We start from the raw sequence: 144,179 nt of genomic DNA, 5'->3' as shown, positions 1-144,179 counted from the left end.
ACTGCTGTGATTCTCGCAGCACTTGCCCCTGTCAAAGCAGTCTTACAGATAGTGAGCAGAGTCACCCGTCCTTCACAGCCGTGTTGCTCTGGTCTCCGGTTCCTACGAGTTCTCCTGCACAACCTTCCTTGTCCTCTAAGTGCCGGCAAATAAAGTATAAATCCCTCAGCATGGCTTCGAGAACCTCCCCTCCCTGGCCCAGCCCCGTGGACACCGATGACAAAGAGGGTGCCCTGAACACAGCATCCGCCTTATCAGCTATACCTTTCTGCACATTGTTGCCCCGTGCAGATCATTCCTTCCTTTCTGTTCTCCACCAGAAAACCTCTACTTCATTTAGCGCCCAAACGCCACCTGCTCGTGAAGCCTGGCTGGGCCCGCTGCGATGCCAACACAAAAGCATCATGGCGACATCCCACTCAGCGACCATGTTTTGGGAACCACTTTGTAGTTAAAATGCATTCAACACAGTGATTTTTCACCATTTAAAAAATTATCCTACCGTGGTTTTCAAAACAGTTTCACATTATATTGAATGAATTCTGGAGGTGGGTAACAACCAGCCTCCAGAATAATACCATAAACTATTTTGAGGTCCTGTGATAGGAAACTCAAGATTTAGCAAAATCTAAATTTAACTGCGGACATAACTTGTAGAACGGTTAGTCACATTAAAAGGAAATTCATCATTTGATTCTTGCAAACAGTGATTTCCCTGAGTGCTTTTTTTAAAACACCATTTGATGTTTGCCGAAGATTTCAGGGGCACGGCATCGCATAGATCAAGGTACAGGCTGTTGATTTAGTATTTTCAAAAGAGAGTTTCAGTTCTCAGTGCTGTCACGACAAAAGAAAATATCTTACAAATTACTGAATTGATATTTCAGGAAAAAATTGCATTTTCCCAAAAGTTTGGCATAGCCTTGGTTTTTAAATAGAGGACTCGTATTTTTGTTTGTGACTAGTTCAACTGATTTAAAAACATAAACCCAGTAATTCTGTTCAATATTATAGTACTTTTTATATTTACTTTCAAAGAACAAAATAATTAGTGAATATACCTGGGAATAATGCAATCTACGGCTTCAGCTTTAATTGATTATAAGGAACATACAGAAATAGATTTAGATGCGATGTAGATAGATCTATCCCGATGTTTTAAGTGCACAATACCATTCTACTGAAAAAATAAAACAAACTGGAGTCTAGGATATCAAATATACACTATTATTGTTCCTCAATTGGCATTTCATGGAATCAAGGCACATTATCCCCATGTCCACTGGGTGCCAATTATCAGTTAAAAAATCAATTGACTTTTGATTGTAATAATAGTAGCACACTGCATTTATTTAATGAAATGGAGTGCATATAAGGCATTAGAGTGCAGCCTTCTTAAATCTTATCCAATAAAATCTTCCATATAAGAGCCGGCTGGGCCACCAGTAAAAAAGGAAAATACATCAAGACCAAGCCAATGAATAGATGGCCGTACTAATAATTTGTATTATTTGAGGGGGTCACTAGTGTTATTTTGAGGGACCAGGAGCACTGAAGCCGCAAACCGTCTGGGAGCAGAACACACAGCACGTGAAGGAGCGCGTGCCGGCTGAAGAAGGGTGTGTCTATCAAAAACGATGGGGTCCTGAGAGTTGGCTTCACCTGGAAAGCTATTGTTTTTCCTCTGGCCGAGACCATGGACTCTGATGGTCTCTGACCGCTACAAGGCATGAACGTTGGTGCCACCTACAGGCTGGAAAGGGTGTCTGCAACTTAGGGTAAAGCAAGTTCGCTGCACAAAATTGTGAGGGATGTTATTTTCTCCAACCGCAGACACATCTGTTATTAAATACGTTTTGCAAATCTTATTTCATATTTACTATGGTAATAGAAAACATAAAAGAAGAAAGAGATATAATGAGATTGGTTGAGATAAAAGATGGAAAAAGTTATTTATCTAAAGGCAAATATCCTTATTGATTTCAGCTTACTTACATCAGCTAACGTTGCACGTGTTTAAGACCTAGAAAGGCATAAAATATAGATAATACTTAAGAGAGAATTAGGGCATATGTGGTAGGTATACATAAAGCATTTTTATAACTTTATTTGTTAATGTTTATTTCACATTTTCCTTATTTTTTTATTCTTCTCTTCCTGAAGTCATAACAAGTACGTAGACGTTAACAAACACATGTCCTAAGGAAGAAATGTTTGATTACTATAAATTCCACCATCCAGAGGTGACCAGTCTTATCCTTTTCAGGTATATGCTTCTCCTTTTCTCTATGCAATGATCTTATACCATTACTTATTTTCTAATGTAGTTCATCAAGAATATTCTTCCATGCAAATAAAATCTAAATATGCCACATAATTTTTAACCGCAGCATTGTATTTCAACATATGGAAGCAACAATTCAACCGGTTAATTGGGAGCCTCAGAAGGAGGAAAATTTTGGTTTTTAACCACTGTCTTCAAGCTGTCTGCTCTCCCTTCCCTATCCCATACAGAGAAAATGCCAGAACTTTTTCAGTTAATTTTCATTTTACAATTGTCTTGTCTTCAGTTATTAAAAAATCCAATTGTCACCCAGTTCAAAATCTGCCCCTTCCTCTCTGCTCCCAGATAATGCCTAAGGCGCAGTGCGAGAAGGGGAACTCGCCTTTTTAAATCCTATTTCTGTTCCTTTCCCTTTCCTAACTCTCTCTACTGCCTCTGGCACCTCTGGATCCCCGCGCCCAGCCAGAGAGGAAGGATGAGAGCAGAGAGAACTGGCTCACCGCAACCTTGGACCACGCTACGGCGAGTCCTGCGGGGCCACGTGACTGGGTGCAACCAATGGGATGCCAGTAGAGTGACGTCACCTCCCCCCAGGCCCTCCTAGCTGAATGCAGACGCTCCACGGAGACCTCCAGGCCCTCAAAGACCGCGGTGATTGGAAGGAGTGCATTGTGTGGAGCCCCTTCCCTCAGATCTACACAAGATTATGGTGTGTTAAGCCACTAAGATTTGGGATCCCTGTTAGAGTCAGCTTCGCCTCACTAAAGAGGGACGCAAAGTGTTAAAAGCCAAATCACGTACCTGAACTTCGAAGTGCATGTTTATTAGAAACCAAATATAGTTGGTCTTAGTTGGTGCCAAATTTCTGTTAATTTTTTTTTTTTTTTTTTGTGGGAGGTTATCTTTCTTCATGTAGAGGTTTTACATGTTTCTTCCAAAACACTACAGCCTCTCCCACCCCCCAAGCGTGGGAATTTTCCAGCGAGCACCTCCTGTAGGATCTGCTGGAACCACGCGTGCGGTCCGTGCCCCGCTGTCTCTGGAAGGCAGGCCACCTCCGAACGGTATTTTTCTGCAGCTTAACAAACACCTCGCCGGGAGCAGGGTGCTTAGCCCGTGTTTTTGGTTTTCGTTGTTGGTTTTTGCTTTGTTTGCAGAAACCTTGGTGTCTATGAAGAATTTTCTCCATCCCATCCCACTTGGCTTGGGATGGCAAGGAGAAAAATATCCTTTTTTTTTTTAATCTCCATCCTAGATACTTAGGGGGAGGCAGCCTTTACTGCGGTTGCTAATGGGTGAAGACTCTTGAAAGAGAACCCTAATGCCCGTTAGCCGTTGTCTCTCACTGTTTCCTCCTGGCTTCCATCAGAGGCAGGTGGTGATGAGACTGAGGACCCCAGGGCCAGTTTTTACATTAACACATTAGGAACTCCAGGAAAAAAAAACAGTTCCCCTGTTTACTGCAAGCTAATAACATCCCATTATGTGGATATTTGGAATAATAGCCATTTAAAGAAAAGATCTTTATAGCTAAATATTTTTTCACATCCTTAGTAATTTCATCTGGGTAATTTTATGAAAGTAGAATTGCTTTTTTTTCAAAAACTATAAATTACTGGATTCCTATTAGGCATATTTTCTCTCCATTAAGACTTTTACAACTTATCTGCCTGCCATCAGTATAAAAAGAACCTGTTTCTGTACCCAGAACATCAATGATAGAAATCAAAATTGGAAGAAAAAGATTTTGCTTATCTGACAGGTGAAAATGCTTTGATGTTTTGTTCATTTTTTTGAATTCACTAATGAAGTTGAATATTAATCTATGCATATTGACCATTGGGTTTCTTCTTTAGTGAATTGCCTACTCATAAAAAGATATGAATTCTTGATTTTTCTCCCCAAACTGCTCATCCATCTTCTCCACAACTAAATGATACCACTAAGCCATTGCTGGAGTTCAGGTTAAAACCTCATGAGTCATTCTTGATTGCTCTCTCTTCCTCGCTCTCCACATCAAATCTTTTAGCCTCTACTACTTATTCAATCTCCAAAATATGTCTGGAAATCATCTTTCCCTAAAGCCACTTATCACCTACCTTGTAGACAGCTGGCTATAGATTTCCATCTAGTCTGTGCTTCCCAGAGGCTCTCTATATAGCCATGCACTTTGAGAGTTTGGCCTGGAACAATCTCCACCTGGAGGATGGGCTGCTCTCTTGCGATAGGGAACCTTACTGTATTTTTCCCCAAAAGTCCCATGCCAGGAGCATTACAACCCTCCCGCCCTCCCACTCCCCAAATGTACTTTCCACAGAGCTGCCAGAGCAACCATTTAGAGATCTAAATCTGATTAGGTTGCTATCCAGCTTCTATCTTCCAACGGTTATCCAGCATTTAGAAAATGTCTGTACTTTTTTAAAAAAATTATTTTTACTTTGAAACAATTCAAACTTCACAGAAAAATTGCAAGTACAGTACAAAGAACTTTCCCCCACAAACCATTTCAGACAAAGTAGCCAACATGTTGTCCATCATCCCAAATATTACAGGGTTATTTCCTACAAATGGGGCCTTCTCCTATATAATCACAACATGGCCAACAAAAGTAAGAAACAAAAATAGATGCATTCCTACAATGTCATCCTGAGACCCCGTTCAGGTTTAGCCAGTTGTTCCAATATTTGTGTGTGTGTATGTGCATGTGTGTGAGAGAGAGAGAGTTAGGCCAAACTAAGCACTTGATAAATGTCAGCTGTCATTTTTGTAAACTAATCCAAGCTACTCATTTTACAGAAGGACAAACTGAGGTCTAAAAGGGAAATGTGACTTCAACAGCGTTCTTTTTTTATTATTATTATTTATTATGTTATGTAAGTCACTATACAGTACATCATTAGTTTTTTTATGTAGTGTTCCATGATTCATTGCTTATTAAGGAGGGCACCCAGAGCACTGGGTGTTATAATCAACAGCATTCTTTATAGCAAAATGATCCAGATCAAAATCAGGCCTTAAAATTAATTATGTCTCTTTCTCAATCTTCCTCAACTCTGACACTTTTGATGATTACAAGCTAGTTATCTTCTAGAATGTCCTTTAATTTTGGTTTATCTCATCTCTTTATAGGATTTGACTCAGGTAATGCATCCGTGAAGCAAAAATTACAAACAATAGTGTGTTCTTTTCACTGCATCCTATCAAGTTTGATCTGAATCATCTCTGTTGATGTGAACTTAAAGTTAACTTAAGGTAGCATCTGCCAGGCTTCTCTGTAAAGTTACTTGTCTGTGTCACCAACACCATATTTGAGAGCCAAGACATTTCTGTCACCCGCTTCTCTCTCTCTCAGTTGTTGCTGTCACATCAGCTAGAAACTAGAACTCAGCTTTGTCGTCTTCTCTCTTTTCCTACTTCCTCCCACCCAATTATCAAGCAAATACAGCAAAAAGACCAACTTCACTTAGGGGAAAGCTTTTCCACTTTTCAACATTATTAGAGACATCATCGGTAGAAAGGTGGCAGGGCACTGACTGGATATAGGAGCCTGATCTTAGAGGAGAGGGCTGGGCTGGGGAATCATTAGCATGGGGATCATAGTAAAAAAAAGAGAATGAACGAAATCACTTGGAGAACATTTATGGAATAGGGCAGTGAAGGGACAAGAACAGAATCCTTAGAAATACCAACACTGATGGGGTTGTTGCAGGACAAGAGGTTCAAGTAATAAGCATGTCGTTTTGAACAGAGTCAATGATGTGTCTCTGTAGGATTACATTGTGTGAATCGAAGAGAAGTACTTTAATGTCACACCCTTATTACATAACTTCAGATACTATTTTCAAAATCACAAGAGTATTAGCCAGAAGCATAGAGATAGAAGTTTTGTATTGAAAAGAATTAAGGATATAAAACATTGGCAGAATAGTGTAGAGGAATATCTATATTGTTAAGAACGTGAGCTTTGTTGTTAAACTGGTGTGGGTCCAGCCCCAGCCGAGGAGACTTTGGCAAGATTCTCAATCTTTCTAAGCCTCATAACCCTTTAAAATGGGAAAAATAATACTATTTCACAGGGTTGCTGTGGGTGTCAAATAGGAGAATACCTGTAACTTGGTGAACACAATTCCTGGCATATAGTAAGCACTTAATAAACTGGTGCCATTAGAAAAAATACTTAAACAATTACACTATTTTTATATTTAAGTAATAAAATGTATTAGACTCAATTTCAACACTCCTTAAAATATACTTTAAAGATCTATAAAAGTCTCACACCTGATACTTTAAAGAGATCAATAAAATATTTCATTGCATTTTTATCATATAATACAATGTAGGTTTTATAATATTATAAAAGTCATTTTGGTAAAATTTATTTGAGAATTCCTGCTTCCAAAAGAGGTCAGTCATCTGCAGAATGTTGCATTATCTGATTCTATCTAACACTGCACTATAAAGTGTAGCTTTTAAGGAATAAGTCATGAAATAGTAAATGGTGTTCATATTTTAAACTATTTTTGCTGTATGTCATTTCAGCATGTGTTCCTGGGATTGGAAAGATACATCCTGCATAAGGAGAGGAGCACTAATATGAACACAAAGGTGGGTTGTTTATAGCAAGGACATTTTAAATACAAAATTATTTCCTAAAGCCATATACACCCCTCAAATATAGACAACTCCATATCTCATGCTGAAATAGTTGGATAGTGAAGGAAAAAAAATAACTTACCTAATCAGAGGAATATATAAAACTTTCATGGTGAAATTGGAGTTTTCTTTCTTGTAAAACTTCACAAGCATGAGAAACATTTACCTAGTTTTATCTATTATTTGATTGTCTATTTTTTCTGGAAAATAAACGGAATAAAGCAAATGCACTTCTTTCTGTATTCTAAACATGGTCTTGACACAGATTCTAAAATATAAAAGCTCAACCCTTCCAGGGGGATCAAGCAATAGATATTCACACCACATAGTTATATATACTCTGGAATCCAAATAGGAAACCTCCCTGGTTTTATTCCGCTTGGTGTCTCTGTGGGCTGGTGGGTGGTAATTTAGGTTAATGATCGTCAGCTGCATTCCAAGCTTTAACACTAACCACCTCTTTTCACTTGTTTTCTCCCACATTAACTATCTACAGATGATTTCATTTGCAAAAAAAGGAAATATTTTAAAGTGAGTCATCCTGAACCACACTGTAGGGGGTGCTGGTGGTGGTGTGTTGTGTGAGGAGTTTACCACTCCAGAAAATTCTATTTTGAGTTGATTGTACTCATTGCCTATTGTGTCATTGGTTAGCAACAATCATCATATAGTAACGTGCTACTAAATGGTGTGATCACCACTACGGAGGATAACGAGCTCGTTGCCTGAATTCTCATTGCCTGAATACATACTGAGAAGAAATCTAAGGCAAACGGCAATTATCAAAGTTCAGATCAGGGGCGCCTGGGTGGCTCAGTCAGTTAAGTGGTGGGCTCTTGGTTTCAGCTCAGGTCATGATCTCAGGGTCCAGGGATCAGCCTCATGTTGGGCTCCCTCATGCTCAGGGGGAGTGTGCTTGTGGATTCTTTCTCTCTCTCTTCTTCTCCCTCTGTCCCTCACCCTGCTCACACTCACTTGTTCTCTCTCTCAAATAAGTAAATAAATCTTTAAAAAATATTCAGATCAACTTTTGGTTTAAAATATTAGAGTCCGCAATCTAAAAATTAAGATTTGTTATCTTTCTCAACAGGCAATCAACCCCTCTACCATTTTACTGCGTTTCTGTGTTGTCTCATGCAGCCTATATTTACAGTCTCATTAATCTTCTAAGCCACGTAATGACCACAGTGTATTATTTCTGTTTAATGGAAAATCAAGGAGATGCAGAAATATAAGTGGTCACACAACAGCTAAGCGCCCGCCAGCCCATCTGATTTTCCCACTGTGTAACACGTGTTCCCTCTTCCAAACCTTCTGAGATTCTACCAGTATTTTAGAAGACATTTAAAAAGACTACGTCTACACTTTGAAGTAGAAATTTAATTAATGCAACCCACATAAATGGTCATTTTTAGAAACATAAAACTAGACATAAATCCGTATCAATATGTATACATGCATCGTTCTTTTACTTACAGAAAAGTGAAAACAATCCGTATGTTTTAATAATGGATATCAATGTTTTCTTAGCAAAACAATGAAAAGTTTTCTTAAAAAATATGAACAAAAAATATGAATAAATACATAATACTTTAAGACAGGGTTGAGGTAGAAAGTCAGGCTTTGTGTTGCTATGACAGCTTCAAAAGAAAAAATCAGACTATTGCTCATGAGATAAAAAGAGAGAATTGCTTTTAAGCATTCAAAGAGAAGTTACATAAAAATATAAAAAACATAAAAGTGGGAATTGAGGACTGCAGAGAAGATTCAGGGGAGGGTAGGACCCTAGCCATTACATGGAAAAATTGTCAAGAAAATCTCCATTTTTGCAGGGTCCAAAAAGACAAAGTTTAAAATCTTAGCTATGTGATTTTAAAAGTGTACTAGGGTTCAAAGATTGGAAACACTTCCTGTGATCCTCAAATGTTTGGTGAAGTCGTCCTTACTCACAAATGCTTTGTGTGAATAGATTATGGGTGCACGGGGCAGAAGTGAGAGGCTGGAATTTTTTCCCCCATATTTTCATGACAATAAGCAAACTCATGATATGCAAGCAAAAATGACTCTTAAAATATAAGACTTTTTTTTTTTTTTACTTAATTGGCAAAAATGTTCTAGAGAGAGCTTAGACACCCTTGTGGTTTGGGATATGATGATTAGCCAAATAGGGATTTGGGTCTTTAATCTCAGTGGCCAGCTCAGAGAGGTATATGCATACATGAGGCCAAACTGTTTGGGACTGTACATTTTTCTGCTCTGCCGCCTTCATCATGCAGATTTTTTTCCTTATAAAATCAAAATAACCACTTCACCTTCAGGTGCTGTGTCTACAGCCCAAGTGGAAAGAAGAGAAAGTAAAAGTTGTGGTTCCTTTGACTCCTTTTCGGCCAAAAACAATGGCATTTGCCGAAGCCACACTCAGCAAACATATTTGGGCATCACTGATGTGGCTATGCATAGCTGGACTCTTAGCTGGACTCATAGATGCTCCTAACAAAATTGAGATTCTGTCATTAAAGACAAAGGAGACACAGTGGCAACACTTTGTGGAGGCTGGGGAACTCTCCAGGATACTGAGGATAGCATTCCTCTTCATCAAAACAATTTTTTTTTTTTTAAAGATTTTATTTAGTCATTTGACAGAGAGAGACACAGCGAGAGAGGGAACACAAGCAGGGGAGTGGGAGAGGGAGAAGCAGGCTTCCCGAGGAGCAGGGAGCCCGATGCAGGGCTCGATCCCAGGACCCTGGGATCATGACCTAAGCCGAAGGCAGATGCTTAATGACTGAGCCAACCAGGCGCCCCAATTCATCAAAACAATTCTTAAATTTAAAGTCTAAATATCAAGAGAACTGAGAGTTTGTCATTCTGTCCTCAATTTTAACAACCCTTTACGTGTTCCTCCTATTCAGACCATAGAGTAAATTTATGCAAATGGTAGTTTCTTGGAATAGACTCATTAGGTAAATCCCAAATGGATCTCAGGCTGCCAGTTAGGAATAAAAAGACGTAGGCTTGTGTACAGCTACTGCACTCCAAAATCTTTACAAACCAAAGGATGTGTTTTATCTGCTGTGACAATAGCAGCACCTAAGGTTCTGTGTCAGCTGGTTTGGTAATTAGTATTCCGGAGCATCTACAGCTTACTTTTCCACTAGCCACCACCCTCTGCCCCAAGTTCTCCACCTACAATGTGTTTCAAGAAATCATTAAAGTCCACAACATCGGGACTGCAGAGACCTGGCATTTCTTTCTTTCTTTTTTAAAGAGACAATATTTCCCCTTTCAGATTTTGTTAGTATTGACTAAAATATGGTCTTAGGAAATGAAATCTGCTCTGCAGGTACATTAGATCTATTTGTTTCTTCCTGATGTAGTTCACGTGGTAGACGGTGTGGGGCATTCAGCAGACAGCACAGAACAGACAATTAGAAAGAATGAGGTGGTATTCTCTAATCCGGTGAGAGACCTTCAGGAAGTAATTTGAATTTTCTGGCTTCTGATTTCTCATCTGTAAAACCAGGAGTTTGCACTAGTTGACTCCGGGATTACTTTATGCTATGTAGATAATCTGATAGAGTTGCCTTTCATTAGAAGGTAAAGAGTTGCTCCCTTTTTGCTTCCAGTTACTGTCATTCACAAAGAAGACAGAGAAGAGAGTGAGATTTTGGTAAAGACTAAAACACAAAAGAAATGTAAAAAGGTGAATTTATGTCTAGAGAACACCGAATACCACCTTGGGTGGGAACTAATTAGAGCCACTCAGGCAGGCTTAGCCATTAGATCACCGCAATTATTTATAAATGTATATAAATAATTAAATATCCCCAATAAGGGACAAAAAAGTACACTATATATGAAAATGCATTATGTATAACATTTATATATGCAGGATATTGGTAACAGTCCGTGTGGTCACCCTAACAAGGTGGCCCGGAGGACTGGACTCCTATATAGGAAATATTTGTAATAGTAATATGTGTCACCCTGATGATCATGGCGCCAGGACCGCAGCATTTTCGTTGTTTTGGTGGCAGGAAAGCCTCAACGGGTTAGAAATGAAAAGGTAGGAAATGAAAATGATAATAAATGATCACTAGGAGGGCACTATGCTTAGTAATATAATTTAATTAAAGGTGATCCCTGCCCTTTTTACTCATGCTAAAGAAAGAAGTAAGCTTTATATCTATTACAGTTCCATTTGTTCCATAAATAAGTCACCAAAAAACAAAATAAATGCTGTTAATAAATTAAGGAGTTGGGGGTGCCTGGGTGGCTCAGTAGGTTAGGCGTTCAACTCTTGATTTCACTCAGGTCATGATCTCAAGGTTGTGAGATCGAGCCAGGACCTTGAGCTGCACACTCAATGGGGAGTCTGCTTGTCCCTTTCTTTCAGCTCCTCTCCCCGCTTGTGCTCTCTCTCTCTCTCAAATAAAGAATAAAATCTTAAAAAAATAATTTAAGGGGTTGAAAAAAATAGCAGTTAATAAGGAAATAGGACTTCAGTATGCTAATTCCGATATTGAAGTTTTAGTATTTTGCCCCCTCTTGTCCCCTGAAATCTGCATTCTTTAAAACCACATATTTTCATTATCCCCTCCAAGACCCTAATCATCTTTATATAATGAATACTATAATTAGTATGATGAATATTAGCCAACAATTTAGTTATTTAGGGAAGAATTTTTAATTTAAATTCACTCTGCTATTTCTCTGGAAAGATACTGCTTTAATCCTCAGGTTCCAAAAGAGATTAAAAACCTCGTAGCATCCACCTAATACTTGGGAGACTTTTATGATAGAAAAACAAATAGATCCAACCACTCCCTCTCACATGGTAGTGCAGTTCAGATGGGTTAATTGATAAAAAGTGTCTACTCATACATAATGCAGGATAATTATTCATAAACAGCAATTTTGGAAGAGACATGCAAGAAATCATGACTAGAATGCTTAATAAAATTTTGACTTAAGACTGGGGTAGAAGAAATTTGCTAATAAACTCTACAAACACTTATTAGACATAATCTGCATCAGACATTTTGCTGGATTCTTTTGATAAACTATAAATAAGACCATCCCTCATCTCAAATATTCAAATACAATGGAGAAAAATAACCAACAAAACCTGTCATTGCAATGACATGCTTGATACATGAATTCAAGTTTCTGAGAGCAGAATATAGTGGTGGCCAACACTGATAAATTCAGGCATATTCTGGAATGCAAGAAAGACTGTGAACCTACTAAGGGATTGCGAAAGGTCAATCAGGAAGAAGGAGGTAAGATGATCCTAAAGACCTCAGGTTCAAACAGAAGTTATTGTAATGAAACTGGGCCTCTGAAATGCCAACCTGGCACCAAAGAAATATTTAGGTCAGAATGTTCTTCATCAAAAAGAAGGTAAATTAATCTAGGATGTCCACTTAGAAAATGCATGTGTCTGAATGTCAGTAATGGAAATTAATGGGAAATAATATGTGTGGTGACTGAGGAAGGAAGGGCTGGAGAACCTTCAAAGATACTTAGAGTCAAGAGGAATTCTTTATGTTGAAATTTGATCAACTGTAGTGTGAACTGATTGAACCAAAAGAAACATTAAAAAACCTTTGAAGTTTACAGGACAAGAGATGGGGGGTGGGGGTAGCATTAATGGCATATGGTTGCTTTGAAAATGGATCCAGAAAACTCTACCCAGTAAGGGACAGAAATTTAGGTAATTTCCATATTCGGAGGCCAAGAGCATCACTGAGGTTCAGCTGGTTCAGACTGATTCAACTCAGGCCTTCCCAGGTCGGTGTTTCTCGCATCAACCTTCCAAGAATATGGTTTCATTCTCCCCACCGTGTTTTGCATTGGTTTGTGTGAATACTCGATGACTTTCTTCTCTGCTAATGATCATAAGCTTCTCAAAGTCAGAGAACCACTCTCTTTTTGTGCGTCACTGTCTCTTCAGATCTGGCATGGCTCTCAGCAAAGTCTGAGTTGCAAGAGTGAATGGTGAGCGAATATATTAATTTTCAAGAAGGTAATCTGAGCAAGACTGTCCCGCTGAAAAGTGCACAACCTGGCCTCTACTTACTGTCTGTTCTCACCTCCAAGGCAGAGCTTCTGGAACAGACTGCCCCCTTTACAAGCACTGGCAGCCCTCCTCCTCCTTGGAAGGGCCTTGGCAAGCCTCTTCACCTGGAAAACTCCTTGTATTTTCCTTTGACTCCCAGCTTAAAAGTCACTTAAGGGGCTTTGTTGCCAGGCAAACTGCATTTGAATCTGGCCACTGCTAAAAAGTTTGTCATTGTGAGGTCACAGGAAGGCAATGTATTAAAAAAAAAAAAAAGACCAATTTCAGGTATGTAGGAGCATATCTTCTTAATTTTCTGAGGGAACTACTGCTTTCACAATACTGAATTTATACTATATTATATAAATACTGATATTTATATTTCTATATAGTTTGAATCTATGGTACTGTAATTATCTATTTACTTGTCTTCCTCATGAGAACATGAATGATCATATCTACATTTCTAGATCTCAGGTGAAGTGTCTAATACAGAGCCTGTAAATACATAAATGTTGATTTAATGTATGAGGACATGACTGAAAGATTAAGTGGTCAAATATTTTCTGAAATACAAAAATTAGTTTTACATGAACACAATTCAATCACTTTATTGCTAAACTTTGTTATATATGTATGAAATATACATTCATGAAATGTACATATATACACATACACATGTATACATATACATATATACATGTACATTATAACACTTTATATATTTGCCATAAATATGTTTATTGTTGTTGCTGGCCAGAAGTCAAACTAACAAACACTCTTGATTTTTACCAAGAGACTGATAAGCAGTATAGGAAATTGTCATGAAGGTAGGCAAAATCCATATGTACAGCATTTTACGTTTGTTAATTAAAGTTTTGTATTTTGATTTAAGTTAAGATTCATTTCAGAAGCAATCTGTCAGATTATTCAAGTTGGAAGACAGTACAAACAGACACTTTATTCTGAGATGCTTTAAAAGAATGTGGGCGGGAGAGAAGAGAGATTCTTCTTCAAGAACAAAATTGAAAAGTTGAGTTTCCTGTTGCCAGGAACTATATTCTTACATAAGTTTCTCAATGTCTTTGTTATGAAGAGGATAAAGGAAAGGGTGGAAGGGATGACAGTGACCTAGCAGATCTCTAGAGTTAAAAAGGAAAAACAAAACCACTCCTTTATTTATACCAAATCCTGTAGGTTGGGAGAATATATTGCATGAGGGTAGCTATAGAAGCCAGCTGAACCCCAAGCCCTAGAGGTGGAGAACAAATACCCAGCTTTCAGTATCAAAGCCAGTTGATGATAAGTAGCTTAGGTGTGTTCTTGTTAAAAATGCCAAGAGAAGGTAGATTTCAGGAAGCCAACAGGTAGTGGGCAAAGCAGTGAAGCTAAGTGTTTATCCCAGCATGAAGATGTTTCAGACAAAGGAGAAGGGGGGGGGAGGTGCTGCTCTAAGTCTGGAGCTGTCCTAGAAAATTTTTTACATGGTATTATATAATTTGCATGAAAACTTTATAAGGTAGATATTTTAGTTCAATTTTTTACATACCCTGACACTAAGATGCAGAGAGGGTAGGTAACTATGAAACTTATAAACGTCACAGATATGTTCATTGTAAAGCTCGAATTCAGTGTGTTTGATGCCAAAGTACTTTCTAATTTCTATGATTTTAATTAAACATTTTGAATAACAAACACTGGTCCTTGAAAGTCATACTTAAAATGGAGGCTATTTTCTGAATACAGGAGAAATTTTATAGAGACATGAGGTGGATTGCATTACTGTCTACAATGACTTGCTCCCTTTTCTCTGTAATACATTTTATATTCTTCCCCACTGATTTCAGGTCTGGTCATGTCATAGGTTTGGCCAGTGGAATGTAGCAAATGTGTCATAAACCAAGACAAAGCGGAAACTGCAGAAATACCACTTGAATGTCTTCCAACTCTCTTGTTTTTTCTACCCAATGAGAATCACATGTCCTCAATAAAAGCTTCTCCTCCAGGCCAGCTTCTGGAATGAGAAACATGGGGAGCAGAGCTGAAGGATCCAACCCACTGCCTCTGACATGTAAGGAGAACGAGAAATAAATGTTTGCTTGCATGAGCCATTGAGTTCATGGGTCATATCTTAGTGCTGCCAAGATGACTATTATAGAAGAAAAATGCCCTGGTGCTGGAAGGTAAAAGAGCCCTTGAAAGGAAAAAGAAAGAAAAAAAGAGAGAGAGAGGGAGAGAGGGAGGGAGGGAAGGAGGAAGGAAGGAAGGAGGGAAGGAAGGAGGGAGGGAAGGAAGAAAAGAAACAAATTATTATTTAAAAATATTTTATCTAAGTCATTTATATATGCATTCATCAAATGTACATTGATAGCCTGCTATGTACCTGGAGCTATATTGAATACTGTATATAGAGAGGTAATTGAAACAAACAACACATAACTCCTGCTCCCTGTGGTGTTTTCCATCTAGAGGGATGACTGTTTCCTATATATAACTGTTGACCCACTGGAGTAATGTTTATCTCAGTGGGGAGGTGGGTTGAGGAACACGAGTGAGCACCACCCAATAGGGATATAGGAATGCAGGTACTGAGAATTGACTGCAGACTAGTGACAGATGGTGTTTCAGCCAGAACAAAGGTCAAACAACAAAGGAAAGTGGATATTGTAGAAGCTTTGAATCCAGTAACCAAGACAGGAGTCGCACAAGAACACAAGAACGACTTTTTTTTTTTTTTTTTCTGAGACAATTCTTTTATTCTTTAAGTTTATACATTAAAACTTCGCATGATGTTGTTGAACGTATGTGAAGGCAAACACCACCAGATAAGTCTCGTCTTGGACATTTGTGCAACGCATTGCCATTCATGATGGTTGCAAGAGTTTTCACATTTCAAGTGAGAAAGGCAGAAACCAGATACCTTTGTTGTCACTGTGAGCGACATTCTGAATTGGGAATCGGCTCCAGATACATTCTGTGTAACACTGTGGGAAAGGTTCACTACACATTTACCATATCATAGACCTAGTTCTTCTTCATGCTATTTTGGAAATATTATGCTCAATAAATCATATTTTGAATTCAAAAATGAGTATTCACTTGCGTCTAACAAAATGTTGTCTATAATCTGTTTTAGCCACAGATTGGCAGCATGGTATATAACTGTTTGGATCAGATTATTAAGAGTGAAATAATATATTTGTGTATACAAACAATGTTATTCAATAATAAATTTGCAGCAGTATTATGGATAAAGATTCTTTTATCTCTCAGAGACATAGACAGAATAAGTAACATCTGTAATAGAGAGAAAGCTGTTAATCTTTATTTAGTGGGTATTGATAGATGGGGCTGAATCTCATAACGAACACTTAATAGCAGGTTTCGTTTTCAAAGGGTGTCCTCTGCATTAATCTTTATGACAGCATCAGTGACAGTACCATCATTTTGTTTTAGGTTTGTATACCCTGCACCCAAGAAGCTGCTTTTCCCCCACCACATATAGTTTAATATGCTGCCCCTTGGCATGTAGTAAGACCTTATATTTATGATCTATGATTTAAAAATCCAGGCTTTTAAAACATATGCTTACTTGAACATGTTATTTTCATATGCTTGTGCTACATTACCTATCACAAAAAATAAATGTAATTTCTTATAAACTCAGTGGGCTCAAACTTTGTATAGACTCAACAAACGGTAACCATTTTGATAATAAAAAGTAAAGTACATTTTCTAGAGTACAGACTTTTAAAAATATTGTCAGGGCGCCTGGTGGCTCAGTCGTTAAGCGTCTGCCTTCGGCTCAGGTCATGATCCCAGGGTCCTGGGATCGAGCCCCACGTCGGGCTCGCTGCTCAGGAGGGAACCTGCTTTTCCCTCCCCCACTCCCCCTGCTTGTGTTCCCTCTCTCGCTGTCTCTCTTTCTGTCAAATAAATAAAAATAATTTAAAAAATATTGTCAATATATATGCCAATATCATTATCAACACATTAAATCCTTAGGCTCATTTCTAGATATTGAGAAGAATACTGTTCCTATTTTTGCCTGTACAATGTCAAAATCCTTTTGCCTGTGTGTGTGTGATCCCCTTCACATCAAAGCCAGCACATGTCATTCCTGTTCTCCTAATGGCACTATTTGACCGGTAAAAGCATTTAAGGTAAACATTCACCTTATCATTTCCATAGGCTTATTTGCCCATGTTAATTATTTCTCTGATGCCTTCTATCATTCCCTCCCCTCCACAGTCAACTGGGTAGAATTAAGTGAACTTATTGCAATATACAGAATTTTAAAAATTTCAAGTGTGTTCCACCCAATGGCCAAGAATCACTACACATTTCCTGGAAATAATATGATTTGGATTAGGCCACAGGACAAATCTTCCACCTGTATTGGTCTGGGTTCCGTCAGGAAAATAGAATTTCTATAGCATTCTAAGAATGAGGAACTTAGTAAGGGAGTTGGGGATCCCACAGATGTGAGAGATGGCTAGTAAAAGTCTGGAAGGGCAGCCAATGAAGGATTGGAGAAGCAGTCCCTGAGGACTGAGGACTGAAGCTCAGGGACTGGAAAGAAGCCAGAGCTCATGGAGATTGTTGGAGCCTCCACATCTGGTCACCATAATGGAGAACTGGGAGCTCATAGATGTGGTCAAGAAGCTGATGCATCTGCCCACTGCGACCTCCCAAGAAGAATGACTTCCACTCCATCTTCCCTTCCAAATCCTTTGTGAGTTCCTCTCATTGACAAACTCCAAATCAGAGCCAGAGAGGGAAGGGACACTTTCAGACCTAATTTTGCTGGTCCTAGTAGAGAGTGTTGGTGGTGCTTCATTAAAAACAGACAATCCAACATAATTCCTATAAAGAGAAACCAAATAAATAACTACCAATGTAGGGAAAAATGGTTTTTTGCAGAGATGAGAATGCATACATGTTATTGTTTTGTTTGTTTGTTTGTTTGTTTTGCTTTGCTTTGCTTTTACCCTCCAAATGGTTCTAAATTCTTTCTTTGGCATTAGTCATTGAAAATCACTGAGCATCAGTCCCCTCAGAAAGCACGGGGCTACTCATACCCTCCAGTAATGTGGTTCCCAGGGTTGAATTGGAAAATGTATATCAAAGATTAGCACATCCCTGGGGCTCAGTATATGAAGTCAGCACTTTGGTAGCAAATGAATGTGCCAGTAGAAGCCTAGATTAGAGTGTTGGAGTCCCTCCATTTATTGGCTCTGTGAACCAGATAAATCGGTTGACTTCTTTTAAGATTCAGTTTACTTACCTGTAAAATGAAGAACGTAATAATATCTTCTTTCAGAATGACAGGATACAATTAAACAAAACTATGTGTGTCCAAGAATCTTCTTTACAGTTAACCTTATCTTACTCGTAGCAACTTGTTGTGTTCATGATGAATGCTTACTCTAAGACATGAGAAAACTAAGGGTCTATTGTTGGAAACCAGACTCTCCTAACAGATGTGTGTGTTGCTTGCCTTTGCTGTGACTGAGCTCCAGCTTCTGGCGTGTTCTAACCTGCCCAGCACCATCAGGTAAAGTGAGAGTGCTCCATGGAAAGCAACCGCATCGAGTCCAGTTCTAAAAGGGTTTTGTTGTGATTGCATTGCTGTTTTTTAATAAGCACAATTTCCAAAATGTTTTCTTGGATAGTCCTTAGATATATCCTCTCAGAACTTGACAAGAAGTTGAGCTGTCTATTTACAAAGTATTGTACCAAAAGTGTAATGGTATCTGAAAAAAATACAAGCATATCAATTCAATTATACCTGGTAAACCTTGAGGATATCAATCTCTAATCTTTTCTTCCCAAATCCAACATGAATAGTTGGAAGATTCCCTTGATTAAATAATAATAATAATAATAGAAAAAATGAAATGGTATACTCAGAATAATCCACAGCTGTTTCAAGGCTTGCTGTGCCCTGTAGACCTTCTTCTTTTTTTTTTTAAATCTTGCTTCTTATATATTTTTCTGCTCTTCACATTTCTTTATGTCCTATACTTCCTTCACAAACTCACTCAAATTAGAATCATAACTTTGTATGGATTATTTCTCTAGTGTAAACCACTTTAATATGCACCTCTCCACTTGTCCATATTGACTGTTTCAGTGTATTAGCATTCAATTTGCCCTATGATGATTCCTTTTATTATGGAAAAGTTTTTCACTCGATCAAAAAGTATTTATTGGGCAACCAGGATATTCCAGGAAGGTGCTATTCTGGGAATACAAAAATGAAAAGGATTTCTACTTTCCTCAGAAAGCTAGTACTAGTAGGAAAGATATAAAATAAACAAGTTACTATTTTAAATAATGAAATTCGTTCAGTGAACTCCTACTTCTGGAGGACAGAGTGTAACCATACAGTACTTATCTTCCCCCTCTACCAAGTCATGGAATAATGAATGACATATGAAAAGAACATTACTTTGAAAGCAATACTAGAAACAGGTAATAATTCCAGTTTCAGGAATTTTAGAAAGTACAAATGAAGAATAGGATTTGTCAGTGATGAGCACTCGTGCAGGATTCCACCGGTGGGAGAGATGGAAGGCCATTATTCTCCCTCCAAAGGTACACACAGCCAGATGCATGTAGGATACGCACCTATGTGCAGGAGTGTTCTGTAGAACCACCCTTCCCACTCGACCTCCGCAGACTCAAATAGTTTTGTGGCATTTTCCAGAGAATCTTGAGAATTGCAGAATCTTCGGGCTTCAGCAGGCTAAGAGTTTTAGTGAAGCTTCTCTGACTTTTGCTCCTCAGGTTTTCCAAGGGTTATTATTTAAGCCCTTAATTCCCCTATATGTTTTAATGCCTTGAATATGTACAGTGGCTTTGGTTTTCCTGACTGCGCCCTGACAGATCCGCCACACTTTTTCATCTCTCAGCTGCAACATGGGATTTCCTCCCGTTCTCACTGACTTCCCCCTTACTCCTTTACAGACTCTGCTCAACACAGCACACATTGCAGGGCAGGAAAAGCGGAGACATATCGTGCTGGCGCTCTGACAAAACCCTCCAGGGGCTTCCCATTTCACTTGGAACGAAATCCGTATTTGCAAGCCTTGCTTGATTACCCCTACCTGTTTTCAATCCCGGCCACTCCCCTTTATCGCTTCCTACTGCCTCTCTCCTGCTCTGTCCCCACCAGTGTTTTCTCAAGCGCACCCAGCACACTCCTTCTGCCAGAAAATCTCTTCCCTCAGATATTGACAAAAGTCTCACTACTTCACTCCATTAAGATTGTGGTCAAACATCACATTTGCAGAGATGCTGCACATGCCGTTTCCACATGAAATGCCAATTCTGTATCTCAAAACTCTCATCTCCTAATAGTCTTATTTATTTATTTTTTGTCAAGGCACATTCACAACATGCCATATGATATTTATTCTTACTGCTTTGCTTTGTTCTTTAGTTTATGTTTCCTTCGCCTCGTTTATGTGACACAAAATGAATCTTTTTGTCTGTTTTGTGACTAAAACATCTCCATGCACCTAGTATGGATGCAACAAATATTTACTGAATGAGTTGCTGGTGCTTGTGGTGTGTTTGTTGAATGAATTAACAGGGCTGGTGATTACCACCAACGCAAGCCAAAAGAGCATGCAGCTACAGCACCGAACTTCTTGGAATTCCAAAAGCGTTTATACGAAATTCCTTGAGAAAGCAAAAAAGTCAGACTTTCAAATCAGACTTACAAGAATCAGAATTTACCAATAATTCAAAGACTACGGGTAATTATGAGTTAAATGTGATGTGTGTGGAAGCACGGTTGTACAAACTGAATTCAATGGGTCCTTTATTAGTGTAGTAGGAGAACCCCAACACACTTTACATACGGGAACTCTCTAAGTGATGCATGTAGGGCATCGCTTACACAAACATATTTTGGTTATGAAACATTGTCATTTATTACGGAGATAGTCACGTGCTGACTCTAACAGTTTTGTTTTTAGCAGGTCTGGTATGATACATAAATTCATAAAATCTAAATTCATTTACCATAAGCAACCTAGACAGACCAGGTACAACGTGCTAAAATTGTATTGTAAAGATTCTCCATTATTCTTCTCCAGTATCCCCATGGGAATTCCTAAAGCATGCTTTCAAGGAGAATTGACTGTTATTTCTATCCTCTGATCTTTGTCCCTCCTGTCTCAGTACTCACTAGGTTAGAAAGAGTATTTAAATCAGTGACTAATATTTTCCTACCCATTCACTAAAATGAATAAGTGGGGAATCAATGAGAAGCAATTTGATTCACGGTTAAGTATCTGCCTTCAGGTCAGGTCATGATCTCAGGATCCTGGGACTGAGCCCTGCATTGGGCTCCTTGCTCAGTGCGGAACCTGATGCTCCCTCTCCCTCTGCTCCGTCCTGCTTGTGTGCGCTCTCGCTCTCTCTCAAATAAATAAATAAAATCTTAAAAAAAAAAAAAAGGACTATAGATGCCATATCCAGACTTCCTAAGTTTAAATCCAGGCTTTACAAATGTACTAGTTACATGATCTTGGGAATGATATTTTTTCTCTGGACTTCTTTCTTTCTCATCTGTAAAATAAAACTAATAATAACGACCTCATAAGGCTGTTGTGAGGATTAACTGTGTAAATACCCCTAAAATACGTAGAACAGTATCTCATGCAAACCGAACACTCAGCAAAGGTTACGTATTCTTAACCCTTCAATGCACAGCTACTGTTTTGCTGGTTATCGCTCCATTGGGATAGAGCCTGTTCTTTCCGGGCCTTCAGAAATGGCTACATTTGTTAGATTTACTAGGAAAATAGGGATAGATACATGTGAGTGTTCTGGGAAAAGTCTAAATTTAAGTAGTGTCAAGAATATTTCTTGTATGGAATGAGTTTATCATAACAAGCTATGGTTTCATCTGATTAAGCCAGAGAAATGGATCTTTTCCCCTGTATAATCGTAGACTGCAGAGAATCACAATTTAAATAGAACACAGACTGAGTCAAAATTACTCTGTTCGCCTATCAGCCACATTTCGATGTCTTCCTGTTCCCTTGAGATAAAAGTTTGTTGGTGGCTGACTTAGAGAGATTAAATTCTTACCACCAGGTGATTAGATTTGAAATAATTCCCTGTGAAAAACTGAAGTTATAAAATTTTAACTTGCCAAGCTCTGTGGCTGATTAGTTCAAATTTAAGTTATTAGCCCCTAGGAAATGCTCTGAAACTTCTAATAGACCAGAGCAGGGTCTCTAGGCTCTCCTGACGGCCTCAGTAGACCAAAACTGTCCAACCATTTTGACAAAAACTTTACTCCTGAAGAATAAAGTAAAATTTAAAGATCCACAAAAATTGATTATGGTGCTCATAAATGAATTAAGAAGTTGCCTAGAGCTGGCTAGGTCAGGAATATAAATTAGAAAAAGGATTCATGATGATTTTAATTTCAATGTCATATCACTACAAATGATACCTTTCCCTCCTCCCTTATAAGTCCCAACAAGAATTGAGAAATGCCCGCCCCATGAAAGGGAACACCTGTTCATTGTCAACATATGCATTATAGTCACATACATTTTAATAGTTCGTGTTATAGAACTAATATTTCAGAAATAATTTAGCCAGTATATGAAATTTAACTAGGCAACATTTCATAAGGCAAGCAAAAGATTCTCAGGGAAGAATTTTAAAATGCTCTTAGCAAGGATAAGAATGCCAGTTAACATCCATCGGAATCCTCCAGCCGGTAGAACAGAAAACATACCAGATACATCAAGAGGGAGTGTGATAAAGGGAATCTGTTGCGTAGGTTGGAAGGCCAGGAAAACAAAGAAGGAATAAGGAGGTAACACAAGGATCATAAGCTATGTGATGGCTGACCAGCCCTCGGACACAGGAAACAATGGGAACAAACTGAGGTTTTTCATAATCCAGAATCTAGAAGGTGTCCTGCAGAGGCAGGGCTCAGCAGTCTGAGGAGGACACTTGGGCTGCTGCAGATACCTTTGAGGGATGCTAGGAGGCGTGGTCTCCAAGTGCCAAAAAACGCTGAGGCTGCTGTTGAATCCATGCGAGGGTGCTTGGACGATGCTGACAGGGACAGGAAGCAAACAGCAAGAAATTCTCCGAGGTCCTCTGCTGACTCCATCTTCCTCTATTCCTCTATTAGGAGATCTGAGCAGGGACCAGCTGGCAAAGGAAATGACCAGCGTGCTGAGTTCCAGGCCTGGTCATTCAGAGCCGTCAATTTGAAGGTGAGATAGTTTATCTCACCACCAGGCACAGTCCTTAAATAAACGATACTTACTTACAAAATACGAAGGGGAAGCGTCTGGTCAGAAAATACCTACCTATTTTATAAGTCTCAATGTAAATGGGAGAAAATCTTGGCTATAAGAAAGGGAGTAGAGAGTGTTTTCTCCTAACTGCATTAACACTTTATAAGATACTTTATTATCAGTTAATGACGTAATCATCTTTAACACATGAAGACTGTCCTTTCAGAAAGTTGGGCCGAATATATTATAGGAAAATGTGTTCATAATATACATCTTAACAATGATGATCCACTTGCAAGAGCTGCATTTTAAAGAGTGATATTTTAGAAACCACACTTCCATTCCTGAAGTTAGCATATGTGAGAAGTTAAAACTCATGAACGACCCATGGTTGCTAAGTATACTGAATTGGTACGTACGTATCAATTGATACATAAGTATTGAAACTTCAAGCAATTCTATTTAAATGTTATTCTAGGTTTTTGTGCTTCAAAACTTACCTTTTTGGTTTGTTTGTTTGTTTGTAACTTGTGTGTGCTTCTTTGGAAACCACAACATGCTGATTTTTTTTTTTTTTAAAGCTAGTGTATGCCTGTCACACTTGTTATACAATAGTACTTCTTCAGGCTTACTTTAGAATCCAGCTTAGTTCTATAACTTCTAGAAGGAAGAGCTAAATAAATATAGGCCAGGTGTCAAGTCAGGACAGTGCTTCTGTGACAAATAAAGAAATTTAGTTACTTCTTAAATGTAATTTTTCTACTCATTGGGTCATTTAATAGACCCACATTGACTGTGCACTATGAACGGAGGGTTCAAACAGCTATTTTTAAGAGCACATAAGTAGTATGAAGTGAACCTAAAGTCTGAATTTCAATTTTTCCTGTTCAGAAAGGATGCATTATTTTTAGTGCATTATAACACATTTTATATCATAATTGTGGCCTGGAGACTGCAATTTTCTATATAACTGTCTATATGCTTGCTTATCCACTATTCATATCATGCAAATTTATATCGAACAATTGTCTGGGATTGAAAATGGGATTTTCTTTTAAGTGTTGATATTTCTGTGTATATTTGATGACTAGGGCTTTTGGGGTCACTTTGGAGCTCCAGAGTTCAATAAAATAACGCAAGAAAGTAAGCATCAGAGAAAACGTCATTCCAGTGAATAACCATCAGTGTGTTCTGGAAGTCAGTCGTTTCACTGAGAAGACGAGAAGGCTAGAAATCATTTTTCATGAGTGCTCGTTATGGATGATGTATTTGTTCCATGTCGATAATAAATGAAGTTTGCACATGACTTAGGAAACACTACATATTTAAAATGTATTATAGTATATAAAAATATCCTCCAATGCATTGTCATTTGACCTTTAAATGCGACAGGGTAGAGAGAAGTTGCTATAATATATATTTTTACAGATGAGGAAACAAAAAACTATGGGGTTACTATGAATACGAGCTAATGCTATGTTGACTATTAGAGAGCCATATGCACATGGATGAAGACTGCTGACTGACTCGGGCATTAATCAGATTAGGTTGGTGCCAGATTTATCACTCCCTGTCATGCAATCTTAGAAAGGTTAATAGAAAACTCTCTTCAATTTCCTCATATGTACAGCAGAATAACAACATCCGTAACAATGAGTATCGTTATTATTAGTGTTAGGACTGCTAAGATGACCAAGAGAACACTTGATCGTAAAACACTCTCAATGATGTTTGGGACATAGGACTCAATGGGTTGGTTAGTTAGCCAATCATAATCTTGAGCGTTAAAAAAATATGGCAGAAAATAAATAGAAAAGCAAAACGGATATTTCTGGATATCTAACAACCAGTTAATTCTTTTTTAGTGTTTTGCTTTTGTATTGTTTTATTTTCCTTTACTTATTCCAGTCTCATTCAATTGAGCAAACATACTGCTGTCAGAGGATTTGACTTAAAGTATAATTCATAAACCATATCATGCTAAGAAACATTAAAATATTCTCCTTATAATAAAATATGAACTCCTTTAGATGAAACTATATGCGCTCAGAAATTATGATGTAAATGCCAGCCGATTCTTTCAACTATATTTACTATTTCTCCTTTTGTCTACTCCTATGCACCAGGTAACTCAAATAAATATGTGGCTTCCCAACTACTCCCTGCTCCAATTTCTCTAGGTGAAAATCTTTCCTTGCCCCACTATTTGATCGTCTCCAACTTTCAAGATCTGCTTAAAAGGACGACTATTCATTAAACCTTTCTTGATCCTCTTGAGAAGATATTTGTATCCCATTTTTATGCTGCCAACTCCTTTATTATGAAACGTCATCTGGTGGTAACTGGGTGGCTCAATCGGGTACGTGGCTGACTCTTGGTTTTGGCTCAGGTCATGATCTCAGGGTCCTGAGATCAAACCCCACATTGGGCTCCATGCTCAGCTCGGAGTCTGCTTGGGATTCTCTCTTTCCCCCGCCTTCTGCCCCTCCCCCTGCTCGCATATGCTTGTGCTCTCTCTTTCTCTCTCTCTCAAGTAAATAAATAAAATCTTTAAAAAATCATCTGCATTGTATTCTCTTGACAATTGAATATATTTTATCTTCCATACAAGATTATGAAGGAGATAACTAGTTAGCTTTTTAAGGTGAAAAAGTTGGCAAATAATTTTGGGCTCCATATTTCTGATCTAGCTTCTCTAAACACCCTTCCTTCTCTGAAGCTCCATAATCATGTTCCCCAATAGATTGCTGCCTTTGTTTTTTCATCCCCAAAGCATTTAGGCAGAATTCCAGTATATAGATTGTACAGGATCAAAAAAGACTGGCTATGTTGATACTAAATTTAACTCATGAGAAAGTGACAAAAGAGTACAAATATTATAATATGACATAACATAAATGTTTTCTTTTAAATAATTTATAATTCTGTTTTCTGCTCACTGTTACATTTTGTGTCTACATCTGTGACTATTACGAGAGCAAAAAAATAACTTTTCAAAGAACTGACCAATGTAAAATGGCATGCCTCAGACCTTGGAGAGGTGGTAGAAGTTGGGGACAAACCAGAATATATTGAACTGCACAATTACTGGAGTATAAAGCAGTGGTTTAACTACATAATCGTACTGGTGCAGAAATAAACAACTTTCTGGAGACCAGCCCTAGACCCTTGTAAATGACGTTAAGTCTGAAGCAGGTAGAGTTTATTATCCCTACCTCTGAGGAAAGCATATTAAGAGGGCATTTACTTCTTTATAATGCACAAGGAATTACAGAACCAGAGGCCACAATAAAAAAATGTGAGGTATTAAGAGTGTCTGATATTGGTCATCCATGTCTGGTATTTCTATGACACTGTTGGATTTATCCAGGTGATATTAGTCAGTTAAAGAAATTTGTAGTACAATTTAAACAACTCATTAATAAAATGAATCAGGATAGATCTATGTTAACAAAGGACCTCAGATTTATGGAACAAGATTATTTATAAAAACACATCTCTGGCTATTTTTACAATATATTTTACTTTGCTACTTTTTTCAACCTTTAAGAGAGGAATGGGAAATATTAATTAAATGGATAAGAGATTTATAATAAATTCCAGTCCTGATTCTTCAATTCTTCATCTATTTAACAATTTGCTGGCTGGGCCCTCTGTGCCCTATTGTGACAGATAGAAACAAGCAAAGGGAAGAAATAATCATAAATAGACATGATATCAAAACTCACTCACTTCAGTGAAGTTGGAAAAACCTAAAACTCACTTCTCAAATCATATACATTTAGGATTCAGAGAATTTTACAGATTTTATTTATTTAACCTCCCTGCAGAGCTGTAATCTGACAGGACTCATTTTCATCATTGAAATATACAAACTTTATAATAAGATAAAATGCTACTTATTTTACCACCGAAACATCAATAAATTATTTGCCATTACTTTAATTAAGGTAACAGGAACCAGTATCATATTTTGTCATTTATTATAATATTTGGAGGTTGAAGAAAATCCATTCATGGGATTTTTTTTAAAAGCTATCAAATTTGAGGAAAACCCAAATTCCTAAGGGAAAAAAAACAAAGAAGAAGTTGATGCAACAGCTTACATGAATATTCATTCAGTTTTTGTCAAAGACCTAAATTTATTAAACACCAGGAATAACAGCTTATGCAGTCAGACCCGTTGAAGTATTTTTAGTGGGAAAAAAAATGGTGCAAAACAGGAAAGCCAACATTTCCACAATGTGGATTGTTTTCCTTTAAAAGTTCATTTATCTCCAGTTACGTTTATAGCCACATCTTAATTATCTGACCAAATGAAAGTGAATTATGGAAAATCAACATCACATATCTCTACTTTGCAATATGATGCATAGGAAGTGCATGTATATAAAATCAGGTACAAAAAAATCGCATCTCCAAATCAGCACACCAATCTTGAATCAGGCAAATGAAATGCACTTGGACAAAAGTAAGAGGCTGAAAGCAGGGCTTCACGCATGTTGCATAGACTCATGATATGTTTCCCAGTTTTTGAAAGTGAATTCAAAAATAAAGAAATAAAAGGAAAACAGCTATTTTCAAATTAAATAACATAGTGTGTAATTATGTTTTTGGAGAACATCTTGTGGAATTAATAAAGCACTTGTGTAAGTCATATTTGAATTCACTTTATCAAAAAATATAATTATTTATTAAAATAACTTGATTTGAAACATCCTGAAACATCTTGTACGTCTTGAAACATCTCATTCCTTTACTACAATGTGTCTCCCCATTTGAATGTAAAACAAAGGTTGATATTCAGGTGATAGGATCTGATGTGCCAGTAAATAGGAGTTTTTAATATATGGATAAATGTCAGTCCTGGCTTTTAAAGAGCCTCCTCCAGGGGCCTCCCAGGCATTGTGGAGTCCTATACTTTCAAGATCCAGCATCTAGAGTTATACTGAGGGCCAACAGGAAGCCCCAGGTCCCTGCCTCCATATCATCACTACCTTCTCTTATGATTCGTCAGTGGCCATTGTTAAATATTATAAGTATGACCACTGAGGAGACCTAGTCTTCTTTTGAAATGTTTTTGTTTTCCCATGGAGCTGTTGTGTATTAAACATACGTAAGAAATCCATCTTTATCATTTTACTTAGTGTGGTTGGACTTTTTGTTGTTGTTTCATTAGCAGATTTCGGGTGCAAATATCTTTTAAGCACTGAACCAGCAGATCAGAAGCATTCTGCATATTTAGGGAGAACTGCCTGTGGACAGCTATAGGACAAGTGAATGGCAAAGTGGTTCACTTAATCTATTTTCCTTTTTTTTTTTGCTGTTATAAATAAGACTTGACATGAATATCATACTTTTTTGAGATTATTCATTCAAATTGTAAAGGGTCCTATGAAGATTTCTAAACAGGGAAAGTAAAATATGACTAATCACTTCAAAAATAATCTGTGGATGCATTAAATTTGAATTAAAGGACATAAGAGTTGGCATGCAATTAAATAAATCAGTAAAGTCAAATACTAAAGACCAAATTATGACATAAGCAGTGTATATAAAATCTGCAGCAAAACAACAGAAATAATCTTTCTTTATCATGTTCAATATATATTTTTTCTATTCATCAGTTTATCACATTCACGGAAGTGATTATTTATGCATGTTGACATTTTTTCGATATAGGTTATTCAGAATTGCTATGATAATTCTTTAATGTTTCTATCATAAAATTTTATTTTCTTTCCCATTTATTTGTTTTTGTAGCATATATGAAATTGAATTCCTAACAGAGATGTATGCAAGTAATTCATCTATGGGTCTGTAAAGCCTGCTTGAGTCACAAAGTTTTAACTGCGATAGACCAGACTACTTTACTATTTGAAGGACAGACTTCTGTAGAATTCAGCATTTCTGGAGATGGTGGTAAGTGGATTTATAGTAATTCTGATTTTTAAAATTTATTTTCTAAGAATACACATTGAATATTTAAAAAGTACCCATTTATTAAATCAAACTTTAGAGAGTGTGTATATGATTCAATGGCAATTAAATATATTATATGATTTCACTTTATTTATATTAAACATACCATGATTAGTAAGCTTTCAGGTTTTATATGTGTGCCTGAGTATGAGAACAACTCAGAATGGCATAATTTGGGTCATAAAAGGGCCTGTCATTTTAAAGCGTTTAAAAAGATTTTCCTATTCTAAAACGAGAACATATTCCATAAAATTTGAGAGATCAAATTTAGAGAAGTAAGCCTCAATACTAAAAGACATCCTAGAGCCTAACAGGTAGAAAGAGTTGATATAAAGTGTGCAGTTATGTAAGCCAGTTTTTTTTATCACTCTAATAGAAGAAAACATTTTTCTTAACTCAAGTTAGGAAATTATTATACATTTTTATATATCTTTATATAAAAAGTTACAAGTAGCAAGCATATGACACAAAGAAATGGAAGCGAAACAGCAGTATTTGAGAATGCATGCTTTTTACAATGTGTCTAATAAAAAGGATATTTTTCAAATTCAAATATCCAGTACTGACATGCAGGGTATTTTTTCAAACTGTCAATTTAGTCATATTGCTAAGTGCTTAAATCAAAAAACATTTCTATTGACGGGTATGAATGGTAAAATACCTGATTTCAAAAACTCTTTCTGAAACTTAGTATCTTCCTTTGATATAAAACAAAAAGGAAATTGGGGATATTTGGGAAAGACAAAAAAATTGAGATGTTTCTTATTGCAATCTAGTTATTTTTACTCATGACTCTTGGCTGCATTTAATCATAATACAACAACAGGTGTTTATAGTCCATAAAACCTCTAGCTGGTGCTTCCATGGTCCATATTTTCACTTCTTAACTGTAGCATGTTCAAAATCCCTCAGGAACGCACTATTCTCAAGCAGTCTATCTAATGAAAACAATGTACATGTAACACAAAGTTCATCCAAATTCCTGTTGTTCACATATCACACAACATACAATTATACAACAAGGACATAAAACAACATAGAAACAAAGTGAAACTAACAGTAAAAAGAAAAAGTGGGATAGTCTTAATCAGGAACTAATTTCTTCTTCAAGTTTCCAGTAAATCTCAAAATGTATTTAAAAACTAAGGAGCACTTGGTGGCCAGCAACCAAATTACGAAATGAACATATCATTGTGCAGCGGGGATGTCTTGCCGAAGGGATAACAAATGTCTGTAATTCTTAAGTTTGGATAAAGGCAGTGGAATGAATTTAGAAATATGTCCACTTTTCACAATTCACTATAGAATTTTCGTTTCACAGTCCCCATGTTTGTATAAATAGTTCTTCTCTGAAAATAAAACACAGTTAAAACATTTTCTCCCAATGAAAAACGCATACAAATACACCAATTTATCAAGGTAATATAGAGCATGGAAATGCATTCACCTAATTCAAGAATAGTTGATAAGCTTGAAGTGTTTTGAAGAGTTTAGCTGTCAAGCAAATTTAATTGGAGACAAATTAGTCTAATATAGATATAGATTATCAAGTGCTAAGAGTAAAGCTCTCATGGCATTTGATTGCAAAATAGATGTACACATAGACAACTAGTATTTATGGAACATTTTACATTGTTAAGCATTCAAATTTGATATCATAGAATTTGGCATAACATGCTGCATTTAATTTTCATGAAATAAGCTACATATTCATGCAAAAATAAAGGGTGCACAGATTGTAAAAGTACCACCAAATAGTTAGTGTGAGTCTGAGTAGAATATTGCCAAATTAAATAGAGAAAATTACCAGCTTTATATGTTGACTTCAGTTATATTGAGACAATATTCAATTGTTTTTGTTATGAAAAACTTGCATTTCTTCTGATATTTTTGAAAAACGTTTACTAGTTTTTTGTATTTTAACCTTAAAACATGTAAAATTTAACTTGCTAATTTAACATCCTTTTTTAAAATAACATTCTAGTACAATGCCTGATGGTAAGAATATGAACATTTATTTTAAAGATATGTATCCTAAAAATCATCACTCCATCAGCATTGAATCCAGTATATTTCTGATTATGAAATATTATGAAACAATTATCTCAAGAGATAATGAATAAATATCACATTCCCTAAAAAAATCTACAAGACAATTGCAACAAAACAAAACAAAACAGAATACAACAAGGTGGGAGAAGGAACCAAGGGCATTCGCTTACCTTGAATTTTCTTTTTAGACCCTAGTTGTGTTGTATTCAGATTCATGTTTGCTTAGAGACCCAATGAGGCAGAACCTGGAATGTTATGGCTATTTCATTCAACAAAGTAATATTTGCACAAAAAATAAATATGCATACAAATATTTACTTAAGAGCATTCCTAAAAATTTGTAAAACTGTGGAAATAGATTTTTTCCATCAGCATGCAAAAATATTAAATCAACTGAAAATATTCTAGGTTTTGAGGATGCATAATGAATTGAGAAAGTATGTCCATTTATAAAACAAACTAAATGCTAGTAAACATGCAAAACAAAGCATATGTATTTTGGATTTGGGGGTTTAAAATAGGTTTTTTTTTTCTAAGTTAAATTTTCTTTCCCCAAAATTTTTACCAATTTTAGGGCTAATAATACAATACAGATAATATTATCTTTATGTTAAAAGGAAAATGAATCAAATGTTTCTACTATTTTTTCTACATTTAAATATAAATGTTTAGTATTTTAGCATACCATACTATTATATGCAGTTTGTAATGTAAGTATCATGTGATATGTGGAAAAAAGGATTTCAGTGTTTTCATTTTCATACAAAAATATAATACACTATATTGCAAAATATGTTATTTTTACATTAAAATTATTTAATGAGATGGGTTAACCATCTTGGTAAGGCAGTTATTTCCAAATATCATTTCATATCTGAAAATATATTAAGTATTGATGAGATCAAAATTCAAGACTACGTGGAAGCAAATGAGCAAGACAAATTTATAATATAAATTAAAACTGTACTTTTTGCAGAAATAAATACTATATATGTATAGAAATAAATGAAATCTCTTTGGTCTGTGTGTGCTCACACACAAACACCTGTGTATATAAACAGGAGTTAGGAAGGCTATGGATAGCCCCAGAAAAGGAAACGGAGAGGAAAAGCTTGAGACACTATGGTTTAAATCATTAATAAAAAGAGAAACTGAAATGTGAAGATCAAATAGAACACAATACTCTGGAGGCATTTCAGTCCTCAGGTTATAGGTGTCATCAAATAATCTATTGATACTGACCGCTGGACGGCTTTGTCATGTCGGGACAGCCTGTGACTTGTCGTCGGCACCTCCTCGATCTCGTCGATGTCACAGGCATCTGCGGCATCGTGCGAGTAGTTGTGTTTCATGACAAGGATATTTCTTCTGTTCATGGGTGGGATAAGGGGTTTGACGGGCTGCGGAGGCATCTCTGTCAAGACAGAAGCATCTCTTGTGCTGAGGTTACTGCGGCTGCCTTTCGTACTGGACACTTGTGACCCACAGTGATGGTCATGAACGCATTTGGAAGAGGATCTCCGCAGTTTATGGTAGTTTTCAAAGTCATCTGCCACATCTGCAAAGTCAGCTGTAGCTCCTGTCCCTCTTAGAGTACACAACTCATAATGAGGAGGTTCAAATACCTCCTGGAAAACTGTCTGGTCAAAGTCCGATTTCCTTTGGACATATTTTTTACGAGGCTGTTTGATCTGCACAATGACAGAGATGATAATAAGGATGATCACAATGCAGGAAGTCACACCAATGACGGTCCCACTGGTGTTGGTGAGCTGGTCTAGCAGGCTGGCTTTCCTCTTCTCTACAGGTTAGGAGAGTGAAAACAACAAACAAAACAAGAAACAATCCACCACGCATTAATATGGCAGTCAAAGCTCACCAAAAGGAGTACACTGAGCAGACTATTGGTACAGGCTTAAAGTAACATGAACAAATCTCTAAAAATAAACAAGAAGTGTCCCTTTTCACAAGGGCCCTATCTTCTAGGCTTCGAGACAGACCTCCCATTGCCCAGCATCCCTACTTTCAACATATGTTTGAAAAAGTTCTTAAAAGACCTTTAGCATGACATTTGGAAATAAATTAGTAATGTGAAAAACAGTAAATTATTTTTCTCCTCATAAGTATGAGAAAACATCCAAAACTCGGTGAGTGGGAACACGACCTTACCTATATTGTTTTGAATTTATTCCTGACTTAAATAACTGAACTCACAGTAATACCAATATTCTGATACCAAAAGGTAATTAAATTTCATGACAGATACTTCTGGAATGGTGTATGAGTCCGTCTGTGGGCCTTTTTCCCAATGAAACAACCACAACTGGTAAAAATGATTAAAAGTTGATAGATAGATGATAGATAGATAGATAGATAGATAGATAGATAGATAGATAGATAGATAGAGTTTCTGGAAATTGTCCTAATGGAAACAGCAAATGCAAGTACATTTATTCAAGAAAATTTACTAAATTTCTTTAATAACAGTGAGAGTCTGTCCTTTAAACCTGTTCCCCGACCCCCACCCCAATTCGTCATGATGGAAGCTTACTTAGGGAGGTTTCAGACAATGGCATAGGGCTTCCTCTCCCTAACGCTCCCCACCTAGAGCTACAGTACCTCCCCAAGTGGAGCAAACCACAAGCATTTCTCACCACCCCCTGAATCCATAGTGCAGGTAGGTACTCTATTCTAGGCAGGAGATGATGAGTTATCAAGGGCTCCATTCCTCCTCCCAGCCCCCATTGGTAGGATGGACACTCTACACCAGGTGCAGCAGGCTGAGAATGCGTGTCTCTGATCACCCTTGCCCAAGATCACTCACAGAGTTGATCTGCCTGGAGAGGCAAGCTGAGAAGACCAGAAGTTACCACCCTCATCCAGTACCCTATTCATAAAGCAGGGGTGTTACTCCAAGAAAAGTCAGTCACTATCCCTGCCTCCTTTCAGCACCTAGAGCAGTAATGCAGAGGTTTTGCCCATGAAGGGAGGCAGGCCACAAGAACAGAAAGCACTGTAGCTTTCTCCAAAGAAAGTTACATTTTTGGGAACAGTGTGAAGAATTTCAAGCCTAAGGAAATCTCAAAACAACAGACATTTTCTAGTAAGCAATTAAGAGGAGACTGTCAAGCTCTTCAGTACCAACAAGCCAGACCTTAGAACAGGTAGAAGTTTAACATAAAATACCAAGAAAATAACAGGTAAAGAAAGCCCTCTTAGTTTAGAACAAATCACAAAAGCTAGACTAGAGACTAACTCCTAACAGAATTGAATTTAATTGGATCAGACCTTGGAAAAATTTATACTCCTGGGAACTGTCCAAAATAACAGAACAATTATTCAGCAATTAGTAGAGACTAATAGCTGGGTGTGATACCAACAAAGACAGACAGACAGACAGAACAGGAAAAGGGTGGTCAGAGAGCACCTTACTAAATCATGACCATCTGAGGCTATGGTACGCTTGCCCACAGCATGGTCTCCATGCAGCAACATCAGGGACAGACATCACGGAAACAGGCCAGCCAAGTTACAAACACTTACGAACACACAAACAAACCAACAAAAAGTGATAGCAGCAACAAGCCCTGGGGAGGGAGGAACTAGTATCCAGAATTGCTACAATACATTATCTAACATGACGTTTCCAACAAAACATCCCAAGGCATGTAAACAAACAGGAGAATGCAATTCATACATACACTAGAGGCAAAAAGCCTTGGAGAGGGCCAGACGTCAAACTTAGCAGATACTGATTTCAAAGCAGCTGTTATAAATATGTTCGAGGAACTAAAGGAAACAATGGTTAAAGAAGTAAAGAAATATAGGAGGATAAAGCCTCATCACATGCAGAATAGCAATGAAGAAACAAAAATTACAAAAAAGAAAAAAGTGAAAAATCTAGAATTGAATGGCACAGTCCCTGAAATAAAAACTTCATTTGAGTGACTCAGCAGTACATTTCAGCTGGAAGAAGAAAGTAACAGCAAACTTGCAGAGAGAGGAAGGAAAATTATGCAATCTGAAGAAGACTCAGATAAAAAGATGCAGAAAAATGAACAGAGCCTCAGAAAAATGAGGCAAACCATCAACGGCACCAACATAATGGATGAGAGTATAAGGAGAGAAAGTAACAGAAAAATATTCAAATAAATAAATAAATAAAAGGTGAAAACTTCCTAAATTTGATGAACAAATTTCACATCTAAGAATTCCAACAAATTCCAAATAAGAGAAATGAAATGATACCCACACTCTGACATAAAAGATTAAAAATGTTGCAAGAGAAAATCTTGAAAGCATCAAGGGAAAAATAACTCCTCACATAGAAAGGAACCCCAATCAGATTAACAGCTGGTTTATCATCAGAAATTTTGGAGGCCAGAAGACAGAGGCATGACATATTCAAAATGCTGCAGGCAAAAAAAAAAAAGAACAAAAACCGTTGATCGAAAACCTAATATCCAGCATGACTAACTTTCAAAAATGGGGATAAAATAGACATTTCCAGATAAACAAAAATAAAGATAATTTAATGCCGAAAGAATGCCTTAAAAGAAATATTAAAAGAAATTCTTGGGACTGAAAGTAAGTGACTTTAGACAGTAATTCAAACCTAAGTGAAAAAATTAAATAGACAGTAAATGAAAGAGGCAAATAAATATTGCCAATAAAGGCAATTATACACATAATTACAAAGGACTGTTAAGTTGCATTTATCTTCAGCGTCCTTCCCTTAACTTTTTAAAAGAGTAATGTCATATGTATAAAATTGTATTTTGGGGCCTATAACGTAAAGAAATATTATATATTTGGTATTAACAATACAAGTGAGGTAGATAGGAGCAAAACTGTCCTGGAATAAGGAAGTGACATCAGATGGGACTGTGAATCCACAAAAACAGAGGAAGAGAATCAGAAATGGTAAAGAAGAAGGGTTATATAATGAACTACATGAATATACACTTGTTCTAAAATTATATAAAGTAATAATTACAGCAATGTATTCTTTGATTTGTAACATATATAAAAATAATATGGAAAAAAGTAATAGGTAAAAAGAAAGAGAGAACAGAGCTAGATTAAAATAATGCTACTAGGATTAAATTAGTATAAATCTGAAATACATTTTGAGAAGTTAGGCTGTATGTTGTAAGCCCTAAAATAACCATTAAGAAAATAACTCAAAAGATACATTAAAAATCACTGAAGGAATTAAAATGCTACACTAGAATGTATTCACTCTTTGCCAAAGAGGCCAATAAAGGAAGAAAAGAGGAACAAAAGTACATGGGACATAGAGGGAAAGGAAGCAAAGTGGCACATGTCCACCCAACTACACATCAATATCAGCATCAAATATGAGTGGACTAAACGATCCAATGAAAAGGCAAATATTTTCAGACTGGATCAAAAAATAAGATCCAGCTGTATACTGTCTACAGAAGACATACTCTATATTGAAAGATATAGATGGACCGAAAGCAAACGGATGTAAAAAGACTGAACATACACACTGCATTGAGAAGAGAAAGCTGTAGTGGATGTGCTAAGATTAGACAAAATAAAGCAAAAAGTTATTAAAAATAAGAAGATAGTTTTATAACGATCAATAAGAAAGCCAAGCCATCAGAAAAATACAATTTCAAACATACATGGACCTAACAACTAAGCTCAAAAATACATAAAATGGAAACTTACAGAAGTGAAGAAAGAAGCAGAAAATTCAACCATAACAGTTGGAGAATTCAAGAGGTACTTTCAAAAAATAGATAAAACACGGTAGAAAATGAGAACAGAAACAGAAGTCTTGAACAATGCTGTAAACCTACATCTCTAGAACAATCCACCTAACAATGGCAACAAGCATTCTTTTCAAGGGCACCTAGGGCATTTTTTAGGATACACCATATGTTAATCCATAGAACTAACTCTAATAAACTGCAGGCAGAACTTGTTATATTGCACTTCACTTGTTGCACTTCACAGATACTGTGTTTTCTAACAATTGAAGGTTTGTGGCAACCCTGCATCGAGCAAGTCTATCAGCACCCTTTTTCTAACAGCATTTGCTCACTTTGTGTCTCTGTGTCACATTTTGATAATTCTTGCAATATTCCAAACTTTTTCATTATTAATATATTTGTTATGGTGATCTGTGACCAGAGATTTTGACTTGCTGAACGGGTTCGTGGTGGTTAGCACTTTTAGCAATATTTTTTAATTAAGCTATATAGTACATTGCTTCTAAGGACATACTGTATCACACCCTTAATTGACGACAGTATAGTGTAAAAAACTTTTAGATCTTCTAGGAAAACAAAAAATTCATTTGACTCACTTTATTGTGATATTAGCTTTATTTTGGTGGTCTGGAATTGAACCCACAGTGAGGTGAGCCTGTCACAACGATTGAAATGGTAAAGGTGTGTTCCCTTCGCAAAAGAGAATGAATTTGAAATCAAAATAGTGGTCTTGCCATCTGGAGAAGATAAACATGGAAGCTCATAAAGCATATCCATCCACATTCTCTTCACTTCTCTCTTATGTCAAATGGTCCTTATATGTGGGAACAAATCCCATTGGGCAAATAAAGCTTATGACTACCAATTATTAACAGTGCCGATTTAAGATTCTACTACACAAATTACTTAATCTCCCATCCATTCAAAAGTGGTTCCTTGAATAATCACCTACTCCCACCATCAAACTAATCAAGGCTGCATATGCCTTTCTCCTTGACCATGAACCATGGCTACTGTGACAATGCCTCTTGGCTTCTATCCTCAGAAGACATTTTAATAGACAACACTGGACTTTAAGCATGAAAGAGTTAATTGCCTGTTCCTTTCCCTTTGCAAATCAGTTAATATTGAATCTGAATAAAGGAATATGCTTGGAATTTTTCAACTTAACTAAAACATGCAACATTCATAACCAAGCCACGGATTGCTATCTACATAAACAAACCTTTGTGTACAGGCTAGAGAAGGGAGCTGGGGCATTGGAACCTATTTTCATTGGAAATGAAGAAAAGCATTTTGGTAGCAAAACTGAAGTCAAGTTAAGTGGCTGGAAGTGGCTGGAAGTACCTGAAAGCACAAATGTTCCTTCAATTCACTTTCCCTCTAGAGTATGTGCACACAGTCCAGTGAAGACAGACTGGAATAAATGAGCGGTGCAGGCATCAGGTCTGATAGGAAAAACACTGCACTAAAAGCTTCATTTCCTCTCCATGGCTCTGCAGCCTCTAATAAGATGTCTTTAATGAGCATTCAAGTGTTAAAGATTCTCTACTATACATTAATGAGTAAGGAAACTTCTGGCAAAAGCAAAGAAAGACATTTACACTTGAATTACAAAATATACAAGAGGTTCGACAAAGCCCATATACATGTCAATTCTTCAGTCTGTCTGATACATCTCCACATTGTAATAAACCTCTTCCCACTCTACAAGCAGAGAACTTTTACAAATTTTTGATCATTACCTTTACAATGATTCTCGTCCCAAGGATACACACAGTTCTGGAGTCCATTGCAGACTAGTGTATTGTTAATACACATGTTACTATGGCAGAAGAATGTATTGCCTTCACAGGGAGCTAAAAATAAGAAGAAAAGGAAAATGAAGAAAAAAGTTAGACCTGATATTCAGTAGTAAATCACTCATATTACAAATCTAAAAACAAAAAGATTAGCATGATAATTTTCCATCAAATTGAGATAAATGACCCGACATTCCATTCTAAGAAGTATTGCAATTGTGGTAATTATTTCTTGTGTTGCTAACAGAGCTGGCACTTCTCTAGACGTGCTCAGTTTATAAAACTGGCACAGGAGGGTTTCCATCATAAAAATGAAGTACATTATCTATATGGGTTCTTTTTTTTTTTCGACTTGGTGCATTCATTTAACAAAAATTAAGTGCCTACCACATGCACAACATTATGCTTTACACTGAAATTCTGTCTGTATAAATATAGTTATACTGTGCAAAAAGTCTTAAGTAAATTAACATTGAAATAATTTTATAAAGCATGGGCTTACAAAATACTAATGAAGAAAGTATATATTAAACAAATCCCTATAGCATTATTTAAGCATATGAACTAAACAAAGAATGTCATGGAAATTCAGAACAAGGGAAAATTAATCCTAAACAACATAAGAAAATATATATTGTTCTCATCAACATTTAACATATACATGGTGATGAAATTAGCCTACTTTTCATGTGTTTCACACGTGCTAGTAACTTTAGGTACGGTGGTCCATGATCTCCAGATTAGGATGTACATTCAGGGCACTGGGACGAAAACTAACAACCCACAGAGGTATCCAATACATAGATATGAGAAATAGTGAAGAGTTTACTATAGCAAAATATAACGTTAGATATGACTTCAATATTAGGAAAATACATTTCTTTCATTATCAGAGTAATACGATGTTTAGAATAATCAGTCTCTAGAGTAATACTGCATTACCCATGATAGTTTATAGATCACGCTTTAAAGCTAACTTTTGTTTTTACCTTCATAATGATCTCACCTATCTTATAAAATATGATTTTAGTGTTTCATTTATTTTTCTCAACAATAGTTCTAAAACGCTTTTAAGGATAGCGTTCTCAGAAAAACCTATTCAATACAAAACACATCATTTACAGTGGTGAGTTAATCGATCAGTAAAGAATCATTAATGATCAGTACCATCTAAATGCCAGTCATGTTTTTATGACTTTTTCACCTTCATGACTATATATCATGGGTATTTTAAAAAGTTACCTTCTTTAAATGTATATGCTATATTAACCAAAAATGTCCGGCAAATAATTTGCATAAGGCAACTTAGTATATTTTAACATGCTTAGAGAAATCCTAACAACAGTAACAACAACAAAACAAAACAAAAACACTCAAGACTTTAAAATAAAAAAATATGCCAAAGATACAGCTAACTCAAGCAAAGTGATTCCTTCTGGCTCTCCACAACCTTCCCTCTACCCCCCCCCCCACGCCCCCGCTTCCCAAAAGAACAATTCCTTCTTGCCTTGGCTTGGTTTGCCTTTAGGTCCCTGGCTAAAGATTTAAAAATATGCAGTAGTCATTTTGAAAAGAAAGTATCATGCTTAATATGGGCTAGTGACTTGTTATGCATCATAAAAGCCTTTTAAAATGTAAAATTTAATGATCTGCTATATGATTGCAAAATTCTGCTCTTTAATAAGGAAAGAACTTTAAATTTCTGTAGTCAACCATAATGGCTTTTGCAGAACTGATATGGTCTGTTAAGCAGATAATGAATGTTGTCAAAATGTGTACTCAGAACAAGGAGATTTCTGCAAATGGAATGGCTGCAAAATGCCTTAGTAAAAACATATAAAAAATATGTTTGTCCTAATAGATTGTGGTGGTTCTGAAAATACAGTTATCCATCAAGTCAAAAATACCTTTAAGAGAGCATAAATATTTATTGCCCTTACAGAATGAGTTGGAAAAATTGCTACAATTACTATTAAGTAGGACGGGTTAGTTTTGAAATTTTAAGTATATAAATAAAAATGATATCACATTCTGTAATTGAGTGAAATGCAAGAGAATATTGCTAAGAGCACTGAAACTTGAATTCTGAATTCTCCAAATGGGATTTTGTGTCTAGTTCTACTGCTTAGTAGTTGTGAACGTGTCTTATAAACTACGAATCAGTGTGCCGGTATCAGCTATGGTTAAATATTGTTGGTCTGACTGGTAACGTAACAGGTAATCAGGACTGTCAAGAAATCACATTCCTGACACCCTTGTTTACATCAAATGATCAGGCAAATGTGCCAGTTAATCATCTCACTTTTAAACATTATTATTATTCCAGGTATTATTCTATTTCTTCTTACTTTTGCCAGAATTTACAGAATTGCTATGCAAATGATAAAAAAAAACAAGCAAGTCTTGCAATGACTAAGAAAAAAATGTATAACAACTTATATTGGGTTCTGAATGTTCTTGCTCTTGTATGTCTGAATATTTCTCTCATGTAAATGCGGATAGGCAATGGTTCATTAAAGATTCTTATTCCTATCTCTTGCTGAAAAGATAAAATGGCACCTTCCTGCCTCCCAAAGCAAGCTACATTATTAGCGTGCTTTCAAGGATGTCTGGACACATTCTACAGACCGACATTATTTCCCGTGACCCTCAGCACATTCCAGATATCTGTGGCTCAGAGGCCAAATATGCTCCTCCCCTCTCTCTGCAATATCCATTCTGCACTCTGCTACCCAAATCGTATCAGCACTGTATTATCTGTGCAGTTTTGAAATATTATTCCAAGCTACCAAGAAAATTATCTTTTTCTTAAATCCTATTATACTTATAATTTTAAGAAGAGCTTAGCACTTAGCATATGCTTATCATCTTTCCCCACATGTTCTTTGAGGCTAAGGGCATGCCTCTTAAAAATGTTCATTTTTAATCTCTTATATGGTTTAACATTTCTAGGCTTATAGTAAATATTCAACAGATACTTTTAATTGATTACTGTTCCTGAGCAAAAGGTTAACTCTGGGGATGACTGGATGGTTCAGTTGGTTAAGTCTGACTCTTGATTTGGGCTCAGGTCATGATCTTGGGGTCCTGGGATCGAGCCCCGTGTCAGGCTCTGTGCTCAGCATGGAGTCTGCTTGTCCCTCTCCCTCTGCCCCTCCCCCTGCTCTCTCTCTCTCCCTCAAATAAATAAACAAATAAGATCTTAAAAAAATAAAACAGGTTAACTCTGGCCAGGGTGCATACCTGAATATCCCAGAAAGCAGAAAACTCTAACAAGTATGTTTATTAGTGGAGAGCTAACCTTTAGTGCAATGGTCTTCAGGTACGATCCAATTTGTGATATTCTCAGAAACTACACGTCAGCATCATTTCCTTGGCTCTCTTACTATGGCAGAGAAAGACCCATTCTACCAGTTTGTGGAGGACTTGTTCTACTTAGAAATTCAATATGCATTGTCAAAAGCTCTTGCCTCTTAAAAAACCAGCCTCCTTATTTCCTAAAACTATCTGGAAGAAACTCAAGGGTAAGATTTACTCACAATAACATGGCGGTCAAAGATGCAATACTCACAGTTCAGACTACCTCACACGCAAAGTTCCCAACATCAAGAGTCTACTTATTTCTGGAAGGAGGTTTTCTGTTGCTATCAGAATAGCCAAATATAGCTTCATATTGACATTTATTTATTTATTTATTCATTTATTTATTTATTTTTAAAGATGTATTTATTTGAGAGAGCGAGAATGAGAGAGAGAGAGTACATGGTGGGGGGGTCAGAAGGAGAAGCAGGCTCCTCGCAGAGCAGGGAACCCGATGTGGGACTCGATCCCAGGACTCCGGGATCAAGACCTGAGCTGAAGGGAGTCGCTTAACCAACTGAGCCACCCAGGCGCCCTCTTCATATTGACTTTTAAAAAACTAACTATATAGAAGAAACTATTTTCATGGCTTTTTTGTCTCTGAACTGTTTTTTTGTTTGTTTTTTTGAGAGAGAGGGAGAGAAAGAGAGACAGAGAGAGAATCGAGACAATCTTAAGCAGACTCCCCACCGAGCGCTGAGCCTGATGCGGTACTCCACCTCACAGCCCTGAGATCATGACCTGAGCCAAAATCAAGAGTCAGACGCTTAACTGGCTGAGCCACCCAGGCGCCCCATCTCTGAACTATTTGCAAGTGTGTTGAATTATCATGAGTACAGCTGTTGCAGCCTCGCTTCATTAGAAGGACTTACTGAACATCACCATTTTATTATCTAGATACAATGAGAAGTATTTCCTTTTAAGAAAAACACAATAACTGAATGTAGTGAAATATTCTAGTCAGTCAAAAGAATGTCATGTGCGCAAACACAGCATTGCTCTTGATTTAAGTCATTCAGATAACAGAAAATGGATATTCTAACACCACAAAATGGGTTTCACCTCACCATTTCTTCCTCCTCCTGCACCAAAACATACCCTTTGGGGCAAAGCATTATTTTTTTTGGCTATGTAAGAAACTGAACGTTAGAATGAAGCTTCACGTGTGTTTCTCCACGCACTTCATCCTGGGTTGGCAGAGTCCTGACGACCCTACTGTGGGCAGAGCTGGGTCCCGGCTGCGAGGAGTGGTAATCCCTAAGGATAGATGGCTCCTTCCACGGACACCTATTCAGTTATCACATCTCTAAAATGGGAATAAGGATCATACTTACCTAAGTGACTTCATAATGCCGAGAATTGAGGAGAGTGCCAGCCTGTGGATGCAAGCATTATAGCTGAATCATAAGCTGTTCCAGAGGCGAGCATTGCACGGGGGCTGTGGATCCAAAATGCTTGAGACTGAAACCCGGATCCATCTCTTCCAGGCTGTGCAAACTTGAGCCAATGTTCCTTAAAATCTCCCAGTTTCAGTTACACAATTTAAGGGGGGCTAATCTTGACTACCACATACGGATGTGGCAATTAAAGGTGATCAATCTTTAAAAATTGTAACCGATATTGTCCGACGGTATAGGATAGACACATGTTAGCTGGTTTTGAATTATGATAATTACCCAAAACTAAATAAATAAATACAACTTATAATATTAAGGAGATATAGAATATGAAAGTTAAGTGACATAATATTAAATTTCCTGATTGGTAAAGTGAGGACGGTCATTCACAGATCTCTCGTCAACACGAGATGAGCATGCAGACCTAAACAAATGATTTCATATATAATAACATGTGATAAATGGTGTCTAAAAAGACGAGTTATGCACAGAATTATTTACTCTTTTGCGTAACAAAAAAGCATAGCTGTTCTGCAGCTAGTACAACTTTGTAAGAGAAATAATTAAATGAGCTTCAGCACATAGATGTATAGCTTATACATCTATTATATCTTGGGGTAATATTTAAAATATCTAACAATCAGCTCATGGGAACCGACCCGTGGGAGCAGATGGACGCTGACCACCATGCCTCACTGGGCACTCCGCCACAGCGGTGAGCACCACCTCTGTGACACCCCGTTTACAGCCACTTGTGAGACATTGGAAAATGAAGGAATGTATCACGAAACATCTTTTTCTCAAAAATGTCTGAGGAATATTTATCTGGGGAATATGTAGTGTCCCTAGCATATTTTTCTCCAAGCTGTTATTTCCTACAACACCCATAGTTCATTTCACAAAAATCCAACCCCAAGTGTTAAGCAGACAACCCCCTTCTAGGAGTCACAAAGTGGTTTCAAATTACTTCTAATATTACCTGAGGGAGCACCATGACAGGTAATACCAATAATTAACCTTACAAGACTCGCAGAAATTAAGGTGTTTATCCCTTTTCTCTCTTGAAAGTAATTATACGAATTTAGTGGTATATTTAAACATGAAAACCAATTCACCAATACGCCAGAGACTTGAAGCTCCAAGCTCCTTGATTCTATGTTGTTGTAGTATTTACATATAAAAAGGGGGAAAAAAAAGTAAGTCTGTAACCAGTCTCCATTTTTATAGCCAACTACACACCTTGCTAAGATACGTTCAGGACTTTCCTGAAACTGAGACTTCCTAAGTTATTTTAATATCTTAGGGAGTAATTTCTTTGCTCTACCCATGCCTAGTGTAAAATACTACTGAAGTTCAATTCTAAAAAAGAAACAGAAATTAGATTTTATGCATGTTAAAAACAATGGCAAATACAGGTCTTAACAAGTGCTTGAACTACTTTACAGGAAGAAGGCTTAGATATATGAGATAGTTATGATATTACTTGATTCATAGGATAACAAGACCATCAAGATAATGTGCACTTTCTAACAGCAGATTGGAAAGAGAGCTTCAGGTCCCATCCTGGAAAGCCAAGACAAGCAAGTGTATAGAAAAGATCTTGGTGTTTTGGCTCCAATATGAAATCCAGGAGTTTTTTTTCCTGAAGTTTTTAGTGATCCCATAAATTGAGGCTTGGACAAAAGTGACAACATTGTCCTACAACTGGAGTAACAAAGTTTTCAGAACAGAGAAACACAACACACAGATGCAGATTTGGAGAGTATCAACAAGTACTTTAAGTCCAGTTTTAAAATTTCAATTTAAAATAGGTGAACATTTATCCAAATATTTCATGATAAATTCTTTGGAAACACGAAATTTAATGCAACATTTTGCTCTAGCAAGGAAGAAATATATTGTGGATTAGTGAGACTGAGAAGCATGGTGCGCTTCTATATATCAGCTTTTGGTAAACCCTTCCTTATTCACAGAAATTGGGGACCACGAAGCCTGTTTAACTTCTTTTCATCCAGATGCTCTGATTTTATTAGTTTACCACTTGCTAGACAAACAAAAACAAAAACAAAAGCAAAATCTTGAGAAGTCTTGCCCCAGTGTTCAAAAATTATAGTGACAGAATTCTTGTTTTTTTTATTATGTTATGTTAATCACCATACATTACATCATTAGTTTTTGATGTAGGTGACAGAATTCTTATTTCTAAATTATAGTGATGGAATAGAGAACAGCATGGGAAATTACTAAGGTATAAAGTTGGATGAGACATGAGGATACAGATTATTTTAAATTATAAAGCCTCACACATAAATATACATATGGCAGATTTTACTGGAAATACCATGCCAAAATGTGGGCAATGACTATTTCTAGGATATTCACAAGTTGTATTTAGCTTTTATTGAGAAATGTTCCATATGAACATATACATATAAGAATATGTATACATACACTTGCGTATGTATATATACACACAGTTACTTTATTTTATTTTTTGTAATTAGGAAGCATCTATTAACTTTTTATGAAAAAAATACCAAATAGTATTTTTTAAAATCTATTTTCTCTTTCATATTTTAACCAGTTAAATAATAGTTTTCACATAACATTTATACCTTACTATATTTGAAGTTATATAATTAGTGAATTTAGTATTTCACTGAATTCCTTGCTTTCTTTGGGGTTGTTTTGAAAGCCTCACTTGTTCCCACTCTTACCACTAGGTGGCAAGCGTGCACCATATTTCCTGAAATAGCATTTCAGTCTATCGCAATGTTTAGATCCTTCAAGCGTCTGAGACAAAAAGACACTGAATTTTAAGAAATAAAAACTTCAGTAGAAAGACAACCAAACTAATTTTAGGCATATTTGAATTAGCTAAGGCAGAACATGAGAAAGAAAGGTAGTCACAACTCAACATAAAGGGAGTTTTATTTAAAATTTTAAGAAAGAATCATAATATGTATACACTATAACATTAAAAGTCTAATCATGAATGTTTCATCAATTTTCAGTACCGTGCCACATGTTTATAAATATTGTTCCACTTCTGTAATTAAATTCCTTAAGTTATAATAACTTTGTTTAATGCTAAAGTCACTAATGCTCCTTCTCACTATTGGGGCCATTTCTTCCCAATGGCTTTCTCTCTATTTTTATTATTTTTTTTCTCTTTTTCAGTTGTTTTTAAATTCCAGTACAGTTAACATACAGCATTATATTAGTTTATTTGTACGATATAGTGGTTCGACGATTCTATACATGACTCCGTGCTCATCACGATAAGCGCCGTCTCCATCCCTTCACCTATTTCACCCATCCCCCACCCAACTCCCCTCCCATTTGTTCTCTGTAGCTAAGAGTCTGTTTTTTGGTCTGTCTCTTTTTTCTTTATTCTTTTGTTTTGTTTCTTAAATTCCACAGATGAATGAAATCATATGGTATTTGTCTTTCTCTGAATGACTTACTTCCCTTAGCAGAATACTCTCCAGATCCATTCATGTGATTGCCAAAGGCAAGATTTCATTCTTTTAATGGCTAATATTCCCTCATATACACACCACATCTTCTTTATCCATTCATCTATTGAGGGACACTTGGGCTGATTCCATAATTTGGCTATTGTAAATAATGCTGCGGCAAACATAAGGGTGCACACATCTTTTCAAACTAGTGCTTTCATTTGACTGCATTCATTTTAAGTTCAGAAATTCACTGAATGCTACCCTCAGGAAATATTAAAACAGAAATTAAAAACTGGCAGATTTCTCTCTGAAACATTGATATTTCAAATACTTGTGCTTTATGGTTAATAAAACTATCATTAGTGGGTTAGTTCCAAGTCAAAGAACATGATACTTCACCAGAAACAGAAGTGATGCTTGATCCTATTTTCCTTTTAATAACTCTACCATCTGAACAACAGCTCAGATGCTCCTCTACACCTCCCAACCCAAATCTCATTCTCTCCACGCACATTCTCCTGCTTCTTGCCTGCCTCAGATTCTTCAAAGTTCTTTGACGTGAAGTTTGTCAAAAGTCCACCTCCTCTGTGCTGGCCGGTGTGGGTGCAGCCACACACACGCACACACACTCACTCACACACCCACACCCACATCATGGGGTCTTCTACTTCTGCTACTCATTATTCCTCACGAGTTCTCCAGTCTGAAGTTGGAGTGCAAATGGTCACAGAAATGTGTGCAGCCGCGGAGGATGAGCACGTAGCTTGGAGTACACTCACATGTCCTTGCTTCCATTTTCGAATTCAGCTTTTAGCAGACTTGAAGACACTGATTTATTAAAACTTTCTGACAGTCAAGATGCTCTAGAGCCTATCACTTTCTTTGCCTGGGAGATGGAAATAAAGCTTAAATTTATCATAAATATGTAAATGTGATACATATCTGCATTATATATTTAAAGTAATGAATTCATACTAAAGAGCACGATCTAGCATACTTGGAAACATAATTACTTTTATTCAGTAATAATTTTAATCAGTTTAGATGATAGAGAGGATTTTCCCTCTGCCTCTCAAAACCCTGAAGTCAAGTCTCCAGGGCCATCACCAGAGGTCCCTTCTCTTCTCTCCCCACAGCTTCCCCTGGGGCATCCCAGCAGACTCAAAGCCTGACACTCTATTTTCTCCTGGGCTCACCCTTCTAGCTCTGACTCCCATCTGAGGTCCAGCTTTATACTATACTATCAAATTCCTACATAACCTCTCCACTTGGGATTCTAAGTACCATCTCAAAAGGAACGTGGCTGGATAGGCTTACAGAAGAATGAAGGGGGGCGGAATCGGAGGGGGAGACGAACCATGAGAGACGATGGACTCTGAGAAACAAACTGAGGGTTCTAGCGGGGAGGGGGCGGGGGAGGGGTTAGCCTGGTGATGGGTATTAAGGAGGGCACGTTCTGCGTGGAGCACTGGGTGTTATACGCAAACAATGGATCATGGAACACTACATCAAAAACCAATGATGCAATGTATGGTGATTAATATAACATAATAAAAAAAAAGAAACATCTGTCGCCTTAATCCTCTAACTGCCTCTCCCCCCACCCCATTCTTCCCCTCACCCCTTCCTGACATTAATAAGAGACAGGACTATCCCCCATCCCCTTGGCGGTTAACATTGAAGGGTTGGGGTCATTCTTGAGTCCTTTCTCCCTCAACACCCACATCCAAAAGGCCTTTAGCTGTGTCAGCCCTGTCATCTATCTATCATCTATCTATCTATCTATCTATCTGTCTGCCATCAATCTACCTACCAAGTTCTTGTTGTGATCTCAATTGGTACAAGTGGCTCACCACCATCTGTCACCAACTGCTCTTCTATCAGCAGATCGGTGAATACAGCAGCCTGAAGAAACTTGGTCATTTAAAACTATAAATCAGACCATCGTTCACCTGTTTCAAACACTCCAAAACCTTACTTAAAAAGTTAGATTAAATCCCAAACTCCTCAGTACCCCTTCTGCTCCTCCAAAATCTTGACCCGGCTGCCTCTTGAACTCCAACGTCACCCACCATAATCACGGGGCACCCAGATCCACACCCTTCTCCACCATGTTACTCAATGTTGTTGTTTTTCCACAATACTTATTAGGACTTGGGTTTATCTTCTTTAATTAACTTATCTGTTCATCTTTTCTCTCCTCTTATAAAAATGTAAAGCAAGGGAGTTGCCTTGTTCACTGCTTTATCACTTGGGCTTTGGATAACACATGCCATTTTGGAGATGCTTAATAAATAACTGCTGACGGACAGATGTCAAAACAAAAATTTTCAGCAGTAAGATGGATATGGAGTGCCAACTTCCCATTAAATTCTGACAATGATTTTAATTTCTAAGAAAGAGCTAAACTTTTCTAAATGAACTAAAGGGAAGAAAATATCTAAAACATCAGAGATATCAATTATGAGTAAGCAACTGAGTAAGAATTCAAAAACTTCAAAAACTGGATTCAGAAGTGTAGAGCTTGCTGCTAAGTATCATTTTTAATCATGATATTCTAATTACAGAATATAAAATGTAAAAAAAAATTAAATATATCTGGCCATCAGAATTGTCCCCAAAACAAATGTTTTGTTTTTCCCTAAAATAAATGGAAAATTTCCCCCTGCTACCATATTTTAAACTTTAAAGGGCCCTCAGGCTATGCAGTTAAGGAAAATGACATTTTATTTGAAAAATGCTGACCAGATTTCAGGCCAGAAATAGATTTGTGCCTCTTCTCTTCATGTCCTTTATCATCTTCATATATTTTTTTGAAAGATCAATATCTGCCTCCAAAACTCTATGTTCCAGTGTGACTTAGTTATCTGTCAAAATATCCAGTATTATTAAGATACATTTTAATCTCTTTTTTTAAAATACAAGAAAATCTATTCACAAATTTCAATTTAATCCCACTCAATTTAGTAGATTACCCCAATCTTTCTGCTAGAATCGCATATTGCTATGGCTCCAAAAAGACATTATATTAGAAAAAAAAGAATCTTCATGAGAAAATTATATTCCATAGATAGAGGCCATTTCTTTCCTCACATAGGACATGAGCCACATCATGATCTTATCCATTTTGTTTGATTCGAAGAATGAGCATACATTTTTATACTATAATTATATCTGCCTTGGGTCAGCTACATGATGATTTATTTGTTGTCTGTAATTAGACAGGACTGCAATGACCGTAAGAAGGATTTTGTAGTTCTTTGGGGTCTGTACTCTGATTATTAGTAGTATTTGGACATGTGTCTCAGGCTTTATTTTCATGACCGCTCTACACATGTCTGCAACAGTTGCTTAGACATGCTGTTCTGTTAAAGTTACTATATTTGGTTTCATTGTCGAACATGCCAAGTCCCAAAAGTGGGAACTGAGGTAAAGAAAGATTAGAGTGGAGAAAACATGGACCATCACAACCTCGAGTTTGTGATTCTCCTAGTTCAAAGTCTAACAATTGAGAATAATAGTTTTCTGTCTGCATACAACTATACACAGTCTATTTGCAGTGGTAGACATAAACTACCGTAGCTATAAAGCCAAAATCAAAGAAATCAATATATGTTATCCCCAAGGATCCCACCAAAAATTACAAGGAATTTACTGCTTTTATTCCTGTCCACAAGCTCCGTGGCAGACTGACAACTTAACTAAAGGCAACGGTGATCTAGGAAGTTCAATGAAAACTCTGCAAAATTTTCTAAGTAGTTCAACAAATACACATAGACACCAACATTATTTAAATATTTTAGTCTAAAAAAAATCGCTCAAGGAAAGTGATTTTAAATTGTAATTATTACATTGACCTGTATATCTACATGTATACCTTTTAAAAACATAATTTGAGTTAAATGACCAAGGCAATAATAAATGTCCATCAATAATTGAAATATTTCTGATAGTTGTTTTCTTTATGCTACAGTTGGACTCAACCACATGCTTAAAAAGAAGGAAGGGTCCCTGGCAGACTCTACAATTTTATATTATAATCCCTTGCCCAAAGTCCTCATTAAATTTGCAAGTAAGAAACTACTGACTATGAAAATTTCAGTATGTTATTATCGCATTAATCAACAGGATAGTCGTCACCATGTGCTCTGTTCTGAACACATATTTAAAAACTCACAGCTGCTGTAAAATGCCTCCTTCATTTTCTGGAAAAGAAATTGAGGCTTAAAGTCAAGGTATTACAGGTAAGAAAGGAGCAGAATTAATTGACCGCCACCAAATGGGTATCCTATTTGGATTTTTTTCACAACACAAAACTGTTTTTTCAGATGATTTGTAATTTTGTTTTGCAAATTGTCTAACATTAATTTTACAATTCTAAACACATACATACTTGTCAAAATTATATATTTATGATACATTCCCTTCTTGTATTTTTTTCTATAGTAATAAAAATATTTAATTTTTAAATAATTTCATTAGAAGAATATTGACTCAGTAGCAGGGCATAAAAGGGACACATGTTCAGATACACGATTACCACTTGGCATCGTGTACCTTTGGTCTTCAAGTCGAATAAATTATTTTTTTCGTAATTTCAGATGAAGAGCATATCAGTTTACTAAAAACAAACCAAATAAAAACAAAACAGGAACATCAAGCCTACTGTGGTAAAATGAATAATGGATCCCAAAGATGCCCGCATCCTAAACCCCAGAACTTGTGAATGTTGCTTTATATGCAAAAGAGATTTTGCAGATGTGATTAAGGACTTCAAAATGTGGAGATTATTCTGGATTATCCAGACAGGGCCGATGAAATCACACGTGTCTTTACAGAGGGAGGGAGGAGCTCCAAGGGACAGAACATGATATAACAAGGAAGCAAAGGGAGATGAGAGGTTACCTTGCCGGCCTTGAAGGAGAAGGAGCCAAAACCCACAATGGGAGGGACACAGTTCTAGAAGCTGGGCAGGTGAGGGAATGCACTCTTCACTGTGTCCTCCCAAGACAGCGGCCTTGTTGACACCATGGTTTCAGCCCAGTGAAATCCATTTTGAATAATAGATTTGTATTGTTTTAAGCACTAAATTTGTGGTAATCTGTTACAGCAGCAATAGAAATGAAGTTAATATACCCATTTACACCTAGTAGCTCACTTCTTAGGGTAATCAGAACACGATCCACCAGCCCCTGTAGAGGTAGATACGGCCGCACAACATTGCAACAGGGTCAGGGAAGGTCAGGAACAGGAGAAGTGAAGGAACCTTCCACGCTGACGTGGAAGGGCAAAGGTTTCCAACCAGGACACCCTGCTACTCCTGAGTCCCGATTTGTGAAATGGATCAAAAGCAACATTTTCTAACTACTTACGACATTTCACATATTAGCACAATCTCAAAGATTTCCTTATGTCACCCAGCAGAGGAAGGACTACATGACCTCTAGTGCTCTGAGGACATTACAGAAATGTAGGCTTACCCATCAACATCTGTCATGCCACATACAAGCCATCAGGTGAGAGGGTCTTGGAGGTTAAAAAGTAGAGAAATTCTAGTGTAGATCATGGTAATTATCTAATCTGAAAGAACAGGTCACTAGATAATGATCTGTCCTCACCCGTTGGCATAATTGCCATCCCCCCCAAAAAAACTCTTGATCAGTTATCATTTCTGACATGGTAGATGTGTCTTGATTTTCTCCATACAGAAAATAATGTATATATGGGGCACCTGGGTGACTCAGTCGGTTAAGTGTCCAACTCTTGATCTCAGCTCAGGTCTTGATCTTGGGGTCATGAGTTCAAACCCCACACTGGGCTCCACGTTGGGTGTGGAGCCTACTTAAAATTTATATATATATTACATATATACTCTTGTTTTCTTGGATTTAATAAATCCCTTCAGAAAGTCGTATCAAAGTCACATCAAAGTTATATTTAGTGCTTTAAAAAATGTTTACCAAAAATCCTGTTCATTGTAGAAAAATCATAAAACATTGAGAATCAAAAAACCTCATCACCTAAAAATAATCACTATCTTAATTGCATTGTGTTCTACACACATGCATTGCATATGTAATAGATACTCTATATTAAACATTTATCATACATGTTGACAAGAGTATGCTTGTACTGCGTTTTGTTTGCTACTTGTTTTTAAAATTTTATTTTTTCACATAGCTCAATGTTAGTATCAGTCTAACACAAATCATCTTAAGAGTGAAAAGAATATATGTATGTTCCAAGAACCATTTAACCATTAACTTAAGCAAGTTTCATTTTTTTAAAAGACTCTAAACATACCTACCAGTAATATATATATCCTTAGGTTAATTTTTTAGATCAACAGGAGAGACCTTATTTTTTAAACTTTTTAGTTTTTTTTATTTTTTAAAGATTTCACTTATTTATCTGAGATCTCTCAAATAATCTCAAGCGAGAGAGAGAGAGAGAGCTTGCATGTGGAGGCAGGAGTGGAGGGGGAGGGAAAGGAAAAGAGGAAAGAATGTCAAGCCGACTCTGCACTCAGCACGGAGCCTGATGTGGGGTGCTCTCCCAGGGCCCTGAGATCATGACCGGAGCCCAAACCAAGAGTCAGATGCTTAGCCAACTGAGCCACCCAGGCGCACCTTTTTTTAAATTTTGTAAACCTATTTGAGAATTTTGGTAGATACTGCTAAGTTGCCCTTCAGAAAACGTCCTCTTTTCTACCAGCATACATATATTCTCATTTTACTACACCACCTCCAAAACTGGATATTTTATTATTGCTATTTTTTTAAGCAATTTGATAGATGAAAATGAGGTCTTTTTCCTATCGGAATTTACATCTTTGTTCACTAATACAGATAGGTGTGTGTTTCCTGTACCAACGGTCCATTTATGCTCCTCTGGGAATTAATTTTCACCTTATTTGCCCCATTTTCTTATGGTATGCTTATATAACTTTCTCTAATCGTCTTCACCGTCTTTATTCCTTATCAGTTAAGAATATTTATCCACTGCCCGTTGTTTCTGTGGCCAATTGCTCAATTCAGCTTTTCCTTTTTAAATTTCAATTATGTTTTTATAATAATACATAACCTTAAATTTTGTATATATATATTATATACATGATATGTTTCCTTATCTGTAAAGTGTTTTATGTCTGCTTTCAAAAGACATGCCAAAGTAGGACACATATGCAGCAATTTTCCCAGCCTATTTCGTGTATTATTGATCTTTCAATCTATGCCATCTGGTACTGGACTCAGCTGTAGGACAGATATCACGAAATATTTCCTATATTAATAAAGTAGTCTTAAACTTTTTAAAACACACCAAGTCATAACAGTGAGGCATGGAGATCTCTATCAGGAAACATATCACTTTCTATTTTAGTCTGTGTCATAATTGGTAACACTGCTTCCTGTAACAAATACCATTTTTTCTCCTTGAATGAAATACACCGTAAATACAATGCCTTTCAATCTTACCATTTACCCCAAACTTGTAAATGTGTTTGGCCTTGCTTTTCCTAGAGAGGAAATTAAATATTACTGCTGTGAGTTTGATCATCATCAATATTTTCTGGTGTATAATCTCAGAGTGCTACTGAACTTGGTACATTTTACATTCATAATTAAATATCTATATACTTTTCCCCCCTTAGGGTCCACCAAATTTAGTTTATTGAGGTCCTATGACAAGCGTACTTGTATATTGCAAAACTGGGAAAGCCCACCATCGAGGACAGAATGTAAATTGTGTATGCAAGAGGCAGATGGCATGCCAAAGTAGGCTCCAGACAAGAAAGGATAATAAAACGGAACTGTGAAATCATAATTGATCACTGTGGCAGAAGAGTAAAGATCCTACTAATCTAAACAAATGCTGGAGAGAGAGAGGAAAAATCCTCTATGAGACACGAATCAGGCGTTTTAGAATACAGTGTCTCAGTGGATAATTTACTAAAGAAACTGAGGAAGTACATGGTGAGAGTGTGGCGCAGAGGACCAGACATGAATACACATTTTCTGAAGTGAGTCACACGCTGGAGTTTAGTTTGAGTGAGTGTGGTGGCACCTGTCCCTTCATCTCTGTGCCTCAGTGCTCACGTGTTTGCGGAAGGAATAAAAGAACAAAGCAAAAAATACGAGTAAGTATCAAAATGAAAACTCTGATGACTAGGGTAATAACATAGTAGTGGTTACTCAACTTTTAGGGTCAAGCTGATGTTGGAGTGATTATTTTTTATATGTTTCCTACCATTCTACCTTGCCACATCTCAACTACCAAATCTAGCAACAGAGATGAACAGTTAATAAATAACAATATATTAATATATGCAAGTAACACGTAGATGGACATCCGGATTATCTATTGCACTCAAAAGTGCACATTATTACAACAGGAAGGTGTTTTGGTTTTCTATTGATGAGTAACAAATTACTACAAACTTACTGGCTTCAAACAACACCCACTTGTATCTCACAGTTATGTGAGTCAGAAGTCTGGATTGAGTGGGTTCTCTCCTTAGGGTCTCACAAGGCCGACATCAAGGAGGCAGCTGGACTGGGGCTCATCTGGAGCATGGGGCCCCTTTCGAGCACATTCAGGTTGTTGGCAGAACTCAGTCTCTGGGATTGTAGGAGTGAGGCTCCTCCTTGCTTCCTGGTTCTTAACCGGGCAACGGTCTCAGCTCCCAAAGCCCACCCACCACGCTCAGCCGCCTGGCCTTCTCTACAACAGGTCAGCATGCTTCTTTAAGGCTGCAGGAGTATTTGTTACAGCTTAGAATGCCTCTAACTTCTTCCATCACTGACCTTTCTGCCTTCTTTTAAAAGGGCTTAAAGACTATTACCAATATTTTTTTGTGTATGGTCAAACCCACCAGGATAGTCTCCCTTTTGATTAATTCAGAATCAACTGATTCGGGACTGTAACTACTTATGCAAAATCCGTTTTGCCTCAAAATATATAGAGAGAGATGTAACATGACATCACAAAATATAACATGACATCCCATGATACTCACAGATTTTTCCTGCACACAAGGGGAGGGGTATTTACAAGGCCTGTACAGCAGGAGGTGGAAATACTGGAGTCATCACAAAATTCTGCCCATCACAGCCCGCCCACTGACCCCCAGTGCTCCACTTCCTTCATGGATGCAAAATAGATTCTCCCTTTCTGATACTCCCAGGGGTATCATTGCAATGCAGCACCACTCAAAGTCCCAAACCTCACATCCAAACCATCTAAATGTGGTGCAGAAGAGGCTCCTGGGGGCCGTCCTTGAACTGCAGCCCTGGGATCCATTTCCCCTGCACCCATGGACCCAGGGGTCCAAAGAGACAAGCCGCTTACCCCAACACTCCAGCACACAAGGGTGGGAGAGGCACAGTATAAAGGACATAGAGATTCTGGTTGGAAATAGGGAGAATGGAAAGTAAATAGTAACAGTTCTGAAGTTCAGCAGGATAAATGCTGGATTTCTCTGGACTATGTTTCCAGTTCTAGGAAAAGCCCTCTGCTGGTGTGGGCTTCAACTTCCAGGCTCTTGGCGCTGCTCTTGGAGTCATTCTTCCTTCCTTTGAAAGGTGACACACGTTTGCAGTTGAGCGGTTTTATCCGATGGCTTCCTGCCACAAGAATTTTGGGGTTCTGATGATATCTTCTCATTGGTACTCTGCCCCTTTCAGTCCAAACTGAAAGTGTTTCTGCTAAAATGATTTCCTCAAGAACCCCATGGCCCTTGCTTGAAATTCACTGGGTTTCACCCTCAGACAAATGCTTACCCAAACCGTCTCTGAGACAGTCCTGTGCCCTGTGCCTCTCCTTGTCTCCTGCTGAGGTGGCCAAGCGTCATGGCCCTTGTCCTCCTGGATGCCCTTTAGTTTGACCGGAAGATCCATGAGGCACACCTTTCACCTCTAGAAGTTGTTGGTGGCAGAAATAACTTCCTTGAAGTCGTATGACTGAGGTTCCCACTTTCTTGCAAGTTGTTGGCCAGGGATGCTCTGAGCTCCCTGAGTCTGCCCCTCTAACAGGCAGGCAGTTCACAACGTACTTGTCTGCATTCTTCCTGCAGGTCAGAAGTTCATGCTTCACCTTATTTCAGAGAGCTCACCTGATTACTCAGGTCTGCCCAAGATAATCTCCCTTTTGATGAACTCAAAGTCAATTGATTAAGAGCCTTATTTACATCTGCAAAATAACTTTTGCCACAGAATACAACTGAATCACTGACTGATATCCCAAGGTATTCATGGGTTCTGCCTACCTCAAAGGGAAAGGGATGTGAGCAGCTTTTACACCAAGAGGTGGGACTCTTTTGGTTCATCTCAAAATTCTGCCTTCCACAGAATTCTTCAGCTCAATTTTCCTTCTAATTTAGATGCTATTGTACGTATGTCTTATTGTAAATAAATCTATAGTGTATACCTGATATAGTCTTTGCCACAAATTAATACAAAATTAAATTATCTCATTTTAGCAAATTATTGTAAACAACATGCTACAACCTTAAAATGGATGGTTTGTTTTTCACCCCATTTTAGGTGTCTGGGTTTTTTTTCAAAGATTTTTTTTTTTATTTATTTGTCAGAGAGAGAGAGAGAGCACAAGCAGAGGGAGCTGCAGGCAGAAGGAGAAGCAGGCTCCCCGCTGAGCAAGGAGCCCGATGCGGGCCTTGATCCCAGGACCCCGGGATCATGACCTGAGCCGAAGGCAGGCGCTTAACCAACTGAGCCACCCAGGCATCCCCTTTACATGTCTGTTTTTAACAGAAATATGCTATTCATTAAATAAGTATTAAGTGATTAAGATTTTATTGTGCAAAACCTCTTAAATGAAAGAAGAGCAGCTAAAGACAGACTTTCAGAAGTCAAAACTAGATATTACTTATGTTATTCATCCATTCTACTTTTTGCAAAGGTACGTCACACAGAAAAAGCTCAAAAAGTTTGGGAGGCAGCTCAATTTGAACACATTTCACTAATAGTTCCATTATGTGTATTATACAGTTCCATCATAATTGGTTATGAATTTTCACATATTAAGTATGTTTAATATTGAAATTATACTAACTATAATCAAATTTCTAAAAAATTTAGTTGTTCTTTAGAGCAAAATCAATGACTTATAAAAAGTGACTCAGAGGCTCCTGGCGGCACAGTCAGTTAAGCAACCAACTCTTGATTTTGGCTCAGGTCATGATCTCATAGTCGTGGAATCAAGCCCCACATCAGCCTTCACGCTCAGCAGGGAGTCTGCTTGAGATTCTCTCTCTCCTCTCCCTCTACACATTCTTTCCCTTTTCTGTAATTTATTCAGATACATATGCAAAAATACGATGATTTGAAAATATATTTCTATTTGCCTCCATTGGTCTCCAGATTAGTATGTTCCAGACTAGAAGTCCCTTATTATAATTTTTCTACCATCTAATCTTGTAGGTCATATGAAAGTGGTGTACTGTGTGATCCTAGCATGTTCATGTGCTGTGTGATCATAGCATGTTCATATAACATGTAGACATAAGGTTCAACAGATAAGACAGAAGGATCAAATTTCAGTTCGTAAAGCATAGAGACCAGTGCCGACATATCTGAGCTCTCTGAGTGATGTATAAGTGCTACCCATTGTTATCACCATCTTTATCATCATCACCTTTAGAGAATGGGAGCTCTGTCCATTCTTTACAAGTGACAAAGTTATCCACAAGAGAACTTATGAGCTTAGGAGTCTGGTTTTTAATCCTTGCCACAGTAGTGCTCAATCACTAAGCATGGAGTTGAGGGTGTGAAGGGAAATTCAGTTAACTTCCTGGATCTTTTCTTATTCTGTTTCAATTCACAAAATGTTTGGGACTGAAATAGATGGTCCCTAAGCTCTCCTTTAACACCTAAAAATATGACAAACATAAAGAAGAATCAGACCTATAAATACAAAGAATAAATGGATAGGGAGGGGTTAGGGGCTGGGCAAAATGGGCAAAGAGGGAGATAGAGGTTTCCAGTTATGGAATGAATGTCATGGAATAAGAAGCATAGCATAAGGAATATAGTCACTGATACCATAACAGGGATGTAATGGGACAGATGGTAGCTGCACTTGTGGTGAACACAGCATCATGTGTAAGCTTATCAAATCACTAAGTTGTACACCTGAAACTAATGTAACATTGGGTGTCAATTATACTCAAAAAATTACATCATATGGTCCCAACACAAGACCTTTTGATAGATATTAGAATATTGTTGAATATGCTATAAGTACTTCTCAACACTGGGCTGGGGATACTACCTAATAAATATTGAGAACCAATAAAAATATCAAGGAACCAAGAAAAACAGAAAGGTGGTTCCTTATTGCTTGAGTAAGACAAAGTTGGTCATTGATTTCACACTTCTAATCTTTACTCCATATGTGTGTGGGTGTGTATGGAGTAAGATTAGAGAAATATACATTAAATACGAATATTATATATGTTTATATAATTATATTATACATAAGCTATATATACATATTATATATATATATGTATTTTAAAGATTTTATTTATTTACTTGACAGAGAGAGACAAAGCGAGAGAAGAAACACAAGCAGGGGGAGTGGGAGAGGGAGAAGCAGACTTCTCGCTGAGCAGGGAGCCTGATGCGGGGCTCGATCCCAGGACCGTGGGATCATGACCTGAGTCAAAGGCAGATGCTTAATGACGAGGCCACCCAGGCTCCCCTGTATATAATATATATTATATAAACTTTATACCTATCATCACCAAGAAAAACAAAAATGTAATGAAAAATACTCTCTTAGCCACCAATATCGAATAAAACAATACCATCTGGGGAACTTGAAACTCCCTAAATAGAATTCCTTTATTTCTTCATTAAGAGCCCTTAAAATGACATAGCCACTCATTTCTGAATAGTAGCACTGACTGAAGTTCAGTTCTTGTTGTTTTGGAATTATCATCTCATATCTGGGATACTTTGATATCAATACAGAAAGACTTAGTCCATCCCCACATACTTCATCACACAATGACTTTGATCTTATGCATAGACAATGGTAGATTCCACCCAGTTTTAGCCCCCCCAAAAAGCAAGAAAAAGCAGAATGTCAAAAAGCTACATAGGCAACATGACACAGCAGATAAATTTTTTCTAATTGAAGCTTATTGAAAAATTTATGAGATAATCACAGAGAACGCTATCGTAATACTTATCATTGAAACGAGAGTGATAATCCATCTCACTGTGCAGGAACATAAAGGATGGGGGTGATTTCCTCCTACAGAGGAAGAACGCTGTGTTTTTTTCTGAATTCAACATTGGAAAGTCCACCCACTTGAAGGACTTCTAGAGATCCTTTATGTATATGCATGACAACTCTATCTTTTAGCTCAGATAGAAATATTTCTAATAGCATTTGCACAGTATGATATAATTCACCATTTCTTGCATAAGCAGAATTTTAAAAAGACTCATAGAACACTGGGTGTTATATGCAAACAATGAATCATGGAACACTACAACAGTAACGAATGATGTAACGTATGGTGATTAACATAACACAATAAAATAAAATTTAAAAATAAATAAATAAATAAATAAATAAATAAATAAATAAAAAGACTCCTAGAACTCAATCACTGTTAGAGTTGAATGGGACCTTCGAAGTTTACCAGTCCTTTCCGTACAAAACACAGACATTCTCTCCACCATCCACGCCACTTGATGATCCATTTTCAGACTCATCACTCTCCATCCAGAGCCTATATCTTCTATGTGGCATCCATTCATTTTTAGAAAATCACTGTTCCTATGAGCTGGACATGTTTTTTCCTAAATTTCACTCAGACATTTCCCTATAATTTAGCAAACAAATCTCAGCTTTCAGACATTAATCCATATCACCAATGTAAGTCTAAGGTAGTTATCACATTTTGAACAACAACAACAAAATCTCTAAGATAACCACTTCTCCTTTGGCCTGGTCTCATGTCTTTAGTTGCTTCTGCATCCTGCTCAGTCTCTTCCAATTGATTTCTCTCCTTCTCATTCATTCATAAAACCCAGGAAAGAACAGATTATGTAATCCGCAGTTTGACCAGTGTAGCTTCCCACGAGACTATCTCCTTTGAGTTGTTTATTTCAATTTCCTTAATATCATTTAATACTGCTAAGATATTTTTTGTCAATTATTTAAAAAAAAGTACTGGTGCATACTGAGTTTGAATGAAATGAAACTTCAGGAAGTCCTAGGAGTCAGGGTTCTTCTATACTACTGTTGTTTTAGTTGATATTTGAAACCTAAGAATATATAATTTCATTTTCTCCCTACTACCTTTTACGGTACAGTTTTGATAAAAATTGAAGACTTTTGTGATATTTTTAAAAACCTGATAATATTCTCTAACATATAAGCTAGCCCTTCTATATGTGTAGCATTTAAATTAGACAGGAGTTCTCAACATATTATCACCCAAGACTGATAAGAATATGGAATAAGCACTTTTAACCTCCCACCAAAGTCAAGAGCTATTGTCCACTGTGGAGCAATCAGCAGTGAGGCCATGAAATGTGCTATCTCATAGCTTGGATTTCTTCCTACTCTAGTCAAGAAAACAACAAGATTTTTTTTGGGGGGGGCAATATCTTGCTGAAGTAAAGATGCACTACCTCTATCATTTTGATCAACTACCAAAATGAGAACAGGATGGCAACATGCTGCTTAAATCTGCAATAACACGGCGTGATAATGTGCTCCATGATCGTATCAAGATTTAGAAAGACTGAGTGATATTTGGTACTTCTGGTGTTCTAGAATTCTCCAACTGGGTAATTAGAGAGGAATTTCAAGCCAAAACTCTTCACTATATAAAAGAATTGTCCAGTATATTTAATATTTATGAACTGAAAAAAATATTGCATGCTGTGCGTATCACTGAGACATCCTGGAAGTTTCAAACACATTATTTTCTATTTAATAAACATGTAGTTTTAAAATACAAGGTGCTGATTTCCTAAAACTGAATTTTTCAGGATTTTTTTCATTTGTATAAAATTATTAAACATGAGTTATTCAGGGTTTCTAAAGAACATTCCAAATATATCTATTAATATGACTCATTATTTGTTAGAACATAATTTTCTAAAATTGCTGTGCTTTGCACATAACTCTGGATATCACCCATTGTGCCATTTTAAATATTTTCTGCAACTTTTTCTATTTACCCTCTTCCCAAGCAATTCTTACTCTTTGCCTACTTTAACTGGAACTCTATCATCTCAGACCTATTTGCAATAAATGGGACTGCAAGAGAAGCTTACTAAAGAGAACCGACCAAATATTTTTATGCAGGTTTTTCAGATTTAAACTCAAACTTCATCAGAAGCTGCTCAAGTTCCATATGCTTCATAAGAGCTAAACCAAAGACAAAATCATCATTTCCCGGTTGAACAGTGAGCTGTCTTAAACAAGGCTATGACGCCTGTGCCGAAACAGGTCGTCAAAATGTGTTATGTAACTCTCTCCTGTCACTGGGCCAAAATGAAGGAAAGGGAATCTCCGTGATTTTAAGAACTGGTTAGACACACCTAGTGTGCTCACACTGCATGGAGTTTACCATTACCAACGGTGTTTACCATTAGCAGCTGATGGGACTTGCAGCCTAGGACCTACTGAAGGACAGTCAAGTGCAGAGAATCTTACGTTCTTGAAAGGATGTGAAGAGCATCTGAAATCGGCTGTTCCGACTGCCCTCATCAGCCCACATGCGGATGACCCCAAGGCCCGTGCGGAGCATGACGTCATTGGCCACGGTGCTGCAGAATTTTGCCTTCAGGTCCCCCACCGAGCTGCTGCCATCATACACAGCCACAAAGTTCCTTTTGCATTCATTTGAATTCTGCATCTCATAGTCCAAGAAGCGTAAGTAGATCTGTAACATAACAACAAAGATGTAGTAATTTCCTCAAATCAAAACATGAAAGTAGTTCAGCAAATACCAGGTATTCTCTTTAGTTTCACAAGACAGTCTTGATTGCAGTCAATCTTAGGATGTTTCCCCTGTGGGGAGCAGGAGGTTAAGATATACAACTAAGATCAAACCGTGTTTAGTATTTTTTTTTCAAATGTTATTTTCCTTTCTTTAGGTACATAAATGTACGTTAATGAATAATCTGTATTACTACTAAAAGAAAACAGAAATGGTATCAAAAGATAGTCTCTGATTTCACTTTGTTTAAATCATTTCACAGAACTGCACTGTTTCATTTTTGAAGTAGAGCACATTAAAAATAATAAAATAAAAAAGAGAGCTAATCTTTGATTATTCTTGCCACAATACAGAGTCAAGCCATTTAGTGAAGTCCACATAACTAAAAATTAAATTAACATTTAATGAGTAGAAATGCCCTGTGCAACCTACTCTACAGATTATTTTTAAATACTCCCGACTACTCTATAAAGTTTTATTGTCCTATTCAGATGATGAAACAGAGACTTGGGTAGTATAAACTGGAGATCAGACAGGGTCTCTCTAACTCCCTAGGCTATGACCCTTCCACAATATAACACTGCCATAGACATGCTCTTTTATGATCAACAGATTTTATTTGACTCTGTTCCAACGTACATTATAAAATCACAAGCAATTAATTCAGCCAAAGATAGTTTTGAAAAGAAGTCATCTGTCCATTCAACCACTGGTTCAGCATTACTACATCTTGGCCTCTGACTTTGTCCCAGACACTATTCAAGGCACCAGGGAAACACCAGTGCACAAAAGAATGAAGCTCAGTGTTGACAATATGTGTCCATTAAACCATGACACATGGACATAATGTCATACCAACAGAAGTGATATAAAGAAAAAAAAATCTGTGCACTATGAGAGGGATATCTGGTATGGCTCTGAAATAAAGAAGACATCCTTCACAAATATCTACTAAGTGTTTTATGTTTTCTAACATGAAAGGCTATGGGCTATTTCCTCTCATACACCCTTCTATTATTAATGTAACATGGGCATAAACTGAAGACATGTTCACCTAAAAACCCATCTCTTTCATCTCGACATTCATTAAACAAAAATTTCTCAGGTTCAGTTTGTCTGCCTTAAATTTAGAAGTTTCATTCTTTGAAAATAAAAGAAATTTCTCTTTTGCCCTCAATGTTCTTACTGAATGGGGCAGTGATCCTTGTTCATTTGACCTTCAAAATAGTTGTTTCCATCTCTGCTGACAGGTCTATGATACTTCAACAGTCTCCCACCCGGCCTGGATCTGTCCAAGGTTCTAATTTTCCAGTCCACTCCCAAAGCCCAGCCACATCAAAGTTATATTTCTAAAAAACAAATTTAATAATCATACTACAGTCTTTTAACTGGTTCCATCGTAACCACTCCAAATGGTTACAATAAAAAAAAAGTTTATAAACAATGAACTGGCAAATTTTTCTTCTTATGTCTGAACATTTCATACTTATTTTATAAAATGCCATTCTTTATGCACAAGACATTAGTTATACATGAGTAAACCATTCGTTCTTCTCTGCCTACTAAGCTCTTCCTGGTTTTGCAAGGTTCAGTTCAATTGTTACACCCCCAGTGCAGAATAGTCACTACCCCTACTCCCCAACCATGGCAGAATTATTCTCTGCATCCTCTATGCTAAAATATTATTTTGAATCTATTTTAAGCTTTAGTTGCGGGTTCCACAAAATTTTTACTATACCGTGTGTTCCTAAAGAGCTGGGACAGTGGCACACACTTTTGTATTTGAGGCATTAAACCGTGTGTTGTATATATTAGGCACTCCATCAAAGTTTGTGAGGGGATGTACCTGTGAATGACTGACTGACTGGAGAATTCTATTTTGTTATTGATTTCATTTGTTTACTACCAATCGACTATTGATTGGGCCCCTATATGCCAGACTGTTTTAAGTGCTATAAATAATAATTATGTAGAATAATTGGCATTTTATTATTTGCAGTAGGAAATCAAATGCAAAAATTTCCCAAACAAGGTATTTCTACTATAACTCTGAACTGTCAGAGAACCACAAGACAGTACGCTGCAGACTTTGTAAGACAGAACAGACTAAAAATAAAGTGTGAGTCCAAAGTCAGGAAATGCTCACATAACCTTGAGGAAGAATAACAGAGAAATAGGGAAAAATGGGCAAAAGCTGAGAAACGGTGGAAAGCACTTGAGTTTTATGATGCTTTGCTTGGTGAGGTTTTCATACAACGGCAATCTGTAACATTGCAGTTGGAGCTACTCTAAAATTTCCCAACACTTTGATGCTAACTTTAACTGCATTACTACAGACATAAAACATATGCCCTAAGAAAGTCTGCATGCTCTTCACTCCCAGGTTATGTTCTACTTTATTTTATCAGAAGTTCAACTATCACTCACATTATCCATCTGGGATTCACTCTTCCCAACCAAATACTACGTTCCTGAAAACTATTCAGGAAATCCCAAAATGTGCCCTTTAAGAAGGCATATCTGAAAATGTTAAACCTTCCAAGTTTTCACTAACTAGTTTGTTTTTCAAATTTTCACATGGATTTATAAAAAGAGATTGGGTCTTTCAGATGACCTTTACCAGGAAGCTGGAGCAAAAGAAACAAAACAGCTTGCTCAAGGGATGGAAGCAATCAATGTGGGAGCCTTAAATAGGATTAAAATACCTAACTCTTGTTTTAAAAGCTCTTTTCACTACACTGCATCACCCAATCCGGACTATAAGTAAACAGATTGAAAGCACTATAAAAATACAAATACTTACAAAATCTGGGTATTCTTATTAGGTAATCTAAATTTGTTAAATGCAACAAAAATCAAGTATATACTTATAATTTCAAATACCATACAATCAACCCTACAAAGTTATTAGCCCTCAAAAGAATATGCAATTACGATTGTAAATATACATAGTTACCAGCAGGAGAAAACCCTGAGTAGGGTACATAAAAAGGTCCTTTGGAGTCATATCTAAAGTAACCCCTCCCTCCAGTGTCCTTCCAAAGCTATAAAAACCAAATACTCTGCCCACAGAAAGAGAAATAAGTAATCATTTGACTAATTTAAGAAAGAAAGATATGTGAGAGCCTGATGTTTCCAGGTTGAGTCAGTGGCCTAATGTGCCTGCCCACTCAGAAAGCCAGCTTAAAATGCTAACTTATTATCTGCATTCCATAGTGGCAATAACTTAAGACATTGTGCTAACACATGATTTCTCTCCAATCTCTCAACAACAATAGACACTTGTTATAACCATTTTAAAATAAAAAAGGCTGAGATTGGGAAAAACGAAGTAACTTTTTCAACGTGACCCAGGCCCTTAGGCGACAGATCAGTATTGAACTCAGTCCACCTGCTGGTTTGCTCCCTTATACAGCACTGCACAGCCTCCTATTTTTTTTTTTTAAATTCTGACAGACTTCTATTCCAGAAAGAAAGTTATAATCTTAAGGAAAACAAACTGCAACAAAATAAATGAATAAGCCAGCAAAAAGCCAAACTGTTTCGATTTTCCTACAGGAGCGAGGAAACATGTTGACAATCCAGATAAAAATGAGATTCGCGGAAAATAAATGTGTCCCTCTGAAATAAATGGGTGTCTTAAATTTTCTTAGAAAGAAGGGTGTTTTATAGAAGAGTACTGCTATAGTTAGAAAGGCAATTTGCATACTCAGCCCATGGTTTCTCATTTGACAGCTCCAGAGAGTGTCCATATTTTCCATATGAGGTGACTGACTGGTATTCTCCCATGAAGTTCAATGACAGAAGTCTAAGCACCTTCTATATTTAAAGGCCATTCTTAGTAGACAGGACACTATTTATAGAGGAAGTGAACAATTAGTCACTAGATTTTATATATTCCACTTCTGAGGCATTCTATTATTCTTTTAACTTCATTTTTAAAAAATCATTTAAGAAAAGAAATAAAATATGCCAGTGGATATTAGGTTTACTGGGTGCAGAGCTGTTGGTGCAAAAACCAACTGTCATTGGCCAGAAAAAGGATCAAGCTTCCCCACACTAGCGCTAGGATACATCATATAAAAGCCTTCCTTTTAGTAGGATTTAAATGATATCTGCCTAGCTTAAACTTGTGCCATAAGATCACCAAGGGGGAAACACCACATGACATGGGTTTTATTTAAGGTGGAAAACTACAGAAAGCTCTTTAGTCTCTCTGCTGAGAAAAAGGGAAAATTATAAACAGAATCATATATAACTCCAGTAAAATAGTCAGATTACAATCTCCTCTCAGTGAATCATTTTGATGCATTCTTCTTTCTAATCAATCACAGAGTTTGAGCTGACAAAATGATTTATTGAATAGGACCAGAGACGCTTCAGAACACATAAGCAATTTCTAGTAATATCTGTCTTCCAAATCACACTCATATGGAGAGCAGAATCCCTTTTGTGTACTTGAAGCAAGTAAATCTAGTTAACAATTTACTAAGTAATATATTAACAAATAAACATTTAACACCAACCTTTCAACCTGGTCCCTCCCCTTGTGTCACAGTGAGATGCAGAAAACAGACATTGTTTGGAGCAATTATTTAAGACTTGCCAGAACAGTTTTCTCCATGAAAATACAAATTAAATACATACCACAACCTGAGAAATGCTGTCTGTGGTTTCAGTACTTTCTACTTTGATAAATAAGGCCACATTCTAAAAAGCATGTAGCCCAGAACTTCATGCTTGCTGTTTGATTTGTGACTGGACCTGCCAGGCCTTATAATTTTAGGTATGATATCCCATGAATCTGGAGGCTAGTAGCAGCATCCCCTTTATTCAGAGGAGAAAACCATAACATCATACTCTTTTCTGAAATGTTGAAATGACGCACCCTATAACAAATCCTGATGGGAATATTAAAATGATTTTCTGGCAGGAATAAGCAAGTATCAAAACACTCCATCTCCAAAATCCAATTGTACAAAACTGAGATTTCAGTTAAAAACAAAGTTGGATCATGAGATGTTTATTGGTGGTTATCTAGCCAGTTAAAATTTCCATTTTGTTTACCCAATTTTTATTTTCATTTTTGGAGATAATAAAAGCAGACTGTCTTTAGAACCCTAAAACTTATCATTGTAATGGAATACAGTTACTACCCTTCATCTGCTGTTTTAGTTTTCTCCTTGCTCCATAACAAGTTCCCAGAAAATAGAGCAGCTTTAAACAAGACCCATTCAGTATCTCCGAGTTCTGTAGGGTAGAAGTTAACTGTGGGCTGGATTGTATTCTTTGGCAATTCTTTTGAATGGAAATTCCAGGATCAAGGTCCCTGCTTTCTTGATGCCCATTTACCAGGGATCACTTTTAGCTCCTAGAAAACGTTCTTAGTTCCTCTGACTTCCCCTTTTGCCTACAGCCAGAGAAAATCCAGCTTTTAAGGGTCTCGTGTGATGAGAATAGGCTCACCTGGATAAATTCTCTTTTAATAAACCCAGAGCCAACTGATTGGTAACCTTAATTGCATCAGCAAAATCCCTTTTGCCAGGTAACTTAACATAATCAGGTATGTGATATTTTATATTCACAGTCTCACTGATTGGGCTGGAAATCTTGGGTGTCATCTTTAAGATTCTGCCTACAATTAAGTTCATTATACAATTTACTTTAAAACAACTTCACGGTAAAATATTGACTTACTATATTTGTCAAGTTTTCCTGTTTATTTAATGCTAAGATTATTCAAAACATTTCTGAATCAAATAACAGCACATTAAAAATTAATGTGAAGTTTTAAGTGATGGGTAATTACTAAAAGCTAGAGTTTTATTGTCCCAACACCTTAATCATTAAGTTAATCACCTTCATTTGTGTACTTTTATAAGTCTTTGAATTATCTCTTTTCCTATCTTAACAAATTTGACAATTTCCTCAAATAGCGTGGCTTTGTGACATCACACTGGACTGGGAGTCAGGAGATGGAAATCTTGCCTTAACTCTGTACCAACAAACCAATACTTGGGCAGTCACTTATCATAGACTCATCCAGTTTTGGTCTTGAGGGGAATTTAATCTTACCTATGCCGAAGAATTACCTGACTTAAATTATTGTACCAAATCTCTGCCAAACTTTATTTGGATTCCTCCTATGGAATCTCATTTGATTTTTGGGCAGCTCCACTATTAAAACAAAAACCAAACCTTCTTTATATCAAATCAAAAGCTATATTTTTTCTAGTTTCAAGCATTTGAATAAAGTCTAGTACTTGAAACCATGCAGATTAAGCCTTATCATTCTTTCCTCTGTCATATGACAGTGCTTCCAATGTCTGAAGATTGCCACCATGTTCATTTTTCTAGATATACATAAGTTTGTTTTTTATTCCATGAGTTTTAACTGAATGACAGACATTTCGCTTGGTGCTGAGTACCTAGAGATACATAAGCCCCAGCCTTCATGGAATTAACATTCAAATAGTTCCCATGATTTGATCACCTAACATTCTTTTCTGTTGGTTCTCTTCTGTACTGGATCCAGGACAAGACAGTAACACCCTTCCACCAGCCTCGCTCTAGAGTCTATACAAAGGGATCTCTATAGTCCATTGTTAGCCCGTATAAGACTTCATTATCATGTCTCAGCTTATTCATCTGTTAAATGAGCTAATCAGACACAGATTTCCAATGTTCTCTCTGGCTCTAGTATGCCAAAGTCTAGGAAATCTGGACTAATCACATTCTAATTAAAGGTGATCATCTGTATGACGATTTTCTATTTGTCAAAAAGCCTGAGAAGCAATATATACTTGACATAAATGTTAATAGAACTCCAGGAAACTTTTTAATACCTGCATTGTGCAATGTTTCAATTCCTTATCATTCAAATATTCACAAGCCCCTTAGAGTTTAACTTGGGCTTTGATAGTCTCTTCTCGTAAGCTGCTAGGAACTCCCCAAAATAGAAAGCTCACACAGGCAGTCATACCCAGTTCTTGCTTTTCTCCACAGTTATTCAAAGCCATTTCCTATCCTCTAACCTTTAATTTAACAGAGAAAGCTTGTCACAATAGAGTCATCTTTGTCCAACTCTGCAGGCGGCTTCCCCTTTGGGTCACAGAACGCCAAATTCTGTAACAGACAGGTACACTGGGTATTGTTGCTCTGGAATTGTGCAAAAGACAGCCTATTTACCAGCTGGGAAAAAAAAACGACGTGTGTTTACGCTCCCATAAAAACCCTCTCTTTATCGCTGCTGTGAAAGATGTTGCTTACAGCAATGAGGTGGGGCTCAAATGTTTCCAACTGGAGAATTTTTTTTCTAATCTTTCATTCATAGAGTTTAAGAAAAATGAATAGCACTTGCCTGTGAACCCGCAGATTATGTAAGAGAGAATAATTAACTGCAATCTAGCTCCTTTATAATCCAAGGAGTGCGTTGGCTTTTATGTCACGAACAGCCTTTGATTTTTTTTTTTTTAAAGGAGGAATCACTGGGTTTTTCTTGATAATACAATAAAAGTTTTCAAAGATTTGCACAGATGCAAAGAGGCCCGCCGGGGGCAAAGCTAGAAGCCAGAGCATGGCTCTGAATGCCTGTGACTGCAAGTCTGGGCAAAGCATGCCGCACTTCCAAATAGTATGCAGACCCAGAGACAGATTCCTGGGAAAATCAAGTGAGGACAGCCAACACATTTCCTGAAATACCAGCCTCCTCAAAGATGACTCTATTTTCCCCCCCGTCCTGAATATCCAGCCACCAAAATCCCCTCTATCGATCTTGAATCTTTCTTTGGTCTGTCTACCATCATAAGCTAGACTCAACTATGGGGCTCACTGCCACATCTTCCTCCTGAGTCTTCTGCTCACGGTGTTCACGCCTCTCTTCCTACATCCCAGAGAAAAAGTCTTTTTCCAGAATGCAAAGCTGCTCACATTTTCCTGCTGCACACTCTTCCATGTATCACTGCTACCAGAATGAATCTAGGTTCTTTAGGTCCCTTTGGCTCAAAGACTCATCATCCACCTCCATACTTTTATTTGCCTCCATGCTTTTATTTGGTCACATTCAATTACTTATTTCCTAAAAAAGCTCACTGTCGTCTGATTCTATGACCCTGATGCTATTCCCTCTACCTGGAGAGCCCTTCCCTGGTCTACCTGACACAATGCTGTTTCTCATTAAGTTTCAGCTGAATTTGATTCCACATTTGACTTACCTTTGCAGGTGTATGATACTTCTCCCTCTCTCTACTACACCTTAGGAACACCTCAGTGATCATGGCTCATTCCTTGGATTATTTGGTTACAAATTTGTCTAAGAATTAAACAGGACGCGTGAGGACAGGGGCGGGCACGTTTTCTTCAGCTCTCCAACATGATGCTTGAGACTTTACAGAGCCACTAAATCTATTGATTAAATAATAAACTGTTTCAACCTCAATAAAGTCAATGACAAACCTAATAAATCAATAAGGCTTGGTTGAAACTATATAACTGAGGAGTGACAATAAAGGAAGGGGGATTGGCAAATAACACTCCCCACCTATGATAGTCATTGACACAAAGTTATCCCCAGTATTCCTTAAAATTTCAATAAGAGGATAAATATGGTTGTTTTAAGGAAGTATTTCCAAAATAGTGGTCTGACTCTGAATCTGACCCATAATATATTTAGTTTAATAGCATGTAAATTTACAATTTAAAAAATGTATTGCCAGTATTTAAAAACCAAGGTGATCAACATAAAATCCTGACTTCTTCCATGTTATGAGAAAATTGGAGGACTTGGTAATGTTAGACCAATATTTTTTCGTAACAACAATAAAAAGGAGCTTAAGAGGCAGTGGACAGCTGGCCGGCTTCTTTGCACGGGCCAGGCTTTCCCAGGTCCTGTTTGCCACTGCCCCCCAGCCTTATCATAAAATATTTTATATGCCAGAGATATGTGCTTTTGCAAGGCCTGGACAATTTCTTCCAAAGATACAACATTAGGTTGAAAAGCGAGCAAACTACAGATACTAACAGGAAGGGCATAAGTGTGATTATACTTAGACGCACAGCTTAGATATACCATTTCAATCCATTTTCCTGAGGGGCGGGGCGGGGGGGGTGGTAATCACATTAGGGTCTCTTGTCCAGATGATCAAATGATCTCTTTAAAGCACCCTCTCCATATTATTTACAACATCAAAAATTTCCTTGGTTGGGGCAAGACAAGTTGCATTTCAAACCAAAATAAAATGAGAGCTTATGATTGCACTCTGAAACCCACTTAACATGTCCAGTTGGTTCAAAGCAGTGCATGCTCCAGACACTTCCGAGCTGACTGTTTTCAAATCTGTTTTCACCTTAAGACTGACCTTGGATCGTGGAGGTGCCCGGATGTACCACTTGCAATCCACAGCCTCGCTAGCAGAAGCTTTGCCTTCTTTCATAATTTGTATAGATTCCACAATTCCTTCAGGACCGCCCATCTCAAACTCACATGCTAAATAACAAAATGCCAAACAAACATACAAAAATGGAGCTTGAATAATAAACCAAAAGTGTATTTCAGAGCAGAAAACAAAGACCTCTGAACATTATTGAGTATCTATTTTACCAACCTGGTAACGGTTTCAAAACTCCAAGGTCCTTAAAGTCGGGATCTTAAAAATCGAGAAAAAGATAATTAGTCTTATTCTGCATTTATTCCTTAAAATGATGGTGAGTAATATACCATTAAATTATTCAGGAATCTGCCAAAAAATATATTAAGGGAAATTAAGTGGTTAAATAAAAAACTGTATGATAATGTTAAGACTGAAATGTTAATTTATAAAACAGAATTATTACCACAGCGTTTTTATCACTACAAAAGAAGCCATTTTTAAAAACCTTCCAATGCCATTCTTCATCTATGCATCAAATAAAAATATTACTCATTATCTCTAAATCCATAATCGGACACTAGATGGTTTTATAAAATGTATCCACAGGTAAGTCAAGTTTTGAGTGTATTTCCATCTACGACGCATAGAGTCATTTTGTCTGATTTAACAGATTCTGTAAATTGTTGAAACACCATTTTCTTTGCCACTGAAATACTGAAAGTACAGATTTCAGCTGTGAAACCGAGGGCCTCTTTCCCCCAGCAGAATGCACTATCCTATTTCCAGCAGACCTTTTTCCTTAACTTTTTATTCCATGCTAGCTTCCAAAGTATTCCTCAGTATTGGCGGTGTCCTCTCAACGCCAGCTCCCTCCCTGGCTTTCCCCTCACCCCATCCCAGGTCCAGGTATGTGTCCTTCTCTGCTCACGTACTTGGGGGAAGCTTGATTTATCATGAGCCTCAGAAGTGTCCTAAGTGTTAGAAGCCAAAATGGTGGGCTTGTTTCCACTTCCTGAAACTGACTTTGAGATAGGTTTGCAACCAGTGAAATGTAATGGTGAGCCAGCTGGAGGACTTCTGAGAAAGCTTTCTTCAAAAATAAAAAGAAACAAGGCATATATAGTTCTCTGGCTCACACTGTGATCTGGTTTGTATGGGGTCCCTTTGGGATTGTGCACAGTGGTCAGCTTATGATGTTGACAGGTGCTGACATGAGGAGACACTAACTCTCAAGGGTGAGAGAACAGAAACCTGTAGAACACGAATCCTTACGAACATCACTGGGGCACTATATTCAACTACCCTGTAGTCACACTTCCTCCCCCTTTTGCTTTTTGAAACAATGTACGTCCTTATAATTTCAGTTACTTTGAATTGGATGTTCTTTTACTTATGGATAAAGGCATTAATGGTTATGATTTTTCTTGGAGACACCTGGCATCTGATTTAAAAGGTAACTGTGAAACTTAATTTCTTTTTACTACTGAGGTATCGGCTATAAATTAAAAACCTTATAAAGTTAGAAATATATTGAGAGACACTGCTCAACAAGAGTCTAGGGCTGAAATATGAAAGGGTAGCACTCTCAGGAGGCAATTATTTATGGATATCAAGACTGTGTGTGTGTAGATGTCGGTGTGTATCCAAGTGTTCTCCCTTATATGTCTGTGTGCCTGGGGACGCTAAGCCTGTGGCTTCAGGCTGACTGTATCACTGTACTTATTTTCATTACAGTTTCTTTTTCCCTAATTTTCTTAAACCGTAATGCGTACTGATACACTGAAATTGAAAGGCCTGGATCAGCCAGGCTACAATTTAGTTATGTCAACTATTTAGACTCACTTTATTATAGAACACAATTATAAGGTGGTAATATATTTTGAATCAAGATACAAATCCTTTGTATAATTTTTTTAAAGATTTTATTTATTTATTTGACAGAGAGATACGGCGAGAGAGGGAACACAAGGTGAGAGAGGGAACACGAGCAGGGGGAGGGGCAGAGGGAGAAGCAGGCTTCCCGTGGAGCAAGGAGCCCGATGCGGGGCTCGATCCCAGGACCCCGGGATCATGACCGGAGCCGAAGGCAGATGCTCCACTGACTGAACCACCCAGGCGCCCCCGAATTCCTTTGTATAATTATTTTGAAAACAGTTCTTTTACCTTTCGGAAGGAAGGAGGGAAAGGGGGGAGGAAGGGAAGGAGGAAGGAGGGAAGGAAGGATAAAGAGTGAGGGGAAGAAGGAGGAGGAAGTACCTGGTGCAATTTCCATGAAAGATGCAGAAATGAGGACAACATAGTTAATTTGGATCAGGATACCCCAAGCAGATGTTTTTGCCTTCATCTAAATTAATGGATATTTGGTTATTCTTTCAAAAAAGTGTGTGATATTTGTGTGTATATATATATAAATTATTTATGTGAGAGAGAGAGAGAGAGAGAATCTCAAGCAGACTCCCTGCTGAGCATGGAGCCCGACACGGGGCTTCATATCACGACCCCTGAAGAGAAATCAAGAGTCGGATGCTTAACCGACTGAGCTACCCAGGTGCCCCTCAAAAAATGTGTATTTAATACCTACTGTGCACAATAAAAGAACTATGTTTTGTACAGAATTACGCAGACTGGTTGTCACCACTAAGTAGTCTTATTGGTCTTGAAGAGACCCCGTATTTTCCCTTACTTTTACATCAAGCTTGCCCACCTCAGTTATCCAGATTCTTCACGATTCATTATGTCCCTTTCACTATTTTGCATAACGTTTAATAACAGTCATTATAGATTTGAGTGTTTCAGCCTCGCATGGCTGTTCCTATGATTCTCGCCGACGTAGATGGTATTTCATTTTCTGGTTTGAAGGCTAACATTTGTCATTTTTATAACTCGTGCTACACAATGTTGAGAGAAATGCCAGTTCTGGGAGTTGAAAATTTATTTTTGTCTTTGTATTAATGGTGAGAGCACTGATGGTTAAGAAAAGGGGGGGAGGGAGGGAGAAAAAAACTTTAGGAAAGATCGTTTCCGTGCTCCCATTTGAATAAGCCACCAGTAATATCATGGCCGCAATGACCTGCAAAATAGAAAATAAACAACACAATATTTTTTTTTAAAGCAGCTTACACTGGATTTAAGAACGCTAAGATTTTTTTTTTTTTTTTTTTTTTGCCCCAGGTTGTTCGGGGGCAATGGCAGAAATGATTCCGCAGCAGCACAGTGGAGATGGAGTAGGTGGAGATAGTAGCCACCTTCTACTCTAGATCTCCCCAAAGCTGTTCTCCACTAGGCACCTCTAATATACTTTTAAAAATATAAATCAAATTGTATTACTCACCTGGCTTTTCATTGCTGGTTGAATAAAACCACAGCTCTCTTTAAAGACTGTGATTCTCTGTGTGTTCTTGCCCCTGGCCCCCTGGCCCAATGTACCACAGGCTCCCGACTTTTCTGTCTCCTCCCAAAACAAACGGAGCCTTCCCGGCCCTCCGCACGTGAGGCTGCCCCCTCAGCGCTCAGAACTTGATGCTCCGTCTGCGCTGCCCTCCCCACAGGTCTTCGTATGGCTGGATCTTACTCCTTCTTCAGCTCATGACTGGAGTACTGTCTTCTCAAAAAGACCTTCCTGCATGAGCCTCTATAAAGTAACACTACCTCTCACTTTCTTTTCTTCCTTCATGGTTTCTTTTATCAAAATCCACTCATGCTTTCCTATTGGTTTACTTTCCTATTGGCCATCGACTCCCATCACACTATAAGGAAGCACATTCTATAAGGGACTTTTGTCTACTGCTCCCCTTTCTCCAAGACCTAGAATACCACTTGCACCTAGTGGGAGCACCATAAATATTATTGAGTTTAACAAATTTCTCTGTGTATATAAAAAATACAGTTACTTTATACCAGGTTGATTTTCTTATACTGTTGACGTATTTGCAACACATATAACTATACCTTTCCAATTCAGAGGCTCCCACAGTAAATTATCAAATTAGATAGGGACTAATCTCTAATAAATCAAACCCGAGCTCTTTCTTTCTGGGCACCAGCTGACCACATCCCCCACCCTCCCTGACAGGTAGGGGTCGCTGTGTGACCGAGTTCTGCCCAGTGAAATGTGGACAAAATGGCTGAAAATTCACTTGAAGCCTGAGCTCATAAAAATTACTTGAAACAATTCTCTACTCCCTCTTCCTCTCTTCCATGGTCCACCACAGAAGATCCCATCAGCTTCAGCTCTTAAATGAAAATGTATGACAGAGTTTCCAGATCCTACATGCTATTTGATGACATCATCACTATTATGGTTACTAAAATATTTGTGTTTCTAAGAATATTCTAAGGTAGTGGATTTAGGGTATAAATGATATACATTTTCAGAGATTAATCCAGCTTATTCTCAATAATTTTACTGGACATTACTGGCTTGCTTCAATTTTCCCTGCTCTATTCTCTATAACCTCATTTTTGTCCAAGACATTGTTATTATGAAATCTAGAATTATGTCTCAGACATACATGAAAGCACAACTAGATTTAGGACATTTAGGACAGAAAAATGTCCTAAATCTAGTTGTGCTTTCATGTATGTCTGAGACATAATTCTAGATTTCATAATAAATTCTAAAATTTATTCTAAATTCTAAAATCTTATTTTATAACTATATATATATATATATGTAAAATCTTATTTTATAACTATATATATATATATATGTAAAAATATTTTAATAAATTTTAATAAATTTTATATATTAAATATAATAAAATAAATATTTTAATAAATAAATAAATATCATAATAAATTCTAAAATTTATTCTAAATTCTAAAATCTTATTTTATAACTATATATATATATATATATGTAAAAATATTTTAAATTTTTTCTAATTTTAAAAATTTTTATCTAAATATGAATATTATGAAATTCAGTAATATTTTCCCTGAAATAAAAGAAATATATCTGTAATACATTCTTCTTCCTGTGTACGGGAGACATTTGTCAGGGATGGAGAAGATTGACAGCCTCACTTTCTCCACCATCCTTACACAGTCTGTTTCTAAAGCTGGAGAAAAGGATGACACTAATATTCCAAAGAGGTCGCTTACTCATGAAAAGGAGAAATCTACTCCCAATAAGAAGGGAAGGCTGTCCATAAGAAATGAAAATATGACAAAAGCTATCATTCCTTCAGTTTTATAGATGTTAATAATTTGTTTTATTGCAATTTAGGCAGAAAAATATTTTGTAGTAATTTTATTGTGACAGTTTGCAACATTATTTTGAGTAAATAATTGTTTAAAAATTATTAGATATTTTAAATGTAGACATAATCAGCTCTTCAAAAGCTAAAAATCTTTTATTACACTTTTGAAACTAAAATTGATAAAGTCCCTGAGGCATCTTACAAAGTAAGTTATTGTCCTGCATTGGCTGGAGAAGCACACACGAGAGATGACAGACTAACAGTGCGCGGCTGCCATTGCTTGATGTCTACTGGATGGATACTCAGGGAAAAAAACAAAAACAGGACTCTCCTGCTTTCCAGCCTACAGCAACTTGTTGATTTAAAGTTTTAGCTTTAAACAAGAAGAAAAACTTAATATCTTGTCTACAGAATTTTACTTTTGTGTAGCAAATAGATGTACAGACATGGTTGAGCTTGCTTCTTTTGCTTGAGTTCATCCAGCGTCAGCGTGAGCCAATCACCAAAGACCTTCTCCTATGTGAATGCTTGGCAACAAATGCGAGTTGTGCTGAAATATTCAAATTATTGGAAAACTTCTGAATGCTGGAACATCTGTGTTGACATTTGCATTGACGGTGCAAAAGCAATGGTAAATAAACTGCTGATGCTTTAGCAGGATTCAAGACAATGGCACCAAACCACAGCCATTGGTATTTATTGTATAATTCATGCCCATGCATTTGTGGGGGTAGAGAACTATTTTACTTAAAAATCTCCTTGATGAAAAAGTGTTATTTTTTTAAAATCTAAAATTTTGAGTACATGTCTTTTCTGCAGAATGAACACAGTGAATCTGTTGACTTTAAAGAAAACAACTGACAATATTTGCTGCCAATGATCAAATTCAAGCTTCAGGCAAAGAAAATCATATCCATCACTGTGTATCTGACAACTTCCCAATACTTAAAGCATTTTTAAATGTGCTTGTTGATTAAATGAACAAATGTGATTTTTGATGTTCAATAATGAAATGGGTCAACATTTGGAAGATCTGTGTTACAGTGATCCAACAGCTGTCAAAGAGTAATGCATGACCTTAAGAAATCATACATGGGTGAAAGAGCCATAGACAGATGTTAATAAACAGAATACAAAAACTTCACTGATACAGTTTCACCATTCCTCATTGCAAAAAACCTTTAAGAAACTATCACTTTTCGAGATTTGAAGTAGTATATCCATCTGAAAAGGCTATGAAAATATTCTTCCCTTTTTCAACTACATATCTCTGTGAGGTTGAATTTTCTTCATCTACTTCAACCATAAAAAAACATTGTAACGCATTTAATGAAGTAGATGAGAGAATTAGTTGTCTTCTAATAAGCCAGACACTGAATAGATTTCCAAAAATTAAAACAATGTAATTCTTCTAATTCTTTTAATATTTATTAATATTTTAATATCAATAAATGCCTTTTAACATATGTTTTTAGGTTAACACAGTATACTTTTTCTATGAATTAACAAATAGCTATTTAAAATGTTATCAGCTTGGGGCGCCTGGATGGCTCAGTTGTTAAGCGTCTGCCTTTCACTCAGGTCATGATCCCAGGGTCCTGGGATCAAGTCCCACATCCGGTTCCCTGCTCAGCAAGAAGCCTGCTTCTCCATCTCCCACTCCCCCTGCTTGTGCTCTTGTTCTCACTGTGTCTCTCTCTGTCAAATAAATAAATAAAATCTTTTAAAAATATTAAAAAATAAAATGTTATCGGCTTGAATGTCTAATATAATAAGGATTGACTGAATATGGCCATATAAGCCAAAGCACTTTGAGGTCTTCAAGAGAGGGTAAGACTAAAATATTGCAGAAGTTCTGCCCTAGCCAACCCCACCTTTGTAACCTGGGTAAAGGTCTTCTTCCAACAAAAGTCAAAGTTGAAATTTATTAACTCAGGACTGTGTGATACATTTATTTCATATTCAAAAGAAATTTCCACAAGGATAGCCATATTGTAGATGAACTTCCAGTAAATTAATGTTTATCTGATTAGACTATCACTAAACCAAATCAGAGGTATCTTCATTTTAGAAATGAACAAAATGGAGGGTCAGTTACTTTAGGAAAATGCAACTTGTTTTGACCTAAAACCTAAACAGCTTTATAGCTAATTTATAACATTGAACCAATCATTAAATATCCCTGAAACTTACTTTTCCTGAGCTGAAAATGGTGTTGATCTAGGCTTTTATAGCTCACATATGCCATTATATCACAAAACACAATGCTATTCCTCGAACAACAGTTTATGGTAAAATGGAATTGCCTGACCTGGCCATGTAACCGTAACTATAAAACCCTCGGATTATAAAACTTAACTTCGGTACTTGGATACAGTTGCAAGGCACAGTTCAACTACCCAACTGGATAGTCTTAGAGAAGGTGAATCAGTATTTCCCTCAAACTTCCACAATCTCACACATTCTGAATTATGTCATAAGCTACATAATGTCTTCCTTTCTCCTGTCTACTTGCTTTGGAAAGTCCTGAAATATCTCTGGATATATCTTTATTCAGTCAGCTCTTACATGGAAACTAACTGCCACTCCAGTGGACACTTCGGTATTTCCACCCTTCTCTACCCATCTAGAACCCATCTCAGCCTTGGCTCCCAGCTTCCTACTCAAGATTAAAAAACCACTGACTTTGTGGTTTTAACAATCAGTTAACTGAACTTAAAATGTCATTTTAAAAAGCAAGTGCAAAAAATCTTGACATCATAGTACTAAAATAGATTGCATCATCATATTACCTGATTTATTTCACTCTTGTCTGGAAGCAGTATTGCTCTAACATAAAATCCATAGTATAATACTTTAAACCTTTTTAAGGTTGCTGTTATTTATAAGTATAAGGCTGGCAATTACACCTTCACAGAGAGTTTCTCTTCCTAAGGGTTGGCACCGAGTTTATATACCATGACTTTTGGCTTAACATAAACTTACTCGTATACGGATTTTAGAAATCAAACCTTAAAGAATTTCAGGAAGGAAATTTGCAAGCCCTTTAAAATATTATTGAGGGCGCCTGGGTGGCTCAGTTGGTTAAGCAACTGCCTTCGGCTCAGGTCATGATCCTGGAGTCCCGGGATCGAGTCCCACATCGGGCTCCCTGCTCAGCAGGGAGTCTGCTTCTCCCTCTGACCCTCTTCCCTCTCATGCTATCTCTCATTCTCTCTCTCAAATAAATAAATAAAATCTTAAAAAAAAAAAAAATAAAATAAAATATTATTGATATTTGCATGGCTTGTACAGATGTTTTGTTTCCTTGTTTTATTTCTTTAGCTATAATATAGAAAGTTTTCTCATGATGCTCATGTTCACATTTAAATATACTGAGAAAACATAACTCTTTTTTATTAAATGTATGCAAAGAATCTAGATTTTGCTTGTGCCCACAATAAACAGGCTTTTACAATGTTTGTTTTTGATAGTCACCAGACAATAGTATTGTTCTATGGGGAAAATATGCATTTACTATACAGAATAAAGAAAACTCTTGTGAGAAGAAAGGAAGAAGAAATCATCAGAAGACCAAAAGAGTAATAAAGACAAATAAAAAAAACCCTAGATTGTCCAAAACTGGCGTTTGGTGTTTGAATATTGAATGCAAAGGAAGTCAGGGAAGTTCTTGATTGATTATTAGCAACTCCCTGCCCCTGCCCACTTCTCTCAGAAGCTCTTTTCAGTCATCCACTTATTACATCCTAAATGACATGAAACCTCAGATGAACAAGTCCATCTTTTGAACCATCTTTTTCATAGAACTGGTCTAATAAGACATTTCTTGCTGGCATAACTGTGATGCCAGCCCTGTCAGTGAATGAACACTTCCTTAAAAAAAAAAAAAAAGATTTATTTATTTATTTTTGAGAGAGACAGAGAGTGTACACTAGAGCAGGGGAAGGGGCAGAGGGAGAGAGAATATCCAAGCAGACCCTGCTGAGCACAGAGCCCGACAACATGGGGCTTAATCTCATGAACCCTGAGATCATGACCTGAGCCGAAACGAAGAGTCAGATGCTCAACCGACTAAGACACCCAGGTGCCCCTGAATGAACACTTCCAATGTCCTCTTCTTCCGCTCAACAACTTCACACTTAATGCTTTCCCAACATTCAGCAATGTTTATCTATGTACACAAGAAAGATGCAGGCTTCCAGTTATGGAAGGAATAAGTCACAGGCATAAAAGGCACAGCATAGGGACTATAGTGAATGATATGGTAATAACATTGTATGGGGACAGATGGGAGCTACACTGAAGGTGAGCATAGGGTGGTGTATGCAGAAATTGAGTCACTATGTTGTGCACATGAAACTAATGTATTTAGTTGACACTAATGTGTCAACTATACTCAAGAGAACTAATTTTTTTTAAAAAGTGTTATTTTAGGGGCACCTGGGTGGCTCAGCCAGTTAAGCGTCTGCCTTCGGCTCAGGTCATGATCCCAGGGTCCTGGGATGGAGCCTTGCGTCGGGCCCCCTGCTCAGCGGGGAGTCTGCTTCTCCCTCTGCCTCTGCCTCTCCCTTCTGCTTGTGCTCTCTCCCTCGTTCACTCTCACTCTCAAATAAATAAAAACCTTTAAAGAAAATTTTTAAAAAGTGTTATTTCATAGGAATCAGGGAGAAGTAGAATTCTTGACCATAGAAGAGTTTAGAGCAAACATCATGGCAGGTAGTGTGGGACTTGCATCTGAGGTTTCATACCTAGAAGAGAGAGAGCAGGAAAGGACGTCATGAGGGCCTCTGGCTAGTAAGGGTGGCACTCAGCTACAGAGGAGTAAGGTACTCCTGGCTCTGACATGCCAAGAACTGAAAGTGGGGGTGGCACCACAAGTTGTGTGTGTGTGTGTTTGTGTGTGTGAGCAAGACAAAGTTAGGGGTTGGCACAAACCTCACATCAACCTCTTTTATCCCACTGTGTCACTGTATGCTTAACAAATTGTCATTGAATTTGAAAAATATATATAAGAAAAAGTTATGTTTTCCCAATCTTATTTAAAAATATAAATGCAGGGCAACTGGGTGGCTCAGTTGGTTAAGCGCCTGCCTTCGGCTCAGGTCATGGTCCCGGAGTCCTGGGATCGAGTCCCTCATTGGGCTCCCGGCTCAGTGGGGAGCCTGCTTCTCCCTCTGACCCTCTCCTCTCTCATGCTGTTTCTCTCTCGCTCGCTCTCTAATAAATAAATAAATAAAATCTTGAAAAAAATATAAATGCAAGTGCCATGAGGAAGCCTTGTAAGTTACAGCTAACTAAATATAAAACTGCACAAGCCATGCAAATGTAGCTTCAAGACAAGATCTTTCATGCTTCCAGTGGATCTGATGAGCCTTAGCTGGTTCTAAATAGAGCTGGAATGGCCTCTAATTGGAGACTATGGGAGTGTCCTCTGTTGGTGCCCTTGGCAAGGACACTAGAGTTTGTATGCCAGGTGCTAGCAGTGCACATGGGCAAGTGGAGCCATCATGGGATTGGAAAAAATGAACAAAAGCAGAATGCCAAGTTCTGCCCCTGCCAGTAGATTGTCGTGAGCGCATGCATGATGCATCTCTTGATAAATCCTGGAGATGCCCATGGAATGATCTAAACAGATGCATTTCTGCCCATCTGGATGAAGAGCTGTAGTTACCATATTCTCTCTTTAAAAGGAAGCGTGTCCTTACTTTACCCCACGACTCTCATCTTCTTGGACCAAGGTCAGAATCATCAAACTTTGGCCATCCTTCAAATCCACAAAATCCAGCCACACACTTTTTATAAAAGCCATGTATGTGCAATGCATATTGATGTGGAATGACTGAGATTAAAAGGGCACAAATGATATTCCAGCCAATAAAAAAATGAAAAAAAAACCTTGAAACAATATTATGTTAAACCAAATGGCCCTAAAAGCAAATCCAAAATATACAATCAAAAAGGAGGTCAAATATTAATTTCATAAAGAAGAATTCACCAGAAAGATTTAATGATACTGAACCTGTGTTATGTAACAACAATTATTGACAGAATTATACCTTCTAAGGTATTATTGCCTCCTTTCTAAAAATATTGGTATAAAAATACCAACTGGCTTGGTACCAAGCAGAGAATTTATGAAAATCAGCTAGATAATGGGTAGGATATAGATTTCCTAAAGTATAAAGTGCTATATAAGTTATCCCATCTAGGTACACCGGAATTTTAGTTCCTGCATGGTAAATGGATACATAAAATATTGTTTATAAAATATACCTAAAATATTACTGTTGCTCCAAAACCCTTATTTACAAGTCAACTCCCACTATTGTAACCTCACTGTCTATTCTGCATATTGCACTTATTTCTACTGGAAAGCATCTAACTTTGGGGTTAATGAGGATTTCATCTCACTTCCTCACATGCCTGGGATCAGCTGGAGAATTGCCACAGAAATAACACAGTTTCTACTGCATATTTACAAATATCGAAATAAGGATAGATAAATGGTAAATGCCCAGACATCCACTTTTCCTTTAATATATGACAACATATACAAGGCATTAAAAAGCCCTTTCATGTCAACTTAGCTCAAAATTTATACCTTAATTTTAGATGATGGTAAAATTGAGCTTCTCTGAATATGTATAAAGCCATTGAAAAAAAACATTGTGCCTCATGTCACAGCTGGTGATTCCAGAGGACTTCTAGATGCACACACCTGTCCGAGAACTGGAAATCTCGCCACGTACTTGCCTTCTCCACTAGCAGTTAACTTTGGTCCACTTAAGTATAGGGAGATTAAATGATTACAAAAATAAAAATCCAGAATCATTTCATTTGTATTTCTCAGTTTCTTGTCATTCCCCTGGAACCAATTTCTCCAATACCACAGTGATGCTGAAGGCTGGAATGGGTGTCTGAAACCAGTGTTTTTTAATGAGTATTTCATTTGCGAATACAAGTGATCAGTCAGGTACCTAGTTTTGAACCACATGTTAAGAAAGGTAGACTATAGCTCCTTAAATTCCTCCTCCTCAGAGAAAGAATTATTTCTGGAAAGTTTAGCCTCCATCTTAGGAAGTAGGGAGAATTATAGATGCTGGAGCTCCAGACAGAGCTGGGCTGTCTTCAGAGTCCACTTGGCCCCAAATCGCTCATCTAAAGATTGCAAGAATCAAACACTCTTCTAGCCCAGATCAAATACAACTCAGTATGCCCATTGAAATGTAAGTCTTAGAATGCTTAATAGTGCTGTACTGACATTGGTTTTCATTGGCATTTTAAAAATATTTGTTTAATTGCAAAGCTGGTGCTACATTATCAAAACTTGAAATGCTTCATTTGCCCAGAGACTATAGTTTGAGACCCAGCTGTTTACCGAGACACTTGCTAAATCTGCACACCCTTTGCCCATCTTTCTGTCATTCAAATATAAGAGCACCTAAAGTTATTTTATAAGAGGTGTGAAAATAATGCAAGATTTCCCCAAAGTAATGGTCTAACGCAGTATAAATCAGTATCATAATTTTTAAACTGAAAGGAGGGACTTAGGTCTCTCTTAAGTCAGAGAGTATGACTGATGAGATCCCATCCATTTTATTTCCCTAGACTTTTCATTTTTATTAATTACTAGCCTTCTCCTAATTACCTGAGCTGAGAATTTCTAAAACAAAATTAACTTGACTCCTTCACACCTTTGCCTTCATCAAAAATACCACCAAGAGCTTTCAATTATTCTTTGTAAAATCCCTTACTACTAACCTCCCTTTCCAGTCTGCCTTAGTCTTCTTATTCCTGGCCTTCATCACCTTAGGGTATCAGAATCCTAGCCAGTCTCTTTGCCTTAGTCCCTCCCCCTCCAGTGCTTTCTGAATACTTGAGCTACATTGACATAAAAGGCAGAAATACATCCTCTCATACAAGGTCAAATGACTTTTGACAAGGATGCCAAGACATTCAATGTTGGAAGGGCAGTCTTTGCAGCACATGGTGCTGGGAAAGCTGGATATCCATGTGCAAAGTAATGAATTCGGACTCTTACCTAACATGTACAAAAATTTACTTGAACTATATCAAAGACCTAAATGTAAGACCTAAAACTATAAAACTCATAGACGGAAACGTTGGTTAAACTCTTTATGACACTGGCTTTGGCAATGATTTATTGAATATGATACCAAAGACCAAGGCAACAAAAGAAAAAACAAACAAATGGACTTCACTAAACTTGAAAAAATTTATGCATCAAAAGAATATCAACAGAATAAAAAGTCAACTCATTGAATAGGAAAAAAATACTTGCCATGCAGGTATCCCGTAAGATACCTGTCTAGCCTGTAGAGAGAACTCCTAAAAAGCAACAAGACCACCAATAAAAACCTAACAGCTCACTATTCAAAAATGGACAAATGACTTGAATAGATCTTTCTCTAAAGAAGATATATAAATAGCCAATTAAGCACATGAAAGGATGTTCAATATCACACATTAATCATTGGGGAAAAGAAACAAAACTACAATGAGATACTACTTCATGACCATTAAGGAGGCTACTCTCAATAACAGAGAAAATGACAAGTGCTGCTGAGGATGTGAAGAAGCTGGATCTCTCATGCACTGTTGGTGGGAATGTCAAATGGTACAGCTCCTGTGGGCAACAGTATGGCAGTTCCTCAAAAAATTAAAAACAGAATCACCATATGACCCCAAAATTCCACCTCTGGGTGGGAATAAAAGACAGGACAGAGCAAAAGATGCTGATCATATCATTTCTAGAAAGAAAGAAGAAAATGGAGAGCATACAATATTTAAAGAAAGAATTATTCAGAGTTTTAAAAGCTGTTAAGAAAGAGAAAATACTTAAAACAGCCAGAGAAAAAGAAAAGTCATTTCTTCAAAGGAGCAAATACTTGTGTTTAACAGAATCCAGGAGACACTGGAACGACATATGCAGCATGCTAGAAGAAGGTGGGTGCCAACCCAAGTCGCACCTGCAAGAAGGTATTATCAACACATATAACCTTCAAATCCTGATATCCAGAATATCTACAGACTGACAGTATGCAAGAGACAACACAATATAAAATGGGTAAAAGTTCTGAATAGGTATTTCACACAGGAAGAAATCCAGGTGTCCAGGAAACAGAATACAAGGTACTTAATCTTATTAATAATCAAGAATTGAACACTAATTAAAACAACTATGTCATCCCATTACACAGCTAACTAACCAGAAAAATAGACTAAGACTGACAACATCAAGCTTTGTGAGGGTGTGGGACAATGAGAACTTTCATCCACTGCTGCCCGTCCATTGTGGACATTGTTACTGCTCCATTTAAAAAGAATTCCATTTTCTGCTTTGGAACTGGATAGTGGTTGGAGGTCAGAAAGCCCTTGAGAAAACTATCAATGAGAGCTGGAAGAACAGTTAGAAAAATCTTACTAGACTTTTACAGACAGCTGTGTTATTTCATGGTGGAAAGTGGCATGGGTAACACTGTTGCCTAGGTAACATGGAAGTTACGAAGTACACTCCGTGAACTTGAGAGGTTAAACTACGGAGATTTCCAGAATGAATGCTGAAAGTGCCAAATGCTTTCTCGTAGGTGCATTAAGATACAGATCGACCTGTGAAGAGACTTTTCATCAGAATCAAGGGGAGGACTTTGCCAACTCAGGACTCCATTATTGTCTCTTTCTTACTTCTCCAACCTGAAAATTATTCTAAAAGTAAAATACAATCTGGGGGCAAAGATCAATCCAGAGTGCCTGCAATGGACCCTCTCCTTAAAGGGAGAGCGGAAGAGCTGTGTGGCTATTGGTTCACTGCTGAGAGATGTGAATGACCACCTCAACTGACACCTCAGCTCGGCAACTGGCTCATCTTTCCAAAGCATGCTGGAGTGGATTGCGTTGTGTTACACAGTAAACCTCAAAGTTCTGGTGACTCTCATAGCAGTTTTGATTCAAAGCAACAGAGAAACTTCAAAATGAAAAGAGGCCTCTAGGGTGCTAACCCCCTATAGTCAGGAAGAACGCTGAGAAACCTACTCTCTGCGAACATAGGCCCCTTTGAATGGGGAAGGTAGGAAGACTCCAAAATCAGAGCTCAGAGTCCAGAGTCCAGAGCCACTGCAGGCACCCAAAGGGAAAGTGACCCAAATAGAAAAAGTCCCTGCTGCCAATCAGAGGAAATGGTAACTTAGGTCAGGCTGGATTTTAGAATTACCATGGATGACACTACTGTGAGCCTCCCAATTTCTCTCTTCTAATGGGAGTGAGCGTTATGGTTTTCCATCCTGGTCTTACCGTTGCACATTGGGTGTGAGGGTGGGGCGGAGGGGGGTGCAGACTTTTTAGCTCACAGGTCTTGCCATCAAGGGAACTGCACTTGAACATCTGTGCCATTGGGATGCTGTCATGCAGTGCCATCCGCACTTGGACGCAATACAGATGATGGGATACTAGATTTCAAGTTGTGTCAGAAAGGGTGACAACTGGAGGGTCCTGGAAAGAAGTGAGTACCTATAGCTTGTGGGAGTTATATGGCCAGTTACAGTCAGGGGGCATACTGAGGTAGCCAGTCTTCAAAGATGCTCTCCAGCAGAATTCTTCTCCCTTATGGGGATGACTGTTCCCCTTCAAGAGGTGGAGGTTATGTACCCTCCCTTTGAACCTGAGCTGGGCCCGGAACTGCTCTGACCAACAGGATGGAGTGTCATCCTGGACTTCTGAAGCTAGATGTCAAGAGACTGACAGTGCCTGCTTCCTTCCTTTGGAGCACTCACTCTTGGGATACTCCCTCTTATAAAGCCCAGAAAATATACTGTGAGGAAAGTCAACAGACCACATGGAGAAGCCATGCGGAAGGGAACCAAGTCGCCCCAGTCAACAGCCCCAGCTGAATTCCCAGCTTGTGGCCAACACCAACCGGTTGGTATGGTTGTGAGGACACTGGACCAACTCAGTGCTCAGGCCATCATCACATGAAGCAGAGGACCCAACAAGTCAGCCAACCAGGAATGGAAAATACACATTGTTATTGTTTTAATGCACTAAATTTCAGAGCTTTTTGTTTGTTTTTGTTCTTGTTTTGACTCAAAAAGTTTCATACAAATACCAAAAGATCGTTGATCTATAAATCCTACACACAGAGACTGAAACACCATGCAGTAAGTAGCCTCTAAGAAAGCCCTGCATGTTCCCCACTCCTTAGTTAGTATTCATGTCCTTGGTGTAACTGCTTCTCCTGCAGTGTGAGCCACACCCGTAACTCACTTCTAACAAATAGTGACTCACTTCCGGTAATAGTGATGGGCTGTTACTTCCAAAATTTGTTAGAGACACAGTGACTTCCACCTTGTTCTCTCTCTGTCTCTTGTTCTTTCTCTGTCTCTCATTTGCTCCAAGGGAAGTCAGTTCTCATATTGTGAACTATAGAGAAACCCCACAGCAAAGAAATACTGTCTTGGACCAATGGCTGGTGAGGAGTGAGCCATGTGAAGAGCCATGGGTGGAGTGAGCCATGGAACGCACCCTCCCTGAGAACGGCAGTCTGAGCTGATAAAGATGTTACACACTGAGCTCTCAACCTTAGTTGTGTGTGTCTTAAATAACATTAGCCTGTGGCTGGCATGCAGTAAGAAAATCCAATCTCTGTACTTCCTGATTTTTAGGAGTTACTATTAATCAAAAACATCACACAATGATCAAAAACAAAACTAAAAGGATACGGAAATATTTAGCAATGATTGTTTGGAAATTAGCAGAAAAACCACATAAAATGGATTTGACCACACCACCTCTTCATTTTTAGAAGACTCCTGAAGTCAATACAATTTTCAAGCAGAAATAAAAATTCTCTCATGCACCTGTCTCTTGCAACCTGAGGATATTAAGGAAAATATTGACAATAGCATATATGCCCGATTCAGCCTCTGGCAATATGCTCCTCCATATTTAAGAAACAGTATTAAAGCACACAGGGAGCAATTTAGGGCCTTCTGCTATGGAGAATTCGAATCCTTGTGTGGCAAAAGCATGCTGGGAAAAATGTGGACGCTTCTTGTGTACTTCTTTCTCAAAATAAAAATAGATTGTTTGACCTTCAGAACAAAGTATCCCTTTTAGCATTTTAAGCCTATTCTTTAGAAATCAAGACCTTATTCAACTAGTATTTTCAGATTTTAAAATAAAGCCCGAGGCACTTTTTTTATCATGGAAGATCCCTTGCTAATTGAGATGTTATGACTGACTTGATAAAAATATTTAGATTACAATTTGGGGAAAAAACTCAGACCATAAAATATTATGCTTGCTATAACTTTATAAAAAACACTTTATTGTTTATCAGTCAAACAAAGCAAATAAACAATACATTCTTTCGAAACTCCCATGATAGTTACTGCAGTTATATTACATGTATCATTTCCAATATTAATAGCACAGAAAACTAAAAATTAGCTAAAAATATTAAAATGGAAGTGTAGTTATATCTATGTATATGTATATATGTCTGCATATGTGTGTGTGTGTATATATTCTATTCCTAAAACATGCACACATGAATCTCTAATGAATTCCATTTTTCCACTGTTTTAAATGAAAATGTTTTTGCATAAACTCCACTGAGTTGTCCTTTCTTCCATTTATTTTCCATCTTCCATTGGCTTACAAAGCCATAGTGACTCTCAATCACTGCTCCTTTTTCTCCCTGCCCCTTCTCATTCTCCTTTCTTACTTTCTCCCTTTTTCTTTGTCTCTCAACATTCATCCCTACTTGTGTCAAGAACTATTCTGGAGAGCGTGAATGTAAGGCCACGGTAATCATGTGGCCATCATACACAGACCAGCAGGGATAAGAGAGGTCTGCCACATAAAACTGTGCCACAGGGAGACTGTGACATATTCCAGTCCAATGACGTGCATACACTTATAACAAACCCTAGTTTATTTGTATATTGGATATTACTTCTTTACAGAAAATGATGAGATTCCAAGGAGTTATATATTTGCTGAAATTCTGAGACTAACACTTTACAATTAAGTGATCTTATGATTTCAAAAACATTTGACATCAATACTGGATTTATTTCAAAATGAGATATTTTCATAACATTCCTAAGTTTTGCCCTAGTAATAAAGCATTTAAATCAACACTAAAATATATAAACAAATCTGGATTTAAAGAGACTCATTTAAAATATTTGAAAACATTAAAACTCTTAATATACTTGTAATTTCATTCCTTAATTTGCATGTCAAAATTCCTTCTCTTAAACATTGAAATTTCTATCATGAAAATTTTCATACAGTGAGACATTCAGCAAAAATAAAATAATATTAGGTCAAAATAACAATGTTAAGTATAAAGATATTTCTAAATAAAATATGCTGAAAGTAAAAAAAAAGTATACTTTTTTCTTTAAATACATAAAATTCTTTTTGAATGATATTTGATGTGACAAAGACTGCATTTCAGGATATTAAATTTAAATATTATATCAGGACCTAATTTCTCTTAGGTCATTCTATTTAAATCATTCCCAGTCTCTATTTCAAAATTTATTTTGCTGATGAGCGATGAATGCAACATAAACTCAAACATGTAGATGGCACTACTCTAGCACCAGAAAGATTAAAAGGTTTTTATTATTGCTTTTGTACCAGACGGAAAGAATACATTTTACATTAAAGCCACATTAAGTGGGAAAAATTCAAATTTATATGGTACTCTAAAAAATTCTGAAGAGGCTTTTTGATGCATGGATAGCCAATTATGTTCATTTAATTTCTATATAGATAATGAGAGGAGAAATGATGTTTTATGTTTCAGAAAAGAATAACAATCAATATGTGAAGATTAAATTTTATAAGCTCCTGCTTCTAAAGTTTCATCTTTAGAATTGCACTGTGCCTCAATGTAGAGCAATTCAACAAGGGGGTTAACATGTGGCAAAACACCAGGCAGACTGGAAAGCAAAATCAATTGCAGAATACAGAAGACTGCTTTCTGCTTTGCCACCTTTACCTCACTGGGCAATAGAACTTGGTGCCCCTCTCTAGCCCAGCCCATTCACTCTCCTCCTGGTAGTGCCATTTGTACACCAGACATCTGATCTCCTTGCCACAGCTTTGAGAGCATATGATGGTGTCAACTTGACTGGGCCACGTGATGCCCAGACTTTTGGCCGCACATTATCCTGAGTGTCTCTTTGAGGTTGATTCTGGATGAAATTAATCTCTGAATCTGTAAACACAGTCAAAAGACTGTCCTCCCTGATGTGGGTGGGACTCATTAACTGATAAACTGAATTCCAGAATAGAACAAAAAGGGAGACCAGCAGAGAGAACTCCTGCCAGACTGCTGGGCTGAGACATCAGTCTTCTCCTGCCTTTGGACTCAAACTGAAGAACTGGCTCTTCTTGAATCACGAGGCTGCCTGCTCTGGACTGTAACTATGCCAGTGGCCATCCTGGTTCTCAGACATTTGGATACTAAACCAACAGCTCCTAGGTCTCTGGCTTGTGGGATGTACATCTTTGGACTTCTCAAACTCTATAATAACCATGTGAGCCAAATTCTTAAAATAAATCTGTACACATATAAGCATATCATACATATATTATATATATATGCACAGACACATATATGTTATTGATTCTGTTTCAATCAAAAAGCCTGACTAATGCTGACGGCACAGAGCCCTTCATGATCTGCCCCGCCTCCCTCTCTTGCCCACCTCCTGCCTAGGACACAGCCCTAGACCCCCTTTGGCTTCTTGATCCTGAAACAGCTTCCCCTGACTGACACACTATACCTTGTCATCTCCTTAGCTCTTTACTTGTCTCCAGGAGATGAGTCTTATTTGCCCTTTATGTCCTCCTTTTATATAAATCAATAAATGTAGGGGAAGATCTCAGAAGAATCATGCAACATTTAACAAGGTCTTCCTACATGCCAGGCCCTGTGTAGGAACTTTGACGATCTCATTAATCCTCAGAGTGACACCTATCCTGGAGGGTGGTTATCATCCTAATTTTCAAAGTTGAAAAAAGTGAGACTTCAGGTGACTCAGAGGGTTGGTGAAGGTCACACTGCAAACAGGTGGCAAAGCCAGAATCTGAATGTAGGCAGAGCCCACGGTTTTAACTGCCCCACAATTAAAGTGTCCTTCTAAGATTTAGTTTAATGGAATTGTAATGGGAAAGGTGTGAGGCCGTCATGGGACATGTCACCCACTGCTCACCTAGGCTACATACTGGATCTTCCTTTACTAGGTCCTGAGTCTTCTAAATTGTCCCCATGGAGGTAGGGTAGGGAAAGGAAGGAGCGAAGGAACTGATATTCTCCTGCTGGGATCTAATCAGGGAGGGAGGAGCCTGTGAGGAGAGAGGAGCAAGGGTCTTGTACCAGATCCTGGTTTCTCACAGCTGCTGGGGAATTTGTATGTGACTCACAGACACAGAGAGGATGGCAGGAGTTCTCTGGGAGCTTGGCTGGGACTCCAGTCTCAGAGGCTGGGGGGCAGGGAAGGGTGGGCACCAGAGGGACCACAGTGCATGAGCAAGTCCGTGGACTGGAAGAGGGAGCCTGACTCTCGTGGGCTCAAGATATCAGGAAGCTGCCGGCTGTCCAGTGTGGCACGTAGGCAAGCCAGCACAGGGGACAACCCATACCACCAATCAGTTTATGACAGTGGCAGCTTCATGCCACAGCACAGAAAACAAAGAAGACTAGGTCAAGACCACTGCCACCCTCATGTCCCCTTGCAGGACCTGGGGAAGTGGAGCAGGGAGCAGAGCCATCTGCAGAAGGTACATCGAAAAGAATTGAGTTGAATTTTGAATATGATTTAAAAAAGAAAATCCACTGGTTAGATTGACTATCGCCAAGCACAACTGTGAGCTCAGAGTCAAGAACACAATTTTGGTTATGAAATAGAGTGACATTTTTCTGCCCCTGAGTTTTGTGGATTTTGTAACTGTAAAAGAGAGAATAATTGTGCTACTCTTATCAAAACAACATGGTTTGTCATAGGAATAAAAGTTGAAGACTTAACCTGTGGCAGACACTTCTGTTAGCTGTTATAAATTATTAAATTTGCTTATACAATCAGATTTCTGGAAATGAAATCAGCAGTAGCAACAGGTTTCCCAACCTCCCTCCTTCCCTCCCTCCCTCAAAAAAAAAAAAAAAAAGGATATTCAAAAGAGCTTCTTGTCCATCAGTAAGTTTTATTGGAACACTCTATGCCCACTCATTTATGCACTGTCTGGGGCTACTTACCCAGCACAAGGGCAGAGCTGAGTAAATGTCACGGAAATGGTGTGACCCCAAAATATGTACTATCTTGCCCTTTACCAAAAAGGAGCTTAGTAATGGAAGAACTCTTATCGAAAAGAAGGACCAGTGGATGGTTATATGGAGGAGTGACTTTGTCTGACTGTAGTTTTGGAAGATCACTCTGGCTGCTATGTGGAAATAGCTCTGTTGTGAACAAGGGCTTGACTTTATTACACAATTTTATGTCCGTATTATAGCATTTTGTCCTACAGTAATAATGTTTACTCATCCTGAACTCATAATGGATTAGATATGAACTTTGAAAGTGGGTAGAGTTTTCCAGATTGTTTTAATCTCAGTAAATATAGCTCAGAATTCCGAACATTTAGCGGGTACTCATGTAATAATCGTTAAAGAACTAAGGGACTCAAATCCTGGGCTGGGGCTTATCTGGAAGTAACTTTATTTCTAATTATATTTCCATGGCATTCTATTATTAATGTTTCTATTCTCATAACATTTTTGTGAGCCTCAATCTTAAAATTATGATCTCAAATTGAATTTATAATTATCTGGCTCTGTATATTTGGTACAGATGAATTAGGTATCCCTTTTGAACAACAGAAAATGTTCTGAGAAATACTCATTAACTACTGAGGACATCATAATATGAAAATAGCTCCCAAGTATTTATTTCATTTCGTGAGGCTAGAAAGTAACTTAACTTACCATAAAAGAGATTTGGGGTTAAATATAAAATTATGTCTTGATTTTAGAGTAATAGAACAAGAAAAGTTGTCAGATGTTCTTGTGGAAGTTCTGACAAGAAAGAAATCTCCAGCCACGGACCCATAAGCCAACCACAATATCCACGGAATGAGATCATAAGCATATGGTTTTCTTTTACTTAATGCCTATCTTTTTGTATTCCTTAATTTCCAGCCCTCCGGCAGGTAGGTGGGTATATTTTCAGTTTAGGTGGTTTTTTTAAGTATAATTTTCCTAACATTTTTCCTTAGTGGAATCCACTTCTCACCATTTTTTTTAATTGGTGTATTTACTCTATTTATATTGATATTGATAAGTGAAACATCAGGTTTATTTTTACAATCATAATATGTGTTTTCTTAACTCTCCTTTTTCTTCTCATTTCCTTTTTCCTAATCTCCTGCTTTCTTTTTGATTTATAAGATTTCTGTTTCCCTTTTATTCTTTGATGGCTTAGAAACTACAGACTGTATTTCTATATCTTTAGTGGTTACCATTTTATTCTCAAGTCTGTAAGTTACCTATTTCATAGTAACTTTCCAATATTTGTAAAGGCTCAGTAGTAGGTTTGTAGAATTTTATATTTAGGCCCTCTCTATTTTCTTGATCTTTAACATATTCATAATAAAGTAATTTTGGGAAATAACTCTGAGGACTTCTGTGTGTTGCAGTATCAGTGATTAGGAGTTCTGAGAAGAACCATACACATCTGTATGTAAACATGCATACATGGACACATCCACACACATGTGCGTGCACACACTTCCCCAACAGTATTCCTGATGGTCACACTCATGGAGGCCTCACTGGTCTCATTAGCCACAGGATGACTCTCAGACCCAAACCCCTGTTGTGCTTGGGCCCTGGGCTGCGCTAGTCTTTAGCAGCTGGGAGAAAAGCCCCTGGAATCCAGCACAGGTAGAGAGACCCAGAGCAGGGACATTGGGGAGCAGGAATACAGGAAAACGGTCTGAATGTCAGGGTACCCAGAAACAGATGGTCTCTGATGTATGATTCCTTCAGCAACACCTTTAGGGGCATTTTGAACTGGAAGAGAACACAAGGAAACTGGGCCTAAGACTCTTTTCTGTATCAACACTTTTGGGGGACGCTGAAATGATATTGGTCAGATGTTTTCTTTTGTTATACGGAGAAACAGGAAGGATAACAAGCCATCCTTAGAGGAAGGTTTTCCCCAAAATTAGTATACATCAATGGGAATAGATTAAAAAAACAAATGAAGAGCTCACACACACACACACACACACACACACACACACACAAATGGAAATCACTCTGCATGACAGCCAATAGAAACAACACACGATGATAGATTCTAGAGTTTGGAATAATCAAATATAGAATATTCTTTTTTCTAAAAGTGGCATTTTCAAAACTAAGTAGACAATCAGAAATTACAAAGAAACAGAGATTGAACATGGAATTTCCACATGCAAATTTGTTAAAGAACAGAATTGAAATCTGGCAATATTTAAAGAAATATTAGCTACAAATTCTTCAGGGCTGCTGAAAATATGTAGCCACTGATTTATAAGGTATAATATCTTCCATGAAAAAATTAATAAAAGGAAACCCATGCCTACAGACATGGCAATGGAATCACAAAGCAGAAGATGAAGATAAAACCTTGATGAGGCAGAAAGAAAGGCCATGTCAATTAAAGCAAATGACAGAATGATTGCACACATTTCAATGGCAAAAACACAAGTCAACAGACAGTCAAATAGTATCTACTAAGAGCTGGGAAAAAATACCTGTCAGCCAAGAATTGCCAGTGAGCAAAAGGATCTTTTCAAGGATGAAGGGAAAATGAAGACATTTAGAGATTAAGTAAACATTGAGGGATTTTATCTCTAAGAGGCTTGTCTTAAAGGAAACCTGGATGTAGTTCCAAAAGAAAAAATGATCCAAGAACAGTCTCAAATTCAGGAAAGATCAGCAAACAAATAAAATGGTAACAAGGAACACTCCACATTTTCTGATCACAGTACAATTTAAAAATTAATAACAAAAAATAAATTCATTTTACTTAGAAGTTGAATACTGTCATTATTGCAAAAAATAAGGGGGAGGCTCAAGAAATTTTTAAAGACATACTGAACAGTAGTGAAAAGCATCAGATAAGACCTGAATAAGAGGAGAGGTGCAACATGTGCCATGTTCTTTAAACACAATGCTAAACACACTAAAAACGCTAGCTCTCCTCAAGTTGATCTAAAGACCAACCAAAGCCCCAGAACTGATTTTCTTTAAATGGATATGACAATCATTCTCTTCCCCCCGCCTCTCTCTCTCTCCCTCTGGGAGAATACAGGATCAAAAATAACCAAGACACTCCAACAGGTTATGAAGTCTGATTACAATGTCCTTCATTATTACCACTGCTGTATTTTCAGTTCTAGCACATTCCCAACATACATGCCATATTCAAACCCGTGAATTGAGATGTATACTTTAACATCCAGCTCCTCCTGTAGCTGTTAAAATGGATCTACGTTTGTTTTACTCTAGCACATGTTTACTTTTCGAAATACAAGCAAATTATTTGCTCCTTTGCTAAAAAGTTCACGGAGAAACAAATGGAATGTTAAGGGCAGAACAGGAGCCCTAGGGAACAAAACAGTTTTGGCCAGTTTCCCTCAAACCCAGGCAGTGCCCACACAAGGGCTCTTCGGTTGGGAGCAAGAGAACGGGGCTCTTGCGGTACTGTTCTGTCACATCCTGGCAGCTGTAAAGGCGACAGGCGCATATGTGGGGACCAGCGTTGCCTTACTCCAGCTTGAGGCTAAAAGGCATTCCCCTAGGTTTGGCCCAGGCAGGGGAAGACACTTCTGACTATATCTGGAGTGTGTCCATGGGCAAAGTAAAGAAGCCTCACTGCCAGAAAAGAGAGACTTCTTGTTGTACGTATAAAGAAGACGGGCTATTTGGAAGATCAGAGCGTATGTCTCTGAGACTGCCTCGACCTGGCCCCAGATCGACATATGCAGCTGAAAGCAAAGGAAGTACTAAAAAATCTACTGTGTCATCATGGCATCGTATGGGGAACATGCGGCGTGCGCGGACTTGGGGAAGTGGCAGCACGGGTGAGGAAGCCGCTATGCTGAGGTAGGAACAGCAGCACTGTTATTGGCGGAGGCGAAAGAGGGTGGAGGTGGTGCTGCCTGGAACTGGCAAAAATGAGGTGTCTGCCTCCACACGCTGAGCATCCTGGACAGTCTCCAAACACCAGAAGCAGGGGGCGGCAGCTAGGTGTGAACTTCAGCAACAACAGTAGCACCACATGCGTCTTCAGCAAACTCCTATCCTATCACTTGTACTGGGCACTAGAAGGGACTGGGGCATCTAAATAAGGACCCCAAGCAAGAAGTAGGAGAAGTGACAAAGACAGCAAAGGTCATAGGGGCTGAAGGCTGGCTCACAACTCCTCAGTGTATAGGTATAGTAAGGAAGACAGAGACAATTTTTCAGGAGCACACTTTGTTTTGTGGGTAGGATGGACGGGGAGAGGTGGGTTTCACCAGGTAGAGGCAAAGCATAAGCAAACCTATCCTGAGGCTAACTCCTAGGGGAAGGAAGACTTCCATAAAGAAGGGATAAAGGTCAACCTTCAAAGTGTCCCCTTGACTCTGCACTGCTCCTCAAATTCAACCACCTACTCTCTCTTCTTCTTCCTATCACACTATTGCTCTCACAGACAAGGGTCCAGAAGGATGAGGTTCCAGCACTTACAGGCTCCAGTCGTCAGCTTTACCCACTACTTAGTTCTCTGCAGTCTGAATTTTACTCCAACCACTTCGAGGAATTTGTATTTGGCAGGAGTATCAATAACTTCTTCTAATCTGAAAATCTGATTGATAGTTGTATCCCACTTGTGTGGGATACACATCACTCATTTTGTTTTTGTGCATAGTCTTTATGTCAACCAAGCCAAATCATTTGCAATTTCTTTGGCAGAAAAGCAATACCAATGTTTGCCTCTGGGCATCGCAGTCCTAGAGCCCAGAAGGCCCGGTGACTTGACTGGTCTCTTTCACCTGGTTTCCAGGACCTCTAATCCCCCACTTGAAGCTCATTTTCCCCTGAAACTCGCTAGCCACCCTGTTGACTATTGATTTTTGGCTCCTCCAATAGCAGCCTGTCTATTCTCTTGCTAGTACATCTATTCAAATATTCTATCTTTATCTTTCTTGTTATTTCTCTGATCAGCAATGCCATCCATCCACACCCATGATTTCTACTACCACCTCCATGCAGAGGCCTGACACATGATTCCACTGACGAGACCCTCTTTTTAATTTAAAACTCTGTTCAACAAGTGGAGCTACAATAATGAATTAAAAATGATGTATTTCCTCAGAGAATTTCAGTCTGGTGTGTCAGGTAACAAAAGGTACTGGGTTACTTCACTTCCATATTTCAAAGAGACCTCGAACCAAAGATGTACCAATGTAATTCACTGTCATTTCTACTTACATATATTCAGAAACTGTATGCTATAAATTTTAATATCTCCTTAACACGTGAAGCTACAACTTTCTATTCATCTCCAGTGCTAGCCCCGGAACTCATATTAATTCACCTGGGTATCTTTCACAGCTTCCCGGTTCATAAGGAGTTGCAGCCTCCGCCACTGTGATCTGGTGGCGTTTGTATGTTTCAATTATGCTCATATCCATATATAAAATCTTCTGGTGGTTTCCACTGTGTCATGGCTAAACTCAAATCTGTTAGCTTAGCAAATGCTGACTTTCATCTTGGATAACTTTTCCGAACACATCACTCATTTTGTTTTTGTGCATAGTCTTTATGTCAACCAAGCCAAATCATTTGCAATTTCTTTGGTAGAAAAGCAATACTAATGTCTGTCTTTGGGCATCGCAGTCCTACAGCCCAGAAGGCCCAGTCATACCTTCTTCCTAGCTAGTTCTTCTAAGGGCTTTGAGATCAGATTTGGTTTTCCCGCTTGACTGTTTCTCTATTGCCTAACTCCATCGGAGCTCAGGGTCTCTTACTTCCTAAAAGCCATATGTTACCTTTATTATGACATATATCACATTGCACCGCCCCCTGTGTCCCCAGGTAGAATATGAGCAGGTTCTGAGTTTTATTTGTTACCTCCAGTGCCAAGCACATGAAAAAAATAAATAACTGATAGATGAACCAGGTGATATCTTTAAAATTCCTGCTAGCTCTACAATGTGCTTATTTTTAAGTTTTGATGCAATATAGAATGTTTTGATTCTTAGAAAATAAAATAAAAACGTAGTTCCCAAACTTAAAAAAAAAAATATTTCACGACATCACAGAAATTCCAGCAAGACTCAAAATATTTTTAGGAGAGGGCGCCTGGGTGGCTCAGTTGGTGAAGCGACTGCCTTCGGCTCAGGTCATGATCCTGGAGCCCTGGGATCGAGTCCCACATTGGGCTCGCCGCTCAGCGGGGAGCCTGCTTCTCCCTCTGGCCCTCTTCCCTCTTGTGCTCCCTATCTCTCATTCTCTCTCTCTCTCTCTCAAATAAATAAATAATATCTTTAAAAATATATATTTTTAGGAGAAACATTATTGTTTGCAATAGTTATTAAGTCTGAGGTTTGAAATCAGAGGGATTTGCATCACCCTCCTATAGATCAAATTTCTTTCAGGGCAATATAAACACTTCAGATTTTATTTACTTATATTTATTCTTCAGGAACAGCCACTTCTCAATCATACTGCAAAAGAATAAAAAGATAGTCAAGTAGTCTTCCTTGGGCTTTCATTAACCCATGCAGTGCAACAAGCCGATCTTAGAATTCTGTCTCTGGACCTCCTAGGTACCATCCGGCAGTTAATGTTTGTAAGTCCTGTTACACAGCATCTTCTGGCTTCCTAGCGTGGTCCAAGGGACTGATGTGTGACTAGACCAACTTGATACATCCTGTCTGCAGGCTGTTAGCAACAGATAGGCTGAAGTATGGTTTATGATAACCCAGGGTTCCATCTAAAACTTTATAGTTTGGGTGTTTATATGCACAGTGTAATAAAAGCTGTTCTTAATATTGCTATAGTTTTACTAGCAAGTGATACTATTCTGTTCTATTTTCTAATGTAGGATTTATAATGCCCGTAATTTGAAACAAATAAAATGAGCAAAAAAAAAAAAAAAAAAAAGTCAGAAATACTCTTGGAGAGTTCGAACATTGTCCAATGTAAATAATTACTATTAATTTAAAAAAAATTAAGTATTTATTCCACTTTAGTTTCTCTGGTCATAAACCTGTAATCACTGTGTATACGTTGATTCCAAAAGACCCATGGTAGGCACTGCATAAGATACAGCCTCAGACCAAAGGATGTTAAATCTGCCTAGGAATATTGCACACATCAATAGGTAACTCTACAGAATAACATACAATAAATAATACTGCAAAATCAAGGGAGTATAGTCTATAAGGGGAATGTTACAGAAATTTAAAGCCAAGAAAGGTCACCAAGGTAGGAAGACTCAGGAAGAAATAGTTTATGAGAGAAGTAGAACATTTTCCCTCAACGGCGTAAAATGCAGGGAGAGCTGCCCTTTGGATGATAAACGGTGAGAAATCCAAGAAAAATACAGCACAGGGCGGTATAGGGCTTCTCGGAGAAAACAAGAAGTTACTAGATTAACACACTTCCCTTCCTTCAGTCCTGTCTCTTTGTGGCCATGACAATAGCTAGGGTAATTTTGATAGGATACAAAATCAAAAGAGGGAAAAATAAGACAAAGTAATCATTGACTTAATAAACAATCAGTTGCAGGCTGCACTTAGCTTATGACTAAAAGTGCCCACTAGAAATATTTCTTCCTGCCCTGGCAACAAATCTAATCATGCTTCTTGCCCAAATGTTCATTGAAGGTTCAGGGGTTGACCTTGAACCTACAGAAGAATAGTGATCTGAACATATGCTTATTAAACAACACATGCCATACACGGTCGTGAAAAGTTTGCATGCCCTTTTATGTTCAATTGTCACCCTAACGAGCTTTATGCTGTTGTTCCTACTTTACAGGTGAGAGATCTGAAGGTCATCAAAGGCCGCCTGACTACCAACTGTTGGAGCAGGATTTTAATCACACTCTCTGTGCTGAGATACTTCCTTCTGAACCACAGCTTCTATTTTGTTGTAGCAAAATCTTTGGAACGCCGGTTAAAAGGATCTCAATATGTGTGACTTTATGGCAGATCTTTAGTATTTAATACTAACAATTTGCATATAGACACAGTCTATGTTAGACAATAAAACACAGACAAAATATTTGGGCCCAAGCTCCAATTTCATCTTTAAGTTGTATGATTTTTTTAAGTTCATCAGCTATCGTGAACATTGATTTCTTCACGAGTGACACAGAAGTAATGAAAAACCCTTAGGTGTTAATTTTTTTATGTTGTTGTTCAGATCATAATGAAGTTGAAGATAGAGAAAAATCCATGTTTTGCAACTCATTAATTTATTTACGTGCTTATTTTTGGTCCTGAAATCATCTCCAACTTTCTCATTGACTGGAGAAGTAAAATATTATCTTGAGTCTTTACTGGCACATTTGTTTGAGTAAAACTATGATACATATATGGTAATTCTCAGGCACTGCTGGTAAAAAAAAAAAAAAAAAAAAATTAAGGTATAGTTTCAAAGCTGAAGAACTCACAATATGCTGGGCAGGCCGTGTGGGGAGGTCACAGCTAACATTATAACAGAAAGATCATGAATGCCAGAGTAGGGATAAACATAAAAAGTACCTCACAGAGGAGGGTGGTCTTTGTGTGGGTTGTAATTCAGGAGTTGGAATTTGCTAAATGGAAGAAACTTCCTAGATGGAGTGAGTGTTCTCAGTGGCACAAGTGGTAATGCATTGGGTGTTCTGAGTGTGGTTCAAGATGCTCAGAGTTCTGGCCCTGGAGCCTGCAGAGATGAGGCTAGAGAGGGAGATCACGAAACACTCTATACGTTCTGCTCAAGAGTTTAGATTATATTCTGCAGGCAATGAGCTGCCGATAAAAGAGTTTCACGACCTCCATGGACAGCTTCACGATCAGGTGTGAATTTTAGGAAACCCATTCTAGTAGATGTTTGAGTATGGTGGGACAGGCGATTCTGAAGTAGAAACACAGGCTAAAAATCTGTTCTAATAACTCAGGTAAAAAAATCAGAAGCACCTGCAATTAGTGCTGAGGTAGAACAATAAGGCGGAGATTCAGTAAATCATCAGAAAGCATTTCTGCAGCATGTGGCGCTAAAGGAAAGAATGGTGGATAATCGCAGATCACTGTGTGGCAGACCAGGGTTGGTAGCGTCACGACCCCAAATGTGAAGCACAGAAGGAAACCGTAGTTTTCTGAGAAAGGAATACTGATATTCTTGAGTTTGAAGAAGAAATGGGACCTGTACGTGAAAGCAGCAGTGTGTTGGAAAATAAACGGGTGAGAAGTATATTCTTCCATATGTTGACACTTTGGCTAATGTTTGGAACACAAATGTGACTCACTTACTTCCTTATGAATCTCACAGTGTAGTGGGAGAAAAAAATACGTAAATAGATAATTACAATGCAATGTGAGAGAGCAAGAGAAAGATACAAGTACACACACACACTGGAGTGGAGTGGAATGATCCTTCTCTGCCTTGAAGACAGGAAGAGGGATGGTGTAAAGAGAAAGAAGTGACCAAGGGGGCAGTATTTAGAAATGATCCATCAGTGTTCTCACCACAGAGAGGAAATGATAATGGTGTGAGGTGATGGAGGCGTCAGCTCACACGATGGTGGGAATCTCTGCTCAATGTATACACATGTCAAGCAATGTTGTACACCTTCAACTTATACAACATTGTATGTCAACTCAAACAAACAAATGTTTTATCAGGTGGACCCGAGAGCCAGAATAATCTTTGTAAATTACAAATAGAACTATGGCACTCTCATATTCCTAAACTTTCAACATTCACTCATTCTCTTAAGATATTTTTTTAAAGATTTTATTTATTTATGTGACAGAGAGAGACACAGCGAGAGAGGGAACACAAGCAGGGGAAGTGGGAGAGGGAGAAGCAGGCTCCCCGCAGAGCAGGGAGCCCGATGCGGGGCTTGATCCCAGGACCCTGAGATCATGACCTGAGCCGAAGGCAGAGGCTTAACGACTGAGCCACCCGGGTGCCCCTCATTCTCTTAAGATTTAAATTAAAATTGTTATTAGGTCGTTCGAAGTGATGCACAGATTGGTTCTGACTCCCTCATCTTCCACTACTTCATTTGAGTGAGATGAGAACTTAAGAGGAAGAAAGAGAAAATCAAGTACGTTTCAAATGATGTGGACTTGGGTTTCTGGGTGAGCCCTTGTGCTGTTGAGCAATCACAAATGGAACTTAGAAGATCTAAGCTTGGGGAATGTTCAGTATGTGCTTTTCACCTGGGGTGTGGAATTAATGAGCTCAAGTGTGGTCATCATAAGTTCAACGTCTGAGGTGCATTTAGGGGATGCCTAGTAAGTAGCTCTGAATGCAGAATTGGATCTCCAGAGAAAGTGCAGTAACACAAATGAAAGAATACTGAGTAGCCTGGGTTTAAGAATAAACAATCATTGCATTTTTCGTAAAGTAAAAATTGAGTCAAAGTATTGTTCCTCTTTACCGTGAAGATATTCTAGAAGTGCAATTTGTCATTTTAGGTTACAGAGGAAGTACTACATAAGAGTTAAGACAAGTGTTAGGGTCAGACTGCAAGAGACTTTAATTTTTCTTCTGGAATTTGCAAACTGAGTGACGCTGGGTAAGTTTTTCACCTTTTCCTTTAGCTTCTATTTTCTTCTTTCTAATGTAGGAAAATAATTATATGCCTAACTGATTTGGTAGGCTTATCTCAATGGGGTTCAAAGAGGAATAATCTTACTTTATTTTATTTCCAACTCTAGCTTTTGACTGATGTAGAATTTCCTTTCCCTGTTAGTGAATGAGAGCCTGGGAGGCTCCTACAGCTTTTTAATATCTAAGAAATTTCTTGTTACTGTCATTAAGACTCCCATTCTGATATTTCAGCTGTTTAGGATCCAGTCGTCGCCCATCATCACACATGCTTCTTCCCCGCATCTCCATCCCTAACAAATGTCCTGAGAGCCCTGCAGAGGGAGAGAGGAGACATGTCTTTCTTTGTTCTTCCTAGCTCCCTCACCCCTCTCATTTTCTCCAACTCTTTGGCTGAGGCACAGGCTAAAGGAAAAGGAGCAAAAGTTTATACATTTAGCAGTGGAAATTCAGAGTCATCTCTTGACTATTGATGAATCGCTGCTAGCGGCAGGCATTTAAATAATGGTTCTCACGCAGAGGTCACAGTTATGTGAGCAGTTTGGACTCTTCTCCAACCTGTCCTCTTTGACTCGTGAAATGACACAATTCTTGCAACTCTGCTAGATTTTACCTTCTTGACAGTCCACCTGGCTGGGAAGTGACCACCCAGCCCATGGGAAACATACATTCTTGCTACGCCAAGATGTGAGCGAGCAGGCGTGATCCTCTTCCCCCTGTATATCTGCTTCTGTCACAAGCTGCTCCAGCCAGATCCTAGCCTATGAAGTTCTTCCAGTAGGAAGCAGGCAGCATGCTTTTTGCTGACATACGCTTCCAAACCCCAGGGCATAGGTGTCCCAGAACCCCCTGGTCACATCATTCCAGTTCATCTCTTGTGACAAGTTCCTAGCTCCGCTTCTTGTGGGAACCCGCAATTTTTAAGACTGGTTTTCTTAGAGAATCCCCAACCAGGATAAAAATTCTCCTCTTCTAAGACTTTGTAAATGTTCGGGTTTTTTCTTAATGAAAGGCTATTGGGAATTTGTGGGTGAAATCTGAGGCATAATCTTGGTCACTTAAATTCCACATGGATGTACCTAACAGTTGTCTGTAGAATTTAAAGATTTTTTATTTACCTATTTTTCTCAACTGTAAGGTTTTGACTAAAATCTGCAAGCAACAGGAAAAATTACATCCTCTCATATCTGTACTAAGGCTTAAGTTTTTACGGTTGTCCTGGAGGTTAAAGGCAATAAGGCATGAAGGACCTAAGCAGACTTCACCTCTTATTATTTTTTTCTACTGTTTCACAAAGCACTGACAATCACATGGCCTTTAACAAATGTATACTTCTGTTCCTATAATGTGGAGAGAAAGTAAGTAAAATAATGATAACTGTGTTATTGCGGAGTTATTATTAAGAACTGAGTATCAAGAAGTTCTGAATATATGAAGTGAAGAATTTGAATCTGTTGTCTCCCTATTTGAATAAAAAGAAACAATGTAGAATTGAGAGTTGGAAAGCGTGGCCCCAATTGTTAGCTCCTCCTAACTCAGCTTTTCATTACATCAGTGGGTACAAGGCACTTAACTGCTCTGCTATAGACTGAATGTTTGTGCCCCCCCAAATTCATTTACTGAAAACCTAACCCCCAAGATGGTGGTATTAAGTGGTGGGTCCATCAGAAGGTGGTTAAGTCATGAGGACAGAGCCCTCAAGAGTGAGATTAGTTCCATTATAAAAGGGACCCCAGAAAACTGCCTTTCCCCTTCTCCATGTGAGGACACAGTGAGGTGTTGTCTATGAACCAGATGTTGGCTCTCACCAGACACTCAATGTTAGTGACTTGATCTTGGCCTTCCTGCCTCTAGAACTGTGAGAAATAAATTTCTGTTGTTTATAAGCTACCCAGTGTATGATATTTTGTTATAGAAGCCCAAACGGACTAAGACATGTTCCAAAGTTCAGATTACTCATCTACAAAACAGAGGAACAGGGGAAACAATATAAATTTGTTTTAAAAAATTAAGTGATCCGGCGCCTGGGTGGCTCAGTCTTTGAACGTCTGCCTTCGGCTCAGGTAATGATCCCAGGGTCCTGGGATCGAGCCCCACATCGGGCTCCCTGCTCGGCGGGAAGCCGCTTCTCCCTCTCCCACTCCCTCTGCTTGTGTTCCCTCTCTCGCTGTCTCTCTCTCTGTCAAATAAATAAATAAATAAAATCTTAAAGAAAAAAGAAAAGAAAAGAAAAATCAAGTGATCAATGTTTCTAAAAGCATTTTTAATGGAATATGAATGATTCTACAATTTTAGGATGTTAGAGCTCCAACAGCCTTGGATGACATCAAGTTCTATGCACTCCTTTTATAAATGAGCAAATCGGAGTCCTAAATGGGTGAAAGACATGCTCAAGGTCATATGACTTGTTCTTAATCCAGGGCCCATCAGACATTGGCATTGTGTAAGTGCCTTGAAGGGGAGATAACCTTCTCTCATTTTAGTAGAACACCTCAAATGCCTTTAAAATGCCTACTTCTTTAATTTCTTTCCACACAAAAAAGTACACACTCTCCCTAAGGTATACAGAGAGTGTAAATAGAGAGATATTATCCACATTAAAGGAATAGAGAAGGGGGAAAGGTTAATTTTTTCTGAAGTTCCAACATCCAAGCATATTTAACAAAGGTTATTATTGTTTTTGTTTTTAATTCAGCCATAGCCTTTTGTATTTGCCATGATTGTATTTGTCTATTTATCTCCTCCTCCTGGAGGATGGTGACAGTTTCTCTCTATTATTTCCAGCATCTAAAACAAAGCAGGTGCTAAATGACCACTGGTTATTAAACGCAGTCTACAAGTAAAGGATTACCAATGCTCTGAGAGTCAGTCGTTTGTCCCACTGCCTAGAAGTATAACCCCGTGTTTCATTCCCCTGGGACCAACAGTTTTTCAGCTTGTAAGTCACCATTTGAAAGGCAGGTTGCTCTGGCTGGGTGAGTACAATTCCTTATCAGTAGAGACTGATAGGGCCATTCTCCAGTCAGGACAGGAGCTCAGAATAAATACCTGCATGAAGGAGACACCAGATGGGATTCTAAGGTGAGTTCTGAACATGGACAAGGGAGCGAAGCATGGCAGGTGGAAACGGGAAAGTGCAAAGCGGAAAGCTACTCATGGACTCACCACAATTCTTCTCTACCCTCCGTTTGCCTTTAATTCTCATGGGAAGCCAGAATAGCCCCCAAAGTAGGCATCCTTGGTCCAGTAACATTCAATTTCTATGTGCTCAGTTATTACCCTAGATCTGGAAGATACCATAGACATTATCAGAGGGCCAATTAAAGGCAAACAACCCAACAGATAAATCTCGGGCTGCCAGTCAAGCCTTTCTTAGTTCAAGGGTCACTCTTCCAATGATACAAGCAAGAGGGGAATAATTATTGAGGGTGATTTATAAAGATCTCAGAAAGTCTGCTAGTGGCCTAAAGAAATTTTCCACAAACATGTGTTATATAACCCAATAAGGAATTTGAGTTTGCTCCAACAGCAAATTCAGAGGTAAAGGAAAAATAAAAAGAGCTTCTTGGAAATTGCACTCTGGGATTTAACCAATAATATAGATATAAGATTGTGGCTAATGTAAGTTTAAAGGAAGTGAATTTCCTGGTGAGATCAGTGTTGGTTTTAGGGGTTCAAGGTAGAATGACTGACACCAGATGTGATCACAGTAGGATAGTAATGAAAAGCTAGATAGAGAGCAGATGAGTGGTGACTACCAACATAGTTAACATAAGCTTGGTAACTACCCTTTGCAGTGTACCTGCTAGTTCATATCATCCCAGGCAACGTACTATTTTCCAAAGAAGGGAGCCCCTTCGCCACCCCTACGAGCAGGAACAACAATTGCTGGTTATTTAACTGTTGGCACCCTTCTGTTCTGGTGACAGTCCTTCTAGTTGTTGTTTGATCATCAAAGCGGTGGTGGGGAGGCATTTGGGAGGGAGACACTGGGTCAGACTCCCAGAAAGACAGAAGAATTTGAGGTAAGGGAGAGGAAAAGAATATTTGGAGGGGAGGTGAATATTTAAATAAAATATTTAGGAAATTTGCTTTTGATATTTAAAATAGTTACCTAACCCAGCTTCTGGAGAAACCTTTAGCAAAATTTGCACCACGGATGAGAGACTTGGCTATGTTATTTGTAGCTTTGGTAGGGAGGGATGAAATGGTTTCCCACAGTCTACAAACAGGTTCAAGGTGGAGAAGAAAGTTCAAAGTGTCCTATCAAACGGATTACACATATATTATCTTATTTAGTCCTTGCAAAATTGAATTAAACAGTCATTATAAACAAGCACTTGGCAGACAAGAAATCTCAAGCTCCGAAGGGCTAATTGTTTTGTTTTAATTAATAGCTGGACAGCATCCTAACTGCAGCTAAAACACAGGCTCACCTTACTTCCCAAACCTGTTGCCAGATTTCGCAGAGGTAAAGTCTTAGCTTCCGGCTGGCGGCACAGTGCTATGCTCTTCTAACCCTGTCCCACGGAACACCCACCTGTCCACTCACTAACAGTGGGGGCGGCACCACTTTGACATTCATGGTCAAGAAAGTGCAAAAAGGGGAAAAGATAGCGAGCTCTTTCTGAAATTTAATAAAAAGGTAAAGCTGATTGATGCTATTTTTCCACTTAGGAAAACAAAATATACACAGAAAAGGTTTGGAGGGGGGAGGGAAGAGAGTCTCACTGCACTTGCAACTTCTAAGTTTTAAATTGTTTCACAAGTTTCTTTAAAAGTACAAAGAGATATAAAGTAGCGCCTTAGGGGGGAAATATTCAAAATGAAGAGGACGGAGGCCCGTTATTATTTCAGCGTTTGAAATTGTCATTTATTATTTTGTTACTAGCTGACAACATAGAGATTGAGTGAATTGGTCTTTTTCTGACAAATATGCATTACAATGTACTTGAAAAATATGAATATTATTTTTATTGGATAAAATTGGACTCATAAATTATAAGCAGTAATATTATTATTATCATTATTGATTACTAATACTGATGATTAATATGATGATGATGAGCCCAATGATGAAAACAAAATATTATAATTAAGATTTTAAAACTCAAGGGCAAATATTTTGTTTAATTATGATACAGGGGAAAATGTTGCTGCTATATGAAAGATGTTAGACTATAGTGAAAAGAGAAATTCTAGGATTACTGAAAACATCTCATAACTCCACAATAAGATCACAAAGGGTAAAAGGAATCAATGATTTAGAGAAGTTAAGCCCTGAAGCAAACAGATAATTTGTTGACAGTGGGGCCTAATACCTAAATATATACATTTCTTCTGTGCATGTCTCAGCTTTGTTAGGGGGATGACCTTGAACATAGTATTTAAACATCTTTAATCTTTATTTTTCAAAAATCCAAAAGAATGGTAATGATATAATACCTCTAAAAATCAAATGGGTTAATGCATGCAAAGTGGCTTAGAACAATGCCTGGCATATAATACGAACTCGATAATTCATTATTTTTATTAAGCTGAATATCTTATACTAAGATGGTAGAAAGCAGGAATCATTGCCTAATTATACCATTATTTCATTTGAATTAATTTTGAATGACTACATTTATCATATATTGTTATTCTGGATAATTTCATAGAGAAATTTGGGAGAAAGGTGTTTTATCTAATAAATAAATCCAGATGCTTTTGATGAGAAAGAAGCTATTTGTTTCTGTAAATAGTAGGATATATGTATAAGAATATTTTGCAAAATAGTATCCCCTTTTTCAGTCCAACCAACTAAATGGTAGCCAATAGTATCATTATTCACATTGTTCTAGCTTGCAATTGCAATCAGTGTGAATCCCAACAGAGAAGATCAAGCAACAGATAAAGTAGTAAATATTGTCTGAATTAGAAGGAAATAACTCAATGAATAGAGAAATGGCTCTTTTCTTTCCCCTTCTCCCACCCTCACCCCATTCTGTTAAGTTGGATCAAATGTACTTCTTCAAATCTTGCACAACACCTGCAATCATCCTAGTAGAGATTATATTTTCAAAAGTAAGTATAAACCAATGAGGTCACTCCTAAAAGGAAGCATGGCCAAGTCATACCGGAAGAAACGCCGAATGTTATTACATTTGCTCATTTAATACGCACTATGGCTTGTGTCTACCCCTGCACCTTTCAGAAATATCCCAGGTAAGTCCATTTTTTTTTAACCAGTCTCACCGAAGTAGTTCTCTCCATAATGCAGGAGAAAGTCCCTACCCTTGGGAAGGTTCCAGGCATGGGACCAAAGAAGTACTCTTCTCTTACCTCCCAAAATAAAAAGCATTCCTCAAGTCCACCTATACCAAAGGAAAACCTGATGTCAATTGATAACCTGCTAAAATTGCCCATAAGAGAGAGGCCAAGACTGAATAAAATGTAAAATTCCCAACTACACAATTTGTGTTCTAATTTACCTAGAGAAGAGCATTGGCCCAACTCCTCTAATGTTCTACTTTAATATGTGGATGTTATAATTAGTGGGAGTTTTGTGCTTCGTTCTCTAATTAGCTCTCTTCCCCTTCCCTGGCTGTTCTTCCGTGCTCCAGCTCTAAGTCACTAACAGACTGTAGAACATGTCAACAACAATACCACATTGGTCCCTCTCTTCCAATATCTTTAAAAGCAAACTGTACCATTTTGTATTATTTTATTCTCCAACATAAGTGATGACACAACCAATCACCAAATCATGGGGGACAGCAACCTCAGACATCTCCACTTCTCTTTCTCAACATGCACACCTGATGTGTCATTCAATCTTCAAATTTGTCCTTTCACTACAGGGCCACACACGACTTGAATCTTGGTTCTCACAATCTTTTCCCTGCAATGCTTGAATTTGTTTCATCTTCATTCTCTGGGCTTCTATTCTGTCTCTTCTCAATCCATCCATTGCAATTCAATTTAAAATATTAGTACATTTCTCACTTTTCCTGAAGTTGTGTTTGGATCATTTACAGAACCATTCAGCATCTGAATTAGATTGCTCTTCTGGTTTTATCTCAACTCCTCTCCTTTCAAAGTCACACATCTACTTTCTAAATGGTCTTGACTACCTGGCTATGCATTTTACTAACTTTTTCATATCTGGTACCTTACTCCTACTTCTGATGATTCAATCCACTCATTCATTCATTTATTCATTTATTAACTCATCCAGGTATTTATTCAAAAAATTTCAATAAATGCCAATGAATGCTAGGCACTGTTAAGGCACTGGAAATTTAAAGGTGTAAATTTATCCACTTATCCATGGTACTCCTCATACTGGGTATAAATATTATTTCCTCAAATACACTGTAATCTCCTCAAGAGCAAAGTCTGTATCTCAATCTCGTGTCTCAGCATTTAGAGTCTGGACCAATTATGGGTCAATAATGTTTTATTGTTGTTGAAAGAATCTATGAAATAATGAATCAGGGGTTTAGATGTAATCTCAGAGAAAATCAAGCCACATGTGAAGTAATGTCAGTATTCTGACTGTATCATTAGATAGAAAAATCTACAATGATAATGTGTCAAGTACTGGTCTCATGAGGAAACTAAAGCCAAGAGATTAAGTAAATTGCTATTGCAAAAAGTCACAAAAGAAAGTTTCCAAGCCACAGTTTGAATTTAGACAACAAGCTAACACTAGGGCCCATGTTTGACCCTGTTTTATAAAATTATTATATATGTACATATGTTTATATGTGTGTACGTGTGCACAAGTTTATATGCTGTATGAAACTATGAAAAAACTATGAATATGAGAAAAATGGGTTTATGAAGAAATGAAGAACTAAAGACATATACAAATACACTATAGCAATTATTTGGCACATTGTTAATATTTTCTAAGAGGAAATGAGTATCTTCTAATATATTTGAAATTAAAGACCTAAAATGATTCTTTTTAGTTGAATATGTATTAAGATTACAGCTTCAAATTATTAGTAAATTAAAATTACTAATTATTTTTCCCTGATGAGGAAATGTAAGTTACATCGGAAATAGCTTGAAACCAGTGAGGAACTTCCCTAGAACATGGGTACCTTATAGGCATAAAGGAATATTTCATCCAAAGATAATGAGAAAAACACTCCAAATCCCATTTTAGAGTGACTTTACCTCAACAAAAAGTGGCGCTTTATTGTGGATTACTTTATGTTCTAGAATAGAACATGTAAGTTGTTGTTATATCCAATTCAAGACAGGCAGTGAAAAGTTTAGCACAGTGAACATAAATGCCAACGCTGACATTTCGAACAGAAAACTATCATATTTATTTATATAATTGCTACATTTCTCCTATGTTAAGGGTTCATAAATAGTTCAGATGGGAATAGTATGTGGATCTTTTTTTTCTAGAAAATGTGGAAGCGGACCAAAAGAAAAACAAAAATAAAAGCAAACGGGGCTGGCAGAGTCAATAAGTGCGATGGAAAACCCTGGAGATCCGGCAGCCAGGAGGAGCAGTAAGGAGGAGGGCGTGGGAGACACACCACCAGGGAGTCCTCAAGGAAAGAGGGATGCAGCCACTGCCGATAAATGAAAAATGCTGAGAAGAAATGGGTGGCAGGCAGAAGCAGAGCAAGAATCCGAGAAAATAACAAAGGGAACAGACTAAGTGGAAAGGAGATAAAAGGTAAAACAGCTGTCAATCAAAAATAAGCATGGTTGCATCACTGTTTATTTACATGCTCGTTGTCCTTTAAAATTGAGATGAAAATACAATTTGAAAATTATTATTAAAAGAAAATAATAAACACATGCAACAAAAGCCAGGAATAACTTTCTCACCAGTTAACCAATTATCTATGGCAGAAGGTCATAGTAAGGTTCATGAAAGCCCCCGACTGCAGGCTTTACCTGCCATGGTCATGACATCCGTCTTCCTTCCCCACTCCCATCGCACAGCCACTGACCAGCCTACAAATTCTACTTTGTTTGCCCGCCAAATCTGCTATACTTTCCTTTCAGACTACATCAGCAACCATGATAGAGTCCAGGACAGTTTTAAGGTAGTACTGATTTCCCGGATCACAATTGTCCCTGAATCACTTAGAGAAGGTCCTTGGGGCTTTGAAGTGCAAATTTCAGAAGAAAAGTTCCCAGGGAATAAAACAGTCTTCTGATTTGGGCTCTGATCAATAGAGAACAGAACAGAAGTGACATATTGATGACTAAGATGTCCTCCTGCTTAAAAAAGTCAAGTTTAGTTCTTTCGTGGGTACATGCCTTGCTGATTGCCAAGAGTCTTACTATATCATAATCACTCTGTAATTCTGGTGGTAGTCTAGTTGAAGTGAGGTGTCTGAAAGTAGTTGGAAAGGGAAAATGCCATAAGGATGTACTGAGGCAGAATTTCAAGCAAGTCAGCATAGTGTGAAAATGGTGGGAAGCTGGCCAAGTGAGCAAGCAAGAACGGACAAGAGCTGTTTGAAGCAGAGGCATCGGGCAGATACACCATGAAGAGGCAGAGGCTTCAAGAGTGCCAGGTTCTACAAAGAGCTATTATTACCACAAACAAAAATACCACCATCCCAATGCACATCTTTGGGAAGGATTGCAAGTCATTCTTTTGTTGCAGTATCAGCCATATTTAGGCATAATGATGGCATTCACATAAAATCAAATGATATATATAGACATATGCTTCCATCCACATAGAAAGAGAGTATCAATTTATATGTAGGAAAGTCAAGCTGAAATGATTGGGTATTCTGCATTTTGAATGCAAGTATTTTAAAAATTTGAGCTAATGGACTCAAAGGATTACGTTCTGCATCCCCACAATGAATTCTTACATCATTTGTTTACTTTCTATGTCACTCCTCAAATTACAAAACATTTTTAAGTTAGTTACATGTTATTCTAGTTTCCTTTTGCTCCTGTAACAAATTGTCGCAAATTTAATGTCTTAAAACAATGCAAATTTATAATCTTACAGTTCTTGATGTCAAGTCTGAAACGGGTCTCACTGAGTTAAAATCAAAGTGTTGGCAGGGCTACGTTCCCTTTCCGGAGGCTCTAGGAGACAATCCATTCCTTGCCTTTTTCAGCTTCTAGAGGCTGCCCACATCCCATGGGCACCTTCCATCTTCAAAGCCAATAATGGCCACTGGAGTCTTCCTCACATCCTATCATTTTGACACTGATTCTTCTGCATTGAAGGATCCTTATGACTACACTGGGCCTCCCCAGATCATCTGGGATAATTTCCTTATCTTTGGATCAGCTAATGAGCAACTTTAATTCTGTCCACAACCTTAATTTCCCTTTGCCATGTAAAATAGCATATACCCAAGGTTCCAGATTTCTGAATGTAGAAAAATGGCCCATCTTTGTGGGCCATTATTCTTCCTACCATGGTCTAACCTGTGGCCCACCAAGATTCAAGTCCATCCCACATGCAAAATACATTCATCCCATCCTGAGGCACCCAAAAGTCTCAACCCATTACAGCATCAACTCAAAGTCCAAATCCCATCAGCTCAACAACTGTTTATCTTCTAAGTCAGGTGTGGATGAGGCACTGGGTATAATCCAGTGGCACAAGTTCTCTCTATCTGCGAACCTCTAACCCAGGAAACATCTTACCTGCTCCAAAATCAAAATGGTGAGGTAGGCATAGGGTAACATTTATAGAGATTTCTCCTTAAAAGGGGAGAAAGTGGAAAGAAAAAGAATTTCAATAGTCCCAACCAACTATGAAATCCATCTGGAAAATTCCACGTGGTTTCAAAGCCTGGAAATTATCCTCTGTGATTTTTAGCTATGCCTCTGGCCTCAAAGCCCCATCCTCTGGGCTTGGGGTTGTGCCCTCTGAATCAGCCTTCCTTTCTCATGAAAGGTAGAACATATCTGCAGCTGAGGAGTTTTATCAGCAGGTTTCTTGCCTGTAGATATTTGGTGATCTTAACCATTTTCTTTCATTTCATCCTGTCTCCTTCAGTTCAAGATAGCAATGTTTGTGCTGATATAACAACATTCCCAGCAACCTCATGAGTTTCCTGTGTATGTCACGAGATTCACTCTATTAGCCAAGAGTCTCCTCCACAGGTCTTTTCTAGATAATCCCAACTCTATTTTGGGCTTCTGCTGAGATGACTGAAGAGATTTATGAGTCACACACTTAATCATTTGAAAGAGCCTTTTGTGAGACTGAATATTTTGATGTTTTTATCTTTCCATAGGATTAGCAAAAGGTTGTCCAGCTCTACTTTCATTTTTCTCTTTAGAGCATGTTTTTCCAACCCCATCCCAAGATCCCCTAAATTTCAATACGCAGTGAATCTCTTAATTTTAGGATCGTTTGTAATCTAACAAGTCATTAAGCCTCAATTACTTTTGGTTTAAAAGTTATTTCTTCAATCTGTCTCTTCCCTCTTGTGTTTTCCTAAAGCATTAAGCAGAAAGCAGGCTGAACCTTCAACACTTTGCTTGGAAATCTCCTCAGTTAAATACCTAAGTTCATGGCTTAAAAATTCTGCTTTCCATATAATTCCAGGACACAATTCTGCCAAATTTTCCGACTCAAGAGAACAAGGATTCCTTTTCCTCCTGTTTCCAAATACATGTCCCTCATTTCCTTCTGAGTCCTCAAAATTGGCACCTTCTATGTTCACATTTCTACTGGCAGTTTGTTTATGATGACATACATATTCTTTTCTTTTTTTTTTAAGATTTTATTTATTTGACAGAGAGAGACACAGCGAGAGAGGGAACACAAGCAGGGGAGTGGGAAAGGGAGACGCAGGCTTCCCGCGGAGCAGGGAGCCCGATGCGGGGCTCAATCCCAGGACCCTGGGACCATGACCTGAGCCGAAGGCAGACGCTTAACGACTGAGCCACCCAGGCGCCCCGACATACACATTCTTTAAGGCAGATATGTGTCCAGCAATGCTCTTCACTTCCGTGTCAGTCCTCATTGGCAAATTTGCTAATATCCATGTATCTATTAACAGTCTGTTTAAGGCAACATAGGCTTTTTCTATCATGCTTCTCTTCAAAATCTTTCCAGCTTTTGCCCACTGCCCAATTGCAAAAATCATATCCACATTTTTTAGATGAGGTTTTATAGCAGCATTCTACTTTCAGGTAGGAAAATCTGTATCTGTTTCTATCACTGATGTAGCAAAGTACTATAAACTTAGACAATTTAAACAACACCGATGTATTATGTTACATTTCTTAATGTCAGAAACCTAAAATGGGTCTCACTGGATTAAAATCAAGGTGATGGCAAGGCTTTTTTTTTTTTTTTTCCCTTTCTGCAGGCTCTAGGGAAAAATCCATTCCCTGCCTTTTCCAGTTTCTAGGGCTCCCCACACTCCCTGGCTCATGGTCCTTTCCTCAAAGTTTAAGGCCAGAAATGGCATTGGATTCTTGCTTATATCACATCACTCTGACACTGACTTTTCAGCCTCCCTCTTCCACACTGAAGAACTTACGTGATTACAGTGGGCCCTCCCAGATTATCCAAATGAAGGTCCCTGCATTAAAGTATCTGATTAGCATCCTTGATCCAATCTATTATCTTGATTCCCATTGCCATGTAACCAAATATATTCACCGATTCCAGGGATTAGGTCATAAATATGTTTTTTGCGCGGTGGGGTAGGGGCATTACTCTGTCTACTACAGTCTATCTGATTTTGTTATCTTATAAACTATAAACTCATTGTATGGAGGACAGAATCTTGTGTATACTGTATTTCTACAGTGTTTATATACATACATATATCTTGTGTTCAGTGCATCTCTACAGTACATTTGTTGAATAAATGCAGTGGCAAATACAGCCTAGTGGAAATTGCTATTCTCTGCATTCACTTTAAGAATAGTTGTATGAGGGGCGCCTGGGTGGTTCAGTTGGTTAAGCGACCGCCTGCGGCTCAGGTCATGATCCTGGAGTCCTGGGATCCAGTGCCGCATCGGGCTCCCTGCCCAGCAGTGAGTCTGCTTCTCCCTCGGACCCTCCCCCCTCTCATGCTCTCTCTCTCTCCATTTCATTCTCTCTCTCAAATAAGTAAATAAAATCTTTAAAAAAAAAAAAGAATAGTTGTATGAGCTATACTTAAGTAGCTATAATGGCTTACAAATTCTAAAATAGGGAAAAACGTTTGGTCAAGAAAATAACACTGTGGGTGGCTTTCCTGACAATTCCTTGATTTTATGCATATAAATAAAATGACGATAAGTCTCAAACTATACGCAAATTGTTATGAAAGAAAAATGTTTTAAAAAACTACAGTTAGGTAATATTATCTGAAGCAAAATACATTAGGTGTTTATAATTTGAAACACACACTTCTTGAAGCTGCAATGATAAGTTAAATGGTAGCATTTTCTAGATTATTTTACCAAGCAGCTTAGTGACTCCAGACACCAGAAAAAAACATGACAATGCAAAAGGAAGACAGAACCTATGCACTATTTCTTTCTTCTGTTTTGTTTTTTAAATGTTCCTCTTGCTTAAATGATATAATTTCTCTTTAGAGCTAAGTGAATGGTGGATACTGGTCCTTTGATGCTGGGACTACTGTGTGATTGGGGAAATAGTGATGTTATTATGACTGATCGAGGCGTGGCCTCAGCTAGTCCTTAAAACACCTTTGGGCAAATTAGTAAGCAGTATTGATTTCAAGGTACAGCTCTGCCCCAGGGCATCTGAATGTAAATAGGATCAGCCCTTCCTTCTCCCATCAGCTGAGTGTCCTTAGGGTACACAACCCTGGAGTAAAGGATGGTGCTGGAGACTGGAAGCAACTGGCATCACAAGAAAAAGTCAAAGAGACGTGTGTTAAGGAAGGAGGAATAATTGTGGGAGACCTAAGGCAGAAACTGAAGATTTCCCTTGAGTATTTAGCATATGAGCCTCAGGTTTCAAGGCATGAGAAGATTATACACACAACTGACCGTGCCCATCAGGGCAGATATTTGAGAACAGGGAATGACTCACACACTTCAGACTCAGATGAGTTGAAAGGGCAGAGTTTTATAACATAGGCAGAGGGAGAGGAGACAAATCATCACCTCTTTGGTCATTTTGAATTGAAAGACATTTCAAACAACATGAAAAAGATGAGTTTTTAAATTCATACGCCAGTTAATTAAACTTCCTAATAGAACTGTACTAAAAGTGCTTACAATATGTGATGTAATTAAAGTCATAATCTCTACCCTTTGAAGAAGGTGTATCAGCACAATGGTTATACAACAGATAAACAAGCAGTTACTTAACTTCTACACAGAGTCATAAACCTGGGCAGCACATTTTATCTAGACCTTACGTATCTTCATCTTTAAAACGAAAAGGCTAAATGAGGTTAACTCCAAGTTCTCTTTCAGATCTAAAGAAAATACACATCTACAACAGAAATATGCCTGAGTCTCCATGTGGTTGAATCCCGGATGTACCATAATCAATCTCGTGTGCCAGCAATTAACCACTAAGTAAATATAAACAACTTAAAACACTTTTCTCTGCCTCTCCAGGAAACAACAAGTTGAAGAAGGCATTCTTTCTGTACAGGAAACTTAAAAATCTTCCTTCTCCTTTGTTACTGTCTTCAGTATTCTCTGCACAGATGGCAGCTAATCCTGGAAATCCTCTCTCCCACTCTCAACTTCTCTCCTGAACACCCACCAAGACCAAATAGCATTTTGTCTCTCTCTTTATTCCTCATCCCTCCCCCTAAGCCCTGTATCGTATAGATCAGATGAACCAAGTCATGGGCTGGATGGATGAGAGTAAGGAACAGATAAAACTGCCCTCACATGAACACATCGGTGTCCATTACACACTCAATTTTGTCCCTGCTGTGACTCTCAAGTTTTAAATTTTATTTCTTAAAAAAATAAGCCCCCAAAAGAAATAACAGAGGTGGTTCAAGATGGTGGCATACAAAGACCCTGAACTCCCCTCTCCCATGGAAATGTCAAATCTACATTTACATACAGAACAATTTTCTCTGAAAAAGACCTGAAAACTACCTGAACAGCTTCTCTATAACAAAGATATTAAGAAGTTTGAAGAAGCAGAGATATGATTTCACCAAGCAGGTGAAAAGGGAGGAATCTCACAGATACAGAATCTATCAGTGAGGAACGAGAAGCCTGAGCCCTACATTTAGGCATCCCAACTCTTGGGACCTACACTGGAGAGATGAGCCTCCAAAACGTCTGGCTTTAAAAATCAATGGGGCTTACATCCAGGAGAGCCAAACGGTTGTAACAGACAGACATCCAGGTCCAGGAATCCCAGAGAATTCCAAATAAGATAATCCTAAAGGGATCCACACCATGATACATTATAGTTAAAAGTCAAAAGTTAAAGATAAGAGAGAATCTTAAAAGCAGCAGAGAAAAACAACTTGTTACATACAAGGGAATGTCCAGGAAACTATCGGCAGATTTTTCAGCAGAAACTTTGTAGGCCAGAAGAGAATGCCATGATGTATTCAAAGTATTGAAAGCAAAAAAAAAAAGAAGTTCTAACAATGAATACTCCATCTAGCAAGGTTATCATTTAGAATTGAAGGAGAGATAAATTTTCCTTAAAAACTAAAAGAGTTCACCACCACTAAACTGGCTTTAAAAGAAATGTTAAAGGGACTTCTTTAAGCTGAAAAGAAATAGCATTAATCAGTAGCAAGAAAACATACGAAAGTAAAAATCTCTCTGGTAAAAGTAAATACATATTAAAGGTAGTGAACTAACTGCTTGTAAAGCTAGCATGAAGGTTAAAAGACAAATGTAGTAAAAATAACCATAACTAAAACAACTAGTTAAAGGATACACAAAGTAAAAAGGTGTAAAAGGTGACATCAAAAATATGAAACATAGAGGAGAGTATATGCATACAGTTTTAGAATGTATTCAAACTTAGCTTGTAGGGCATCTAGGTGGCTTAGTCAGTTAAGTGGCTAACTCTTGATTTTGGCTCAGGTCATGATCTCAAGGTGGTGGGATCCAGCCCAGGGTAGTGCTCTGTGCTCAGCACAGAGTCGGCTGGGGATTATCTCACTCCTCCCCCCACCCTTGCTCATACTCTCTCTTTCTCTCTCTCTCTCTCTCTCAAATAAATAAATAAAATCTTAAAAAAAAACTTGCTATCAACTTAAAATAGGCTGGTATATTTGAACTGATTTATAAGCTTCATGGTAATTACAAAGCAAAAACCTGTAGATATACAAAGGCACTAAGAATGGAATCTAAACATAACACCAAAGAAAGACAACAAACCACAACAGAAGAGAGCAAGAGAAGAAGGGAATAGAGAGGATCTACAACACAAGTCTCAATAAATTTAAGAAGATTCAAAACATGTCAAGCACCTTTTCTGGCCAAAAATGTATGACACAAAAAGAAACCTAGAAAAAATCACAAATATGTGGTGATTAAACATACTGCCGAACAACCAATGGGTCAATGAGTAAATCAAAAAGAAATAAAAGAACACCTTGAGACAAATGAATGTGAAAATATGGCATACCAAAATCAATGGGATGCAGCAAAAGCAGTTCTAAGAGCACAGGACTATCTCAAGAAACAAGGAAAAAACCTCAAATAAACAATCTACCTTTACACTGAAGCAACTATAAAAAGAGGAACAAATGAAGTCCAAAGTTAGTAGAAGAAACAATAATATCAGAGTGGAAATAAATGAAATAAAGACTAAAAAGGCAAGAGGAAAGATAAGTCTTTCCAAAGAGCTGGTTTTTTGAAAAGATAAACGAAATTGATAAACCTTTAGCTATCTTCACAAAGAAAAAACGAGTGATGGCTCATATAAATAAAATTTGAAATGTTAGAGGGGAATTTACAAGCGACCAAAGGAATACAAAAGATCATAAGAAACTACCATGAACAATCATACACTAACTAATTGGACGCTTCAGAAGAAATGGATAAATTCCTAGAAACATAGAGTCTTCCAAGATTGAATCATGAAGTAGAAAATCTATATAGACCAATTGCTAGCAGGGAGATGGAATCAGTCATCAAGAACCTTTCAACAAAGAAAAATACAAGACCAGATGGCTTCACTGGTGAATTCTACAAAATATTCAAAGAAGATTTTAATAGCTATCATTCTAAAGCTCTTCCAAAAAATTGAAGAGGAGGAAATGCTTCCAAACTCATTTTATGGGGCCAGCATTACACTGAAATCAAAACCAGACACGGACACCAAAAAAGGAAAGAAAGAAAGGAAGGAGAGAGAGAGAGAAAAAGGAAGGAAGGAAGGAAGGAAGGGAGAAAGGAAGGAAAAAGAAGAAAGAAAGAAAAGAAAGAAAGAAAGAAAGAAAGAAAGAAAGAAAGAAAGAAAGAAAGAAAGAAAGAAAGAAAGAAAGAAAGAAAGAAAGAAAGAAAGAAAGAAAGAAAGAAAGAAAGAAAGAAAGAAAGAAAGAAAGAAAGAAAGAAAAAGGAAGGAAGGAAGGAAGGAAGGAAGGAAGGAAGGGAAAATGGAAAAGTAAAGGCCATTATCCCTGATGAACACAGATGCAAAAATCCTCAACAAAATATTAGCAAATTGAATTCAATAAAAATGATCAATATATACCAGGATCAACTGGGATTATTCCAGGGATGTAAGTATGGTTCAATGTCCACAAATCAATCAACATAATATACCACATTAACAAAATGAAGGATAAAAATTATATGATCATCTCAAATAGATGCAGAAAAACCACTTGACAAAATTCACCACCCACTTATGATACCCAACAAAGTAGGTATGGAGGGAATGTACATCAACATAATAAAGGCCATCTGTGACAAATCCACAGCTAACATCATACTTAATGGTGAAAAGCCAAAAGCTTTTCCTCTAAGATTAGGAACAAGACAAGAATGCCCACTCTTGCCATTTTTATTCAACATAGTGTTGGAAGTCTTAGCCGGAGCAAGAAAAAGCAATAAAAGGCTTCCAAATTAGAAAGGAAGAAGTTAAACTGTCACTACTGGAGGACAACATAATTCTATACACAGAAAACGCTAAAGACTCCACCAAAAAACTGTTACGTGAATACAAATCAATAACAAAAATCTGTTGTCTTTTTATACACTAACAGCAAACTATCAGATTAAGAATCAAGAAAATTCTTTTTTGTGTGTGCTGTACAGTAGCTTTTATTTTTATTTTTATTTTCTTTAAATTTTTTATTGTTAGGTTAATCACCATACATTACATCATTGTTTTTGATGTAGTGATCCATGAGTCATTGTTTGTGCATAACACCCAGTGCTCCACGCAGTACGTGCCCTCCTTAATACCCATCACCAGGCTAACCCATCCCCCCACCCCCCTCCCCTCTAGAACCCTCAGTTTGTTTCTCAGAGTCCATCCTCTCTCATGGTTCGTCTCCCCCTCCGATTTCCTCCCCTTCAAGGAATCAAGAAAATTCTTAAATTAAGAAAACAACCCCATTTACAACTGCTTCAAAAAAAAAAAAAAAGCCTAGAAATATAAATTGGTGCAGCCACCGTGGAAAATAGTATGGGGGTTCCTTAAAAAATTAAAAAATAGAGCTATCATATGATCTAGTAATTCCACCTCTGGGTATTTATTCAAAGAAAACAAAACCACTAATTTGAAAACATATGCCCCTCTATATTCATTGCAACCTTGTTTACAATAGCCAAGAGAGGGAAACAACTTAAGTGTCCATCAATGAATGAATGGATAAAGAAGATAATATATATATGTGTATATGTGTGTGTGTGCATATATATATTATATATAATACAGAAGATGAATTCACTGGTACACACACACACACACACACACAATCGAATACTACTCAGCCATAAAAAGAATGAAATCTTACCGTTTGTGACAACTAAGGGCACTATGCTATATGAAGTAAACCAGCCTTGGAAAGACAAACACTGTATGATTTCACTTATGTGTGGAATCCAAAAAACAAAACAAACGAACAAATAAAACAAATCCCAACTCACAGATGCAAAGAACAGTTTAGTAGTTGCCAGAGGGGAGGGAATTTGGGGGAGGTGAATTTGGAGAAGGGGATCAAGAGGTACAAATTTCTAGTCATAAACAAATGAGTCATGAAGAGCTAATGTACAATGTGGTGACTCGAGTTAATAATAATGCACTGCATATTATATAACTTTATACGATGATGGGGAAACGAGACTTATTGTAATCATTTCCCAGTGTATACAAATATCAAGTCATTATATTATACATCTGAAACTAATACAATGTTACATGTCAATAGTATCTCAATAAAAAAAAAGAAGAGGAAATGTGATTTTGTTTCATACATTTTCTATTTGACAGTGTTTGCTGGGCTGAAGTTAAACCATTGGGGGTCTACAGTGTAAAGATAATAGAAAACACAATGCTATCTGATCTAAAGTTATTCAATCTTTCCTTTCTATGTGATAAACGAAGTAATCAAATAAAGTCCTTCTTTCAACTTCAGCCTTTAAAACCTTTTATTCTTTCATCTTTTAGGGCCAAGTTCAAATTAAAATTTAGCTATTGAAAAAATGATATGGATAGACAGATGTATGCATTTTTTTTCTTTCATACCAGAGCATATATCACAACTCTGATTATGTAGAGAAGAAAATGTGGGAACTTTCAATAGGGTTAATATTCGCACATACATTCACATTTCAAATTCAAAGAAGAAAAGCACTGTGCTGGGAAATTAAAATAGCATCCAGTCCATGACAATATTTTACCTAAATAATATATCTCATTTAATATGCATAGACATCTTTTTAGAACACTCAATTTAAATCGCTGCAATGTATCACTTCCGCTGTCTTTGACGTCAATCAGCTGGGAGTCTTAAGAGGACTCTAGGAATTGGGCAGAAGGTTCCTAAAGCACTTTGAGCTCTCATACGAAAGGTGCTGTTTAAGTGCCAATTATCACCATAATCTTAATATATTTAACAACTCCACTCACTTGCATGGGAAGACCTGACTCTACCTCACCTGTTTGGTATTTTGAGGCACAATCCTTAAGTAAAATTTCTCTAATAGGTTATATATAACATTATTTCATAAAACTCATTCAGAACAAAACATCAGAAGAGGAAGGTTTCATAAACATTATATATCGGTGATTACAGAAAATGTCTCCACTAGGAAGAAAACTACAAGGCTAACAAAAGATACTTGTTCCTAAAGAGACTGAAAGGATTACTTTCCCCAACAGTAGAGCATCCTAGATGCGTCTCTTCCTTAATATTGAATAAAGCCCCTCGTAATGCTCCTGGACTGGAGGTACAGCAGATGTTACATGTTTTCTCCTTCATTTATATTTTCCAGTGGTAAAGAAAATTGAGATATACAGGCAGCTGGCTGTAGGGGAGAATTATTTTCTACTTGAAAAGCATTCTCAGTTTCAGTAAAAAAGAAAATGTGGATTACAGATAAATGGTATTCCTCTGCTCCAAAAATTCATTTAAAGATTACCGACTATAGTATTTCTCTTTTTTGATTTTTTATCTTACCTTTACTTACATAAGTTGTATCAAAAATATAGCATCATTTTCAAAAATGAAAGCATTACTAATAACGCTAATACCTTTTCACCGTATCTCCATCTGGGCCCCTTCAATCCCTCCTCATTCTCCTCCAAGCCTACCCAGCTAGGGCAATCATTATTCATTTTTCTGCAATGCATTTGATTTAAATCTTTCTTTAAGATAAAAAAAAAAATTGTCCTACGAAGATGAGAACACAATATCATTTTATTACAATAAGCACTTTTATACGTTTTCTCATTAAATTATCTGGGGGCTACCAAATTGTCCATCGTGTAATTTTTAACATTTTCAGTGATTCTGAACTCATCCGACTCTTCTCAGAAGCGGGAGCTTATCGGTGAGGAGACCTCACAACACGACCCTGTTTACACAGGACGAAGAGAGGTTCCCTTACAGACATCACCCTAGGGCCTCCCATCAGGGATCTGGGTCCCTTGGTCCCTCTTCAGGCCCCACCCTTGTTCTTCGTTTCTGCAGATCCCAGGGTTAGACCCAACTGACTACTCTCCGACCGCTGCTCAACATCACAATCCTCATGCATGCTCGACTATAACCCTGGGTGATTCATCAGCGCACTGTGGGCCTGGGTACGGACACAGTATCCAAAGATAACCAGAATCCATGAAATAAAAAGTGAGGACTAGTCTAGGGTGTCAGGAGATAGACGAACTACCCCTTTAAGAGTGCTTCCAAGGCATCTTTTCTGGCTCTGCCCTCCTACCCTGCACGTCCACACATGACCTCCAGTTCGTTAGCGCCCATCCACCACCAGTCCAGAAGCATTGCTACTAGGAACACAGGAGCCCAAAATAAAAAGGCTGTTTTTTCAAGTTGTGTAGGAAGAAAAGTCAAAGAGAGTCAGGTATTAAGAAATAGAAGCAAATTTTGAGACAAGAGTTGACACAAATTAGTGTCCCGCTCAGGCAGGATGAAAGCAGAAAGTGGACAGGGGAATTGGCAGTCTGAGATGTGGAGCACCCTTGAAAAAATGATCCAATGCCCCAGAGATGGATCATCACGTACCTTAGCAGGGTGCTAGTCAACAGGCATTCATGTAATTAAGCTTTAATATTTGGATTGCACATTCACTATATAATCTTCTCATTATAAACTGGATACCCATGTATGTATGTTTGCTTACAAGAAAAATTGAGCTGTGTGATTCAAAGAATTCTTATTGAAAATGCATGTATGTGCATTTCATGCATGTTTATGTATGTGTGTATATGTGTATATGTGTGTATATCAATGCAAAGACGTCTATATGGATATTCAGACGTTTTAGCTTGGTTGATGTGATGCGTTCCTAAAAGTGGGTACATTCTTAGTATGCTGACTTCAGGTTTCTGAGACTATCAGTGAAGATCCAGATTTCAGTTTGGAGTAAGCTCACAAACATAATAAACACCACCTGGCCTTCCCTTTGCTATCTCTGCTTTGACATATTTTATGGCTTCCAATGCAAATAACTACAACCCCCACACGGAGGCCTAGATCCATTTAAACAAACTAACAGGGAAAAGTGACATCTTACAGGTATTCGTTTTGCACATCCACCCCCAAAATAGAGTGAGAGCAGTTGTAATCTAAAATGTCTGGGGCACTTGTTCTCTCAGTAAACTATAGCAAGACCCCTTTGTTCTTAAAGAACACATGATCTAATTAATAAAAAATAATAACCAAGAGTTGAGATCTCATATGAAGTGAAAAATCCATAGATTGGCATTGGTTGGCAAGCAAGCAATCTTCAAATACCCCAACGTGGTGGTCAATATCATCCCTATTTTATAAATTAAAATATTGAGGCACAGAACATTAAGGATCATGTCCACAGTTTATAGCAAGCAAGAAATAAGAAAGCCAGCACTGAGGCCAGATCAGTTCCAAAACCAGTGTTCCTCACAGCCACGGTGGGTCCAGCTCTGGATGTGTCCAGGTGGGCAGGGCATTCCCCTCCAATGTGGGGTCCACTTGGATGCCCTGGTGATTATAGCAATGTTTTATAATTTCAATCATGAAGTTGACTTCAGGAACTCTACCTTTTCAATTTCCCCAAATCACCACTTGAAGCACACTACCAAATCAAAATTAAGCCCAAATTAAACTGAAGCCTGCCTGACTCCCTATTCCCTAAATGCTGTCTAAATTATTACTAATCCCTGCCCCCTTCCTCGTTCATTAACTAATTGGTTTCCTCAATACTGCCTCTTTATGAAATGAGTTGTAGGTGATTGTGCCACTCAGGCAATGGCTTTGGGCCACGGATCGTCAATGTCTGCAGTCATGGAAGTTTTACAAGTCTCCCTTTTATGGGCCTCTTGTTTCTTCATATGCCAAGCCTATGCCTCCCTGTGCACTTACTTTACTCTAGTTTATCTAAGTGGAAACAGAAGCCTCTCTCCATCCGTAACTCATCCTCAATTTCATGGAATCATCTCGTCACGTTTTCTTCTGATTCAGTAGTTCCTGGCAGTAAAATCTCCTTTTATATACAGATAAAGTAAAGTGGCTCTAAAGAAACAAGGAACAGGGAACAGAGGGGCTTTTTAAAACCCTGGGAGAGCACACTGAGCTCCCACATTTATGTTCTCTCCGGTAGAGCTAGAAACGTGGACAGCATTGCTTATGTTGATAAAGTTGACTTTACAACTTCATACAACCTCAATTTTAAGTCCTAGGCATTATCCCCATGATCTCCAATCTTAGGATGAAGATATAACTTATAAAAGCGTAGAACTATCCTTAGGTCCTGGTTATACTCGAAATTATCAGTCAAGGAAAAAAAAAAAAAATTTCCATGTATAACTCTAGCACTAATAAAGTAGTCTCAATGTTTGCAAGGTTTCAGAACACATCAAGTTAGTTTGATCGCCAATATGAGATACCCAGGTTTTCTGTGAACAATCCAATATTAACAAAGAGTAATTAAAACCACAATATCTTAGTGATACACTACGAAAAGATTCCTAATGTTTAAGGTTAATACGTATGATACCGCTGATATGCAACTTATTTAACATAAACCATGATATCATAATGAAAGTCCTCATTGATGCTATATTAATTATTTTTAAAATTTTAATGTTTGAACTGAGCAGCTGAGCTCTGCTTTTATGTTACCTCTGTAACACAGAATAGAAACATCAACAAATTTTACATATATTGCAATTTCATTTTTGCCTGTTATATACCTTAGTAAAGTAATATATACAAACTGGAAAAATATGTAATTACATATAAATAACGTGCTTTAGGTAAGTTGAGTCATCTTTCCATTAAAAAAAATGACTTCACTTCATCAAATCTCAAATCGCTTCAGCCTGATGTTGCAATTTAAAAATGTGAAAACCAATTTTTATTGTAACAAATGACAACTCATCATCAAGCGAGCCAGTCAACATCATAGACCCTTTTTTAATATTAGCAGGTTAAAAGGAAAATTGACATAGAATGCATAATTGTATAATGACAAATAATGTCTGCAGACCTTGCAAATGAATATTTGGCCGCTTTGGGTCTCAGTTTGGCTTTCATAAGAACTCTTAGGAATTTGCATTTCTAAAAAGGGATTACACTACTTTACACTAAGATCCATTTGCTTAAAAATTATAATTTTCAGAACAAAAGAATTTTTTATTCCAGTTCTCCAAAGATCACTTTGATGGATACATTTTACAGTACTACAATTGCTTTTTCAAGTTTATAGGGATTCAGTGTATACTGTAATTAGTTTCTTTATTACAGGCCGCCTTTCGAATTACACATTTCAGCATAATGGGAGTCCATTTAATTAACTGTGCTCCTGATGATCACGCAGACCCCTGAGTCACTACACTTCACCTCTAGTGGAGGCTAAATTTTAAGGGAAATTTATTTTGCTTTCAGAATTTATGAAATGAAAAGAGAAAGCACTGTAGGTGTGATTTAAAGGAGAGCTAGAAAATTCTTCGAAAAAATATGAAGTTGTCCTACAAAAGTTCTTGTACTACGAAAACAGACAACTGAGGAAGAAAAAAACAGGAAAAAACCAAACCCTCACTTACCAGGAGTGAAATTGTATCGAGCTGAAAATCCCATAGATTCCAGCTCTCCATCAGCAAAAAATTTAATCCATAGAAATCTTCCACTGGATTTTATTACAGGTGGATTTTGTTGTCCACAAAAACGTCCAATTATTGGAGAAAATCCAAAAGGTCCATCTCGAACTTCAATATGATCAAATTTGCACTCCCAAGACGGTTCAATAGAGTACTTTTCATCAAAGTAAAGTTCAATGCACTGTCTTGGGGCAGCTGAAAAAAAAGGAAAGATTATGTCTAGAAGGCCATTTTTAAATCTTTAGGTAAATTTTTGTAATTCTACTTCAGATTTTATCTGTACATCTTCTATCAAACTTTGAACATGACATGTGTGGAAAAGCAAAGCAAGTCCATAAGCATTCTAAGAGATAACATTTCCATAGGAATGTCTCAGGGATGCTCCTTAAAACTGGTGATGTTGCACAAAAGATTATTCGGATATAAAATGACCGTTTCAATATCTAACACAGGCCTAATAAATCACAGTATTTTTGTGAAAGACCACTAACATTAGGTTTAGAAATTAGAAAGACAGCTTTCTGTCACTTTTCCCATATCTTCTTAAGTATCCAGTTTTAAGGTCAAAGCCACTTAAGAGTTGCTCAGCATAGAGCTATCCAAACATTCAAACAGTCCCAGTCAGATGTCTTGATTAGACCCAAGTGCATATACAAGGGCATTGAGAAGAATTTTTCCAGTACACAAACCTCACCACATCACCCTCAGGTTTAAACTTAGCAACTTTCTATCAACTATAGGAAAATGATCAATGCACTTGACATTGCAGGACCCTTAAGGGTATCCTACAACTCACACTTCCAGGGGCTTCCCAGTGCACACACAGCCCAAGCTCAGGCCACTGCAGACACACTGTGTTTTCTAAGGCAGCATGCTTTTTCGGGCTTTCATGTATTTTAGCACTTTCTGGAGTATCTACCTCCAATTTGCTGACTCTTGTTTGTGCAGGAAAACCTTGCTTACAAGAACCACCCCTCTAAAACTACTCACTAAGGACAAAATCTATTCACCTTCTTTCGGCACTCAGCAAGCACAGTACTTGTCATTGAGGATTTCTCAAAAAAAAAAAAAAAATCTCTGTTGGGTGAACAGTAAATGAGCTTATCTTCATAAATGTTTTTTAGAGCTCTCTAAAACATCAGGAAGAGCCTCAGAGGGCTAGCAGCTCTATAGACCTCCACATGGATGCATTTGCTAGCGCCCTACCATTTTTCCCTTGTCATGTCCAAAACAGCTCAAAATCCTGGCACTCCAGACTGGTATTCAGCCAGGATACCCCAGAATAGCCATAACAGTTGTTGAAATATCTGTACACATTTATCCTAGTTAGTAAACAGCTGTTGCCTTGAGTCCTCTGAGTGCCTCCCTGCCATGTGGCCCTCTTCAGGGACCAGCACCCTCCAGAAACTTGTAAGGTAAGACTTGGCACAGCGTGGCCTGCTCCCCATGTGGTCTGTATACATTCTGAATGACTGTTGTCCACACCACCCTAGTTCTTAAATATGTATTGAATGTCACCCTTGATGGCTTTAAAATGAAAGCTTTGCTTGCGTGGATGTCAAAATTTATAGAGAATTGAGATACAGGATGACTTGGAAATTCGAGACCTACAGAATAATCGAAGCTCATTTGGTTAAAGGTCAATGCATATGACAAGACAATTTTAGGGATTATTTTTAATCTCTAAAAATATTTATGACTCTTTGGACACTGAAAAGAGACATTTATTACTCTTCCAAGAAAAACCAGGGATGGTTTTACCTACCACTACTGTATATTCTGAAAGGTCAACAATTGTAGTATTACCATATTGATAGATTTGATGAAGATTCAATGATTTTTTAAAAAATCTGCAAATTGGAAAGTATCCTAAGAAATTACTTGGAAAACCTTTTCCCCTCAAGATTATTAGTCCAATAACAAAAAGGGACCTATTTATGTAGTAGCATTCAATATATCATTTGTATGTATTAATATCTTATAGACTGTGCCTGTTTATCTGCTCATTGGCAAGACAGTATGATAAGTTTTAGAAGGAAATAAACTATTTGGGAATGTAGGATATTTCTTTTAGATGTAAATAATGTTTGGCTAAGGAACAGTAAAGCAATGAGAACAACCTTGTGCTAATTTATTTAAAACTCTATGAAGCAACATATATCCATCTATTTTCCCTATTAGGAAATGCATGGGCATCAAACATGAATTCATCTATGCATACCTTCATTTTCACTGTTGCCTAAGTTCTGTCCAACATGGATGAACAAGCCTCTCAATGTTCCTTCACGACACATACTATCACCATGGCCTTGGGTAGGCCACACGTAGGTGGGCAGCTCATCCTCCTTTGGTCCAGCATGTTGAAGTTAACTACACACACTCATATATGAAATTCCACTAACTGAATTTTCAAAGGCAGTAAAATAAGGTTTTATAAATAAGCATGTCATATAGTTGTAATTAAAAACCAGTGATTATAGTGCATGGAAGTCACTGGAAGCTCTCTAAGTTCAGCTCCTTACACTTAGGTTTTCCTCGCCTTCAAATCTCTCAATTCACAGCTGCCTTTCACTTCCATGTTTTCTCTAAGTGATCTGGTAGCTAAATCTGAGGTTCCTTTTTGAGAGGTCTTCACCCCTCCTAACACATCTTCGGACACACTGAAAACTCCGAGCACTTTCACCTGAGTAGTGCACATAGTTACAGAACACTGCTCCCTCTTTGAGAGAGTTTTAGGACAACCGGAAACCCACGAAAGGGGTCTTCCTTCCTGTGACTGGGACTCCACCCCAATTCATAAGAACCTATCTTACTTCAAGAAACTTGGCCAATGATTTAGACCTTTCTTGTATTTTACATTTACCTTTTTCTACAGAACAGGCTACTCTTTTCAGAATTAAACATGACAATTTGCCCCTCCCCGCCGAAAGCAGAAAAGACAAAAAGAAAAAGAAAGAACTGCCTTCCTACCTTGGGTCCATCAACAGCTTGCCTCCCCCAATGCCTCCATCAGCTGTGAGCCAGCTCCCACCCCACTAGGGCAATGAGTGCATACGTCCTAAAGTTACTATCAGCTTCTCAATGGCCTCATGCAATAGATGTGTTTCCTTTTACTTCACTTTTCTTTGCTGTAATAGTTGGCATTTTCCCTACTCCCTTCCTGCTGAAATGTCACCTGCATTACGTGCTGGGGCATCTTTTACCTGATCTCCAGTCCATCTCCCTGGCTCGTCCTTCACAGCCCCTGTTACCCTTCTCCTTACTCTCCCATCCCCTACCTGTTGTTTTTCAGAAACGCATTCTATGTCTTCTTCCCGCTCTTTCTAGACCTGTGTGCTGGGTGCCACTGGCATCCCAAAGGAGAGCTATTACAATATAATGATGCCTGCAGCTGCATCAAAGACCAATTAAACCAGACTTCCTGGGACAGACCCAGGCATCTGTGTTTTTTGAAAGATTTATAAAATAGTGCTCCACATATTCTCTCTGGATAATTTTATTCATACCAGGAGCCTCAACAACAATCCATATTTATGACCTATAAATATCTATTTTCAGCCCAGAGCTCTCCAGTGAGCTAAAGACTCATGTATCCAATTTCTGTATGCAACATCTCCATAAACACCAAAATGGAATTCATTATTTTTCCTTCAAACCCTCTTTCTCCACCCACATTCTTTACCTGGCATGGCAATTCCATCTATACGTCACCAAGCCAAAAACTGGAATCCTCTTGGGATTTCCCATCTCTCCTGCCTACATCCAGGCACTCATGACTCAGTTTCCTAAAGACCTCTCATCTCTTCCTTTGACCCCTCAGCCATTGTCACTAGTGTAGTTCAGGCTTTTACTATGGCTTACATGGTCCTTCACAATAGTTCCTGCTTACTTCTTTTCTTTCTGTCACTTCACCAAAATATCAGCTTATTATTTCTCCACTTAAATTATTTCAGTGGCACCCCATTGTCTAGCCTATAAAGTTCAAACTTTCACGGCTGGAGTAGATGGAATACCAAATTCTCCTTTATCTGAGACTGCTGACCTCTTGAGCCTCCTTACTTCTTCCTCTCCTCACACTATGCAGAAGCTACACACGGGTCCCAACCACACCATATCCCAAACTTCGGCACAGGCCATTCTGAATAGAGAATTACCTCCCTGAAGTTCTTCAAAACTGAGCGAGAGCATCTCCTCCTCCTGATAGGCTCCTCTCCTTCTCTCTGCTCCAAACACTGCTGATATGGGGGTGCCTTTAGATTGTTTACTGAACGGGGCATGGTCCCCAGACCACATTATAAATTCCACATGCAAGTACCATGGTTGTTTTTTAAAGACTCTAAACGGTAACTAGAAGAAAGGCTGTTTCTTAGTAGTTGTTCAATAAATATTGGTTAAATAAATGTATGGATGAAAACAATGGCTAGTATGAAGTATTTCAAAAAGAGTGTAGAAGTATGATTAATAGTAACAGGAGGTTCTACTGATTTCTCAACTAATCAGTTTTGTCCTTGACATAACTAGGAATGAATGTAAATATGTGCATGATATTAAAATAAAATGCTAGCAATGTTTTTTAATTCTAAATAACAATAAACACGAAAGTGCAACTAATATGCAAAGATCTGCTTCTGAAATAATCCTTTAAAGGAGAGAACTAATTGATTTTATTCTTTTTAATAATTCAAAGTTTTAAAATACTGTTGCTTTAAAGCACAAATTACGTGAGTTTAAGCAAGACATTTAACCTCCTTGTGTCTGTTTCCTTGTCTATAAAATAAGGGCAACAAAAAAATCTACTTCCTATGATTAAATATTTTAATATATGTTAAGATTTTGAACATTTTATGTATACACACACACACACACACACACACACACACATATACATATAATAGATAGGTAATATTAACTTGGTGAAGAGAACAAATAAGTTTAACCCAGAATTTCCATATTTCAATATCCTTTTCTATCAATCACATGAGGAATAAGACTGCAGAACTCAGATTTCTAGTTTTATCCTTTTATTATCAGAGCTTATTCTTTTTTCCTCCTTCTTGTAGTGCAGTGTATCTTTGCTAAAAGTTCACCCTCAGGCACAAAAAGGAAAGAGGTAATATCCCTAGCTTAAAAGTTACAAAAATAAAAAAAGAATCATTTCTAAATAGGAATTCTTGAAAGCAGTTAAACAGAAAGCCTTTTTCTTTCAAAGATCTACCAAAGGAACATGCCCTTCATTTAGAGACAAATACTGAGCATACACTGTCTTTTTCACTAAGATGGCTCAATCCCTTTGTATCTGTGTGGGTGGGGGGATGGAGAAGGGTTGCAGGTTTGGGGCTTTTTAGGTATTAGCATCTATAATATTAAAATCTTCCTCACTAGGTGAAATGATCATTCAGTCCAGAAAGCTGTATGTAATCGAGTGCCATCTACAAGGGTAATGGAAATTGGAAATGTTCAAAGGGAAATGAATCTCTTTTTCAGCACTATTTTTTTCTTTTCAGTTAGGAAAGAAAATGATGAAAAGAAGCATCATAATTTGGAATCCTGACTTTGGCATTAAAGTATGATAATGTCACTTGTTAGTGCAAATTAAGGCAACTATCATTCAGATTGTTTGGAAACATGATTACAGATTTATTTTTAACATTAACATGCATTTGTGTACTTTATATTATTAAAGAAAAATAAAAAAAGTATATGTTTTTCTACTAACTGTTAACCAATAAAATACTAGTTTCTAAAATTGTTATACATTAGGTAATATTATGCCAACTATGCGTCCATTCCATTAATTTAGAATTCTAAATCAATGAAGTCAACTGCAAAATAAACTGTTACCAATTTGCTTTTATTTGCCTGAATTTACTTATTCATAACGCATTGCTAATAATTTCAATAATTAGCCTGATTCCAAATTTTAGTTATTTGATTCATTAAGAGATATTTCTGTGCATGGTCTCCAAAACGAATTTTTGTAATGTCCATACGCACACTGTCCATCCAAAGCATAGCGATGGCCAGGTTTGGCTTGGAGCTTTCTCCAGCCAGGGCTCTCTCCCCCTTACCTTCTATGATGTAGATGCACTCTCGGTCAGGAGGGTACTTGCTGGGGTAGTTGGGAGAGGTAAAGATACCTCCCTCTGCATGTTTTGTCCAAGTTCCACACTGCACTGACTTCTGAGTTTCCGAGGTGGTTTGCTTTTCTGAAAAAAATAAAAGCAAGAGCCATCATCCAATTTTCTAAAAGACTAAAAATAGAGAGGACATTCTTATAATATCCATTAGTAAATTAATTTTGAAATGTTGTGTTAGTCAAAATCAATCAATTATACACACTATAAAATTTTCAGATATTCTGGAATATTAAGAATATGGGGAAAATAGGAAAATGTAAATAATTAGAGGTCTTCCACTGCATTTTCCCAAAGAAACACACCTGTTCCTTTCTTGGTTGCCCCAGACAAATGGAAGATGATTAAACTTGCTACAACTGAAACAGAAAAGAAAAATTAGAAAGAGATCATATTAATATACACTGAAATGATCACATTCTGTAATGCCATAAAGATAAGATAGTATCAAAGCAGATTAATTGTATTATTGTTAACCATTCCAAGTTAACTCAGAACGTGCCAAAACTCGTTAAAAATGTACAAATCAGGAAAATTTAGGAATCCCTTCAGGAAGTAATGCAAGTTAAGGTTGGATGAGACCCCAGAACTGCAAATGCGTACCTCAAAACTTCAGAGGCAATACTGTCATCTACTCCTGTCACATTATAGTAGGATTTCAGGACCTGTATTGTTTCTAACCGCCCTTAGGGAAAGGCTTTGCTAGCATCTCTGAAGGAAGAGTGAGCCAGGCGAAAGGCTGAAAGGGCAAACAATGAGGAAGGACTCCGTGACTGACCCTAAGGCACTGCCCTTGTAGTTGTAGTTGAGAAAACAAATCCTTAGGCAAATCTTATGGCGGTTGTGGGAAGGGAACAGGAGAAAAACAGATAAACGGGGACTGGAGGCATTAAGCAGCACTACAAAAACGTTTCTTATAAAAAGGTACTCTGTTACCAAGTAACCCCTGTCCTCAGCACTTCCTAAGCTATGCAATTGATTTCTTCTAACCTTAACTTTGACTTAATATTTAGTGTTATCCAGAAATAGATTCTTACTTTGAGAAAGGCGATTTCTGTGAGCATTTCCTTGAGCCAATTTTTCAGTATCAAAAAAAGACCTTGATCTCTAACAAGAGTAAATCTGCAAAGACCATTGCAACCGGAACTTCTGCTTTACTTTCGTATCTTGATTTTTTTTTATAAAACCTGAAACTAGAAGAGTAATAAAACAATCTAGTCTTCATAAGTACTGGTTTTTCCTCTTCTAATTAATCTGTTATTTATTTTGTTGCCCAATTCCCTAAAATCCCTAACTTCCATTAGATGTATAATTATATTTCCCCTTAAAATTAATTTGGAAAAGGGAAGGTATAATTCACAGTGATTTCCTAAACTGAAGCTCACGGCAGGAGTCTAGAAATTTATGTTTTCCGATTATTCTAAGAAAAGAATGCGGGCCTTAAACTAGCATTTGAGAAAGTATATCAGTTATATTACTTTGTCCTGATCATCTGCTTTTGGATGAAAACATTAGCTGTTGTCGTCTGTGTTTAAACAGGAAAAAAAAAAAAATCTTGTTTTAACTTGCCAGGATTCTAGACACACACAAACACACAGGTACACGGTCATCAATACCAGGACGTCCGCGTGCTGTTGTCTTTACTCTGCTTTTCCTGTTTTGATGGAATCACACGATGGAACAAGTACTATGACTAACACATCCACAAAGCCGGTCTTTTAACTGCGTGGCACAGGATTAACCCTGGAATCCTAGCTTTTTGATGTGAAATTTCCACCACACATTTTCTTATGCTGCCTTTTACTTGATGACTTCTGAAGCCATTTTCCTCTCAACGGCACGCGCTACCACACACCTATATAACGCAGCACTCAAGAGTTGAGGTTGGCACTCGCCCTCCCCGCAAGCGTGGCGTTCAGGTGCGCCCTAAACTCCCTTCTGGAGTGAAAATGTGGGCCCGCGGAGCTCCGAAAGCCCCCGAAAGAGGGCCATTCCCTGCATCCCGCAAACTGTCAGCCCCGCGCTCTCCCTCTTTCCACCTGCGTCCGCACCCGGGCCCACAGCCAGCGGCTCCCGCACGTGCTCGCTTCCGGCCCCAAGACGGTCCCCCGCAGATTCCGAGACCCAGCGACCACTGACCCGGCGCCGCCCCCACGCCTCGATCGATTATGCTGCAACCCAGAAAGTTTACAGGTGCCGGGACGCGCGGGGACTGCGGGGTCCGGTTGGAGCGCGGCGGCGAGGCTTTTCCCTGCGCGTTCCGCCACGAGGGAGGAGGGAAGGAGGGAGGAGGCGCCGCGAGTGGACCCGCGCGGCGGGAAAGGTACTCACTGTGAAACAAACTGCGTCCATAGATCATGTCTGTTCGTTACACCAGAGGCTCCGATCCCCACTAATTCCATTTAGAGACGGGAAGACTTCCAGCGGTGGGGGAGGACGGAGTCGGGGGCTTTTAAATGTGCAAACCAAGAAGCAAACGAAGGGGGGACAGTGAGGGGAGAAAGAGAGATCCGAGCCCACACAGCCGCAAGATCCCTGGCGTCCTCCGCCCCTGGCTCGCTCTCGCTCGCTCTCTCACCGCCGCGAAGCCAGCATCCCCACCGTGACGCTCGCATCACGCCCGGGCGCCGATCGCCACCATCAGCGCCGCCGGCGGCAGCACCCTCCTCCTTTGCATCACCGCCGCCGGCGCAGCTGTCAGCAGGACGCGCGGGCAGTCGGCGCGCGGGCGGCGGCGGGCGCGGGGCGAGCCCCGGGGCGCCCGGACCGGGGCCGGGGCCGGGGCCGGGAGGAGGGCGCGGCGAGGCGGGGGCCAGTCCAGACCGACGGCCGCGACGGGGCGGGCGGGCGGCGGTGGCGGCGGCGGCTGGGGCTCGCTCAGTCCCCAGTTTCATACACCACGAGCAGCAGGTCGGAGCAACCTCTCCGGGAGGATGTCCAGCAGCAGCCCTCCTCTCTCCAGCCCTTGGGGATCTTCCGCTGAGGCATTGAAGACAGGAGGAAGGGGTCCGTCATCAGCTCGCCGGGCTCCGCGCCACCTCTGCGATCTTGCGGAAAGAGGAGCGGGTGGGTGGGCGTCTGGGAGGAGGGCCTGAGGGTGGCGGAGGGGAACGGGGGTGGCCGAGGGGGCGGGGAACGGAGGGAGGGGGAAGGAGCAGGAAGATGGCAGAGTTACCAAGTGGGCGCCTGAGTCATAGCCGTAGGCTGCACGACCCTCCAGGAAGCCCGGAGCCCGGGCGAAATTGGGCAGCGCGGCGCGGCCGGCGCCCCCGGGGCTGGTGCGCGGCGGAATGGGGCGGCGGCGGCGGCTGCAAGGACATCACACCCGCTCGGATCCTGGGGGGAGGGAAGGGGGAGGGGGTGAGGACCAGGCTGGTATCCGTCACTCGGCCAGCCCGGGCTGAGGGGGCCCGAAGGGAGCAGGCAAATCCGGAGCTGGATCCCGATGCCCGATAAAAGGCGAGCAAGGGGGAGGGGCCATCGCGTGAAATTTCCCTTTGGGGTTCAGTTTTCACTTTTTACGGGTTAGAGATTGCGGTCGATCTGTCTCCCACCCCTTACATTGCATCTGTCTAGAGGAAGCGTGTTCTCTCTCTTATCGGGGCTTGTGGGGCGGGGAAGGCTTTGCCATTTACTGCGCTCTCAGGCTGGGAAGACCAGGCAGGGGCGCGCGGGAGGCAAAGGCAGCGGTAAAAGTTTCGCGGTTAATCGCCTGGCCTGATGTTTAGGTCGCCCCCACCAAACTGCTTCTGCGAAGACTCCTTCATCTTCCCCAAGATATTTAAAACCCCCAAGGCAAACACAGAACACCTCCTACCCCACCTCTACACGCACAGACACGCGCGGGCGCAGCGCGTTAAACTCAGGAGGGGAGGGGAGGAAAAAAAAGAGTTGCTGGGGAAACAGCCCGGAAAAGCCCCAGCGTGTAAGATGCGAATAAACGAATAGGAAGGAACAATAAAGAGCGGGCGGCCCCGCGGAGGGCCGGAGCGCGCGGGAGTAAGGGGGAGTCCCTCCCCGGCCGCTGCAGCAGCACCTCCCCCCGCCCCCCGGGCCCCGTCCCGCCCTCCCCGGCCGCTGCGGACTGCCGGCGCCACCACGGCCGCCGTCCGGACCTCGCGGCTACCCCGAGGCCTGCGACCCCCGGCCACCGCCTCAGTGGTCCTGGACCCCAGGCCCGCCCCCCGCTTCCGAGCGCGGCCTGGGGCTCGGGGTGGGGACGATGGTGGTGATTATTCGGGGGTAGGGAAGACTCAGGAGGCAGACAGCGGAGAGGAGCGGTGTCGCGAAGCCTAGGAAACCCTCCGAAGGCCGAGGAGAGAGGAGAGGGCCGTGAGAGGGGACGAGAGAGTGTTTGCGCGGGGCTGCGGCCGCCGCCGAGCTCCCCGCCTGGCTTCCACCTCGCTGCACCTGCAGCTGCGGCGCGGGGCCGCCCACGTGGGGGCGTGCGTGCGGGTGGCGGTGCTCGCGCGCTGCCTGCCTTCCCCTGGCACCGCTGCCGCGAAGGGTGGGGGGCTCCCGCCCGTCATGTGACAAGAGGAACACTGACGCAACCCCCAAGGCCGGGGTGGGGGATCCCCGAGTCCAGACACAACCTCCAAGACTCCTTCCACTGAGCTTTTGGTTCCTGCATTCCAGGTAGCTGCAAGTTCTCGACGTGGGTAAAAGTGACCAGGTGGAGGGTAGAGGGGCTGTGTGTGTGTGTGTGTGTGTGTGTGTGTGTGTGTGTGTGTCTTCCATCCATTTAATGAAAGGCGGGTAGATGGGGCAGGATGGAAGGAAGAGCTAGAGGGACAGACGGACAGAGACTGCGCACCGCAGAGAACCAACTCCACCCGAACTGGGGAGAGAGGAGCTAAGAGCTCCAGGAAAGATCAAGGGATGAGTGGATGGATGGAAAGCCAGAGGAGGAGCGCCCCAGAAAACCGGTGTGTATCTGGCCACGTTTGTACTTGTAAAAGGGTGGAGAGGAGAAGTAGGCAGAAAGTCCCGCAGGAGTCGTGGGACCCACGAGTGATTCTTGTGCCAGCGGCGTTGGGGTTGGATGGGAGTGGGGACGAGGAAGAAATGCCCCAGCTGCAAAGAAGCACGAGGGACCAGAGGGTGGTTAGCAGACCTTTAGAGTGGCTAGTAGATGTGTGAATACATGACAAAGAGGCAGGTCCCCAAGGGGGGAGGAAGGGTCCTTGAAAAATGGTCAACACCAAATGTTGATAGTGGGATGTTGAAACTTTTGAAACTGGATGGTAATTATGTTTTACATCCAGAAAAAAAATATGTCTTCTTTAGGAAAATGATAAAGCCATTCAACAGTAACACGTTAAAAAATATCTTAAGGGAAATTACTACATTTCTCAGTTGCCATTTGAAGATAAGAGAATACAAACTTGGACTTTGCTAAATCTACCCACTCAAGTATGTCTAACATGTTTCCTCCTCTTTGCCCAGGTCAGTTTCCCAGCATGCAGATTGTGTTACTGGGCCAAGGAAGTGGCCACCTAAATTTTGCTGCGAGTCCTTCTTATAGGAAATGCAGGAAGGAAATCCCAGAAGAAAAAAAAAGGGGGGGTGATATAAACTTTTTATTCATTTCCTCACTGCTCCACCATAACCTAGTGGCTCCATATGTCTGTGTTGGAATTCAAATTCTCAGACATAGGGGCCTCTTTGATTTATGAACCCCAGTGCTCTCCAGGGCAGTATCTGGGGCTGAGAGGTGGCATTTTTGCTCAGACCTCAGTGCTGAGGGCAGGAGCGTTCATGTCCTGGACCAGGTCCTCTGCTCACTCACCCAGAGACTGAAGGTGATGGATGATGTGGCTTTGAACTTTTGCCCTAATCCTCCTGGGCTGTGGCTGCAACTTTTCCTTGAAAATTCTATTCATTTTCCTACACAGGCATGCAGAAATACTTTAAACTACCCACCACATTCTGCTCTCTGGGCAAATTGCCTTCTCACTTTTGAGTTCAGAACCACCACTTGCCTGAGTAAAGCTACCTCCCTAATGGGAAGCCACAAGATTTCTCTTTCTGAGAAAGACCAACATATGGGAAAAGTTCAGCTTCTCCAAGGAAGGTTATGCATACATATGGTCAGATTTCAAGACATGATTGTTTTGAAAGGGAGTGGTTATAAACTGATAGCTTTTGTAAGTTCGATGTGCTGCCCTAGAAGAGGGTGCCTGTCACAGTTCTTCAAAATTAGCATCAAAGTAGATACTACTTGCAGAAGGTAATGCAGAATGCAAACCCCTGGAACCCAATTAAGGTAACATTGGTTTCCATGGGGTGCCTGCATGGCTCAGTTGGTTAAGCGTCTGCCTTAGGCTCAGGTCCTGATCCCAGGGTCCTGGGATTGAGCCCCACCTCGGGCTCTGGGCTCAGCAGAGAGCCTGCTTCACCCTCTCCCTCTGCTGCTCCCCCTGCTTGTGCGTTCTTTTCTCTCTCTCTCTCTCTCTCTCTCTGTCAAATAAGTGAATAAAATATTAAAAAACAGATGACATTGGTTTCTTTACATTGTACCTTATAATGATGAATGGTAAGAAAGGTTCCCAAAACCCTTAAAAGAATTGGTGTAGCTAGGACACTTGCTCTTCTGATTCAAAAGCAAGTAGTATATTTCTGCACGCTCATAGCTCTGTATAAAAAAGTATAAAGCTCCAGATCCTCTAGGACTCTTTCATTAATTCATCTGCAGTATTGGCATCCTCAAAGTTGTTTTTCTGTGGCTGTAACAGGTGATGTTACAAAAGCAACAAATAAAATAGTGCTTCTGAAACTCTATGTTAAATAAATTTATTTTAAATAATTGTTTTCATTTCATTTTAAATTTAAATTTATTTTAAATAATTGTTTTCATTTCATTTAAACAATTTCATTTCATTTCAATTGTTTTCATTAACTTACATAGTTACATAAAGTTGTTTTTCCATTTTATTTACTCACCAATCTACACATCATGGTATTAGTTTATCAAAAACATTTATTAATAAATAATTTGCTGCCAAATATCGGAACGTCTTTAAAAATTATCTGCAATTCTCTAACATGAAACTGGTTTGAACCAACAACGTGGGAAGCCGTTTCCTTCACAACCTGTAAATATATCATGACAGAGTAGAAAATCTTCATAACACAGAAGATAGTTAAAATCATTGAAATCTTACATTTAAACCAGGCAGGATACCTTATGAACGTGACTAGAGAAATAAAACATGGTGTTCTTAGAAGTATGAATACATGGTATTGTTAGATATCACAGGAATATTAGCCTCTTGTGGGCAAGAATTATTAGAGCACTACATTATTCAACCAGTTTTCATCAGTACTTACAGACATGTGGTCATCATCCATGATGTTTCATATTCAATGATAATTGTGCTCCAGGAACAATGTAGTATTATCTCTGTTTGGGGAAATGTGAGGTGCATAAAAATAACTCCACAATCCACCAGTTTATGAGGAAATTTAGAAAAACTTTACTACACTTCTGATTAATATTTAGTTGACAGTGGCTTATAAAGATAACATCAGAATTTTTTTAATAGTCACCAGCCTATTTAATAACTAGTCTTCTGGAAATCAGCATAAACAAAAGGAACATCTATGAGATACATCCTGACATAGGAAGGTGCACTGATCTCTCTAAAGGATCCACCTCTGTACTGACTTAGGCCACAGCATCCACTCACTGTGATTTTGGGGAGAAAACAATCACTAGTTGAAAAAGGAATTTACCACATTTGGTAAGTATAAGTTAAGCTGAAAAACAAATGTATACATTTCATGACAAAATGTCCATTAAGAAACACAAAGTTTCACTTAAAGTTGCTATGGTTAAAATCATACAAGAATCAAGTTTAATCCCATATGTGACTATTGCTTCTGCCTCAGATATAATTTTTATCCTTAATTATATAAGGTAACAGCATCATCTAAATTTTCTTCCTTTGTGTATTTAGGATATATCATATTATTATTATGATTTATTGAGTGTTAAGTAGATGATTTAGAAAATAGCAAAAGCCAGGATGTACTTGTTGAAAATAATGCTAAATGTTGGGCTAGGGCAGGACTTATGTCTGACTCATGAAATAATTCTAAAGAGTGAACAAGCTGTGGTGTATGGAAATGAATGTTGAATGAAAATACTGTTTTTTTAAATATTTTTAATAACAAAGTCATGTATCTATTCTTTCCTTGGCTGTTCATCCTCTTTAATACTTAATACTTATCAGGAAACATCCCAAATGTTTTCATTTCCTTTTGCAAGACAAGAAGAGAAATAGAAAATAGCTCTTTCCACCAGTTTTAAGGCAGACCGAGGTGCAAAAAAAAAAAAAAAAAAATACAATTTCAGAAGAGAGTGATCCTGCAGCAAAATTTTTGCCAAGCAGTTACAGTTATGATGATTTTAAAGCATCAAGGGAAAATGCCATCAGTGCTTTTTAGTAAACGTATCATTTTAAACAGTAGTCTTCAACATAGTTTTCTAATTGACACACATAGTTAATTTTTCAATGTATGTCTCTTGGAAATAAAGGATTTATTGTGGTTATGAGTGGCTGTGCACAGTACACCCTCCTGTCACAATTGCAGTTCCTTCTAAAAGGATGCTCTCTAACCAAGTGGAAGGAAAGCAGAGGTGGTTGGAAATGATATAAAGCACGAACCGTCTAAGGGGCACTCTGAAAGCTCTCTTAACACAGTCCTTTGCACAGAGTGCACCTTTGTCAAGCAAACAGACAGGGAAGGGATGAGACAGACCAGCAAGAACCGGTGTATAGGCATAGGATACAAATTTGAATCTTTTCTTGAAAAGATGTTTATTTTCAGGT

General features: G+C 38.3%; 1 protein-coding gene across 2 annotated transcripts; it reads right to left on the bottom strand.

The window, feature by feature from the left end:
- Positions 1 to 31,499: 31,499 nt before the first annotated feature.
- On the bottom strand, positions 31,500 to 137,701 carry NETO1 (neuropilin and tolloid like 1). 2 transcript variants are annotated; one of them, XM_088019367.1, is made up of 10 exons: positions 137,674 to 137,701; positions 135,648 to 135,701; positions 135,277 to 135,414; positions 129,155 to 129,403; positions 72,673 to 72,714; positions 72,427 to 72,593; positions 62,785 to 63,013; positions 38,805 to 38,918; positions 32,558 to 33,116; positions 31,500 to 31,560 (listed from the first exon to the last, which is right to left on the bottom strand). In XM_088019367.1, exons 1-10 carry the CDS (start codon positions 137,699 to 137,701, stop codon positions 31,500 to 31,502), a joined length of 1,641 nt encoding a protein of 546 aa, XP_087875493.1. The 2 variants fall into 2 exon arrangements, with proteins under 2 accessions (XP_087875493.1, XP_027958774.1); XM_028102973.2 differs by having other exon boundaries at positions 72,427 to 72,554.
- Between the last annotated feature and the right edge of the window lie 6,478 nt (positions 137,702 to 144,179).

Source organism: Eumetopias jubatus, unplaced genomic scaffold (assembly GCF_037043125.1).
Source record: "Eumetopias jubatus isolate StellerSeaLion01/CBP00866 unplaced genomic scaffold, mEumJub1_p1.0 scaffold_16, whole genome shotgun sequence".
Classification (NCBI taxonomy): domain Eukaryota; kingdom Metazoa; phylum Chordata; class Mammalia; order Carnivora; family Otariidae; genus Eumetopias; species Eumetopias jubatus.
The sequence above is the reverse complement of the archived record's forward strand: the minus strand, read 5'-3'. Positions and strand labels throughout refer to the sequence as shown.

Coding starts and splice junctions, on each gene's coding strand:
- NETO1 (XM_088019367.1), bottom strand. CDS start 137,701: ATGATCTATGGACGCAGTTTGTTTCACA. Junction 72,594..72,672: donor AGTTTTGAAACCGTTACCAG/GTTGGTAAAATA, acceptor TTATTATTCAAG/CTCCATTTTTGTATGTTTGT. Junction 33,117..38,804: donor GGACGAGAATCATTGTAAAG/GTAATGATCAAA, acceptor CCTAACCTGTAG/AGAAGAGGAAAGCCAGCCTG.